The sequence below is a fragment of the Corylus avellana genome, chromosome 7, assembly GCF_965113065.1.
Source record: "Corylus avellana chromosome 7, dhCorAvel1.hap1.2, whole genome shotgun sequence".
NCBI lineage: Eukaryota > Viridiplantae > Streptophyta > Magnoliopsida > Fagales > Betulaceae > Corylus > Corylus avellana.
In genome coordinates this window covers 17,112,944-17,257,122 of record NC_142496.1, presented here as the reverse complement: position 1 = coordinate 17,257,122, position 144,179 = coordinate 17,112,944, and the positions used below count along the sequence as shown (strand labels likewise).

The 144,179-nt window shown below is 35.2% G+C and overlaps 9 protein-coding genes and 1 pseudogene across 16 annotated transcripts in view; 7 read left to right on the top strand and 3 right to left on the bottom strand.

Annotated features, from left to right (window-relative positions):
* Positions 1-16,265: 16,265 nt before the first annotated feature.
* On the top strand, positions 16,266-21,116 carry LOC132184425 (UPF0426 protein At1g28150, chloroplastic). 2 transcript variants are annotated; one of them, XM_059598053.1, is made up of 3 exons: positions 16,266-16,362; positions 16,469-16,639; positions 20,811-21,116. In XM_059598053.1, the coding sequence occupies exons 1-3, from the start codon at positions 16,321-16,323 to the stop codon at positions 20,988-20,990; spliced, it is 393 nt and encodes a 130-aa protein (XP_059454036.1). In that variant the 5' UTR covers positions 16,266-16,320; the 3' UTR covers positions 20,991-21,116. The 2 variants fall into 2 exon arrangements, with proteins under 2 accessions (XP_059454036.1, XP_059454037.1); XM_059598054.1 differs by having other exon boundaries at positions 16,272-16,362; positions 16,455-16,639.
* Positions 21,117-22,239: 1,123 nt separating this feature from the next.
* LOC132184411 (S-adenosyl-L-methionine-dependent methyltransferases superfamily protein) lies at positions 22,240-25,541 on the top strand. The gene is made up of 5 exons (XM_059598036.2): positions 22,240-22,537; positions 22,642-22,784; positions 23,312-23,496; positions 24,697-24,810; positions 24,876-25,541. Exons 1-5 carry the CDS (start codon positions 22,298-22,300, stop codon positions 25,001-25,003), a joined length of 810 nt encoding a protein of 269 aa, XP_059454019.1. The 5' UTR covers positions 22,240-22,297; the 3' UTR covers positions 25,004-25,541.
* A 1,476-nt stretch (positions 25,542-27,017) lies between these two features.
* LOC132183949 (GroES-like zinc-binding dehydrogenase family protein) lies at positions 27,018-35,962 on the top strand. Of its 3 annotated transcripts, none has more exons than XM_088518129.1 (10): positions 27,079-27,218; positions 27,393-27,529; positions 30,397-30,434; positions 31,333-31,655; positions 32,538-32,620; positions 32,733-32,808; positions 32,903-32,964; positions 33,120-33,215; positions 33,315-33,476; positions 35,663-35,962. In XM_088518129.1, the coding sequence occupies exons 1-10, from the start codon at positions 27,179-27,181 to the stop codon at positions 35,777-35,779; spliced, it is 1,134 nt and encodes a 377-aa protein (XP_088374255.1). In that variant the 5' UTR covers positions 27,079-27,178; the 3' UTR covers positions 35,780-35,962. The 3 variants fall into 3 exon arrangements, with proteins under 3 accessions (XP_088374256.1, XP_088374255.1, XP_088374257.1); XM_088518131.1 differs by having other exon boundaries at positions 27,136-27,218; positions 27,361-27,529; XM_088518130.1 differs by lacking the exon at positions 27,393-27,529 and having other exon boundaries at positions 27,018-27,218; positions 35,663-35,961.
* Positions 35,963-39,210: 3,248 nt separating this feature from the next.
* On the top strand, positions 39,211-39,975 carry LOC132185810 (Late embryogenesis abundant (LEA) hydroxyproline-rich glycoprotein family). Its single transcript, XM_059599602.2, has one exon. The coding sequence runs from the start codon at positions 39,220-39,222 to the stop codon at positions 39,973-39,975; it is 756 nt and encodes a 251-aa protein (XP_059455585.2). The 5' UTR covers positions 39,211-39,219.
* A 3,158-nt stretch (positions 39,976-43,133) lies between these two features.
* On the bottom strand, positions 43,134-47,908 carry LOC132183600 (uncharacterized). The gene is made up of 4 exons (XM_059596954.2): positions 47,697-47,908; positions 46,269-47,115; positions 44,946-45,112; positions 43,134-44,091 (listed from the first exon to the last, which is right to left on the bottom strand). The coding sequence occupies exons 1-4, from the start codon at positions 47,882-47,884 to the stop codon at positions 43,884-43,886; spliced, it is 1,410 nt and encodes a 469-aa protein (XP_059452937.2). The 5' UTR covers positions 47,885-47,908; the 3' UTR covers positions 43,134-43,883.
* A 13,895-nt stretch (positions 47,909-61,803) lies between these two features.
* On the top strand, positions 61,804-66,071 carry LOC132185821 (Cwf18 pre-mRNA splicing factor). 2 transcript variants are annotated; one of them, XM_059599613.2, is made up of 5 exons: positions 61,804-61,914; positions 62,879-63,049; positions 64,255-64,384; positions 64,467-64,581; positions 65,722-66,071. In XM_059599613.2, the coding sequence occupies exons 2-5, from the start codon at positions 62,892-62,894 to the stop codon at positions 65,781-65,783; spliced, it is 465 nt and encodes a 154-aa protein (XP_059455596.2). In that variant the 5' UTR covers positions 61,804-61,914; positions 62,879-62,891; the 3' UTR covers positions 65,784-66,071. The 2 variants fall into 2 exon arrangements, with proteins under 2 accessions (XP_059455596.2, XP_059455597.2); XM_059599614.2 differs by having other exon boundaries at positions 61,805-61,914; positions 62,870-63,049.
* Positions 66,072-67,028: 957 nt separating this feature from the next.
* On the bottom strand, positions 67,029-79,730 carry LOC132183993 (Endosomal targeting BRO1-like domain-containing protein). 2 transcript variants are annotated; one of them, XM_059597471.2, is made up of 12 exons: positions 79,468-79,730; positions 77,879-78,144; positions 77,715-77,789; positions 77,569-77,627; positions 77,312-77,447; positions 75,665-75,761; positions 75,487-75,553; positions 73,826-73,924; positions 71,369-71,458; positions 69,610-69,764; positions 67,563-67,664; positions 67,029-67,460 (listed from the first exon to the last, which is right to left on the bottom strand). In XM_059597471.2, the coding sequence occupies exons 2-12, from the start codon at positions 78,123-78,125 to the stop codon at positions 67,310-67,312; spliced, it is 1,278 nt and encodes a 425-aa protein (XP_059453454.2). In that variant the 5' UTR covers positions 78,126-78,144; positions 79,468-79,730; the 3' UTR covers positions 67,029-67,309. The 2 variants fall into 2 exon arrangements, with proteins under 2 accessions (XP_059453454.2, XP_059453455.2); XM_059597472.2 differs by having other exon boundaries at positions 77,608-77,627.
* A 23,917-nt stretch (positions 79,731-103,647) lies between these two features.
* LOC148584587 (uncharacterized) lies at positions 103,648-106,226 on the bottom strand (annotated as a pseudogene).
* A 16,814-nt stretch (positions 106,227-123,040) lies between these two features.
* Positions 123,041-137,567, top strand: LOC132185685 (CDT1-like protein a, chloroplastic). 3 transcript variants are annotated; one of them, XM_059599463.2, is made up of 9 exons: positions 123,041-123,144; positions 123,648-123,918; positions 124,010-124,129; positions 127,327-127,552; positions 128,269-129,012; positions 129,905-130,106; positions 130,195-130,285; positions 133,019-133,083; positions 137,114-137,567. In XM_059599463.2, exons 2-8 carry the CDS (start codon positions 123,695-123,697, stop codon positions 133,068-133,070), a joined length of 1,659 nt encoding a protein of 552 aa, XP_059455446.2. In that variant the 5' UTR covers positions 123,041-123,144; positions 123,648-123,694; the 3' UTR covers positions 133,071-133,083; positions 137,114-137,567. The 3 variants fall into 3 exon arrangements, with proteins under 3 accessions (XP_059455446.2, XP_059455447.2, XP_059455445.2); XM_059599464.2 differs by lacking the exon at positions 137,114-137,567 and adding an exon at positions 133,674-133,853 and having other exon boundaries at positions 128,272-129,012; XM_059599462.2 differs by lacking the exon at positions 137,114-137,567 and adding an exon at positions 133,674-133,853.
* A 6,604-nt stretch (positions 137,568-144,171) lies between these two features.
* LOC132184924 (kunitz trypsin inhibitor 5) overlaps positions 144,172-144,179 on the top strand; it is a 794-nt gene continuing 786 nt past the window's right edge. Inside the window, exon 1 of the mRNA XM_059598714.2 lies at positions 144,172-144,179. This exon is cut by the window's right edge and continues 786 nt beyond it. The gene's annotated coding sequence lies outside the window, so the exon portion shown is untranslated.

The window sequence follows — 144,179 nt, the reverse complement described above, 5'->3', positions numbered from 1 at the left end:
GGGATGATTTTGGTATAGTAAAAGTCTGAATTAGGAAAATGATATTTCACAATGATTTGTATAATTTTGAGTTAGCTTTCCAATGCCACAAAAATAACCTCAATCAGATACTTGAGATAAAAGTTATAGTCAAAATACCGAGACATGTGCAGAATCCAAATTTGAATCCAATCCGATTTTGACTCCAATTGGAGAAATTTCGATTTAATCATTTCTTTTATTTGATTAAACTTAACCACATTATATAGGTCCTCTATTATGATTGGTTAAGCTTAAACATATCTTCTAGGTCTTCCCAATTTGCCCACTAAGCTTGAAACGTTTTCGGAAACGCTTTCCTTTCTTCAATGACCTGCAAAAACACAAAAAGAAAATAAAATTGCACAACATAACAAGTAACAAGTGTAAATTAAGGGCTAAAATATGAATATTTAGGCACTTATCAGGGGTTCAACATGTCAAGTTAAACGTGTCGGGTCGTAATCGGGTCGAACACGAACCCAACACGCAAACACATTTTGCCAGCCCTAGCTATAATCCATATTAACCATCCAACTGCCTAAATTTATTAAGCAAACAATCTGAAAGTAATGAATTTATGATGATTGAAATTTCAAAATTAAAGTCTCAACATTTCTCCATGGGGATGATTTACCGTTGATAATCATTAATTAAGGCAACAAATCATGGTAAATAATTAATTTTAAAAAGGCCCCAATTTAATAAGCCTTAATTAAATAAAAATGAAGAAAGGACCATAAGACACTTGACATTTATCGGGCCCTCGGTTTTTTCTTCTCTCTAAGTCTTCTTCGGAAACTTAGAGGTGAAGGTGATATCTCTACCCATATAGGTGGGAGTTTCGATTCTTGAACTGCCGGTTTTAATCTTTTTAGCGCTGTGGGGGAAACGATGGGTAATACGGCTGAAGATTTGTCAAAATTATGGGGGAACTTTACGTTGCTGGACAAGGAGAGCGTGGAGGTCAAAGGTCAAAGTAAATGAAACAGCTATTGCACATCTAGTGTCTCGGGGACATTCCTGCATTGTGGGAAAGCTTCTAGCATATCGGACGGTGGGAAAGGAGATTATTAAGACACCCTTGATTCGAGCATGGAAGCCCTCAGGATGGGTGTCTTTCAAAACTTTGGCGACTAATATGTTCCTCATTGAGTTTGAACACGCATGCGATAAATCTAGGGTAATGAAAGGGAGGCCATGGACCTTTGATGGATGGTTATTCTCCTTGGCGGACTTTGACAGGTGATAAGCGCCGAATGTTGCACATTCAAACTCCTTAATTTGCATATGTTAATTCTTTAGCGTTGTTATTTGTTTGATTTTGTTTTGTTTTAATTGTTTTCAGGTTATAAATAAAGATGCAATTAATTCCATTGATTTTGGGCTTAAAAGCACACATTGGGAAGACCTAGAAGATATGGTTAAACTTAACCAATCATGGTTAAGTTTAATCAAATAAAGGAAGGGATTAATTCGGAATTTCTCAAATTGGAGTCAAAATCGGATTGGATTCAAATTTGGATTCTGCATATGTCTCGGTATTTTGGCCATAACTTTCAGCTCAAATATCCAATTGAGGTGATTCAAGCGGCATTAGAAATTTAACTCAAATTTCTACAAATCATTTTTAAATATCATTTTCCTAATTCGGAGCGCCGCAATGCCAAAATTGCCCCGCAAGATAGGAACGCAATTTTGGGCGAATCCTATTCCGATTTGGACTTAAGTTTTTTTTATCCTAATTGGACTTGGACTTAAATCTCCGAAATTTCTAGGATTAATAGGGCTTCTAGGACTCTCCTAAGCCCTATAAATAGGCCTCTAAGCATTGAGAAAAAAGACACCGCTTCCTAGAGCTAGAAATCAAAAATTTGTCGTTGAAGCTTAGACGATCATGAGCGGCTAAACCCCTTCGTGGGGTGTTGATGTAACCCTATCCAAGCACAATGGTTTGATTGTATTTAATTTCTAGATTTTCAATTTATGCATGTTGATTGTATAACTATGAGAATTGCTACCTTTTGATTATGTTCTTAATTATTAAATGCAATTGTTCTTAAATTCCAAAATCAATATTTGTGAAATTCTTCTCTTGTCTTAGAAAGTATTTTACTTTTATTGATCTCAAATCATTCTTCTTTTCTGTGATTATGAGGATGATGGTTATACAATGGGTTTAATTGACATATAATCAATAGGATTTGATAGGCCATGCCCAGGGAAGACGGATTGTACTACACTCTAGTTTAGTGTAATTTAGGTAGACAGTCCGTGCCAACCGAAGATGGGTTACACTTATTCATTGATTGTATGTATCCTGTTAAAGAATTTGATAATTTATACCTAGGGAAGACAAGTCGTACCGCATCTTAGTGGTTAGGTGGACGATCCGTGCCAACCGAAGATAGATTATGCTTATTTTTTAATAAGGTAGTTTCTTGTTTATTTATAACTTGCATAGAATGAATTTCTGGGATTAATTATGATTAACCATTGTTGTGTGGATAGAGGTGAAGTCAATGCCCTACACACTCTCTCTCTCTCTCTCTCATATATTTACTTCTTTTATTTCCGTTTATTTTATGCACTTTAAATTCACACAAACAAATCATTCTCTTTTAAATTAAGTTCATTTTAATCTTTTGAATTTTGATAATAAAACCCCTGCAGTCCTTGAGGTTCAACACCCCCAATATAGCCCTATCCTATGGGATTCGTTTTATTGCGAGTGGTTATTTTTATAATTGATATTTTTGGTCACAAAAATACCACAATCAACGGGCTAACTCCGCCTACCCAATTGGAGTTTGATAAGGCGGCGTTCTAGGTCTGTATATACAACATTCCACTCACCTGCATGGGGAAGGAGATAGGATATCAAATTGGTGCATCAGTTGGGATGGTGGAAGAGGTCAATATGAATGAAGATGGTGTGGGCTGGGGGGAATATACCTGAGGGTGAGGATCATAGTGGATTTATCAAAACCTCTGTCAAGAGGAAGAGTTCTAAAATTAAACGACAAGTTGATCTGGGTAGCTTTTCAATACGAAAAGATACCCTAGTTTTGCTTCAAATGTGGTGTCATCAGACATGGTAGCAATGGTTGTGTGAGAATTGGTAGTCAGAGGAGTCAGGGGAGTGGTTTGGATAACCAGTTTCGACCGTGGCTGAGGGTTGTCTCTCCAACCAAAAGATTTGGGATAGGTGGTGAACGATACAAAGGGATGAATAAGGACAACAAGCAGGAGGAGACTAGTTCCAAAGTCGACAGGGATACCTCAAAGGAAGGGAGAGGATCGGAAAGACATACCTATAGGGTTCAACCACGGTGCACCGAAGCGCCGTCTAGGGGAGAATCTAGAAGTTCCAACAAGCATGCCAGCCTAGTTGTTCCAGATAAGGCAATTGCAGATCTTGGAGGCATGAAAATAGGAGAAGCAAATCACGCAATATCCGAGGAGGTAATTGAGCAAATTACGACTACAAAGGATTCCAGGAGGCATAGGGAAAGCAAAAATCAGGGCCATGATTTAGGGAGGAAGATTTTGGATGAAATTCAAACAGAGGGAGACAACGAAAAATCTTCGAACATTTATGTGGGCCAATGGGACGCCATTAAGGAAAAGATAGTATTGGGTTTAATGGAAAAATCCCAGGAGGATAATTTGCTTGAAATGGAAGTCTCAAGATGCAAGGCCAAACGCTCATGCAACGTGGCCAGAGGCTTGGAAAGTATGATGCCACATGGTCTTAGCCCCAGGCACGTAGAAGCAGTGTCTCGTGTGGTGGGGACACATGTGCATTCTTCTTCAATGACACCAGTAGGGCCAAGAAGTATAGACCATTTCGGGAAGAAGCTAGTTGGTCCAAACATGCAGAGTATAGAGATGTCGTTCAATAGTCGTGGAGAAAGAAGAATAGGAATGAGAACCGTGGACTACTGTACATGGGAATTTAACAAACTATAAAAGAATTCTTAAAAAGTGGGTGAGGAAGACAGTGCAACAGATAAAAGTGCTCATTCAGGAAAAAATTCAAGAACTGGAGCAACTACAAAGGCTAGGGGCGAGTAGAGATGTGAATCATGAGAAAGCATTAAAAGATGAGCTGAATGGATTGATGGAGCAAGAAGACCTCAAGTGGCGGCAAAGGGCTAAAGAAGAATGGCTGCGGAATCGAGATCGAAATACTAAGTATTTCCATGCATGTGCTAAGCAATGCCAGAAAGGCAACCAGATTGTGCAAGTCCTAGATCAGGCTGGGCAGGTATGCAATACCTAGGAAACAATAGAGAAAGCCTTCATTGGCTACTACCGGAATCTTTTTAAATCTGAAATGCCGCAGTACATAGCAGAGTGCAATGCTGCTATCAAAGGCAAGGCTTCTACAACAATGAATAATCAGCTAATGGCAGAATTCACGACTGAAGAGGTGGCAAGAGCTCTTAGTCAGATGGCACCTTTAAAAGCCCTGGGCACGGATTGGTTCACAACTGGTTTCTACCAACAACATTGGGCGACTGTTGGACAGGAGGTTTGTAATGCAATTTTACAATTTCTGAATTTCTTACATATGGATGAGAGTATTAATGCCACACATATTGCTCTTATTCCTAAAAAAGCTAATCCCTGTTGTGTCTATGATTTTAGACCAATAAGCCTTTTTAATGTGCTCTACAAGTTAATTTCTAAAGTTCTGGCTAACCGGCTAAAGATGGTGCTTCCCCACATCATTAGTTCAAATCAAAGTGCTTTTCTTCCAAGTAGGTTGATAATTGATAATATAATAGCTGCATATGAAACCTTGCATACAATGCACACCCGAATGTGGAGTTAGATGGGTTTTATGGGATCAAGCTGGATATGAGTAAGGCCTATGATAGAGTGGAATGGGCTTTTTTGGAAACAGTAATGAGGAAAATGTGTTTTTCTGGAAGAATGATTCAGTTGCTTATGAAATGCGTATAGTCAGCCTCATATGCTATATTGGTGAATAGAAATCCTGTGGGGAACATTAAGCCATCACGAGGACTCAGACAAGGCGATCCCCTATCTCCGTATCTTTTCCTTATATGTGAGGAAGCTCTTAGCGCTCTCTTGTCACAAGCTGAGCAAAAATGGGTTATGACCGAGGTGCCCATATCAAAACATGGTCCTCGCCTTAGCCGCCTCTTTTTTTGCGGATGACAGCCTGCTTTTCTGCAAGGCAAACTTTGTGGAATGGCGAAGGATAACAAAGATCCAAGACAAATATGAAGCGGCCTCAGGACAAAAGCTGAATAAGGATAAGACATCTATTTTTTTAGTCAAAATACGAGTCTATCAAGGAGGAATGAAATATCTCAACTATCAGGGTTAAAAGCTACCCATAGCTATGATAAATATCTAGGGTTACCTACTCTAGTGGGAAAATCGCGAGGTCAAGCGTTTTGTAACATCAAAGACAAAGTGTGGAATTGCCTACATAATTGGAAGGTGAAATTCTTATCCCAAGCGAGAAAGGAAGTTTTATTAGAAGTTGTGGTTCAAGCAATCCCTACATATTGTATGAGTGTTTTTCCAGCTCCCACAATCTTTTTGTAAAGACCTCAATAGGTTACTGTCGGGGCCAGCTCAAGCCCTAGGTGAGTTAGGCTCTCGCCTAGGGTCCCCAATTTAATAAGGCCCAACAAAAAAATATTTTGGGCAAACGAAAAAAATTTTGGGCCAAAAAAAAAAAATTCATCAAAATTTAAGGCCTCAATTTAATAAGGCCCCAATTAATAAGCCCATTATAAATTCTAAAAATAATTCAAGAAAAAAAAAAAAAAACGACAAAGCCTTAAAGCCTTACATGCCTAAAGCCTTACACACCATCAACACGCCATCAACATGCTCTTTCTGGCATTTCTTTGTTTTTGGTGAGAAATTCTCATCATTACAAATAAAATATTATTGATTTTTTTCCTATTTATTATCTAGGGAAATGCAATGGCCAAAAACATAAACTCCATAGAGTATAATGCTGGCTACCATGGACATTTTAAATAGCGCAGTCTCTTTATCTGCCACTCTGCCTCTCCTCTTTGCTCGCCCTTTTCTGAGTTTCTCTTCTCTGCCTATCTCATCTACTAAGTACTAATTTTCTCTTCCTCTCCAAGTCTCATGTCCTGTCTACAAGAACTGCTTCATAATTCCTTTGCCAAATCGGGGTTTTATTGTTTTATTTTTGTGATTTATTTTATTATAATCATAATTTTTTTTTTTTGTTTTTGATAAATCTTGTTTGTTTAATTTGTTAGTATTTTTAATTAAACATGTCTACTAGAAAATATGCATCTGGATATAAAAAAAAATTAAAAAAATTAAAAAAAAAATTAAAAAAATAGAGAGAAAAGTAGACAAATTGGCTGAATATCAAAGAGGAGCTCTAAATAAATTTGTTATTAGCAATAAACAAAATATTAATGATAATTTAGGTGAAAAACTCATAAATGAACAAGAAATTCATCAAAAAGAATTAGAAGATAATGAAAATATTATTAATGTATTTAACTCTATTGTTACAAATATTTATGACCTAGGCCAATGAAAAAATATTGATGCAAAATTAAGAGATTTGTTAGTAGAAAATGGTCCAATAAGATACAATACTATAGATTTTCCTAAAGATGAGAACTCTAGGCATTTTTCTAGTACATATTATATACGAAAATTATCAAATTGGGAGCAACATAATAAAAAATGGCTAGTCTATTCAAAAGATGTAGATAAAGTATTTTGTTTTTGTTGCAAGTTGTTTAATTCAAAACCTGATAGAATGCAACTAGTTAATGAAGGAACTAATGACTAGAAAAATCTTCATGCTAAACTAAAAAGTCATGAAACAACCAATGAACATATTACTAACATGAATGATTGGATTGATTTAGAAATGAGATTGTTAAAAAAATAAAACAATTGATAAAAATGTCTACGAACAAATTAACAAAGAGAAAGATCATTGGAAAAGAGTATTGTTGAGAATTATTGTTGTAGTAAAGAATCTTGACAAGAATAATTTGGCATTTAGAGGACAAAATGAAAAGATTTACCAACAAAATAATGGAAATTTTTTTAAGTCTAATTGAAATTATTGCAGAATTTGACCTAGTAATGCAAGAACATATTTGTCGTATTAAAGATGGGGAAATTCATAATCATTATCTTGGACATAATATACAAAATGAATTGATACATTTGTTAGCAACAAAAGTAAAATGGAGTATTATTGAAAAAGTTAGAGAAGCAAAATATTTTTCAATTATACTTGATTGTACCCCAGATGCAAGTCATCAAGAACAAATGTCTCCCATTCTAAGATGTGTTAATATTTCAGAAAAATCCAATAAAAGTAGAAGAACATTTTGTAGAATTTATAACAGTAGATGACACTACTGGAGAAGGTCTTTTTATTGAAATGATTGGGTTAATCAAAAAACTTGAACTTAACATTAGTGATATACGAGGACAAGGCTATGATAATGGATCTAATATGAAGGTAAAAGAACGAGGGGTGCAAAAAAGACTACAAGATATAAATCCTAAAGCATTTTACACACCTTGTGGTTGTCATAGTTTTAATCTTGTACTATGTGATATTGTTAATTCATGTCCTAAAGTTATATCTTTTTTTGGAATTGTACAACGTATATATACTTTGTTTTCATCATCTACAAAACGATAGAAAATATTACAAGATAATGTGTCAAGTTTAACTCCTAAGCCATTATCACAAACACGTTGAGAAAGTCGGATTGAAAGTATAAAAGCAATAAAATTTCAAACTCCACAAATAAGAGAGGCTCTACTACAATTAGCAAAAACAAGTGAAGATCCTAAAACAAAAAGTGAAGCTAATTGTTTAGCAACCTATGAGATTGAAAGTTTTGAATTCTTATTGAATATGACTATTTGGTATGATATTTTATTTGCAGTTAATACTATTAGTAAAAATTTACAATTGAAAGACATGCATATTGATGTTGCTATAGATCAATTAGAATGTCTTATTTCCTATTTTAAAACTTATAGAGAAACTGGATTTGTATTGGCTATGATTTCATCTAAAGAGATTGCAACCATAATGGAAATACAACATGTTTTTCGTGGAAAATGTGTAATTCGAAAAAAACAAAAAAACAAAACAAAAAAAAAAACAAAACAAAAAAACAAAACAAAACAAAAAAACAAAAAGAAAAAAAAAACAATTTGATGAAAATGCTAATGACGAGACAACACAATCTACTGAACAATCTTTTAGAATTGATTACTTCTTATATACAGTAGATCAAGCTATTTCTTCAGTTCAAAGTAGGTTTGAACAATTTCAAATATACAAAAATATTTTTGTTTTTAATTTAATTTTAAGAAATTAAAATCACTCGATGATGATGGTTTGCAAAATAAATGTCTTAATCTAGAAGGTTTCCTAAAACATGATCTTGATGGTTTAGATTTATTTTTAGAATTAAAAGTTTTAAAAGAAATTTTACAAATAGAAGAAAGTGCTCCAATTGACATATTAAATTATATAAAAAGACTTGATTCTTTTCCAAATGCATGTATCACTTATAGAATTTTATTGACAATACATGTTACACTTGCTTCTGCAGAAAGAAGTTTTTCAAAATTAAAATTTATAAAATCCTACCTAAGATCAAAAATGTCACAAGAGAGATTAAATGGATTAGCCATATTATCAATTGAAAAAAAGATGTTAGAAAATCTTGAATATAAAAACTTAATCAGAAATATTGCATCTCAAAAAGCGATAGGAACAATTTTAAAATATATATATATATATATATATATATATATATATATATATATATATATATATATATATATATATATATATACTTTTAAAAAAAAAAATTAGGCCTAATTTCAAAGTTTCGCCTAAGGCCCCAAAATACATTGAGTCGACCCTAGTTAATGCAATGATTTTGGTAGGGCCATAAGGAGAATACCTCAAGGATCATTAGATGAGTTGGGAGAAGATGGGTAGATCAAAATCAATTGGTGGGTTGGGTTTTAGAGATTTGGTCTCTTTTAACAAAGCCCTTCTAGCTAAGCAACTATGGAAGCTTCTTCAAGATCTGGATTCGCTGGCAGCTCGGCTTATCCAAGAAAAATATCACCCTCATAGTACTATTCTTGAAGCCAAAGTGGGAACTTGGCCTTCATATGTAGGGGTGAGTGTCGGTCAGTTACGGTTGGTCTTGGAAGAAAATTTTTTGTTTCGCCCCAGAGTCGGTAAAGTTGGTAAATTCACCGACTTCTTCTACCAAGCTTTTGTTCCATTACCGACCGTAACCGATAAGTCGGTTAAGATGTCGGTCGGTAAGTCAAAATGGATTTCGGTAGAAATATTGTTGTTCCCGCCCATTTTGTCGACATAGTTGAGGAAGAAGTTTTAACGTTTGAGACTTTTTTTGTAGAGAAAGAGAAGATAGCCCAGAGAAGAAAATGAATGATATTTTGTTTTTTATTAGGGTAAACAAATGGACGGTGGAGATGACATATTGGAGTCTTGGGAATAGAATTAGGCATGAATGGGAGTATGGAGTATATGGACAAGTGTCGGACAACATCATGAAATAAGACAAATGAAAGAGGAAAAGTAGACATTATTTGGGGAAGTAGGAAATAAAATAATACAAATAATAACAACTTTTGTAATAAATAAATGAACATTATTTAGGGAAGTGGAAATAAGATAAGACAACAATAATTTTGCAATAAATAAATGAATAATGTCTGTCAAAGGTCGCATATGCGTTTCATCTTCTTTTTCTACCAGCACCAGTGTCTTCCTCCATTACTTCTCAAATGAAGAGTCACAGTTTTTTTTTTTTTTTTTTTTCTAAGCTGCAGAGTCACAATTGATTCATCAAGGATATGCATTATATATGTATCAGCAGGTATTGTTGGTTCGGTATCAGTCGAAAACCGACTTATGTAAAAGCTATTCCGCCTACCGAACGGACAATGTTGGAAATCTTAAAAGTCTATCGCCTACTGGCCGGCCGGTAGTCGGTGTCGGTCAGCGTCGGGGCTGTTACGGTCGGAACACGGTCTGTTGTTGGCTAATCGGTGAATTTGCCCAGCCCTATTCATATGTGTGTAGGAGCTTCATGGCGGCTCAAAAGGTGTTAAGGAATGGGCTAATATGGAAGGTTGGTGATGGGAGTAACATTCGAGTATGGGGGGACCAGTGGCTGCCTACCCCGAATTGGTTTACTGTGCAATCTACTAGGACCATCTTAGATGAAGATGCATGGGTGGCAAACTTAATAGAGAAAGTCAAAGAGCTGGAACTGCAACCTTATTACTGCTCTGTTCTTTGAGGAAGCTAAGCCAATCCAAAACATTCCTTTAAGTCCACTACAACCCAAGGACCGGTTGATATGGCGATGTACGACCAATAGAGTTTTCTCTGAGTTGGAGAATATTGAGACACAACGTAGTGGAGGGTCAGAACCACACGAGGAATCAATAGTCTGGAAATCATGTTGGCAACTTAATGATCCTAATGTTGATAAGATGTTCCTTTGGAGAGCTTGTAACAACCTTCTCCCTACCAAAGTCATTTTGTTCCGTAGGGGAGTTGTCCAAAACAAGATGTGCCCTATTTATGAACTAGAAGAGGAGACGGAGGAGCATATACTCCAATTTAATAAGACCTCAATTAATGAATCCTAATCAAATGAGAAAAATCAATAAATTAATTATTGAAGATGGAAAGTTTCCAAAGAGTTTTATTTAATTACGAACTCATCTCTTTATAAATTTCCATTTTTCTTTGTATTTGACTTATTTCCCTATTGAAGCCTTATTTAAATTTGAATTCTTCGATTTTTTTCCAAAATTCGGTTATTTGCGAGCCTTATTGAAATTCAAGCTACCATTCACAATCCTTAATTAAGACCCCAAATCATGGTAAATAAGTAATTTTAAAAAACCCTCAATTTAGTAAGCACCCAATTAATGAATCATAATCAAATGAAAAAAAAAAAAAAAAATTATAGAAGATGAAAAGTTTCCAAAGAATTTTATTTAATTACAAGCTCATCTCTTTATAAATTTACATTTTTCTCTGTATTTGACTATTTCCCTATTCAAGCCTTATTTAAATTTGAATTCATCTATTTTTCTCAAAAATTCTGTTATTTGCGAGCCTTATTTAAATTTGAATCCTTAGTCATAGATATAAATTTGAATTTACACCTCAAGTTCAATGCTTAGTTATAGATATATAGGGCTGTTAAGTGAGCGAAGCGTCTCGCGAGCAAGCTCGGGCTCGGCTCGCATAAGCTCGGCTCGTGCTCGACTCGAATATTAAATGAAGCACTTCATGAACACAAATCATAGCTCGAATATTAAACGAAGCAAGCTCGGCTCGACTCGACTAAGCTCGTGAACAGCTCGTATAAGCTCGAGTATATATATATATAAACTAAGTAATACATAATTAATTATAAATCTCATAATTATTAAAACCTTAAAATTGCATTTATATTTAAGCGTTAGAGAATGGAAAATTCTAGACCCTTCGTGATCAAAGAGAGAGAGAGCAATCATTAAAAAGACCTTGATTCAATTAGAGCATATCCAAACGAAAGGAAGAAGAATCAAGAAGAAACTATTGACGGAGATTGCGAAAGACATAAACTATTGAAGAATCAAACAGACCCAAACACTATCACTACCTATCTGGTGAGTGAGAGTGAGAGAGTGGGAAATGAGAGTTTAAGTGAAAGATTCGTTGTGACTGTTGAGGCGGATTGAGAGAGAAACGTTAAAAAAATATTTTTTTGTAGGGGGTGTTGTCCCAATGCAGTTTGAATGCAACATGTTAACTTGTCCCACATTGTTAAGAAAACATCAATCTCCAAGTTTGCTTATCTATAAAAGGATGCATATCCTCTCTCTTTGAAACCAAATGCCTTGCTGTATTGACTCAGGCTTCATACTCAACTAGTCAGGCTAAGCAAATGCTCATATGCAAACTAACTTCTTAAGCCGTTTAAGAGTACTTGAAGTTAAAAAAAAATTTAAAAACAAAAACATTAAATATAAGAGCCAGCTCGCGAGCTGGCTCGGCTCGACTTATTATTAGCTCGAGCTCGATTTTTTTGGCTCGCCCTTAAGCTCGACTCGAGCTCGAGTTCGAGTAAAATTTAAACAAGCCAAGCCTGAACAAGGGAAGCTCGCTCAAGCTCGGCTCGTTTACACCCCTATAGATATAGTTATATATTGTATACCAATCAATTATTGTTACTCAATTCAAAAAAATAACTAATACTCAATATATACATATAACATTACATATACTATATAAAATCACAATGACTATTGTTAAATTGTTACTTAATAAGTAATATTCAATTACTATATAAGTTATTTTATTAATTAGTACATATACCTATATTTATTAATTAATATGTATATATGTAAATATATACGAGCTGCGCTAATAAGCGAGTCGAGCCCTTATACGAGTATGTTCGTAAACTTTAAACGAGCGAGCCAAGTTTTATACAGGTATGTATCGTTTAATAATCGAGTTTAGTTTCGTGTCTACGAGCGGCTTATTTAATAATCGAATCGCGCGCGAGCCGAGCTCGAGCGAGCTCACGGGTAGCTTTGCTCGTTCACAGCCCTATCCACACTCACGGAACAACTCGTCTACCTTGCTATTGGTTGCATCTCCTCACATGAACTATGGATCTCCCTTGAGAAGATGTTCATGTTGCAGTCTCGTGCCCGCACCATGCAGGTACACTCCCAGTTATCAAATTTGAAGAAAGGCAACTCCTCTGTTACAGAGTATTTTCAAAGACTTAAATCCTTGAGTGATACTCTTGCTGCTGCTGGGCATCCCTTAGACAACTTTCAGACTCAATCGTTTCTTCTTGGTGGTTTGGGTATAGAGTATGACCCATTCGTCACATCCATCGATCACCACCCGTGTGGATACATCTCTCATTGATGAAATTTATGGTCACATGCTTACTTAAGAAATGCGTTTGGACCACAACCAGCCATCACCAAATTTGTCACTTCCTTCAGCCAACTACACTGCACGTGCTCCCCTCAATCGTGGTAGAGGAGGTCGATTTCAATCCTCTGGCCGTGGCATACTGCAAGGCCGTGGTGCTCAGTTTGGGCGTGGCCATCGTGGTTGTGGTTTCCCTCTAATGGAAGAGGACGTGGTTATTTCTTAGGATCTTCCACTGGTAGCTCTCGTCCCACTTGTCAGGTTTGCTACAAGTTGGGTCACACCACCTTAAATTGCTACATCCGGTTCAACCACTCTTATCAACTTGAATCTACAACTTCAACTCAAGCTTTGTATTCCTCACCTGATCTTATTCCGGATGAGACTTGGTACCCGGATATTGGGGCCACAAACCACCTCACAAATGACGTGAAAAATTTCACTATTTCAGTAGAGGAATACTATAGTAACGATTAGATTTGTGTGGATAATGGCTCCGGTCTCCCTATTAGTCACAATGGTTCGGCTTCTGTACCCTCTTCTCGTCGTAGTTTTCTTTTAAAACAACTCTTTCTTGTTCCTAATATTTGCAAAAATCTATTGTCTGTTAGTAAGTTTGCATCTGATAATTCTGTATATTTTGAATTTCACTCTTCTTTTTTTGTCATCAAGGATTGTCAAACCAGGATCATCCTCTTCCTCCATCAAGGACCACTTAAAAGTGATCTCTACCAATTCCTCTCATCTTCAGTTTTTTCTTCAATAAATCAAGCCTGTGTTGGTGAACGTACATCTGCTTCTCACTGGCATCGTCGCTTGGTCATCCTGCTTTCCACATTGTTCGGTATATCCTCTCGAAATTTATGTTACTTGTTTCTCAAAATAAGTTAGTCTCTAAATGCTAAGCGTGTTTGTAGTCAAAGAGCCATCAACTACCGTTTCCTATTTTAAATTATGTTGCTATTCAGCCCTTAGATTTAATTTATTATAGTGTACGGGGTCCTTCTCCTATCACATATTTTCACGGGAATAAATATTATGTTTCTTTTATTGATTCGTTTAGTCGTTATACGTGAGTTTTTCCTATTCAATGCAAATTTGATATGTATATTGTCTTTGTACATTTTCAAACAATGATTGAACGTCTTCTAAACACTAAGATCAAATGGGTTCAAACAGATTGGTGAGGGGAGTATAGCAATCTCCATTCATTTTTTTTTAAAACAAAATTGGCATTGTTCTTCGTGTATCTTGTGAAGAAATTTTTGGGCTTAACTCATCTTATAAAACTGGTTCTATATGAGAGGGTTGTCCATTCCTTATAAACTTATGAAAAAATTGGTGATTTAACATGGTATCAAAGCCTGCCACATGACAAATGGGGTCCATATTACTTATCCTTTGACAAGGACCAGGAAAGTGGATTACAGCTGTTACAGAGTTGAAAATGTTAAAAAGGTTCCTCCAACAACATAGTTGAATTTTAGCAAAAAGTCCAAGTACTCCCTCAAATTAGGATCATGATTTTCTATAATTTTAAAGAAATTATAGATTCTCAAATTACGAAATATAGGTCGTTATAAGCATCAAAACGCTCAAAAAATGTCATCTATTAAAAATGTGGCATCTTATAGTTGAGAATTAAGTATATTTTTATTAGGAAAAAATACACTTTACCCCCCTAAACTATTCACCTATTTGCACTTTTAACTCCAATATTTAAAAAGTGACATTTTACTCCCTAAAAGTATCTAACATTGACACTTGACCCCCATGAAGTACACTTTACCCCTGAAGTATTTTGAGTTGACACTTTACCTGTCCGAAGTAACTAATTTTTGAGGGGCTAAAGTGGCAACTCAGGGAGGTAAAGTGTCAATTCAAAATACTTCAGGGGGTAAAGTGTACTTCAGGGGGTCAAATATTAATGTCAGATACTTTGAGGGGGTAAAGTGTCATTTTTTAAACATTAAGGTTAAAAGTGCAAATAAGTGGATAGTTCAGGGGTAAAGTGTATTTTCTCATTTTTATTAAGTCCTTTTTCTATGCTTAAAAAAGATTTGAGCCAAAAACTTTATTTTAGTTTTTGGAAATGAAGTGTCTTTGCAAAAGTTAAGAAAAAAGCTTTTTAAGAGAAAAACTCTTTTTGGCTGCCTCAGTAAAATGTGTTATTATTTTAGTGTTTCAATACTTAGAAACCCCCTAAATTTTGTAATTTGAAAATCTATAATTTCTTTAAAATCGTAGGGGGGTCCTAATATGATTTTATATATGATTAAGGGGTTATTTGCTAAACAGCATAACGTCCCCAAACACTGTTTATGTTTTGTAAGGAAAAAAATGAGTGTAATAATTAGTATAAAAAAAGTGAAAAAGTAGTATTGAAAAGTGAAAAAAAAAAAATTTGTTTTGCAGTAATTTTTTTATTTAAATAGTAGTAAAAAATAAATGAAGTGATATAAAAAGTGAGAATATTTTTATGTTGATTTTTTTTAGAAATAAAGTGAATAGTATTTGGGAATGGGGCGTTGTTTAACAAACAACCCCAAACTAATTAATTAAATTCAAATTTTAATTAATAAATGTTTTGAATGCCAAATCTCTTTCTATGGCAGGCCATGCAAATGTGACTTACAATAAATTTAATGAGAAATGTTAGGGGTCAATATTTTCTTCATATTTGACTCATCTTATCTTATAAAGTAACCATTATATTTGTAGACTTAAGTGGGCCTCATACAAGTTAATGGTAGACCCCACAAATTTAATTATTGATTTATTTAATTTATAAGAAAATATGAGTTAAATATGTGAAACTATATTTCTCAAAATTAATCTACCAATTATTCTCTATCATTAACTCTATTAAATTTTGTATTTAATTATATAATTAATCATGTGTCGAATGATGCGGGCTAGGCCTATTTAATTTAAGTTAAGTTAGTGCACCAAACTTTCCTTTTATTGATTTAGGTCTAAATTACTGCAAAAACATATATATATATATATATATATATATATATCGGTAAAGATAAACACAACGTGCACGCCAGCCAATTTTTTTTAATAAATTAAAAAAAAAAAAAAAAAAAAAATTTGGCTGGCGTGCTTATGAGGCTGGCGTTGTGTGAATCACGACCCATATATATATATATATATATATATATATATATATCCGATTATCCGATTATCAAAAAAGAATAAAATAAAAAAGAAAAGATCCAGAAAACGTATAGCAAGCAGGCAGGTAGTGAAGCAGCAGAGAAACTCAAAAGATGTCACTCTTTCTCCTCAGTTCTTCCTCGCCATGTTCACTGGTGCGTGGCCCTTGAACCCTCCTAATTACTCTCTCTCCCTCTCCGTTTCCCTCTGTGTTTTTGTGTTTAGTAAAATAAGTATATATATATAGTACATGGATGACAGTGGAAATCGAAGAACCCCATGGCCAACCCCTTAACGTCATCCAAAGAGCTGAGCCGCAACAGCAGCAGCAGCAGCGTTCGATTAAGGAGTTATCATAGCAATAACAAAAATGGGGTGAAAGCTTTTTTCTTCAATCCCACCGATGAACCCATTATCAAAGAAGCTCTTAAGGTATTTGGAGTACTACTTTCTACTGCCTCACCCTTTATTTTATTTTAATCTATTGTAAAACAACATCTCCGTTTTTGCTATTTCCTCTTCATTTTCTTGGATGTTTTGAGCTTTTGTTCGTTGGTAAATACTGCTAATGGCTCTCATATTTTGCCGCTTTCTTTTTCCTTTTGTATGTTGCTCTTGGTCTTCGGATTTGGGTATTGCGTGAACTTATTGGTGTCACGTTCACTCATGAAATTATTTCAATTTGGATTTGCTCATGGAATCTGGTGATATGTTATATTTGAATGCGCCAATTATTGATGGGATGTTAGGTTAAATTGGAAGCTCAAATGTGGATCTAAATTTGATGTTTAGTCTTGTTATGAGGTGTTAAGAAGTTATAACGGTAAGTAATTTCCTTGGAAGAGTATAATCCTTAGGAAAGTTGCACTTTTTATTTTGACAGCTGCTTTTGGGAAAATTTTAACCGTGGACAAATTCACAAAGAGGAACATCATCCTTGTGAACTTCTGTTCGACTGATAATTCAATACTTGATTGCTAGAGAGTTATGTTTATATAAATTTGTGATTTTTGGGTTTCAATGGGTAATGCCTCAGAAAGTGGTTGAGGTGTACTTCAACTATAAAGGTCTCTTTGGAAAGCATATAGTAGCAGTTCTATTGGAAAGCGTCCCCCTTTTGCCTTATGTGGACAGTATGTAGCGAGAGAGGAATAACCGCACAAATTGTGTTGAGTTGTCTGACCTTGAGTTAGTGCTTTATTAATGTGGTATTGTATGATTGATCTACTGGTTGTGGAAATGTTGACATCCCTTCATTTGTAGACTTTGTTGATAATTTGAATTTTAGTGTGTAATTTTTAAAAGGGTTCTATGTATACTTCTTATATCCATAGATTACATCTCTTTCTAATAAGATTTTGATTACTAAACAAAAGAAATTAAGGTCAATAGAAAAATTGCTTCCATGTTTTTGTTACATGGAAAAGTAATAGTTTGTGGGGAGCACTCACTTAAATAATAAGTCTATCCTGAAAGCCTTAATGAGCTAACTGGTGTCGATCTAAACTTTTTATCTAAATAATTGGGTTGCTACCACAATAGAGTTCACAAGTAAATATTGAGCACTTTGTTTCTTGATTTTATTTTCTATTGAAGAAGATTTAATTCTTGTTTAGGTTGCATATGAGTCAAGAGATTCAATTAATGAAGGGCTTTATTTGTATCAATTTCCTGCTTGGATCTCTCTCCCTTAACACACACGTGCGTGCACAGATAGATACACCCACACACATGCACGCATGCACATTCACACATATGTACTCACCCACCTGCACTCACACACATACTCACTCACACATGCACATACACACCCGCAAAATTTCATGTGTGTGCCACATGTTTAGATGAGGCTGACAGGCCATAAGACTTGATTTCTAGAGTTTACCCTATGCTTGGAGACTAACTTTTAAGTATCTGAAGTAGTTTAATCAAGACCATTGGACAGATTTCTTTATTTGGTGATGTATATCTTACACAACTTATTTCAAGTTTGGTGCCATATGTTGTTTTCCTGGACAAGTTATGTTTACAACTTTTCTTACATAGTATTTCTAACATTCATTCGTAAATTTGGTGATGTGTGTCTTATACAGAACTTATTTCAAGGTATCATACCATTTTCTTGGAGAAGTTTAATTTAGAACTTTTCTGACCTTTTATTTCTAACAATTATTTATCAATTTGGATATATAAGGAGGGCGTGGAGAGGTTTTTTGAGTTTTGTTAGATATGAGTTGAGAGATGGGTTCAAGATCAGGTTTTGGCATGATTTGTGGTGTGAGGACTAGCCCCTGAAGCCACTTTTCCATATTTGTTGAGTATTGCATGCTATAAGGAGGCATGTGTGTTGGATCATATGCAGTTCATTAATGGAATATATCTTTTATGAGACCAATGCATAAGTGGGAGGTGGATTTGGTCACTTTTTTCTTTGTGCTTTTGTTTTCTATCATATTGAGGCAAGGTGGTGATGATAAAATATGCTGGATCTCCTCCAAAAGGCGGAGGTTTGAGTGAGGTCCTTTAATCATGATTCTTAAGGCTCCTTTGAAAATTACGTTTTTTGTTTGGATGACGGCATTAGAGAAAATCTTGACTTTGGATAACCTAAGGAAAATCATGCCAAAACCTGATTTTGGATCCATCTCCCACCTCATATCTAACAAAATTTGAAAAAACCCCACCACCTTTTCCTTATATATTTCCATACTCCAACTCCGAAGGTTCCCCTAACTTCCTTAGAACATCAACCTCCCCTCATGCTATCATATTTAGTTTCCACCATCGATCTCCACAAAAGCTCCCTCTCCATAGTGTAACGCCATAACCATTTTCCCAAGAGAGTTAAGCTAAACTGAATCCGAAAGGCACCAAGAACGCAAGGTACTACCTGGGTACACAAGAAGTATACAAGAGAAACACCTAACTAAAAGGAGAAAAAATAACAAGGAAATCATGGAAGTTAAGTACCACAGTTGCTAAGAACACAACTGTCCAAGTATAACTTTTACTGAAGGCTTAAATTCAATTATCTTGCTAATTTGTGATGGCAAAGCGAGTGGTGCTCTGTGTCTTTGTTGCTTGTGTGTATTATGGGTACTTCTGTTTTTAGTAGTTGATTCTAGAGGCCAGCAGATATTTTGCCCACTTTGTCACTTCATGACTTCGTTACAACTTTCTACTGGATTTGGAATGCAGAATGGGTTGATGCGTTAATCAAAAGTGAGATGGCATTCACTTAGGCACTTGGGCAAGGGAAGACTGTATAGATAACCCCTTATTACTCTTTACGTTATGTGGTGACTTTGCTGAGACAGTTGCCTTACGCTCCCTTGGCTGACGTGACAGATGCTAAAAAGTCAGTGCATCATTGAACCGGTAGGTCTACTCTTAGGCTTACATAAATGACTCACAAACTAGGCATAATTCAAATAGGGACATCTTCATACAATGGTATTCTACCTTCCTAATGTTAATGAAGAACAAATGAAATATATAAACATGAAGCTTGTTAGAATAATAAGAGTCATGACATTTGGTCTCTCTCTCTCTCTCTCTCTCCAATGATAAGAAACTTCTGATCTTTCCTCGTTCTCATTTGTATCTTCTCCTTATTGTTGTCCTCTCTTCTTTGTCTCCATTATTTATGACGATGATGACGATGAATATGCTTATATTGGTCAAACTCATTAGATATGACATACTACAAATTCACAATCTATCTTTCGACTAATTTTATATATTGGAGTCCTCACCTTGTTTGGCAAGCGCCTTTCTACCATCCAGTGTATCAGGCCATCCAGGGGCTTACTGCCTTCAGGGCTCCATTCTTTCTTTCTTATTGTTTTTCCTTTTTGCTTTTTCTTTGGAGTGTATGCAAAGGGAAGATTCATTTTGAACACTAGCAATTTCTTGAGCCTGTAAAGTTTACTCTCTTGACTGCATATGGTTACTGTTTCTATAATTGATTTAAGCATGTACATATGCACACAAGTGCAGGGAGATCCAGACACAGGCGGATGGATGCAAACACATACGAATTTGAGGACCTCACATCTAGTTTAAGCTGTAAATCTATTTTACTATACCATAACTTCACCTTAAGTTTTACCTGTTTTGGCATGTTTTTACATATATAATAAGGGTATGGAGGGTAGAATATCTCCGGGGCGTAATTGAATCCAATATGTTGCATTACGCAATGCACAAACACATCCCTTGCGAATTCCGTCTTTGATCCCTGCAGTGGAGCTCTGTGAGCTCAACAATAAGTTGGTAAAGAAAAGACTTATTTTTGTTCAATTTTATGAAACTCATATTGGATTACTTGTTCAATAAATTTGTCTTGGAACGAATCAAATATCTGAGAGCTTGATGATCTGAATATACCACGAATTCTCGATGTAGTAAATAGTGTTGCCAATGGTGAAGCGCTCTGGTTAATATATTATCTTTGCTCCATTTCCATGTGATTTTCTTTATCAACTCTCTTTTGTTTTCCCATTATATGGCATGTCCAAATAGCCATGAGAATGCGTTTGTGTAAAACTTGAAATATGGTTTCTAATATTTCCTCTGAAATCTATTGCTATGTTTCCCACAGGAGCCAGTTGCATTCATGGGTGGGATGTTTGCGGGGCTTTTGAGGCTTGATTTGAAAGAAGACCCACTAAACGAATGGATTTCAAGGACGGTTGAGGCATCTGGAATTACAGAGGAAGAAATTGATGCAGAGGGGTCAAAGGCCGAAGAAGAAGTCCCACAACAAATTGAGATTGAATGACATTTACCTTACCTCCATCTGTATACTACACTCTCACTTGTTCATTCATACTTTGATGTTTGACTAGCATACAATAATCATCATTCACTGTGAAATGCCTGTGACAAGGAAGTTCATTCACCCTCACTCTCTCTCTCTCCCTCTCCTAAGTTAATAAATAGTAGTATGATTTTTTTAAATTGCAGTTTACCATTAAAATCATGCGTTTTTTAAAATTTTTCACATTGCCTGCCGATTTGAAAACATAAAAATTAAGTTTTTAAATCATAATTTTTTAAAACACATTTCTAAAGTAATGCATTTTTCACAATTGAGTAGTGATTTAGTGAACACTGGCGTGCATGAACAGTGTGCACATCAGTGCTCATATATTATAAAATATTATTTAAACAATAAAAAAATATTAATAATAATATATGAACACTGGCGCACACACTCTTCATGCAGGGCCGTGTTCACTAAATCACACTCTTTTTTATATAAGAAGTTCTAGTGTCAAACGCACTCACTCTTAGTTGAGACAATAACTTTTGTTTTTTCTCATTTTGTTCTCTTTCTTGCCGGGGCTTTTGTTTTCTCATATCGAAGATATTTTCTCAAAAAATTATTTAATTCTAAGTTTTTTAATGAGAGAGTGAAAATAAATCTGAATATGCATAAAAAAATAAATAAATAAACCTGAATGGTTAAAATAAAATTACAAGTATATGTAATAATTTTTTTTACCTAAGCCAAATCTTACTTCAAATATAAAAATATAAAATTTGGACCGTCAATTTTTATAACCAGAGATATACCGTTATTTTTTCCATAGAACCTAAGCTTAAGATGGTAATTTGTGTTTGTATGTCGGGTTCAAATTTTGTTAAGGCATGTATATAGATTATATAGGCCAAGTTTAACTTGATCTATTTAATTAAACGGGTTAAACTCATTAACCTTAATTCTCTAATTTTGTATAAAATTTATGTTGGGTTTACGAGTTATGTCAAAAATTGTATATTATTATGTCATGTACTGAGTTTAGATCGTATCAAAGCATGAATATAAAATTATATAGGTCAAGTGGTCAACTTAAGTCAACTAATTTAATTAAACGAATTAGACTATTTAACATTAGCATTTTAATTTCGTATTACGTTTCTATTGAGTCACTCTTGATGATGTAAAAAATAAAAAATTAAAGAATTAAAAATAATAATAAATAAATAAATTGTAGGTAAGCGGGATCCAAATAAGAATCATGAGAACGAAAAATACCAAAACCCTTTCCAATTTGAAACCCCACGAGAAGGAGACCAGTAGTCATGGCCACTGCGGATGAAGAAGAAGGAAAGGTGGTAATGGTGAGGATAGGATCGTACGGAGGGAAGGCGAGGGTGTTATTGGTTGGAGAAGAATCAGCTGCGGAGGAGACCATGCTGCTCTGGGGATTCCAACAGCCGACTCTCTCCAAACCAAACGCATTCGTCTCCCAATCCTCTCTCCAACTTCGACTCGACGCATGCGGTCATTCTCTCTCCATTCTCCAGTCCCCTTCTTCCTTGGTATCCCATCCCTCTTTCTTCTTCTTCTTCTTCTTCTTCTTCTTCTATCATTAGCAGCTGTATCTGGGCCATTGTTCTTGAATATTTGGTTTATTCAACTGCAGGGTACGCCTGGAGTTACTGGAGCAGTGATGTGGGACAGTGGTGTTGTGCTGGCGAAGTTTCTAGAGCATGCTGTGGACTCAGGGATGCTTCTTCTTCAGGGCAAGAAGGTTGTTGAATTGGGCTCTGGCTGTGGATTAGTTGGGTAATTGTAATTCGCAATCTCTTTTTAACTTTTATCCTTCTTTATCTCTATATGCTATAATCAATCATGAACTCTATCCTGAATCACTACTTATTCTAAAAATTTAAGCATATAAAAAAAAAAAAAAAAAAAAAAAAAAAAATTTCAATCATTTAATTTATATTCTAATTCTTCTTTTTGTTTTTATGCGTGGGCTCAAACTCCGAAAGATAAATTATGGAAATAAAGTTCGAATTTAGGATCTTTGTTATGATACTATATTAAATCACTACTTGTCCCAAAACTTAAGCAAATAGAAAGAGATTAACATTTAATTTATATTATAACACTCTCATCAGTATTTGTTTGTGGAGTGTCTCTTGAATGGGAAGAAACCCAGAACATATAATGTCAATAGCATCCATTTAAGAGAGCCCTACCCATGAAGGCTAGAGTTTTCACTTAGATTTTAGATGTTTATCTAGTGGTTGGACCAGAAATGAGTTGCTTCTCTTACTTGAGGCATTTATTCTTGTTTTGTTTTCCAGCTGCGTTGCAGCTCTTTTGGGTGGTCAAGTTATCCTTACCGATATGCCTGATAGACTAAGGCTACTGAAGAAGAATGTTGAAGCCAATCTGAAACACGGGAATGTGCGGGGTTCTGCAACAGTTATGGAACTTTTATGGGGAGATGATCCTGACCAGGAGCTAATTGAACAAAAACCTGATTATGGTAATAAGCCAACTTTAATTCTCCCTTACTGAAAACAGATACATTAATTTTTTAGTGCTGGACTCCGAGTCTACATCGCTGTCTGGTGATAAAAGATATACCGAATGCTAATGAAGATATTTCATCATGCCTGTCTTGCTTTAGTTGGCTGTTCTTGGTGCATAGATTTTATGGATATACATATAGGAGACCAAAATGATTCTGCTTTTAGAGATACGATCTTGCTTATATTAACTATTATGAAATAGTTAGTCAGCCAAAGTTTGTTTTGAGATTAAAGGATTGGAAACAGAAAGGAGAATATTTTTGAAAATGAGACATTATGGTGGAATCAACTTTTTTCTTCTTATTTTGATAGTCAAATTTAGTGTCATATCATGTTTCTAGTAATGATGTTTAAGTACCTGATATCGGGACATTTTAAAGACTGTCAAGTATTGGTAATGCAGTACAAGTTGTACTGTCATCAAACCTATAGCTGAGAGTCAGTTTAATTTAAGTTACTGTCAGCTTGTGTCCGACTCAAACTATAGTTGAAAATTTTCTATCCTCTGGACCCAACTTGATAATGAAAAAGCCTGACCCGACGAGAGTCAAGTTGGAAATTAGAGAATCAGTTCATAGTTATAAAAGGAGATATGCAGTAAAGCGATTTGTCTTCTTGTGAGTTGAGGCAGCTCTAAGCATAAGCATAAGTTTTAAGATTTATTGAATTCACTTATTACAATGTTGGTGTATATATATATATAGACTTTTAAGTGAAATATTCCATTTCATGGTATGGTCAAACTATGACCCGTGCCTATCTCCTGTTTAGTCTTTACTATCTATTCTTGGCTTGTAAGCATTAATCTTTCGGCTCTGAAAGATCGATTTTTTGACAATTATTTCCAGGTCATGTCAATTGAACCCCTGCAGCCATCATTCTGTGAGGGTTTTTGGTGTGGGAATCAGTATGAAAAGCATATATCTGTCTATTATACTGGAATTAGCAGCGTTTCAAATATATATGTGCAATAATGACTGTTTTGGTTGCCTTCATTCTTCAGTGTGGACCACCACATGGTTTCTTGATAGTATTCATTACACGATTCTTCCAAAATTTATTATAATTTGATACTCATTGACATTTGTTTGGTTTGATTTTTCTCTTTTAATTTTTCAAGGATGACTTTTACTTATAAATTTCTATTATGTCAGTGCTGGGCTCAGATGTAGTCTATAGTGAGGAAGCAGTGGCAGATTTGGTGGCTACCCTACTGCAACTCTGTGGATCTGAAACAACCATCTTTTTGTCCGGTGAACTGCGAAATGGTAAGAACTCTATTGTTTCTTCTTTCCATGCAGATTATTGATCTAAATACTTCATTCTGTGGCAGACGCTATCCTTGAATACTTTCTGGAAGTTGCAATGAAGAGTTTCACAGTTGGACGTGTGGATCAGACACAATGGCATCCAGATTATTGCAGCAGCCGTGTTGTTTTATATGTTCTAGTGAAGAAGTGATAGAGAGAATGAAGATCTGAAGTTCAAGTCCTCTTTTGTAATTGGGTAATTATATCTGCATAGTTATGCACTTTTAGGCCCTTGGGCTTTAGTTCAACTGAATGCAATGATAAAGGGTATGGTTTGGATAGATTGGGGTAAGTTGGTTCAAAAACTCTTACTAATCACCAAGATGTGAGGAAATAGTGTTGTACACTAGCCATTCAAGAAGATGAGAAGAAACATATTTTGACTTTGCTTAATGCCTTATGAGCATGCTTGACAGGAGCTGATAAAAATTTCCTTGGTGGAATCTGCCCAATGAGATTTAATTGCTGCCTGTAAGTGGTCATTTAATAATTTTTTTGCCAACGCCTTTGGGCCAAGTGGCACTAATCCTTCTTTATTAGCGTAAGCTGCAGAGTTCTGGAGTTTGAACCTGGCCATTAGAGTGGGGATGAGCAAGGTGAGTAGGCTTACTGAAAAGAAGAATGTGTATATATTCTCTTAAAACGATTGTAATTGTTTGACATGTATGCCTATTTGTATTACTTGGTGATGTTCTAGCATTCCTATAAGACTAATGCTAATCTTCACACTATATTTTCACATTAGCTTCACACCAGCTGATGCAGCTTCCCATGTCAAACGGCAACCGGGTTGAAATCTAATGTGAAGAGTAGCATTACTCTTCTTATAATTTGTTTATATGATGTAGTCTTTACATTTTCTTTGATATCTTTTTGATAATCAAATGATGAAATGAAAATTTTCAAGTGTTGGAGAACTTGGATGCAACCATAGCACTCAAGTGGGTGTAATTAGTTTATGTAATAATTAGTTTACCAAATTGTGGTGATGCAAAATCTGCATCTACATGTCCAACTAAGTTGATATTTTAAGAACAAATACCAGTATCAATGATACCCTTTAAATATCAAATAATCCACTTTTTTATTAGTTGAGTGAAAATTAAATTACAATAGCAAACTAAAGGAAAAAAAATTACAGATAACCAAAACAAAGGCAAAAAAATTAGCATGGTCTATTGCAGCAAGTCATTTCATAGTTACGGAGAGGAACCTTAAGATGGAAGGAGTAAAACGGAAAGCTACCAACTGTGCTGGTAGTGACGGTCCATGGTGCTGTCAGAATCCACTTACGAGCTCAATGATTTCTACTCGCCACTTGGATTCGCCTGGCAAAAGACCAGAATGGGCTTTATTGCAATGACCCTCTTGGTAGTACAAGTATTTAACAGATTATATGAAAGAAAGGCATTAGATAAGCTAATAAATGATTATCAAGCTCTGTAACATAACATTATTGACAAATAATTCTAATTATTTTTCTGTAACTAATTATTTGTTTGTAAAAATCAGAATTTAGGTTGTGTTTGTTTAATAGAAAATTTTGGACTAAAAAAATCTCTATCCTTTTTTTATTTTTTTATTTTTTCAATTTACAAATTACAAGGATCATTGAGGCAACCTTTGTGAGTGAGTTGGGGAGGCAGCAACCCGCTCCTCATAGAGGTCACGGTGCCTTTGCGACCTTCATCTCTTTTGAAGGAGTGGATCTACATGCCCGCCATGGGAGGAGGAGAGCACCAGTACTTTCTTAAAAAAAATAGTCATTAGCTAAACAAAAAAAAAATTGATTACCTATTTTAGATAAAAGATTTGAATAATGACTCTTGATTTATATTCCGTTTACAATTTTTTCTTAGAATCTACTGATAATATTTTACCATTAAAAAAAAAAAAAATCCCTTCAACTAGAAAGTCATTGCAGAAGCTATAAAAAATCCAAACTAATAAAACGGACACTTGATTAATAATATTTTTATTTCTGTTAGAGAAATTTTTTTTAAAAATCAGTTTAGTACTTAGTAGTAATTGTCACTCATCTTTTAGTGAATTGTTGCAAAATGTATCTTTTAATTATTAACCAAGAAAATAAAATTATGATGATTTTTGTTTTTTTTTACTCAAATCAACACAAAATTTTCCAAAGAGTTTCTTTCTTTGGACTCCTCTCACCAACCAACCTACATGCCTAGTACCTACCGCATTGTCCCATGACCCGGGCACCTACTGAAATTCATTCTTCTGTTCATCTTTCGACCAACCCCCGTCTGTCTTACCCAGTTGGCAGTTCCCCTTTGCATCTGCTGTTCCGACAAAACTTGCTCGAATGTCGTCCGCCAAACATCCCCATGTCATTACATGCAAAGGTTTGATTTCTGGGTCACCTTTTTTTTTTTTTGTTCTCTCGAAATTAAAGTTGTTATTTTGTTGATATGGCAAACAGTTTGTTTGTGGGTTCATTTGTATTTTCTTTTTTGGATGAGAAGTTGTAAATATACTTACTTTTAGATGGATTTGTATGAACTGATAAAACATAAAAGCTGCGGTGGCATGGGGAGCTGGAGAGTCATTGGTGATGGAGCAGGTTGAAGTGAGTCCGCCCCAACCCATGGAGATTAGGATTAAAGTTGTTTCCACCTCTCTCTGCCGCAGCGATGTCACGGCTTGGCAATCCCACGTAAGATGTATTGTGATACTCATAGGTCTATTACTTTGAACAAGTGTACTTAGGTAGATGTGCTGGTTTATAGCTCTGATTTTTTGGTGAAGAAACAATTAGAGGGAACATTGCTTTGTGGGGTGATTCCAGTACTGGTTGTTATGTGGCTCTGTTTGTTAATGGTTTTTAGAAGGGTATGTTTTGTTTGAAAAAGTAGTAGTTTTTGAGTGTTTTGTGTTATTTGTTAATATTTTTGTTTTGGAAAGAGAAAACGGAGGGAGAATGAAAAATTGTTATCAAACAAAGCCCTCATTTTGAATCTACAATTGTCCCTTTTCATATTACATTTCAGTCAAATTAACCTCTTCTAAAAGATTATGACAGAAGTGAGGCACTTGGAATTTGCAAGACACAAAAATGCAATGCAATATCATTCAAACTCTGTGTTAAAGCTGATAATTTGATAATGTAATTCCATGGAAGAGTAAAGGCCTTTCTGTCGTCATGGAGGAGATTGGGGTGGCAGATTGTCCACAACATTGGATTCAGTACCTGGCAATATATGGACAAATTTTCTTAAGATCAAAATGAATGTTGCCACATTGCAGAAACAAGTAGTTTTAAATAGCACCTGTGGCCCTAAGTAGAGTAGAATTGTGGGGAGTAAAAGCAAAAAAGAAATTTTGGCCGTATTTGCTGTTAAAAGTGTTCAATATCACTCTGGGAGCTCTTTGTACAACCTCTATCAATCCATGAATCAGTTCTTAAGAAGGGTAATTAATACACTGTAAGGGGAAAGAGTAACACACATGGATGATGCCTTTATCAAAGAATAACACACAGAACAGTATACCGTCTTCTTTCAGCAAGACCATCTTTGAACTGTTTACCACATAGCTGTAGAGGAGTAGGAAGGGTTGATGACATACAGTTCATTGACATGGCTGTTTAGCATATTTAACCCTAATTGTCTCCCATGTCAAAGGCTCAGAGTCCAATCAGTACCAACTTGTTTACTTTTATAACCTGATTTAGGAATTTTCTGTTTTGAATTGAAATCCTTGGCTAGCTGACATTTTATGCTTTTGAAATCCTAATCTCAAGATGACAACTACTGCAAGTGCTTACTGGACATTACCATGAATTCTTATTTGAGACACATAATTATTAATCCAGCTTAATATCTGTTAATTATAAGAAAAATTAGAAAACATGAATTAGATTAAAAGTTGAATTTCTTATGTTTATTGCTGCTCTTGTTGGAGGCTTGAGATATATGGGATATTCAGTTAACTATTTCTCCCATGCATGGAGGAATTGGTCGAACAATTAGCTAAGGGGCTAAACGAAGGTTGTAAGAGGAGACAACATTGTTTGGTAGAGCACAATAGAATTAATATTGTTTTCAATATGAAGAGCCATGACTCTTCAAAACATAGCATTGGCTGGCAACTCAGCATCAGATAAGAGAAAGAATTTTAATATATTAATCCCCAAATAGTCCTCAGTATGGAATGTCTTAAAAGCATGTCATTTTTGTTACCTTTGGAAGCTGAAGCCGAAGTTGATGTTATAGTTGATATACTAACATTTCTGATAGGGGAAGGTGTTTTTGGCAGTTAAAAATTCCTCAAAAATGCTCATGGTTTTGGAGGAAAAATTTAAAATTAAGAGAAGTTGCTAAGAAGTTTCTGAGATTTAAGGTTTGGGATGGGTCTCAAATTCATCTTTGGTTAGATAGTTGGTGTCCAGATAGTGTTTTGGTGAAGAAATATGGATAGAGGGTGGTCCATGACTTGGGAAGTATGCTGGATGATAAATTATCTACAGTTATGCTTGGAAAAGATTGGCATTGGCCTCCTGCTAGGTTTTTGGATCTTGTCAATATCCAAAGTAGTTTGTGTTTTGTGAAAATAGGTCTATGTGGGTGAATTAAAAAAAAAAAAGTGTTATGCTGGTAAAGATAACTTATTTTTTATTTTTTATTATTTTTTTTTATAAGTAATAACCAATCTTATTAACGATACTTGGGAGGACATTAGAAGTAGAAGGCCAAAAGTTGAGTGGTGGAGGCTGGTTTGGTTTGCATTGGCCATTCCGAAGCTTTCTTTTATACTTCGGCTTGCTAGTCAAAAGGGGCTTACAACTGGAGAGAAATTTTTAAGCTGGGGGTATAGGGGTGAGGTGCAGTGTGTATAGCAAACATTGTGTGGAATGTGTAGAACATCTGTTCTTTGACCGTGGTTATGGCAAGAGACGATGGCGGGAGCTTATGAGGAGAAATCAGTGCTTGATCCTCCTTTGGCTTGGTCAGCGGCTTGGTCAGAAATTCTGGAGTTGGGATAAAGGACTGGAGCAAAAAAAGCTTGCAGGCTACCATGTGCAAGTTATGCTGGAGTGCAGCTGTTTACCACCTGTGGGGGCAGCGAAATGACATTAGGCATGGTAAATCTCCTAGAGCTGAAGAGAAATTGTTAAAAGATGTTGTTTGGGATATTAAACATAGAGTTTGAAGTAGAGGAAAAATTCAGGAAGAATGACATAAATGTAAAAATCTATATAGATTGGGATATTTTTCTTGATATTTTGTATTGACAGTTTTTGGCTGTATTCGCTGTCTGATTCTGGTTGTATGTTTATAGATGGAATAGGCAGATATAGTTGATTGATAGGTTTGGTTGTATGTAGTCATTTGGGTTGTATTTTTGGTTCTTGGTTTTTCTAGCTTTAGGCTAGAGTGTGGTGTAATTTTGTTCTGTTGTTAATGAATAAAAAAAAATGTTTAATCTTTGATACTTTATGCTGTACTTCTCACTCTACTACTCTGTTATTTGTTTGGGGGAGGGGGGCCAATGTTCTGAGTGGCTGACAACATGCTTGTGCAGGCTATATTTCCTCGAATATTCGGTCATGAAGCGTCAGGGTAATGTCAACTTACTCTCTCAGTAATTTGATTTGTAATACTTAATTTCCCATGGATGATTGTAGATTAATATTAGTTAAAAGGTGATGGAAAGAAGCATTTAGATATTTGTTTAAACTCCAGAAAACTAACCGTGTCTAGAAAAAAGTAATTATTATTGTTGAATCTCCAAAGAGTCATAATTAGTCTGTCAAATGTCTCGAGTAGTTATGAAATCAATTAAGTCTTTTAGTTTTCCAAGTCCAGTGTACTCATGAAAGTCTATAAGTCCCAGGTTTGAAGGTCTGATTTCTTCTAGACTCTTGTGATCTCAACTCTTTATATGAGCCGGTTTATAAGCATTTCAGAAGCATGAATGATTTAAAGCAATCAGCTTCCTAAGAATTTAATTCCAGAGTTTGAAGGAAAACCCTTTACAAATTGGTATCAGATCTTGATTTCAAATCTGTCCAAGGAGGTGGACTTCTCCCACACCTAATTCCATCTATAGCAGCCAACCATTGAAAACAAAGATTTTTTTTTTTTTTTTTTTTTTCTTCTGGTCTGCATCAAAAAGTTTGCATTTTTTGGGCTACTATTAAATTCTTAAAGTGCTATGTTAAAATTACTAATTGACTTGTCCATATGGTATGTAGATCAATAAATTGGCCTATATACTGGACCCTAACAGAGTTTATGTTGTACATGGGATACATAGAACATCATGCAGATCTCACTAGGATTGGACTTAGGTAAAGGCACAGGAAATGTTTCATCAAGTTTTGCAGACTTAATACCACGAGGATGATTAGTCCTAATGTTCCTATAATGTAATAGCTACACTTACTTAAATGCTTGTTATACTTATGATTGATTAGAGAAATGGGTTCTGAACTTTTGGTTAGTAGCACTTTTGCAGGATTGTTGAGAGTGTGGGGGAAGGAGTGACAGAATTTGAAGAAGGGGACCATGTGCTTACAGTATTTATTGGAGAATGCATGAAATGCAGACACTGTACATCAGGCAAAAGCAACATCTGTGAAGTACTGGGGTTGGAAAGAAGAGGTGTAATGCATAGTGATCAGAAGACACGCTTCTCGATAAATGGAAAGCCCATTTATCACTATTGTGCAGTCTCAAGTTTCAGTGAATATACAGTGGTGCACTCTGGATGTGCTGTCAAAGTGAGCTCACTTGCACCTCTGGAGAAAATATGCCTTCTGAGTTGTGGAGTAGCAGCAGGTAAACTGTTCAAATCATGATAATGTCATGAAGTCTTATACTGCCATGCCATTTTTATTTTGCTAAAAAACATTTGTGCATGTGTGTTTCTATTTTACTCTGAATAGGCACATATGCAGCATGAGTCAGGAATTTTTCCTTGATTTCGAGGGAGAAGAGAGTTTGTGGTGGGTGGGTGGGGGGACTCTATGTCAACAGAATCACATCAGCCACTTGGGACACAATTTTATCCTAATCAACCAACTTTACCAGGAAAGATTACAATTTTAGTCCAAAAGGTTGATGGGGAGATCTTGGTTCAACTTATTGTTCTTACAGATATCATGGAATTAGCTATACTGTAAACAAAGAGCAGTGATATATATCACATGGGCATGCATGAACAGTCATGCACGCCTGTGTTTAATTTTTTTTTTTAATAATTAAAATATTAAAATATAATATTTTAAGTATATTTTATAATTAAATCACACGGGCATGCATGACTGTTCATGCATGCCCTTGTGATGTATATCATTGCTCGTAAACAAAAATACAAAAGTGGTTCCTTTATGATTTCTTTATTCGAAGGGGGAAGGGGGGGCTCTCCTCAACCATTCCTTGCCCCTCTCCCAAGACACATTAAATGCGCACACACACTCACATATATATACTCGTGTCTGGATCTGTCATTTAAATTATCTGCAACTGAGAAATAATTCTTGGTTCTGCGTGACTGTACTCATATTTAAAGGGAAAGAAAGAAAAGAACTTTAGAAAGGAATATCAGAGGTGCACCTACATGCATACATGTGTGTGCGTGGGTGCCTGGGTCCGTATGTGTGGATGTAAAGAATTGCTCGTTCCAATACAATGTGCTTAACAATGGGGTTGTATTATTAGGTTTGGGTGCAGCTTGGAATGTTGCTGATATATCTAAAGGATCAACTGTGGCGATTTTTGGACTTGGAACAGTAGGCCTTTCTGTAAGTATTCTAGCATAGTAACAGTAACATTGCTTCTTATCTCCTCCATAAGAGCATGGTGATGAGCTATCTCAATATGATTTTGATTAGTAACTGCTTCTTGTAAGAGTAGGTTGCACAAGGAGCCAAACTTCGGGGGGCATCTCGGATTATCGGTGTGGACACTAATCCTGAGAAGGGTGAAAAAGGTTTTATGGCTTTTGCTCTTTCATATTCCGGGATGCTGAGCTTTAAGCCATTATAAAATTCTTTGTTGGTGCTGATGTTTACTTATTGGTGTAGCAAAAGCTTTCGGAGTAACAGAGTTTCTCAACCCAAATGACTCTGATGAACCTTTGCAACAGGTTAATATTACTAAACAGCAACTTTTATTTTTATTTTTTTTTATTTTTTTATTTTTTATTTTTATTTTTTGTCTTTTACAAGGAGTATACATTAAAGTATGATACAGAGAGCATTAAGAAACCAACTTATAAACTGATTGGTAAAATTCTTTCAGATTATTAAGCGTATCACTGATGGAGGGGCAGATTACTCATTTGAATGTATAGGTGATACCGGAATGATGACTACTGCATTGCAGTCATGTTGCGATGTAATCCTCTCAATCTCCCCATTAATCATGCTAATTTAAGAATGTTTTCTTAATTGCAATTCACTTGAACATTTCTTTGTGCATTCTTGTTTCTTTCAGGGATGGGGTTTGACTGTTACTCTTGGTGTACCTAAAGAGAAGCCAGAGATGAAAGCTCATTATGGACTATTTATTACTGGAAGAACATTGAAAGGATCTCTATTTGGTGGATGGAAACCTAAGTCTGATCTTCCTTCATTAGTGGACATGTACACAAAGAAGGTAAGCGGCTATGAAAACTTTCAGGAAGAGTTACTTGACCAAACTTAACTTTTTCGGGTTTATATATTGTCGAATTTGTTGACATTTGCATGTAGGACATGTTATTTTCAATGTCTCTCTTTCTGTTTTACATTAGTCAAAGCATCAGATCTTGGTGTGCACTTGCCTTGCCAGATAACATATCTTTCATCATTCCTAGGAAGGCTTACTAACACAAGGCATTGGAATGCCCAGGAAATAAACCTAGAGATGCCTAGGCCCTTACCCTAATATAATTTAGGTTGCATGGTACTTTTTCTTTTTTTGTGGGCAATTGTGTGGATACTTAAGAATACTGGGTTTATACGTTGAATTGAACCTTTAGAAATTGTGCAAGTTAATTACATTGATTAGCTCAAGAATTTCAGAGAGTCCTTCCTGCTATGCTTTTATAAATAAATTTGCTTTCCGCAATTTGCAATCTTATACATTAGTTTTTGACCCTCTATAAAGGCACTTGTAGATTGAATCTCACTTGAGTTTTGTCCATGCCTGTTTTCTTTTACATCCTACTGGACTTTTACATCACAATTTAACCTAAAAGATAATCTGGTCATTTTAGGAGAAACTTTTCCATTTTATCATATACATCAAAAACTAAATGAGGAATATATGTAAATAGAAATTCTTTTCCAAATAATTAAAAACTGAACAATGTGGCAACCTTTGAGAAAAGAAGAAGCAAAGAGCTAGTGTGAGTTGAAGCATAGAGATTGCGACTGAAATTTCGAGTTAGTGAACATGCGTATAATACTTTAACTTTGTTACATGGTGGATGTCTAACTTTACAGGCCTTTCTGGCCCTGAAACTGCTCCCCCAAAATAAACGAATGCTAAACCAAAAATTAGGGAATGGATAAATTGAAAATTTATAGGGGATGCATTTGTCAATTAGTCACTTATTTGTGAGCAGAAAAAGAGAAGTCAAGATTACCAAATACCCTCTCCATGGATGAGGTGATGAAATTGACTGGTCCTGCACGCATGTGCATTTGTTGTCTTGTAATATAATTAACTAGATAGTTGAATGATGTAGGACCAAATCTAGGAACACAAGAAGACACCGCTCGAGTGCTCGTTGATTGGTGTTGTTGGCTCGGTGCTACTAGAGAGCACTAGTCTATGGGCGCTTGAGTGGTGCCCTCAGATTGTACTACTCCGTTCGAGAGGCACTCGAGCAGTGCACTTCCAGGAGACCCATGTGATCTCCTGCTCAAGCAGAGTTTTGGTAGCTGCACGCCTATAGGAAACTATCCCAGAATGTTCACTATCCCAAATCGATTTTCTCATTAGTTGTGACTTAATCTTAGCATTATTGTTTGGAGAAAGTTCACTGAAGACCTCCGAACTTCCACCCGTTTTGAAATAACCCTCCTAAACTTCAAAATCTCTTAATTTAATCCCCTGAACTTTCAATTGCTTTCAATTTGGACCATTCCGTCAATTTTAGTCGTTAAAAATACAAAAAAATACCAAAATATCCCTGATTTTTGTTTTTTTTTTAAATAAAAAAATGTTTTGGAAGTTGAAATTTTATACAAAAGTTAGGGGTATAAACGTCATGTAACATTTAAAATCTGACAGAGGGGTCCAAATTGAGAGCAATTGAAAGTTTAGGGGACTAAATTGAGAGATTTTGAAATTTAGGGTGGGTTTATCAAATCAGGTGGAAGTTCAGGGGTCTTCAGTGAAGTTTCCCCTTATTGTTTCCCATAGTAGATTAGGACTTGCCATCTTTTGTTGTTTCCCCTTTTGGACGCTTTGCTTGCCTTTTTAAAGTTTTAGCCAATGTAAAAATGCTAAGATTATTACTGAAGCCTTAGTTTTGGGAATAGGATCCTCTCCATTTCAAATGAAATGGAGAGTATCCATTTAATGTAAAATGAAGGGACCAGAAGGGTAATATTGTAAATTTTCAACTTTAATATTAAGACGATATTACCCCTCATTTTACACTAAATAGATATTTGAAATGGAGAGGATCTTTTTCCTTAGTTTTGTGAGTGATAAGAATATATAACATTTCAAGTTCTCTTTTAAGTTGTTGAATCAGCATACAAAAGACGCTGTTCATCTGTGCTGATTTCTTTTGGCTTCTGCTATGTCATTGATTAACCCGTTTTTATTTTCACGATTTTTTCCTGCAGGAAATTGAGATTGATGAATTCATTACTCACAATATGCCATTTGAAGATATCAACAAAGCTTTTGATCTAATGAAAGAAGGAAGGTGCTTGCGTTGTGTTATCCACATGCCAAAGTAGCTTTGGTTGTATTGAATTTGATATGCATAAATATTGGTGTGGTGCATGTGAGCATCTGATCGTGCTTCTCTGTTGATTGTTTTGATGTAAAAGTGGTACTTGTGAAGGAGGATTAGAAGTTAATCCACAACTATATTCTTGTGTTAGAACTACTGAACTAGGTAGTCGGGTAAATTTAAAATTATACTCTATTTCTTTTCTTTTTCGTTTGTGAGCTTGTGCTGGCTGTGTGTAGACTTTAATTCATTTCCAGTCTAGAAGGAAGGGAAAATGAAAGCTAGAAAATATATTCTGCATGTTGTAAAAAAAATGTTGTTTTTATGGTAATATGATAATACCTTACTATATACGACATTATTTCTAGATTTGTATGCATTTTTATATATATTTAAACACAAAAATGACGTTTCTTGTATTTTTATATATTTATATAGGCGGTTAGCGGTTTTTCGATTTTTCCTAATCAACTTCTTAGCGGTTAGCGGGTAATAACTGACCGCCTTTTCACCCTTGCTAATCGCCTACCTTATATATTATTGTTGTGAGTGCACTTGTGAGTATTGAGCCCCACATTGAGAAAATATAAAGAAAATAGTAGTTAATATACATAAGTGGATCTTAACCCATTAGCTTAGGCTTTTTGGGCTAGAGTTATGTTCAACTATGTATATTAATGTACTCTGAGCAAAAACTTTATAACTGCTATATCTCCCAATAAATGGTATCAAAGCCAAGCAAAAGAGAGTTGGGTCAATGTGAAAAGATTCACAAGTGAAGGGGAGATAGTTGGCTTTTGAGCTAGAGTTATGTTCAACTATGTATATTAATGTACTCTTTGTAAAAACACCATAACCGATTTATCTCCGAACAATTATATATATTGTTTATCTCCAAACAATTATATATATATTGTTTATAAAATAATAATAATATACAAAACCACGTCGTTTTAGTGCATTTGATATAGGGTTCATTTTGAGTTTAATGAAATTGATCTTTATTTATAATAATAATAATAATGATAATATTCTTGAACTTTGTTACATTTTGAAGCCCTCTGATTATTTTTTAGAAAAAAGCCCAAAACCATTTAAAATATGCCTTAAAAAGAGGCTCATGGAAAGCCCAAAACACAAAAATTCGATAACCGCCTAAGATGATTGCAGTTGGCAGTTAGAGGCATTAACTGTTAACTAAAACAACTTGTACGGTTGACAGTTATATAAACCGGCTAATTGTCTAAAGCGGAACAGTTGCTATTATGAAAATTCAATAACTGCTTAGAAAGTTGTAGTTTGCGATTAGTGGAAATAACTACTAACCGCAATTGTACACCCTTATTATTAGCAACGTATTCATACCAGACCAACTATCTAGCAAGTTCGATTGATAAGAGCCATCAATGTGTTTTTGGCTTTGTCGGCTACGACAATGAAATGTTGTGTTACATGAGGCTTCATCTTTTCATTTATAAAAGAAGAAAGAAAAAGTAAAAGCGAAATTCTCATAAGAATCTATACTTTACTTCATTGAATTACAATTGGACGATTTTAGAAAAGAAAAAAAATATACATATGAAAATTTGCTATTACTTTTTCTTTCTTCTTTTGTCAGTGAAATAATAAGAATCAAACGATTTTAGAAAAAGAAACATGAAAGAGAAGAGAAGAGAAGAGAAGGAAGAGGGTTTTAATAGAAAGAAGACGAGAGAAGTAGGGATTCGATGAAGATGTATAGATTTAATTTCCTTTACAAATTAAGTTAGACTGATTTAATTTTAAGTAATTAGATTTAATTATGAGTAAACTTAACTATTAATTTACAATAGTTGTTATTAATTACCAAAACATAACAAGTGATGAGATAACAAGTGTCATATGCCCATTGGACAACAATTCGCTCATTGGTTGTGTATATACTATACTATAGTATAATAACTTTTATAGGAACTTACTACAAACCAAGTCATTTGTTCCCTTCATTAAAAGGATGACACGTCAGCATAAAACAACAAAAGCGAGTGTTGATAAAACAATGGATAGACATACTAGGTTTTCCAAATCCTACATACTTTAACAAGGATTTCTAGTACTACCTCCACTAGAATTTACATTAGCATTCATTCACATTGGTTTTTTATATTTTTATGTACAATGGCTAATCAAAACCCACTTTATCTAGATAATAAGTTTAGCTAATGAGTTTTAAAAGACATCATAATCCGACTATCTATTTTTTTATTTATATCATTTAAATTTTTTTTTTTTTTTTATAAGGATTGTATTTTTCCTAAAGATCCTATTTTTTATTTTTTGAGAAAAAATAAATATAGAGAGAAAAAATAGTATATTAATGAGATGAATCTGTAAACATTCACAAATACAACAAAAATATATATTGTATTTGAGATATATAATCCAATGTAAATAATTTTTTAGTGTTTACTTACTTATTTTAAATAAGAATAAAAAATGACTAAGCTATTGCGAATGGGCTCGTGTAGGCATAAGAACCCTTATAGTATATAACAAAAAGGTCTAAAGGTCTCAAAATCTCACATGCCCAAGTAACCGACTTTGGAGGTAGTGAGTCATTCTCTTTTGCAATTTTTTTTTTTTTTTTTTTTTTGAATCTAATCATATGCTTTTTCAAACTTGTTTCTTGGGAATCTTCCCCTATATCTCATATATATCATACATGTTCCAACAGCTTCCTAAAATATTCTTCCTGGACCCTTAATTAAATTTTCAGAATTACTCTACTCCTTATTTTCTTTCTTTATTCCTTGCTCTTCTACTGTTCCATTGCTGTATAAATGGTACTTAGAAGATAATTATATCAGAATTTACTCTTCAACACGTGCTATACGTTCTCTCTCAGTATTTCTCTTTTTTCTAATTTTTAAAATCACCATTAAATCTTTCGGTTCACGAATGGTAATTTTAAAAATTTGAAAGATGAAAAGAGGGAGGTTGAGATGAGAAAATTATATTTTTAGGCATGCATGCTCGTTCAATATTATCTCTTTCTCCATTAATCCTTGTAATTTATTATAATTACTTAAAGAGACGTGCCTTTTTTCTTCATATAATAATTAACAATATTACACCACTAATTAATTAAGGATTAAGAAGGATCCCTTGCAAAAAAGGTATTGAATTTGGAACTTCTGACGTAGCTGAACTAACTCTATTTTCTTTAGCTTTTTTTTCTGTTGTTATTAGGTGAGGAAGGTGAGACTTCAAGCACCAATCAATGCATCCCACATAAGCTACGTAGAAAAAAAAAAGTCAAAAAGAAAGCTAAATTCTACCTATATATAACTATATAACTATACATGTATATACATTACAAAACCATATAATATATTTTATATTATATATTATATATATACTGTTGCAGATGAACAATAGCACTGCAGAGTAATATCTATACACCAAATGGCAGAAAACCAAAGAATTCATCCGGTAGCCGTGGATGTGGAAGCCCCGCCAACAACTCCTCTGGTGCGTCCCGGCGCATCGGTATCTGAGAAGGGTAGTCCGGCTCGGCGACCGCCTCCAGTGCGGCGCCCCATTCCGGCGATAATCCATGCCAAGCCACCGAAGCGTGCAAGTTGTTGTTGTTGCAAATGCGTGTGCTGGACTATCAGCCTCCTTCTTCTCCTTATAATTATAGTTGGAGCCGCCGCCGGCATTCTCTACCTCGTCTTCCGACCGAAGCTTCCGTCATACTCTGTTGATAGCTTGAAGATAAGCAGCCTAGGCCTCAATCCTGACATGTCTTTGTATGCGGAGTTCGACGTGAAGATCACCGCCGACAACCCGAACGAGAAGATCGGAATTTACTACGAGAAAGGCGGCCGGTTGAGCGTGTGGTATGCGGACGCTAAGCTCTGTGATGGGTCGCTTCCGGAGTTCTACCAAGGTCACCGGAATAAGACGCAGCTGCACCTTGCCTTGACCGGGCAAACGCAGTACGGCAGCGGTTTGATGACGGCGCTGCAGAAGCAACAGCAAACCGGGCGCATTCCGCTGGATCTTAAGGTTGATGCGCCGGTGGCAATCAAACTTGGGAGGTTGAAGCTGAAGAAGGTGAGGATCTTGGGACAGTGCATGTTGGTCGTCGATAACCTTTCTGCTAATAATTCCATCAGCATTAAAGCTAGTAATTGTAGCTTCAGATTGAAGCTTTGAGTTCATCTAGTTTCTCTTTAGATATTGATTATTTTCTTCTTTTTTTCTTTTTTCCATTTTTTTTTTTTTTTTTTTTTTTTCATATCACCCTGTAGTTGCAATGCTTTGATACGATATGTACTGTTCTCTTTTATGTTTATTTTTAAATCTAAAATTTTCATCCTCATCATTGGGAAAGAAAATATTAGGGCGGACAAATTATTATACGATTTTAGGTCTAATATTAACTTAACACTAAATTAATGGGTTATGGTCAAGATGTTTGATCAGTTTAATTAAATATGTTGGATTAAGGTTGATTTATTTAGTTTTATAAATATACTTCGACACGACCTGAATCTGACATACATTATGGCCAAGTCTCACTAGTGACTTCCACTTTATAAGACTTGGTCCCCAACCAATCGAGGTACCCCTTATGGATATAAAATTAGTAGGTTAAGATTAATAATTTGACTATTTTAATTAAATAATTCATTTTATAAGTAACTTATATAATTTTATATTCATATCTCGACACAATCCAAATTCGACGGAACACAAATTGTCACCTTAGAAGATATTACACGACATGGCTGAAGTGTCCATCGCAAAATACCCAAGTGTAGTTGAATTAAATCGAGCCTTAATCATCCTGATTCAGCACCTTAACCAATTGGATTAGCCAGTACCAGAGTGCTAGCCATGCAGCCGTGCTTGCTTTAAATGGATGTTTGGATGTGTGATTTTTCTATATTTTTTTTTTCAAACTTGTGAATATTGAGGAGAAAAAAGAATTTAAATTATGTTTGGACTTTGGATGGTTTACAAAAAATAAAATAAAATTTAAAATATAAATATAAATTATTACAAAAATAAAAAAGTAAAAACTTTTGGGGTGGTTTTGAACTACCCCCGAGGGGTGCCCCAAACTCTTAGGGGTGATCCGGCCACCACTTCTATATATATATAAAAAAAAATTTAATTTTCATTAATGATTATTTTAGTTGGGTTGAATTAAAAAAGAAAAAAAAAAGTAGGTGTTAAATAATAAAAATAAATAAATAAATAAATAAATAAAAAAAAAAAAAAAAAAAGGTGAGTTTAGTTGATTTGAGTAACGGCATCCAAACATCCAAGAACCAAAGCATCCAAAATGGGAGCGTTCATCGAATTGGCATGGTGGCATCAACCATAGTCTGAACACTATGACCCAAATCCCAAGCATTTGGGCTGGGCCTCATCTGTAAAGGGCCTTGTGCATGCAAATCTCCTTTCTTCTCTCTTTTTATTTTTTATATTTTTAGGAGATTAATGTTACACATTCTTACTTATACACTTTATTTTTATATTTTATGACTTTTAAAATTACCATTAAATTAAAATTTAATAGTGAGTTATTCCAAATTTAATAACGATTTTAAAAATTACATCAGAAAGTGTGAGAATAAGTCTATATAGCATTACTCTTTTGTAGAAAAGGACTTGTAACTTTTGTCTTAGTTGACTATTGAAATTTAATTTGCCAAAAAAAAAAAAAAAAAAAACTTCGCTTTAAACCTCCGAACTACCACGTAATTTGACAAACTCCCAAACTTTGAAAGCTCTCAATTTGGACCCCTGAACTTTCAATTGCAATCAATTTGAACCCCTTCGTCAATTTTTAATTTTTTGCCTTTAAAACACTATAAAAAGACAAAATTACCCTTTAATTTTCATTTTATTAAAAAAAAAAAAATTGAAAAAAAGGGTCACAAGTTGGCCCAACCAATGGTCACCTTGTATATATATATTCAAAATTTTTAATTTGAAATTAAGGGTAAATTTGAAATTTTATAATAAAATCAGGGGTATAAACGTCATTGTATCACTTTTAACGTCTAAAATTTGATGAAGAGGTTCAAATTGATTGCAATTGAAAGTTCAAAAATCCAAATTGAGAGGTTTCAAAGTTCCAAGGGTATGTCAAATCATGTGGTAGGTCAGGGGTCTAAAATAAAGTTCAAAAAACAAAAACAAAAAAAAAAACTTGATTCCATTTTCTTAAATAACCAACGGCAAAGCTAAGGGTTTGAAAAGAGACAAACGACTCCCCTAGTCCTGTTTAAAAATTTATTGTCCCAGTCGGTGGTGTCCGACAAAAATTTTGGAAAAAGTTTTATGCAGGTAGATTTTTAAATTTTTTTACATATTTTAATTGTATGAAATATATAATAATTCTATTGAGCCCAATTGAATTTTAAACAAGCTCGTGTCAAGGTAGATTTAATTAAAAAAATGCAAGGATATAACAGTGGGGGTATAAATATAATATAATAAGGCCAAAATTTTCCTCTAAACTGGGTTAAAGGAATTTCCTTCAACCTAATTTATAAAAGTGATATGTGTCCCTTTTTTTAATAACATGTAAGATGCATATGAGTTTTTAATAAAATTTATTCTAACTTTAATGGTATAACTAAATAATAGTTTGCCTCAATTTGTAATAGGTTTTCTGTTAAAGTGGTTGTTAGAAGTTAGAAATGTGTACCTAAATGTGGGCCCGATAAATATAAGCAACCCAGTTCTAAGTTAGGTCATTCTTGTAATTTCAATTCTAGAGACGCAGCTATTCTCGAATTCAGCTATTCCTTGTTCATCATATCTCATCAATATAGATTTACGTATTCAATTCTCATTTACCATCCAACCTTTCATATTCAACCATGATTTTCATTACAAATTCATATCCATTTCCATCTATATCTCAAATTACATATAGGAACTAGAAAATATGTTACAAAGGTATTGCCTTTTTTTTGAGAGATACACAGGTATTGCCTAAAGCAAAACCCTATAACTAAAATTAATGTTAATTTCTAATTAAAGTCCGGAATGTTTGGATTAGTTCAGTGAGTGTAACCTAGTCCCACACACCGTATTTTTATTTTTATTTTTATTTCCATTTGAAGCGGGAAGTGTTTGGATTATGCAATAGATCACAATCATAATAAATAACACAAAACAATCATACACGATAACACAAAAATTTACGTGATTTCTTCGATATGAGGTACATCCACGGCCGACGACAATCACACAAAAATTTACTAATCGAAGATGAAGTACAAAATTGTGGTGAAGAAAAATCACTCGAATTTTCAAAACCCAATAAACCTAATTTCACTTGCACACAAGACAATTTTTCTTTTACACAATTCTCAAGCCGTTAACACACAAAACAGAGCATGATAAAAGAAAAAGATTACAACTCTCCATGTACAAAAGCTGTCTTCATGCGGCTAGGCTCACTCTCTTATGCTACTTTTCTGTTTCTTTTCTATGTGGTAGCTTATGGACTGTTGTGCCTTATGCTTACAACAAAAGAAGGACCAAATATATAAGGTGCCAAGTCAGCTAAGAAAGATATGTCTTTCTCCTGAAACTAGGAAAGAGCAAAAAACCTATAGCTTGCTTACTTGATAGGATTGAAGCCACATTCTTACAGTTTGAATTGGTGCAGTGATTGCTACAAAACTACAAGCATTAGTGCGTACAATACAACTCCAAGAAGAATTGCTCCTAGCTAAGCTCTATCGTGTAATAAAAAAGAATTCAAAGATCCCAGAAGATGTTTCTATTTATTAGGCATGGAGAGAGATAATTTGGATGATAAAAGAGATTGATTCATTCAAATTTATATAACACTATGACCATCACTTGGTCCTCCGGAATCACAACTATTTTTGTAGTATTAACAAGTTCTTCATCCAAAATGTTCTCACACCTTTGATTAATTGAAGTAGCTAACTGTTAGCATGGATCATGAGTTTGTCAACTGGCTATTAATGAATGTACTCAACGGTGTCCAATTGACAATGAGATCCTGTTACCTGCAAAGGATATTTATGGGAGCATGTCACAACACTTGGTCCCAAACCCATGTATAATTAATCACCAGTTAATGCCCGTGGTCTATGCTCGATCGTAAACAGGGACATTCCAGCCTGTGAAATTGCTCTAGCAAATGACATATTCGCTGTCAGAGTTGGAGCATGCCAGTAATCACCAGTACCAAAAACAACCTTGTTCTTCAATGCCAGCTTTCTGGTAGTTGGGAGGCCCATCACTCGTTGCGAGGGACTATCAGGCACAACCCTGTTCCAATCCTCAAGCTTATCAGCTCAGAATACATGAAAATGATTTACTTGGTATGAACTGTATATTTACAGATAGAGGTTCAAAAAATTTGAAATAAATCATTTACTTTCTGTATAGATACAGTATGCGATTATATTTTTTTAGTGGAATAAAATGCAATTAATGGTAACTTTGGCTAGTTATGAGATAACTGGAAGTCCAAAGCCCATTGGAGCTAGGTTTTATTTTTTTCCTCAGGTCCCTCCTCAAGCTATTTATACCCCTTAACAAGGGCGGGCAAGCCACACTAAGTGATTTACTCTAAGGGGGCGTGTGGCTAGTTCCTAGGGAAGAGAAAAATCTGTTTTCTCCTACTACCTGCAAGCCTACACGCATACCAAGGATAATTACTAAGAAAGAGCCCACCCTATTGGCCTCACAATTTATTTGAGGAGAAGAAATAAGGAGTGGTCAATTCAGTTTAGTTTTTGAATATGCAACATCAAAGGTACATCTTTACTATGCATCAAAGGAATGATGCATAGTGCTTTCCAACAGATTAGACATAAATTTTGATAGGAGAACCTACGACTTAACATTTTATGGTTTGTCAAATGAATTTTCCAAGAACCGCTGAAACTAAACATCAGTACTGCTTTGTATCTAAATGTAACAAACAAGCCTTTTTGAACCCAAAAAAATATGAATTTATTTTATACTCAATAAACTGACTAGAGAAACAAAATGAGGGTACCAAGCAAATCAACGATGATCTCAAAATCAATAAAGTTGATTTTATAATCTGGATATATATCCTGTCAAAATTGTTACAGATCAAAGTGGTTCAGAAAAAAAAGAGTCAAGAAACTCACATCAGGCACTTCAGTAATTGATTGGCTCTGAACTTCTCATTAGGCCCTCCACACATTAATACTAACTCCTTGAACTCCGAATGAACACTTTCACATATTATGCCTCTCCTTCCAGCTATTACACTGCCCAGTTCCACATGAATTGGATTCTGGATTTCAGACATCACCTGACAAAAGGTGAAGACATGCTTAAGTCCAAGCGAACATGGATATACGTTAGGAGTATTGAAGAAGTATAAAACACACATAGATGAACAAACTTCATCTGTCAGCAACATAAACAACCATGGATGGTCTGTTATATGCAGCAAATTACTCAATAAAAGGGAAAAGAGAGGAAGGAGGGGTGTTTCAACACAATAATCGACTATATCTAACATTTAGGTATTGGAGGAAATGTCAAACAAACGTGTCCACAAAGGCTTACTGGTCCACCATTAATTGTTTGTGAAAATGTAGATTTTGTGGAGGGAAAGGCTCAGTTTTTTTTTTTTTTTCTTTTTTTCCTTCTTTTTGGTGCGTGAATGGGATCAATTTAGGCATCTAGGGCTGATTAATCAAAAGGATTGGGACACTGGGGAGGAATTAAACAAAGAAATGCTTCTGGAGCATAGTATGATTGTAGAATGCCTTGAAAGTTATAGGAAATAGCTAGAAAAGCTGCAAAGCGAACTTTTATCATAGGAAAGACTAGCAACAAATAAGTAGCTGACCCATGCCTGATGATGTGCTAATTTGCCACATCATGAAGCAGCATACCTATTATCATAAATGACCATATCAAGCATTCTGTTTACACACCACAAACTCAGAGAAGTGCAAGGAAAAGAGTTTCTCCATATTCATAATTACCAATGCTGCCCACACTTAAAAACAAGTGCTCCATTCATTAAAAAACCTTTTATTCAGACAACTAAAGTTAAAATTAATGTACTAGCCACACTCAAATTGGAATAAGTAGTGACAAGAGGTTGGTGCACTAAGACTCCTCACAACCTAGGTAGAAAAGCTTTTATCAAACTTCAAATCCTTTTAGTCACCCCTTTATTCAAAATGGCCTTTTTCTTTTTGGAAAAAATCCATACAACCCACATAGGCACTGCCCTCCAACTAACCATCCACTTTTCACCTTCCATGCCTTGACAATTATAACCGCACATCCTAATCCTAATCTGTACATTGACGTTAAACAGGTAATATGGCATGACATATGCTTCAATGCTAACTAACAAAATAAACCAAGATGCTAAATATCATAAGTTGATAAAGTAGCAGGGAGCACAAAACTTAAATAAATAATTTACCTGTCCAATGACAAATTACCTGTCCAATGACAAACTCAAAGTTGCCCTTAAAACGCTGCCTTAATTCACTCTCTGGAGTAGCCAAAAGTTTCTCAGTACCACCATTACTAATCCCTGACACAAGAGCAATCAAAGCCGTTGTATCAAAATTTATAAGATCACTTTCACCTAACACCACCCCTATATCAGAAGATCCCACATTCTTAAAATCTAAAGGGCAGAGTTTCATCCCCAAAATGAGTGAACAGAAAGAATCACCCACATTCCCCTCCAATTGCTCTTCAAAAATCCGAGGCATGACTGCAGCAACACTTGAGCCTTTGAGATCACATCCAGAACTTGAAACAGCATCACCAATATCATCAACCTTTATTTCAAGGACACATGCCTCTCGATACAATCTACCAAGCACATTTATCCACTCACCTTCCAAATCCTCGGAGAAGTCAAAATCGAAAACAGAAAACTGCAATGCAATCTCAGACGCCCCAAATTCTTCTCTGAGTTTCTCTTTAACTAAGTTTCCAAGTCCATTCGAGAAGAAAAGAATAATTGACGAAGGTTTCAATGATATCATAGACTGGGATGCAGCAAGGACTTCTTCAACTCGCAATTTCAAGCCCTTAGGCTTTTGGCATATATCCCAAGAAATGTACCTTGGGTTCCTATCGGAGACAATAATCCACACAGGTTTCCCATTGAGAGTACAAACTACATCAACATGGACACCTTTTGAACAAGAATTGGTTCTCCACCCATTCAAATCTGTAGGTGATAGAGGAATTGGCTTGCAAACTCGCGAAACTCCCGTTACAAAAGGCTGCTGTAGAATGTGAACAACTGCCTCGAGGTGCCCAATATTGACACTGTCCCCACATAACAAGAACGATCATATCTCTAATTCACTAAAATTTCTTTCAAGAAAAGCAGAAATGCAACTGCTGATTAAGACCAAGTACTTAACTATTTCAGTAGATGAAACAGATAATGAAACCGCCCTGGATTATTAAATGAAACTGCTAAATCAGAATATAATGCTGTCCCAAGAAACAATACAAGTAATTGATAGGCTAATTTGACATAGACCTTACACGTGAATATTCTAAACGCTCATTATCATTCAGACAGCATTAGAGATGGAGACAGTGACATTTACTTGGATAAATGGGTTTCTACAACACATAATTCATAAAAGAAATTACTAATAAAAAAAAAATAACTCATGTATGAAACAAAGAGAACCATTTTTGCCATCCGTTTTTTTTTTTTTTTTCCTGGGTTTTGTTTGATCTGCCATCCAATGGTGTAAAAGCAACCCAATAGTCATATTTGGTAGTTTAGTCTGAAATGAGCAAAATGGGTTTTATAGAGCAAATTGTATCCCTTGCAGCCAACAGAGAGTGGTAAAACTTTCTTGATGCAATATTGGGAGTTGGGGTAGGCTCACCTTAGGGGTGTGGTAGAGCAGCGGGAGAGGAAAGCGAGCTCCGAGTGAGCGAGTTTGAGGAGAGTGCGCCTGCATGAGCCGGTGAGGGTGGTGGACGCAGCGGGCAATCCCTCTATTCTACCAATCACGGCCCTGCATCTCTTCTTCGCCAATTCCACTTCCTCTGCAATCCCTTTTGCCTCCATCATTTGCCAACACTCGCTCTCCAACTATGACGAATTAAGTCATGATTTTAATAAACCATATTGGAAAGCTTTATACTTTCGTAACTTTCTACATACTTTGACACACATTTTCAACTTCTTATTTATTTTCTATTTTTTTACTATAAAAATTAAAAAATAAATAAAAAAAACTTCTTATTTATTGTTTGTTCAAAACTTCTTATTTATTTGAAAATGCCATATAAGTACCTCCTTTTTTTTTTTTTTTTTTTTTAACATGTTCCCAAGAGGTAACTCAATCAATTGGAATCATGCATAATGAAGTGAAGGTCACTAGTTCGAATCTCCATATATATATTTTTAAATAAAATATATATATTAATTAATTAATCACAAAAAATATATATATTTGGATTCATGTGCTCTTTTCTTCCCTTGAGTCGCATGACTAGGGCAAATGCTTGGTTGTTCTAGAATACCTATTGTTGTAAATTCTTTATCATAAAAATAAATAAATAATTACCTAGGTTTTAAAAGGTGATAAAATTGATATTTGTGCTTTATTAGCTATAACGGGTGTTGTTGGTGGAGCTGGGCTATGGTGGTGAGTCACTCAGTGGTAGGACACGTGTGAAGAGGAAGGGGAAGACTCTAGGGTGGTGTTTGGCAACCGGTTTGTTGCCCGCCTAGACACTGTTCAACATCTGGTTTCGTGCCTTGCAACACGTGACCCCCAAACATTGTTTGTAAAATTACCTTTTTACCCATTTATTTTCTTTTTCAGCCTACAAACTCTTCTCCGACACGCTTTCCCTCCGTCGCTCACCTCCTCTGTCAGAAAACCTTTCCCTCTCCCGCTCTCCCTCCCTTGCGCACCCTCTATGAGAAAGGGGAGAACTCCCTTTCCTTCGTTATAAAGGAGCAGAGCTTCTCTTCTGTAAATCAGAGTCCCAGCCAGGGCACAGGGAGGAAGAAGATTTGGGTATTCTTCTTTCCTTCTCTCTCATCCTTCCTTCAATTCATTTTTTTGAATCTCTCTCACTTTCACTCACACCCCTTGGTTCCCCTTCAACGCCCGAGTCCCTCTCCCCCTCAACAAGACAAAATTTCTCCCCTCTTCTTCAGTAATCACCAAAGGCAGGAGGAAACCAACAGGATTCAATTTGGCAACTACTATAGGTAATTTTTCTCTCTCTCACTCAAATCTTTTTTTCTTCCCTATTGGGCTTCAAATTTCAAAGTGTGTGATAACAATGATGAATTTGGTAGCTTTCTTTGAATGGGCATTCGAAGATAAAATCAAAATTTTGGTGAATTGTAAAAATTATATAGTAAAACCCGTAAACCCCCTTTTTCATGTCACGAATTGGTCTCAAATTTGTGTTGAAGTGTGGGTGTCAATTTTGAGGTCAAATTTTTGTTAAGAACTGATATAGGTATTTGTATTTGATTACTATTTGAAGAGTAACAATTGTATACGAATTGGGGATTTTGAAGGGGGAACCGTAAACCTATATATTGTATATCACGGTTTTGTCTCAATTGTGGAGTATTGATGTTAGCTTAGGATTCCATTTGTTGAGTGGGGTAACTAATATGGGATGCGATTAAAGGTTGTCTCCAATTGCAGGTAGAGCATTAATGTTAATTTTGGATTCTATTTTGTTATTAGATACTGATATGGTTGAGACTTTTAGAGTTACAGATGCTTAATGGATTTTATTGGGAATTAATTAACATTCAATAGGGAATGCAATCGGTTGTTTAAACTTCTTGTGGGTTGTTTGATGTTTTTAGAAAGTGTACAAGTTGCATGAATTGACCTTTGATTGATTAGGTGCTGGATTTCCTTGCATGTTGTTTTCAAGTTAAATTTTGATGTTTGGAAGTTGGAAGCTTGTTACCACACGGCTTTAAGATGATTTGATGATTGTTTGTTTAGAGAATGTGAATTTATATATTCGGGTAGCATAAATTTCATGAAGCTAACTTCATGTATACATTCGGACAACCTATGGATTGGTTAGATTTTGTAAATTTATATTGTATTGTTTTGAAATTTGAAAGGGATGGTGTTGCGGTCTTGAAACAATTAAATTATTATAAAGTAGGAATAAGTTTTATATTAAAATAGTGTAGAGTTTTGATGGAATACTGATAGCATGAATTGTGAAAAAGTTCAGCCAAGTATACAAGTTGCTCACAAGCTTAAAGCTCTTTTTTCTTTTTTTCTTTTTTTCTTTTTTTAAGAAAACAACCAATTTAATGGAGGCTAGGCAAAAATACATAATCACTTTGCATTTAAGGACCAAGTTCTTATCTTTAAAGACTTCCAAACCAAATGGAAGATTTTTGAGGTGATTGGCAAGCCAACGTTAGAGTAGCAGATTCTGTTGTAATATGAGACAAATGATAAGATGTAATGACTTGTGGAAAGACATTATTAGTTGGTAGCATGGATTGATTTTCGATCTAAATGGAAAATTTAAAGTAGCTATTGGATTATGATGTGGACTTTAGGTTTTTAAGTAGCTCTATGAACATCTCCTCTTTAGTTCTTTAGCAATTGAAACTGTTCTTCACTTCTTATCCTAACCCATTCAAATTTCTTTCAGAAGGACTTCCAAAAAGTAATCTTGTTTGTGCCCCTTCTGCCAATCAATCCAATAAATTTTGTTGGATAAGTCATGAAAACTCGACCTTTGAAGGTGGTCTAAACAAAATTTCGATATATTAGTTTTTAGTGGGGAAAAGAAGAACAAACATAAACACTAATGTTAATTCAGAACAAAGCAAAACTCCTTCTCCAAAAAATAAATGAAAAAAAAAAAAAATCCTCTTAAAAAGAGTTATCAAACACTACTTGTATAAAAACACCTCTAAAAAAGAGTTATCAAACACCACTTGTGTCTTTTTCAATAACTACACAGTTCCAATGTACCCCAAGAGTTAATTCTTTAATGGTTAAAGACTGTGTTTTTATTTAACTCCTTGAATTCTTTAGTAATACTAAGATGGATATTGATTCTTTCAAAATATAACAGATCATTTATGTTGCCCCTTCACAACCGTCACAGGGTTAATTATGTCTGCAAATAGTGAAGCGTCGAGTGGCCATCCATTATGTCGCTGTGGAGTTGTTGCCTTCGTAAGGTATTCCTGGACAAATGATAATTACAGTAGAAAGTGGTATGGGTGCGAAAAGTATAAGGTATTGTGTGACATTTATTTTCCATGTCTAACTTTTTGAACCAATTTTATTTGGTTTTGTATAATTTTGACTTTTCTTCCAAATATTGTATGTTGTAGCAAGTTGGTGATTGTGGCTTCTTTCATTGGGCCAACAACGAGATGACATTTTACGAAAAATAATAATAATGCAATGCTTGAAGAACATTGAAGAGCAAACTCAGTCAGAAGTTGGTAGACTTGAGAAATTGTTGGCTACTGAACAAGCACAGTATAGAGTACATCTGGAAAACATGTTGCAGTCTAGGGATGAGATGTGAAAATCTATGGTAGTGAATAACCAGTCTAGAGAAAATAATTTTTAGTTAAAGCAAAAGACGTATTAGACTGTTTTGACTTTGATGATCTTGCTGGTTCTCCTTTATGTTGGCGGTTACAACGGATCTAGTAGTAACAAGTTGATGTTAAAATGAACTCCTTCCCTCTATTTGCAGATACTTAACCGCTGTAATTTATATTTTTTTATGTTTTGTATTAATTGTGCTAGTCCTTTGACCCAAGCATTGTTAAATTTCTTGATTGGCATCGGTGGAATTTTTTTGATAGCACTGTCTACTTAGATGCAAAGGTACATATATGATCCTATGCTTAGCGACTTGGATTAAATAAACAAGTTTGGTTAAGATATAGATTAGATGGTCCTAAACCTTAAAAAAAAAAAAAAAAAAAAAAACTATTTTTTTTTTTTTAAAAAAAAAGGGAGAAACCTAACATAGTTAACATAAATTACTCCTCATTTGTGGTTTTCCACATGTGAAATGTCATTGCCTCTCGGACTATAATCATCATTTCCTAGCTTTCAGGGGTTTGGTTCGGTGGTTGTCCATGCGCTACGTATGAAACAATTGTCATGGAATGCAATTGCGCTACATCGATCCAATCTTGCCCGTAATGCTTCTTTAGGGAAACACGAAATAGTGGATCATCAGCACCGCAGTCTTTGCGAATGAAGTTGTGTACCGCGCAACATGCGACCACAAATAGTCGATGATTCTCAATCGGATATGGATGCATATTGTCGAAGATAGGGAATCGGGCTTTTCATATTTCAAAATTTCTTTCACAGCTAATCGTAATGAGGAAATGCCTATAATTAAACAGTTCTACTGCATTCTTCAGACGAGGTCGACCATGGCGAAAATCTTGTAAATAATATTGCTCGTTGCGATGTGAGGGTAAAAAGCACTTGTAGCATCCGTAGGCTAAGTCAACCAAGTAAAAGTAGTTTGAAGATAAGCAAGTACAACATTATATCACATAGGGTTCCAATATAAATAATGAATTGTATACGTATTATAAGTCCCTAAACCCGAAACATAGACATGTCTCCGTATAGTACCTTCGACCGGCATGGAAAAAGGAGCGGTGGTATTGTGGATGCACTTCAGGAAAATTCGCGAGTCATGAGTGCTGCCCACCCAACCAGCATAAACGTATATGAAGTAAAGGTCGAAGTCAGTGACGCACATGACATTCTATGTTATTGTGGACTTCCTGCTTCTATAGGGCACAATGTTCTCACTTTCAACGCATGCTTTAATGTAGGTGCTATCAATTGCTCCAATGCAGTTCTGGTTACAACAGTATTACCAAAAATTGATCAGATATATGACACAAAAGACAAAACTTATATGCCATTAGTGATTGTGAAGTAATGCGATATGTTATACTATGGCGTACCACAAACTATGGATAGTAGCGACTATTTCATGCGACATATAGATGAGGCATCTCTATCGCAACTGGACATATAATAGTTTTCCCAAGCATGCACAACGCTATAGCTGTCTGATTAACGTAAACGCTTATCGTGTGCAATGATCGCTATAGCCTATCCGCTACCGTCCGTTGTGTGTGGCTCTGTGCCATTAGTAGGCAAAATGCCGCAACTTGCTCTGTGATCTTAACATACCGGCTGCTTTGTAAAAAATCATTGTGTTTCAGTGTGTTGCACAGTTTCAAGAAAGTCTTGGGCAACATACGAAATTGCTTATAGCATGTATTTGGGTTCGAATTGATAAACACCCAGTGTATCCACATCGCGCTAGTCAGCTTAGAAGTCTTCTGTGGAATGCAAACCCTTACACATGGGTGCATTAAATGGTAGTAGCATTCTTCCACAATCATTGCCATGTGCACTAGTAAACTCTCTAGCTCCAATCGTATACCATCAAAATTACACTCATCGTCGTCGTCTGTGTCGGATGCATCCGAATCGGGCAATTCATCGATATTGTCCGCCCAATGACGTGCATTACCAATGTTAGCATTAAACGGGCCAGCTGCACACATGTCAACAGGCCTACATTCAAATGAGATGAATAACGTCACATTCTAGACATAGCATTCATAAACGTCATCAGGAACCTATTCAGTCTATATTAATAACATGCAACCAGATAATTAAAAGTAGAAAGTAAAACTATGTTCATAACATTAAGCATTAATGTTAAAAGGTTCCCCTATTCCATTATAAGCATCCCTAACATAGTACCAAATTGTGCCTGACATAATGCAATCAAACTAACTTAAGCGGTTAGAATAGTAAAGTAGTCATTGGAAACAATCATACAATACAACATAAAACATTAGTTTCAATTGTCTTTTTTTGGATCCACATTGTCTAGCCACTCACGTACACTGTCGTCATTCATTTTTAACAATATCCTTGCCCAAGTCGGATCGTTGACCATCATGTATGCTTTGACATTTTTTCATGGACAATGACATTTCAACTGCCAACACATTGATACGGTACATGATGTCTTCCTCAGGATACTGTCTGGGGCCCGGGGGGGGAGGGGGGCTTATAAGACATATCATCATCAGGTGAATGGCCATCGCTAAGTTTGCACCTCCGATCTCAAGAAATCAAATGAGCTGTGCATCTCCGAATAAATTTGTTCACCCTTGGATGAACGCTTGCTAGACTGCGATACTTGTAAATGAGAACCTTCCCTCTTCAACTTCCCTTTTCCTTTTCCTTTTGCCTTGTGAGTTGACCCACACTAGGGCTCAGTCAGGTCTATGATCGCCACAAGGTTGTTGAGATGGATGTCATTATCTTCACAATCGCTGCCCGGGGGTGATTGTGTGCCGGCATACCTCCACTTTCCAGTGGATGTTGAGCCCTCAAAGATGTAGCATAGGTGCTTAAAGTTCACCGGAGGGCCATTTCGGAATTTGTAGTACTTGTTCAGGCTCTTTGTCTGTGAAGGAAGAGCAAACAAACGAAAAATGACACAACGGAAAACATAGACGGTCAATAAGTACGTCAACTCGCATAAATAAGGAAATATTAAACATAATAGTCATGGCATACCAGTTGGAGGTGTTCCCATTGTTCCGGAGTTCCCGTGACTGTCCCCAAATCATCATCCCACCCACAGCCAGTACCTGCTTTATCTCTGACAAATTTCGAGAAGTTCACGTATTATTCTCTTTCGTAATCAGCAACGCTAAACATTTGTTGGTATTACCAGGTAGTTTTCATGCATTCAAATTATCGCCCATTTCACGCAAAATCACAAATAAAAACCCAAACGAAAGAAGAGCCAGATGTTCAATTCCTTTCTTTCTCTAATTTTCTTTAATTAGTCAGTCTAACCAAACAAGGCAAAATATATATGCAGTACACAAGCCAAAAATCTATATGCAGTACCTTCGATCATGATCTTGTGCGTGGAGCCGTGGCTGGAGGTCTTGCCCACCAAGACTGGCGTCTGGCTACACCGACAGAATGCAATGTGGATGGGTGCATGGGTGCTGGGGTTTTTTGTGCAGAATCGGGCTGTAAGGGATAGCTAGGCAGATTCAGTTGACAGTGAAGAATGGAGCATAGAGAGGACGCCCGTGTCGGTGCTTTGGGGAATTTCAGGGAAAAAAACTCAAAAAGTGAAGGATGGGGCGCAAGGGAGGACGCCTGGCTCGGTGGGCAAGGGGATTTTCAAGCAAAAAGTGGCGGATGCTAGCGTGGTGGGTGGGGGGAGGGGATTTTCAAGGAAAAAAAAAAAGAAGTGAAGGATGGAGAAGCAGGGGCAATACTCGCACCGGGGGGGGGGGGGGGGGGGGGGGGGGGACTTCGGTGGGCAAGGGGATTTTCAAGGAAAAAAATCAAAAAGTGAAGGATGGAGAAGCAGGGGGCAATACTCGCGCAGGGGGGAGGGGACGCTTGTTTCGGTAGGCAAGGGGATTTTCAAGGAAAAAAAATTTCAAGTTAAAGTGAAGAACGGAGAAGCAAGGGGCAATACTCGCGCGGGTGGGGACGTTTGGTTCGGTGGGCAAGGGGATTTTCAAGGAAAAAAAATAAAGAGGTGAAGGATGGAGAAGCAGGGGGCAATATGGTCAAAAGTGGGTGAAATTTTGAGGTTGAAAGATCAAACTTGATGGTCAACTGGTCAAATTGTGCACAGTATCTGGGACAACCCGGTTGCCAAACTGACCCTAGAATATTGCTCTGCACAGCTAGCATCCATTATCATTTAAATGCTTTATTTTATTTACCTTGTCATTTTACTTTGTATTTACGTTTTGTGTTCACGCTGCTGTGTTTGTAATATTCCCTCAAGCTATCGTTTGTTAGCTTGTGTGAATAGGTGGAATTCTATTAGAAAGGATTCTAACAAAATGCTGGATATAAGGGCTAGGCTAGAGGGGTAGAAGAGCAGATTTGGGAATATTTGTATTTCCTGAGTCTATGGAGAGTAGCTCTCTCGAAGAAGCTTATCTTTAATGTTATTGCACCGTGTTTTTCTCCATTATCATCTTCAACCTTCCTTCATTTTGCCATAATATCCCCTGTAAATCTGCACTGCCAGTAAACACCCCTTACATTTGGTATCAAAGCCCTCCGTTCCTCCCTTCATTTGCTTCCATACCACCAATTTTTTTTTTTCTCCATGGCTGACGGCACTCATTTAGCTCAAATATTAGACTTGGTGAAGGAATGCCAAGATAGCTGGACTCAGCAGCAAGTTGTCAATGACACCATGAATGGGAAACTTAATAAGCTCACTAAGATGATTCGTACTGTATTGGCAAACCAGACTAATCAACCCCTTGAGCCCCGACCAGACAGATGACATGAACCACCTCGCAGACACGCACGACAAGAGAGGCGTGTCCATGACAATGATCGTAGGGAAGAAAGAGATGAGAGATGGTTCCAGGAGGATGAAGATAACGATAATTTCAGAGACAAACAGATTTGTACCAGGGGTATTCGCCTTAATTTTCCTCGCTTTAATGGTGAAGATCCCGTAGGCTGGTCTTATAAGGTTAACCAGTTTTTTGACTACTACCAGACTCCTCTGTACCAGCGCCTTCGAATCACCTCCTTTCACACGGAAGGTGAGGCATTGGTTTGGTTCCAGGTCTCAGATAAACAGGTCAGTTCCCTACTTGGAATATTTTTCTTCAAGCTCTGCTCACTCGATTTGGTCCAACATATGACTATCCCATGGAGTCCATGGTCAAGCTTCGACAGACCTCTACGGTGGCAAAATATACAGTCCAGTTTGAGTCTCTCTCTAATAGCCTCCGTGGACTCTTCAATGCATATAAACTGAGTTGCTATCTTAGTGGTCTTAAAGATGAGGTTCGTCTTCCCTTGAGGATGTTGGCACCTTGCACTCTAGTAGCAGCCTTTGGCTTGGCTAAGTTGCAAGAGGAGTATCTGTCCAGCTCCCGCAGAACCTTTAAACCTCAAGGTTCTTCCTTTTCCTATAGTCGGCAACAATGGGGACCGCCTGGAGCTTCTTCCAGCCAACATGGGGGGTCTCAGATGTCTCAATACTCCTCTACATCCAAAGCTTCAACTCTGGTACCTGTTCAAAAAATTTCACCAGCTCAAATGCGCGAATGAAGAGAGAAGGGCTTATGTTACAAATGCGAAGAAAAGTGGAGTCACACTCACAAATGTAAGGCCCCTAAACTCTATCTTTTGCATGGAACTGAATTATCTGTTGATGACAAGAACGAGGAAATTTTCTATGTTACCTCTGATAAGGTAGAACCTTTGTCGGAACCTATAATTCATGAGATGTTAGAACCTGAAATTTCGTTAAATGCTATATGTGGCTTATTGAACCCTAATACTATGCGAGTAGTGGGGGTCATTAAAAATCAGAGGGTTATGATTTTAATCGATTCGGGCAGCACTCATAATTTTATCGATACATATGTGTTCAACAAGGTTTCTTTGGATTTAATTCTACCACACAATCTACAAGTGAGAGTAACGAATGGGGCAACAATCTTGAGTGAGGGTATGTGTAAATCTGTTTCTCTAAGGGTGCAAGGTCATTCCATTACTACAGATTTTTACCTTATTCCATTGGGAGGTTGTGACATTGTATTGGAAGTGGAATGGTTAACAACCCTAGGTCCTGTATTGTGGGATTTCTCTCGCATGACAATGCAATTTGGTCAAGGTCCTAACCTCACACTGTTCAAGGGTTTACACCCTACGAGTTTGACTATGGAAGATGGCCACCAATTTCTAAGGTCCTCTAATTCTGAGAATAAAGGGTTCTTCTTACAACTTTTGACTCAAGTAGTGGGCTCTGACATTCCAGATTGCCCTGTTCAGATCAGGGAATTATTGGAAGGGTTTAAGAAGGTTTTTGAGGAACCTAAGGAGTTACCAACACCTAGAAGTTAAGACCATCAAATCCAACTTAAGGGGACACAACCTATTAGTGTAAGACCCTATAGGTACCCTTACTTCCAGAAGTCAGAAATTGAAAAGATTGTGAAAGAACTCTTGCAGACAGGGGTTATTCGACCTAGCCAAAGTCATTTTTCCTCCCCGGTCTTGTTGGTTCATAAGGCGGATGGAAGTTGGCATATGTGTGTCGACTATAGGGCTTTAAATCAGGACACCATCAAGGATAAATATCCTATTCCCGTCATCGATGAGCTGCTGGATGAGCTCTTTGGAGCTCAAATTTTTTCTAAGCTGGATTTGCGATCTGGGTATCACCAAATACGAGTTCAACCGGAGGATGTGCCTAAAGAAGCATTTCGGACTCATGAAGGGCACTATGAATTTCTTGTCATGCCCTTCGGTCTCACCAATGCACCCTCAACATTCCAAAGTTTGATGAATGACCTATTCAAGCCTTTCCTAGGAAAATTTTTCTTGGTTTTCTTCGATGACATATTGGTCTATAGTAAGTCATTGGAAGAGCACCTAACACACTTGGAAACAGTTTTGGGTGTATTACAAACTAACAATCTGTTTGCTAAGGCTTCTAAATGCAGGTTCGGCATCTCGGAGATTGACTACTTGGGTCATTTGATATCCAGCCAAGGTGTACGGGCTGACCCATCTATGCTTGACTCTATGCTGCAATGGCCACTTCCTCATTCCATCAAGTCCCTACGAGGATTTTTGGAATTGACGGGCTACTACAAGAAGTTCATTCGGGGTTATAGGGTGATAGCTACCCCTCTCACAGATCTCCTCAAGATGAATTCTTTTTCCTGGACCCCCTCGGCTACTACAGCATTTAATAAACTCAAGGAGGCTGTCACAAGTCCTTCGGTATTGCAACTCCCGGATTTCACTCAAACCTTCACTATTGAGTGCGAGGCATGTGGTATAGGCCTAGGGGTAGTTTTGATGCAGGGTGGGTATCCTATAGCTTTCTTTAGTAAGGCTTTGAAAGGGCAGGCTTTGTATTTCTCCACATATGAAAAAGAACTCCTTTCATTGATCTCGGCTATCCAAAAGTGGCGTCCTTACTTACTCGGACAGTCCTTCAAGGTGAAGACCGATCAGCAAGCACTCAAATTTCCCTTGGAGCAGAAAGTAGGTACAACTTCCCAACATAAGTGGTTTTGTAAGCTCTTAGGGTATGACTTTGTGATAGAGTATAAGAAGGGGAAAGAGAACTTGGTGGCTAATGCCTTATCAAGGAGGTTTGAAGAGACAAGCAAAGAGAGGAATTATCCATTTCCCTCATCTCCTTTCCAACTCCATCTTGTGTTGCTGAATTGAAGGAATCTTATTCACAAGATCATGAGACAAAGGCCTTACTCATTGCCTTACAACAGGGCAACTCTGCGCCTAAAGGTTACTCCTTACAACAAGGGCTGATTTTGAGGAAGGGGAGGTTGTGGATTGTTAAAAGTTCTCCATTCCAACTACAACTCCTTAACTACATTCACTCTAATCCCACGGCTAGCCATTCTGGTTACCACAAGACTGTTCAAAGAGCCAAGATGGATTTTTATTGGAAGGGTATGCAGAAGGACATCGAGAAGGTAGTCAAGGAATGTGAGGTATGCTAAGTCAACAAACATGAGACAATTCATCCTGCTGGGCTACTACAGCCACTCCCCATTTCATCTAGAGCTTGGTTAGATATCTCGATGGATTTCACAGAGGGGTTGCCGCCCTCTTATGGGTGTGATGTAATCCTAGTAGTGGTGGATAGGTTTACAAAATATGGCCATTTTCTATCTCTCTCTCACCTTTATACAGCTTCTAAGGTGGCCCATATTTTTTTGACTCACATTGCCAAGCTACATGGCATGCCTAAGACAATCGTTTCTGACCGAGACCCTACATTTACTAGTACTTTTTGGAGAGAGCTCCTCCATCTTCAAGGTATATCCCTTGCTTTCAGTTATGCTTATCACCCACAGTTTGATGGGCAAACCGAAGCACTAAATAAATGCTTAGAGATATATCTAAGGTGCTATGCAAGAGCCAAACCTAAGGAATGGAACACATGGCTTCCTATGGCGGAATGGTGGTACAATACCAATTACCATTCCTCTACAGGATTGATCCCATTTGAGGCTGTCTATGGGTATCCTCCACCTTCCCTATTATCTTATGTTCCTGGCACCTTAGCAAACATGGCAGTGGACACTCAACTCAAAGATCGCAACACTGTCATTACTATTCTGAAGGAACACCTGCAGCAAGCCCAAAACCGTATGAAGACCCAAGCGGATAAGAAGAGAACATAGAGAGAATTCCAGGAACAGGATTGGGTTTACCTTAGGTTGCAGCCTTATCGACAGAAATCAATTGCTATGCGAAAAATCTGAAGCTGTCTCCTCGATTTTTTGGCCCATTCCAAATTCTAAAAATGATTGGTTCTGTCGCATATAAACTAAATTTACCCCTAATGCACACATTCATCCCGTCTTCCATGTTTCATGTTCCATGTATATCAACACTGCCTCCTGTTGATATACATGGAGAACTCAAGCCAGAGCCTAAACTAATCCTGGATCAGCGTTTGATAAAAAAGAAGGGCAGGGCTGTTACCGAAGTTTTGATTCACTAGAAGGGTGCTCCATCTAAGGATGACACTTGGGAGAACCTCTGGAATTTACAAAATCATGCTTTGAAGGGGGGAGACTTGTTACGGGTGTTGTTGGTGGAGCTGGGCTATGGTGGTGAGTCACTTAGTGGCAGGACACATGTGAAGAGGAAGGGGAAGACTCTAGAAGATTGCCCTGCACAGCTAGCATCTCTTATCATTTAAATGCTTTATTTTATTTACCTTGTCATTTTACTTTGTCATTTTACTTTGTATTTACGTTTTGTGTTCACGCTGCTGTGTTTGTAATATTCCCTCAAGCTGTCGTTTGCCAGCTTGTGTGAATAGGTAGAATTCTGTTAGAAAGGATTCTAACAAAATTCTGGATAGCTAGGCTAGAGGGGTAGAAGAGCAGATTTGGAAATATTTGTATTACCTGAGTCTATGGAGAGTAGCTCTCTCGAAGCAGCTTATCTTTAATGTTATTGCACTGTGTTTTTCTCCATTATCATCTCAACCTTCCTTCATTTTGCCATAATATCCCCTGTAAATCTGCACTGCCAGTAAATACCCTTTACATTAGCTCAATGTTTCAAATGAGTAACTCGATCGGATGAAAGCCATACCTCATTAAGCGAAGGTCACTAGTTCGAATTCTCTTCAATCTCTCTTCTCTCCCTCCATCTCCTATTCTCCTTATGCAAACATGTCAAAATTAAAAAAAAAATTATGAACATAATACTTTTATCTATCTGCTCGCTAACTCGCTAAGCAACTAACACAAATTTTTCCTGTGTAATAAAAAAAACAAAAAAAAAAAAATCAAAAAACAAAAGCTTATAGGTGGTTTTCGGGGGCAGTTGAACTATGCTCCAAGTTAGGAGTGGCCCAACAACTTTAAAATCTCTTTTAAAGGTGGCTGAACTACTTCGAATTAAATTCTTCAAAACCTTTATTTAGGAGAGGCTGAACCTCCCACTTGAGTGGAAGAGAGGAGAAACTACTATTCTTTTTTGTGTTAAGTTCTAAGTTAAAGTGGTATTTGGTATAAATAAAGAGTAATCATACTCTTTACACTTATTCATTACACATATTTCACGTTGCATAATATATTTTAAATAATTTTATATGTCAATCACTTAAATAAAATAATTTGCCATATTTTGGCTTGATAAAATTTTTTTTCAAACTGGGTTGAAAGAATTTTTTTTAACCTAATCTATAAAAGTGATATGTATCCTTTGAACATGTGAGATACACATGAATTTTTAATAGCATGGATAAAGTTAGAATAAATTTTATTAAAAAAATGGACACCGGTCGAAATTTCTCCAAACCTGGATTGTATTGAGTTTTTTTTTTTATTTTTTTTTTTTTGAAGGGGGCTTGTATTGAATTAAAAATTGGTATTTGTCCTTCACCTTAGTTTCTACAAACCCTTGGCCTGTCGTTCTAAACCATCAGTCGTGTGTGTTTGTGCAGCGAAACGTTTCTCCTCCCTTCTCGTCGTCCCTTTTACTCGTGGTAATCATTCCTCGTTCTACATGTTCTTATTATATTTATTTTTCTTTTATGGAATCTTAGAATTGTGGAAGATTTTTTTTTTCTTGAACTTTTCTCGACGGCCAAACACAGAGCGCACGCACAATTTTTATTTTGCCTGCTGCCTGCTGGTGAGAGATTTGATTATGTATTGATGTATTCCCTTTTTGTCCGGGACGACTAGTCCTCTGTTTGGTTGCTGGGAAAACCGATGCGAAAAGAGAATTAAGTTTGATTGGGTAAAAAATTAGAATTCCTCACTCGAATCTTAGTTTTTTTACTTTCCTCTGCTTTAGTGCTGATCAAACATACGGCTCATTCTTCTAAACTAATTTTTGTTTGCCCTAGAAATTTTTGGATAATAACAATCAGCGTAGTATGCATCATATGGGTGGTTCTTCTAATATAAGAGATGATTTTGAAATAGTGTCTGTTAGACTTAGCCATTTTGAAAGAAGCTGTGCTTTCCAAGTTGCTAGATTGCGATTCTATGTATATTTTGAATTTATCGTGGGTGGAGCTCTGTTTTTTACATGAAAGTAAATTTTGACGACTGATGTTAAGGTTGGACTTGGTCAGAATTCATTATCTGTGATTAATTTGGTTGATAGCAAATTAGTGATAATCTTTTATCTGATGATTGGGACGAGAGCAAGGAAGGAAAGTAAAATCTTAGGTCAAGTTCTTGCAGTATAGAGTTATAAAGGTTAATTTGGTGAATCTATCAAAAAAAAAAAAAAAAAAAAACACCAAAACAAAACAAAAGAACCTTATATAAACAGAGGTCAGTCTAGTAAAATGGCTAATCTTGTGTAGAAGAGTAATGATTCATATCCCATAAAGATCTTGTTTGTGAGAAATATGATTGATGTCATTTTAGTTAAACAGGAAGTGATGCACAATGGTTGACCTGATAATTCTTAATTTTTCTTGTAAGTGTGTGCAGCATAGGTGAAGTGATGGGAGATGAAGAGGACACCATCGAACAAGCTGCAGCAGCTCGCCGGGAGAGGCTAAGAGCTCTTAAAGCTGCTCAGGAATTGCTAAACACTCCAGATGAGGGTTCTGGTCAACATGAGCGTGAGTCTAATGATGAGAATGGAACTAATGAAGAAAAGTGAGTGTACTCTATCTTGTATTGTTTTTTTGTCACTTATTAATTTCTATATTCTATTTTTGTTGGGGTGGGGGGGGGGGGGGGGGTTTAAGCCTGTGTAAATCCTTATAAGTTTTACACTTATGTGTGCTACTTCCACCGAATAATTTTGATTTAGGAATGAAGTGATTAGTCCATTATGAACCTCATTTCCTAGAGTTTGTGTAGTGATTGATATCTACGAGAGTTAACTCGTAATGATGGTAAACACCCCTCCCCCAACCCCACCCTAGTCTATTTGTCTCCATAAATATGAGTATACATGTGTGCACATCCTTTGAGGTAGGATTCCAATAGCTGGTTTCACATTTAAACTTGAGCATGAATGGAGAGAGATCAAATATAGGTTGTAATAGGCTAATAGCTTTGCTTTCCATAGTGCAGCATTGCATATATTTTGGATCATATGTACAAGGTAATGAAATATGTCAATGAAACTATACCTAAAGAACATATAAACCATCATTTCCAATGCACCTAATCAGGAAAAGGAAAAAGCGGGAGAGGGGGATTTGTTTTCTGAATGGGTACGACTTTATGGAATCACAGCAGATTTACATCATATTTTTGTATTGTGTACTGTTGCATTTAAAATATTTCCCATAATAAAATAGCTTACTAACAAAAGATGCGTACCATATCAAGTACAGAATTTTTGAATTCTTATCTATCTTGCTTGCGTTGGGGCAAGTGGTTAAAGAACCATGAGGAGCTAAATCTCTTATTTATTCACCTATTAGACTATTGTTTTTATTTTTTTTATTTATTTTTTTAAAAAAATTCCATTCATCATTCATTTCCACACTTTGATCTTAGCCACTTCAATTTTGTGGAGACTCCATATTGGCTCCTGGACTCCACAGTTGTATTGATTTTCATATTTATGTAAGAATTGTTGACATCATACATGAAGGGGCTTCCACCATTCTATTGACTTTTCGCCTGCAGATTGTAATTTGACTTCATATCATGACAAATGTATTAGTTTACTTTGATGATGTTACTGATGTTGATAGATTAGCTTTAAGAATCAATTGGTATGTAATGATTCTTTAATATATGTTCGAAAATGTATAAAGGCGTGTTTTATTCTTGGCTGTCTGTATATGGGCATCTGCTTTGCCTATAATGCTTGCTCAAACTTATAACTGCTAATTTTGTTGCAGTAATCTCAACATGAAATTTCGGAACTATGTTCCTCATGATAAGCAGCTTCAGGAGGGAAAGCTTGCTCCACCAGTGTTACCGAAGTTTGAAGACCCTGTTGCAGCTGCACCTCCACCATCAGAAAAGGAGGTAACTGATTACTTCCATTATGGAATTCTCTTGGTAGCTTTAACCTGCATGCATTCATTATCTTTCATCTTCGAATATTCAGGATCCATTTGTGAATATTGCTCCAAAGAAACCAAACTGGGACCTTAGGAGGGACGTGCAGAAGAAACTTGATGAGCTTGAAAGACGCACCCAAAAGGGATTGTTTAAAATTATGGGTTAGTATATACCTTTGTTCAATCATTTTCTTTTTCCCACTAGTGGAAAAGGTGATGATGGTATGACTCAACTTTTCTTTTTAACCCCCGTTGCATAAATTTATTGTTTACTGATCTGTTGGCATATTGATTAGTTTTCTTACCAAGAGTTTGTTGTTGTGGCCACTTGGCAATATTCCTGCCATATTATATACACCCAATAATGTTCTACAAACCTAAAATCATCTTTATTGGGCCTTCATTTTTCTCTACATCTATGAAGGTTTCTCTCTATTCTCTTGTTGTACTTGCTAAGAAACTCCATAATAAGGTGGGTCGTTGTGTGGGTTGGTAGATGGGTTCTTGGTTTGTTTACAGAACTGCATATGCCGAATGACATCTAATTTGGGGTGTTACCTTGACTTCCAAGAACTCTCAACCTAGTTTTGCCAGGTTTGAATCAGGTTGAACAATGATTAAGTGTGAAAGTATGTTTTGTGCTGGAAAAACTGATGGCCAATAGGACGATTTGGGATCTCATAGGATGATTTGGGATGTCTTAACTTGACCGTGGCTGGATCTTGAAATTGTTTAAACCTGTTTCAACTTAAAAGGGTTTGCTTTTGGGGATGTTCCCCACATCTATGCACCTGAAGATGAGAGAAGAGGCTTAGTCCAATCATTTTGTGTTTCTTTTCTTGTTCTTTTGTAGATTTACTTCGCAATAGGAACAGTATGGCTACTTCCGAGGGTAGACCTGTAGATTTCATACTTTGCCATGTACTTGGAAAGCTGCTGAAGATACTACACAAATCAGTACGACTAAAGAAATAAGAGAAGAACACATTGTAAAACGGGAGGCATTTTATTGGATGCTAGAGTTGCTTTGATGTCTATTGTTATTCGGTTGGTTAGTGGTTGGATAATCATATATAGAAATATTTGTGCTATTTTCTTAGGTGGATAATCTTGACTAAGGAGCTTTGATGAGTACACTCCCATTTTTCCCCATCTTTCAAAGTTGCTTGGTTCAGTTGTTCTCTCTCTTATGTTTTAGATTCCTGGTGAAGATGATTCCACCATCTAGACAAAACAATGTCACAGAATAGTTGGGGCTCATACTCAACTTATGTAACTTGAACGATTTTGTGATTTTTGCAGAGGAACAAGAAAAAGAGAAGCAATTGGCTGAAGAAAATGGTGGCAATAGTGCAGAAGACTAAAACTAGAATTTTTGTAGGTGAAGCTCAGTTGGGGAATTGTGGGAAAAGCAGTGCAGAAGAAATGAGTATAGGTAAGAAGATATCAGTTGAAAGAACTTCTGGAATCATCTAGTAGGAAAAATAAAGTTGAAATTCAGCAAAGGCGCCATAGTCCAGCCGTCCCGATAGGTTCTGCTAGATATTGTTGTATGCAGGTTTTGAATGTTGTGTTTGTAACTTTCTTTTTTATAGCCTGTATCTATCAACTCTCTTTCAGACAGTATGTTTTAATGACATCTTGTTACCTCAGGATGTGTGAAACTTTACAACAAAACACTTCTTGATTGACCATAACTTTTCTTACCGTTCTTCGCCATTGATGGCCAACTCAAGATTAGGGTTCTTCGTGTGACTGTCCCTTGACCTCTCTACCCGATTTATTGGTAATAAATCTCTACTGTGTGCCGTGGTCTAGCTCTTATATGACATGCATTTTTCTAATTACTTCCAACTTTCAAAAATCTCTATTTTGCATATGCAGTTTTTTCTTTCATACTCTATTGAAGTATTTATACGCATGAAACTTGAATCGCTTAAAACTTGCACATAAATGGGTAGCTTTACAAAGCGCGAGTATGCTTCTTAAAATTCAAAACTAACATGAGCAAAAATGGCTTCTTCTAATAAAATAATTATTTTAATGTAAACTCTTGCTAGTACATACAGGCGTGGTAGAAATGCTAAACAGTTTTCTGTTTTCTTAGCAAGTGAAAAACTGTTTTAAAAACAATTGTCTAAACACCTTAACCACTGTTTTCTGTTGGAAACTCTTTTCGGAAATAGTTTGCCAATGCTTTTTTAATGAAAAAAGAACATAAAATGATATTTTGGTTTTGTTCTCGAAAACACTTCTTAGAAACAAAAACTGAGACCGATTTGCTAAATGAACTCTGTTGCATTTCTCGTCTTTTCTAGTGTTCTCATCATCAGAAAGTAGGCAATTGTCATTTTTTTCTTTCTTAATTTGTGCGCAACCAATGGAAACTCAATAGGCATTTGGTTGGTTTTATCATTGTAGGGCCAAATTACAACTGATAAGCTATAAAAGAGAGGCAGATTCAGTGGCTCGCATAAGGGAAAACAAATATAATGGCAAACAAGTACCTTCTTTCTTGCCCCTTCTCAAACTTGTACGAAGGTTTTCTATCAAACATGAACCAAAAACATAAAAAATAAAAATAAAAATGCATAGACATTATTTGCGAATGAGCAAAGAAACTTTTTTAATATTTTATTATTTTCTGTGGTAACGACTAACACACAACAGCAACTTGTACAGAGCTCTATCAAAGGGTAGGTCATATACTTCGCGGGAGAGAAGGGACCCCAAAAAAATCAATAAAAAGGAAAAATAAAAACACGGCTAAAATGGACATTTGGTACACGCAACAACAATTGAAGAATTGTAGTCCACCTGGTTTTGAAATGGGCTTCAGTGTTTAAGAGTGGCCCCTGTACCGCTGTAATCTGAAAAACATGATAAATGCTCATCTCCTGTCACCCTTGAGCTGGTTGCTGCCAGTTTGCCCTCCATTAATCTTCTCCTCGTTCCAAGAGGTGTCCACTGGAGGAAGTTGATATTCATCGGGTTTCAGGGCCAATGCAAAGTCGGGCAATGTTGGTGCTGTTTCCATGATTCTGCAGTAAATCATTTGATCATTGTCAACCTTCCTTTCATCAATCAAGAAATGAAAAGGTAAAAAGCATCATACCGGTTATTTCCACTCGAGCAAAACTTACCTTTCATAAGAGTACAGATCACGGTTTATCCGAACCTTGCTTGACGTATCTTTTGGAATTTTCTCAGAGAGATACTTCATGGTTCCCCAGAGTGGCGGATATCTGCACCAAGGATCGTAAGTGAAGCCATTAAAAACTGTCAACGGGTGCATATATTTCCCTTGTTAAAAAAGTATACACATAAAGCTAAAAACTAATGCTGGCCTTACTACTAAATCCTCACAAATTAATTTAGAATGAATACAGGAAACCACAAGGGGCGATTGGAATGATTTCCACAATTTACAGGCTCTATGTAGAAGTACTGTAAATTGATGAAAGTGGAATGACCATAGTTATGTGATCTGTCACTATAATACATGTCAATTGAGACAGGAAAGTTATGAACAAAAACGTTTAGGATCCATTAAAATGAAACCAAAGCACACAAATGCTGATCTACCACTGAGAATCAACACCATATTCTGCAACAAGCATAACCTAAAATGCAACCACTTGCAAACATTAATACCCCTGCATTTGAAAGAAAAGGCACCTAAGCACATTGAATGCTTTCACATACAACCAGGTGTACAGAATGCTGAAAAAGAGTAGCTAAACTTGTTGCCTCAAGGATAAGGAACAGAATGACATGAAGTATGGGGAGAAAAGAACAAAATAGGTAAACAATGATGAGAATAAGCATGCAAAATTACTTCCATAGGAGGTAAAATATATTTTTTAAATATTGCGTGTTTATATATATACTTTGAAACTTTTCCTATGAAAATTACTTCAACAAACCCAAAGTTCTGGGTATATGATTTTGAGCCAAGTTTATCTGCTGACTTCAATATCATTACTGTTTAGAAGAGTTATGGAAGACTTGGCAGATTGATATGATACGATATGCCAACATTTGACAACTATAGCACTAAGTAAACCATCTATCTATATACCCTTCAACTTGTGTCCAATAGTTCTTCTGATATAGATCATCATAAAGCAACTTATGGTAGGTTTTTGAGTAAGTTTATGCCTCTCTCTCTCCAATTTTCAAAATCTAGGAAATGTCTTTGAATTTGTACTTGCATTTTTCAGCCACTTCAACATCAAAAAAAGGGTAAATAAAGATATTCACAAACACCTTAAACTTGCATTAAGTGAATATTTTACTATTTTAGTATGACCTCTATAGATTGGAGTTCACTACCAATGCAACTAGAGGAAGCCTAAGTAGAAGCAATTTTGCTAGATATCAAGCCTACTTGGGACCTTAAGTGCTCAATTTTAGTGTATTGAGCCTTAATTTATGCTTGCTCCTCCTTTATGCTGCTAGTTTGGTTGTGCCTTAATTTCTTTAATTTTTAGTAATCAAGCAATCTGGAATATTCCAGATCTGTGGCATGGACTGCACAAGTGGCCCATAAGTCCTTTAATGAGTTGTTTTGGTATATTTTTATTGGTTTTACCATATTCCAACTTAGTTAACAAGCTTCTCTAAAACCTATGTAACATGTTACTTATAGAAAGATTTTCAGCAGGTATTGATGCTACTTTGACGGTGGTTGCCTTGTTTCCCACGTGCAATTTCTAAGGAAACCTTGGCGTTATTGCCTAGTCTTCATTTCTTCTTCTTTTTTTCCCCTTCTTTTAGTCTTGAAAAACCAGAACTGATTTGACCAGAGCTGACACTTCTGAATTAAAGCCATAAAATCTTTATAACATCAGCAAAAATCCCATTAAACCCTGACCATCCTTAAACATGTTTCATATCAAACCACAGAAAAGAAATCCTGAATAGCCCCACAGATTGCAAGAAAGAATGTTATGGTATTTTTAAGGATGAAGGCTATCATCGAAAACTCAAGATGATAATTAACCTATAAATAACTATTTCAGAAAATAAGCTTAGAGAATAAGAATTCCCAAAATGATTAGAAAGGTATAAATGATTATTTTCTAACTGTTACTTTCAAAGATTTATTTTCAGGATATCCATCTTTCTTCTTTCTTTTCATTTTTTTTTCCAATTGTTTTGGTAATAACAAACAGAACTGCTAACTACCTTGACAGAGGAAGAGCTGCATTAAATGCCTCGCAAGCCTTCCTACTTTCTTTGAAATACTCGTCGGCCGCTTGCAAAGCGGCTACAGCCATCCCATGGAATTTTTCTGTGTTTCCCTCATCAAGGATCAAACCATGATAATAATATGCTGCAGCCTGATTAAAATTAAAGGAAAAAAGAAAAATAAGAATGTATCAAATAAGTGTGCAACAAATTCGATACTCAATTTAGTACACAGATGTCAGATTGTACAGATAAAAAAAAAAAAAAATCAGGGCAAACGAAATAAATGTTTTATGTACACACAAGCACACATATATATGTAGATGTATATATGCATTTATGTATATATAAACATATTCAAATTACCGCACCTCAACAATGGAAAATGTCATTTGAAACCTCGGGATTTATCTTCTAAAATCTATACCATTTTCACTTTCAGACTAGTGGATGATTCTGAAAGGAATCTGTACTGATAATGAAATAAAAGTGTAGTGCTATACAGACCAGTAAGTGGCAAACCATTATGCAGGTTCAAACCCCCTAACTTTACCCCAGGTGATATAGCAATATTAACGGGGGAGGTAAGAAAAGGAGATCCCTAATCCTGCACAGATCAACTTCTTAATGCATTGCCAATAATAACACTGGCTAGCAGCCAATGATAGTAAATTACATATTTTTTTGTGAAAATCATTTTGACTCGATCCCTTCATGCCCCCCATACTAGCACTGTATGTGGCTTGGAGCTTTCAGAAAAAGCACCCATTCCTTAACCCAAATGCTTAATTTCAAATAGCAACAATGCAATAAATTGCAGCTGCATTTTTTGTGGAGAAATTCAGTTAATCCTTATTTTAACTTACACTCAAGCATCCTCAAGTTTATTAGATGAACAATTGGCGATTAATATCAATATCAGTCGTGGTATTAAAGGACTTCCAGTAACTATCGTGATACATGTATAAAATGTATGCAGAACCCAATTTATGATCTTACACACAATGACTTTGATTTTAAAGGCTCCCCGCCCAAATCATGGTATTAGATTACTATCAAGAAAATTCATTGAAGAAGTATATAGTGATATACATATGCAATCTATAAAGCATCTAATTTAGGATATCACTCATAATCTGATTTTAAAATTTGGTCTAATTCAAGATATTTAGGGTCCCAATACATCCATTCAGACATTGTATGGTGATACATACTTTCCTCAGAGCAAGCATTTCTCTTTTCTAATCTTATAAATTGTGATAAGTTTGAAAAGATTCCTTTTGCTCATTGTGAACTAACTAGTCCTCTACTTTGAGACTATGAGCCATTTGAGTCTTAAATCTCGTGTGAACTTGCTAATTGGATGGTCAAATTAAGTGGCCTGATTTTTTATTTTTTATTTTTTATTTATCTCATGAAGCCCAAGTGAGGACCTTGTCCAACGAGGAGCTCAATAACCTTCGATCCAATTGAAAAGGTATGTGAACATGTCTAACTGACTACACCTCAAAATTTCAGTAGATTTCCGATTCATATGCTATAACTTAAAAGTGTGAACCTCACTTTCCTGTGTAAGTTTAAGTTTTTCATGCAATCTAACATAATGAGAATAAATTATAACATGCTTATAAGTGGTCAAGTTATACATGTGATACCAACAAAATCGGAAATCAGATTAAGAGATAACGACAACTAGTGATAACCATTTATTACAAGGATGAAAGACAAATTAGAAATGAGAGAAATAATAAGCTACCTTTGCTTCGACATATTTCCACTTCACTAAGTATCGATGCTTTTCCCCCCAACCATTTGCTAGTGGAAGGTTCATTATGTTATCTTGAGCCTGCAAAGCAAACAGAGTCAATAAAAGCAATATGTTCTCCAGAATGAACGATTGCACCTTTATCCAACACAGAGATAATTTAACGGCTAGTCGCATGAACAATCACAAATTATTTTGATAAGATATGTTATTGCAAGCAACTGCAAAATCATCAATTTATCATCTTTATCACACACAATGGAGTAGAAACAACTATGATGACTCACTATAGGGGGAAACAAGGAGTATCTAACACTCCATATCAAATTTGGATTAATATACTAGGAATTGTACAGGTAAAAGAAGAAAAATAAGTTGTGGCAACATAAAACTCAACCAAAATGTTGGTCGTCAAAACTCAACCAAAAGTTTTTACTGTTTTTGGATAAGTTAACAAGAGAAAATAAATGAATTAAAAAAAACAAGAATCATCTAAGAAAGAGTATGTTAAGCAGTAATATTACAGGCTCCATAAGGATTATGAACTAAATTCTGAATGAAGTAGATAAGCTGTAATAAATGATGAAGGATAAAATGATTCCTTTTAGTCACAATAAAACTGAGCGTCTAGGCAGTTGAAATTCTCACATTCTCCATCTCTTTCAGATACTAGTGAGTGATTCAATATCAATAGAAATGGAGTGGGTAATTGAAATGATCATTCTAGGACTGTTAGAAAAAGAATATCTTCTATTAATAGGGGTAACTTCATTTATGAAAACTGTAAACCAACTAGCCGAACCAATTTTAGCTCAATACATCAGATTTATGAACACTTTTAGACTATCCTATCTTATAGAAAGGGATCCAGATAATCAGTTTGATTTCAAATTGGTATATTGAACAAGAACTAACTAAGAATAGCAATAGAATGCTTTGTGCAGGGGATATTAGTGAGTGATTCAATATCAAAAGAATCAGAACAAGTAATTGAAATGATCATTCTAGGAGGACTGAATAGAAAGAATATCTTATGTTACCTACTCCAATTCATCGACAGGGGTAACTTCGTTTGTAAAAATTGTATACCAACTAACAAACAATTTCAGCACAATACATTAGATTTGTGAAACCTTTCAAACAAGCCTATCTTACTGAATACTTGTTCCATAAATTCCCCGAAATAGTTTGCCATGGAAAGGGATCAAAATACACCATCAGTTTGACTTTGAAATGGTATATTGAGCAAGACTAACCGAAGAATAGCAATAGGATGCTTTGTGCAGGGATTAGGGAAGCGGAAAGATTTTTTCTAACATATAGCCTTACATTCAGAGTTCCCTAAAACCATTTATGTCTGTCTATGCGTGTGTGCGCGTTAGGTTCACTTTATCAAAACTTTGCGCACCTCCCCCCACCCAATCTTCCCTATTATCGTTTCTCTATGAAAAAGAGAAACCTCCTCACAAGCCAGTATACTTTAGCATTCTGAGATTCCGGCTGGTTGTAAGCCACATCTATTGAATATGAACCACAAAGTGTAATAAAAAACATTGGAACAACAGAAATGGATAAAATCTAGGACTTTACTGAATATGGCAATGGTGAATAGTACAAATCATGGCCAAACCAATTAATGTCTTTGGCGCAAAAGACTTGCTGTTATCAACCGTAGATAAATTAGCTGAGCTCAACTCGAGCTCAAAAGCTCATGCTTCAACTCTAGACGAGAAGCTCAAAGCCCAATTGATTAAATAAACAACTTGATCTTGGTCTTTAGCTCTTCCTTGGATTATGCAATTCAAAGCCATGCACACACACTTGAAGATCAGAAGAGCATCTAATGATCCATTTGTTCATTCAAAAACAGAAGAAAAAAATAATAGCATTAATTAAATTTCATACATTGTTGAATTACCAAGCATATATGCAACTAACTATATGAGCCTTGAATTCACAACTAAGAACATGCTCACAAGCCTTATGCATGCACCTAATAAAAAAAAGAAACAAAAACAAATATTGCAGATGCATTTGTGTAGCTTAGCAGTCCTTATTCCCCAGCGTGTTGCCTCTATTATTAGAGATTGTTCACATGCAATTAACCAGGAAGCTGTACACACAGTTACTATTTTCAAAGACCACAACTGCGAACTCCATAAATAAAGAGGGTGTTAAAAGTATAAGAGGTTAGAATTCCTACCCAAATAATAAAAGAAAAAGAAGAAATCCTTGTAACAAATGTTGCAGAAAAGAGGCTCTGATGGCATCCTGCCATGGATCAAAACTTAAGTTCCGACAAATTATAGATTTTATGATTACTAAAGCTGATAATTCACTATGTAGAAATTCAGCTATCTTATATGAATGCCAAAGAACAAGAAGTGACAACAGGATCCTGAAAAATTTAAGCTCACAATCAATAGTTAAAAGTCAATGTGTTCATACCTGCTGCCAGTACTTCACCATTTCACATGCAAGTCTTCGCTTTACTGCAAGAGTAGCTTTGGTACTATCAATTGCCATTCCAAGTTGAATGTCAACACCCTACATCAGAAAGATCATCAGTGGGAAAAAAAAATAATAATTCAAAAAAAAAAAAAGGGAAGGGGTAAAAAGAACAGAAGGAAAGTATCAAGCACAAAGTATGAGATAGTCATGTCTTAAGAGCAGTCACTTCATACAATAAATCATTGGAGAATAGAAACATATCCAAGCCACCCCTCTCAGGACTTCACTTAGGTAGGACCAGTACCAGTAACCTCTAAAAGGAAAACTACACCACATATATATATCTTTTGGGCCTATCTTCTCTATAAACCAAATAATGGCATCGTCATCATAAAAACTGAGATTTTGTAGAAAAATAGTACCTCAAGCAATTAAGACCTGAAGGATTAAGAAGAAAAAATAGTCATCTTTTACTAAAGAAAGGAAGGAGCATGTTAATTGTTAGAGCAACCAACACAAGAACTGTAGCTAGTAGGTCAAAAGGCTCAACACATATTTAGACTCCTATCAAGATGCACACTCGACCAATACAAGACTTTCTGTAACACTCTCATGTACTGGCCCAACAGACCAAAACAAAATCCAATAGAGACAAGCTGGTAGAACCAGTCACTGGAACTAGAAGAAACCCAATAGAGACAAATGGGCTCAACCAACTCAAAACCAAAGACAGATGTAAATGGCCGCGCATGTGGAGTCCAAGACCAAAAACAAGCAAACAAATGTTGGGTGAATTTACTTTATTAGAAAGATAATTGACTTTACGATATTTAAAATATGTTATCTTTATTTTGCTCAACAAAAGTGACTAACTTAGAAAATATGGTTTATATCAAAACAAGAGTTCTCTTAACAAGAATAGTACATATATATCCCATATATATCTACAAATAGGTCATATTTTGGTTACGCTAGTGTGACTCTTTTTATTTATCTTACACCACTCAATAATTGTTCATTAAATCAAGATTTTACTAAATCCAACCATTCTATTACATATTCTTCGTATGTCCATCATGCTTACCAAATATCATGACAATCAGAGATAACAAGATTTTTCAATTATATATTTGGAAAACAAACTAAAAGCATATCTTCATGAACTGGTGGATAGTAAAAAATATTTGGTTCATGTACACTATATTTTGCCAAACAAGTATGGGAAAATTAAACGATCGAACATTGGGTATGGCAAAATATTGATCTAATAAGAAGTTACTAAGTGGTTTAATATTTACAAAGTATTATTACTAAATGCAACTTGATCCTAACCCAGAGCAAGTATCTTGTTCTTCTTAAAATACAATTTCTAACCAAACATTAGCATGAAACTCCAACTCATACTTTTTAACCCTATGCCATGCTGCCCACTGGCAAGTGCTAGATGAACAGGAATTGCTCCAAGTTTCAAGAAAAAGGAAATGATTAACCTTAACCATTGGATAGCCTAACCATATCTATGGTAATTATTTAGTTATTATGCAAAGAGATGTTTCTCATATCTATCAGAAAAATATCAAATTGTAAGTTTGAGTGTAAGAAGTATAAACACCCGAATAAATCTACAACTATGTCTCATCTAGATAAGAAATTTGCACCTGTCCCAATGCTTGTAGGCAAAGTGCTCGAAGAACTCCTTCTGCTAGGTCTACTGGAAGATTTCTCCTACAATCAAATAGCAGTCAAACAAATAAGAATAAACCTGATAAAACATTAAGGTGGTCCAATAATAATACAGGCAGATGTGACTAGTGTAAGTCTTTCACCCATATAAACCTGAGTTCAGCAGGCAACTGTGGGAGAACATGTCGAACAGCACAATCTAGGTATCCTGCTGCCCTCAAGAAAATATCAACTGAAGCACGTCTATTCTCTGCCACAAAAGAACCAAACTGAGACTTCTATAGTAGGATCAGCAGAAACAAGAGTAGCACTGTAAAAACAGAGGTAAAATTGCATATGGAAGCATGAAAGCGGCCTCTAAGCTAAACGATCAACATCATATTATAAATAATTCAACTAGCACAGCATTTTCTCACCAGGTGAAACAAATAATTTATTACTGAAACAGTTGTATATCCTCATCAAACAGAAGATAAACCCCTAAGTAAGTTGAGAACAAAACAAAGAAAATCTACCAGACACTTCACCAAACTCAAAAAAAATAAATAAATAAATTTCTCAAAAGCATTGAAGACTACTCCTCAAACTAGTAAACAATTTCAAGGAGAGCCTTAAACCAGAAAACCAGTATCAATACTGATAGCAAAGTTTATCATTGGATCTGGAAGGCAACCAAATTACATATAAACTTCTGAATCTCCATATGCACAGGTAACATGTAAATGCAGAATAAAAACATTGCTCCAAGGACTACCAATTTGGCAACGTCACCTGGAAGTGTTGGTTTGTGTTTGGGTTGGAACCTAATCCTTAGTTTTCCAAGCATTTTCCAAAACTTTGTCTTTTTCCTCGAACTCACAAACAGCAATGTGACAATATGGTAAATATAAGTATTCACAGCTGACTTCTTGTGTAAAAGATTATCCAACTTATGTATACTAAACTATGGGGCCCACAAAGATCTGTATGTTTGTTTTTTTTTTTTTTTGATAAGTACAGACAAAGATCTGTATGTTTGTATCATATGGACAAGACCAAGATGGATGATTCTCATCCTGCAGTCAAGTATTCAGCACAAATTTAATTCTGTCTCAAGTATTTTCTGCATACATGCATGTACTTGCACCTCTAAACTTCATGCTAAGTCCAATTTCACCCAAGAAAATAAAAATCACTGTCCATACGAGAAACACCCAATGAACATAAATGCGCATCAAATAAGTGCACCAAAGTGATAGCTACAAGTGGATGAACACTTTGTCTGCCACATATATCCATATAAGCAGACTGATTATTAAAAACATGCACAACTAGATTGGCAGCAACATGTACCGGCACAGATCACAAATTCAGCTGATAGATATCATGTCCAATTACACTCAAGAAAATAAAAATCACTGTCCAACGAGAAACACCCAATGGACATAAATGCGCATCAAATAAGTGCACACCAAAGTGATAGCTACAAGTGGATGAACACTTTGTCTGCCACATATATCCATATAAGCAGACTGATTATTAAAAACATGCAACTAGATTGGCAGCAACATGTACCGGCACAGATCACAAATTCAGCTGATAGATATCATGTAGTGTGCCAGTACTACTCATCCATATTGTTGAACAAAAGAGAGAACTTTATATCATTAAATGGCCCAAAATCATTTTATTAAAAAATTTGGAAAGTAGTGGTTTCTCAGTTTAACCTGATACACAACAAAAAAGAAGCTAAAAAAAAAAATAACTAACAAAGATAGAGATCATGATAACTCAATCATAAAGTTTTGTAGTAAAAACTACCTTCTGATACCTTTGACTGATAACCATCACCAGATGTTCTGGGAAGAAGTAATAAGTTGGCCTGTGATAACGATAGCATTGCCATCAAATGCAAAACTGACAACACCTCATACCAAGCATTAGACATGGCTGTTTCCTGCAAAAGTATCAATTCACATAAGAACCTCTTGTCCTCTGACCAGAGCAATGGAATGACAACTAGAAATGAAAGGCACATGAGAAATTTGTGGATTGATAGATTAGTTCTATACTCCCACCTCTGCATCATCCTCCTGATTCACCCATACAAATTGTACCTTGTATTGTAGCTGACTTCCTGCAAATAACAGATAAACAACATTATTAGCACGTATCTGAAACAGTTGATACATTCTAAGCAGAGTGATGTTAATCCATGCTTTACCATCTTTAACTAGTCCTAAAAGAACGGGCAAGTAATCTTCTAGAGCCTGCTGAAGATCAGCTAAGGTTGAACCTCCTACAAACAACAATACAACTGATGTATTAATAACTGAGCTTGCATATTATTAAAGCAATAACAAGTTTTTCCATTTTTCGACCACAAACCATGTTGGGTTTTTCTCCTCGTTCTTGTGACTGTTGGAGCTTCTTGACCAGCCATTACAACAATACGAGTTCTTAGGGCAACTAGGCGTTCCAATAAATTCTTGGTCAAGTGATCACCAAGTGACTGGAAGAAATCAACAGGTTTAGGAATCCGAAAACCAGGAACATATACAGAAACTTCCCCAATGTTTCCTGGCTTCCTTCTATTTCCACCAGTATCCTTCGGTGTTGATACCAGGCATCCCATATCCTGAGGCCTACTATATCTGCAAACCCAACAATGCAAAGTAAATCAGCTCCAATGGTATTAAGTTTCCTTACACACATACATACAAAAGGTGCAAATGTAATGTTTCTCAAGTAAAATACTGGGGTCAAACGGTGTGTTTCAGTAAGGCTTAAAGAATATATACAACATTCACAAGGAAGGTCGAAGATTAATAATGAACAAGCCAAAAAGATGACTAATTAAATGTCACCCAACAAAGCAGAAATAGTAGGTCATTCACGAGCAGCATTCAAATGACTTCTACTAGAACTATCCGTGTGTTTTTTGACAATGATAATATGATAGCTCTTTTCTAGTGTATTTAATGTAATAAAACAGGCCCTTCATTATCTTTTCCATAAATAAACTAGTTCTATTTTATTGAATTTTCGTGTGAAAAGAAACAATCAAAGCTTGATCCACCCACCTTGTCCCTTATCAGACGATTGACTGGTCTGTTAAAACATCTAGTATTTTCTGAAGGAAAAATTCAGAATTAGAGGTTAGAACTAGGGAAAGAATTTTACATGAGAAGCAAGTGAATCACAAGGATGGCATGAGCCATGACAGTGTTGCTTTTGTCAAATTTTTGTTGCGACATCACGAGGGGTTCAAAAGTGCATTCCAGGCTTTCCAGGTTATTCAAACTTAAAGATACGAATTCCCGTGCACTCCATTACTCTAACACAAATTTTTTTTTTTTTTTTTTTTTTTTTTTTTGATAAATACTCAACACAAAATCTTAAAGCATAAACGTGAAAGATAAGGAATTCAACTTCAACTACAACTTGAAACCCGCCCTCCTCCAAAAAAAAATGTAGCTTCAAGAAAACGGTGCTTACGAATCCATAAGAATCTAGAGGAAAAGAGCCTTAAATTCACTGAAACATTTGAGTAAAGGATTTCCAAAGAAGCTCAAACAAGTAACAAGTGAAGTAAAGCAATACCCACACATACAAGCAAGTACACATACGAATAGTTTCAAGGAATTGCGAATTTTCGCAACTTAAATCCCAGAGAAACTCTAAAAGAAAAACCGAAATGCTCCATTTACTTGATGACAACACAAAGAGAACATCAAATTCCCAGATTCTAGCTAATCCGTAGAATGACAAAAAAAAAAATCAACAAAAATTGGAGAAAAAGAAAAGAATGAAAAATAGAACTGCTGAGTTTCACTGTTCAATTCAAGAACACCGTAAGTTACTCATATTACCAAAATTGTACAGTTTTAGGCCAAGCAAAGAGCAGAATTCCGAACTCCAAACCTTTCAAAAACAAAATTGAAGCTCATGAATGGATGTGATGTGAGGCTGCTTACCATCAACAAGACCGCAAACAGCTAAGCAGAGGCAATCAGAAACAGAAATCCCTAAACACTCAGGATTTTGACATCCCTATACAGGACGAAGAGTGCAATCATGGCGTCGCCGCCGAACACCACACGCTAATTCAAAAAATTTCAATCCAAGAGAGAGAGAGAGAGAGAGAGAGAGAGAGGGAGAGAAGCAGTCTTAGAAGGTTCGAAATGAAATGATTTGGTATTTGGACATTGGGTTTTTTTAATATTTGTTTAGAGAGAGAGAGGAGGTGTTGCTAGTAATGCTTGTATGGGATTGGTGGGTTGGTTTATATAGTAGAGTAATGGCGAATCAATGGCGCCCAACTCAAAGCTTTTTTTAATGAATCATCCCAATTGTGACGTCACTAAAGGCTAATAACTAAAAAGCCTACTTATTACTGAAGCCTGAAGCTTGGAGAAGATGTGAAACTTGTTTACCGGGTGTCCCATTTGCTATTAATAGTATGTGGGGTTAGGCCGGCATCGCCACCGTCCACGCTTCAAGCTTCCTTTTTCTGTTTACTTCTTACTTCCATCAACATTACTTTTACGAAAAAAATATTATTATTAAATTAATTATTATTATTACGGTTATTTTAACTGTACGACAGTTTATTAAATAATATCATTTTTTATTTATATAATATTATATAATGCACTCATGACTTTGTTAATGTAGTCGTGTTTATCAATTAAATAAAAAATTATATAATGACCGATTGACATTATCGCATGAATTTACTAAAATCAAAGTATAATATTTAGTATTTATCTTTCTTCCTTCGGTTTGATAGGCTCATAGGCCCAAGATTGTTGAAACGACAATGATCTCTCAATCATATATATATATATATATATATATATATATATATATTCGTTATACTTGAGGAATTTATAAAACATAATGTATTGTTTATTTAAGGAAAAAAAAAAAACAAATACAATCATTGACTTGGTTGAATTCAAAACAAGCAAAAAAACAACTTATTAAGAAAAAAATTAAGAAAAAAAAGGATTAGCATCTCTAACAGCATTAAGTACGACTGAATAAATTTTAGTTAATTTTTTTTTATTATCTATTTTTTTCAAAACACATGCATCACACTATTTATTTTATATATTCATTTTTACTATGCAATATTGATCGACGAGATTGCACATCTATATAAAAAATTGTCAACTCTAAATGGTATATATCTAGTTCGAATCATGCGTGATTAATATATCACAACAATACCATTCATATGATAATTGTAGTGTAAAAAAAAAAAAATGAGAACAAAATTGGCTCAATAGTGAACAAATTTAATTTTGAAGGTATTTCACATGTATATTAAGAGGACTGTTAGGCATCCCAACGCTTTTTTTTTTTTAATTCTCTTTCCCAAATGATCTGAACTCTATATTCATTTAAGAAAAAAATAAATAATATAAATCTATTTATTTATTCAACGGGCCAGATCATTTGGAAAAGAAATTTAGAAAAAAGTGTTGGGATATCTAGTATTATCTGTATATTAATAATTTCACTTAAAGACACTTTTTTTTTGTTTTTTGTTTTTTGTTTTTTGTTTTTTGGATGAATATTCTTTAATCACCATAAACCAAGTAAAGCACTTAAAGACACTCATGTGAGGGTGTCACACTAAATAGTAAATAATACAACAACCTTTTTTTTTTTGTATTACTCATTAAAACAATATTAAATTTAATTTATAAATAAAAAGATGCGATCCCCTCAAAACGAGCCAACAACCAGCCCGACCTAATGCCGAAGCTAATTAATTAGTTGGAAAACCTGAGCGTAAGAATATTTGTCGAGAAGTACAAGCAACTCAATCAAAAAACCTTCTTAATTACTTTAAAAACCAAAAAAAACCTTCTTAATTCGTACTAAATTAATATAAAAATGCTTCAAAACTGTACCATTGTTTTTTTTGTTTTTTGTTTTGTTTTGTTTTTTTTTTTTTTTTTTTTTTTTTTGGGTAAGTGCATGATTGACTCTCATCTGTACCATTGTAGCAGGATAAATGGTACCACAAAAATAATGGTGGTAGGCAATAAATGATTATTTATTTACCTACCTATAGAAATTAAAAAGTACAATGAAAATGTGTTAAAAGCAGCGAGACCGAGTAATGTTATAATTTATTTTTGTGTCTGTTTAAGGGTGATATTACTCTTAAAATTACTATATATTGATATTGTAATTAATTATTATTAAATTTTAATCAAATGATAATTTTTAAAGTCACTTTATTTTTTTAGGGATACAAGAACGACACAAGATGAACTTTTAAAATTACTCCCCGAAACTTGCTACCATTTGGATTTAACTTGTGTGCTGTAAAAAAAAATTACAACACTTATGTAGTAATTTTAAAGAGTTCATATTTAATTTTCTCTTTTTCTTATAAAACACTAATTCGAACTATTAAAATAAGGGATAACTTTACTTTAAACTCCTGAATTATCAAGCGATTTGAGAAGTCTCACAAATTTCAAAACCTCTTAATTTAGACCCTTAAATTTTCAATTGCAATTAATTTAAATCCCTCTATTAGATTTTAAACGTTTAAAGTGAGACAATAACGTTTATACTCTTGAATTTTTTTTTATAAAATTTTAAATTTATCCTTAATTTTAAATAAAAATAATAATAATAATAATAATAAAGTTAAAAAAAAAATTAGAAATATTTCATTTTTTTTAAAATAAGTTAAAGAAGATAATAGTTAAATGTGACGAAAAGATTTAAATTAATTACAATTAAAAGTTAAAAAGACACAACTATACAAGTGTTCTAGTATGTGTTTTTTTCAAGTACCCAAAGTCTAATCCTTGCCATTTAATGTGTCTACACCTATCCCATTATCTAGGTTTAGAGTCTTAAAAAAATGTAGCTATCCAGAAAATTTATATATCTTTTTCTTGGAAATTTATCTGACCTGTCGGGTCAACTACCTGCACGTTTTAAATAGGGTGAATGGGACGTGGGAACCAGAGAGAAATGCAATGAGCAGAGAGCAAGAGGGCACCCTTTGGCATATTCTTACTATTCCTCCAAAAAAATACTCAACTCTCTTGATTCTTATTGGCCTTGTTTGCCGATGGCTCTAGAACGGTACTGTTTTAGGGCTTCTCTTAATCCCTAAAAAAAAAAATTTTCACCACAAAATTAATCTCAACATTTTTACTTTTTATATCATATCAATCATTTTTATTATTATTATTTAAATAAAAAAATCAGTACAAAATAAATTTTTTACATTTTTTCATATAAAATAAATTTTTTTACTTTTCCCCACAAAACATTTTCACTAAAACCATTCAAACACTTATTTCCAAAAAAAGCTACAGTACCGGCCCTGGAACAGTACCTTTCCAGGGCCATTGACAAACAGACCCGTTATATCAATTTTTTTTTTATTTAAATAAAAAAATTACTATAATATAAAAAAATTATTTTTCTATACTGAATATTCTTATTTTTTCTTTTCACATCAATTAATTTTTATTACAGTTTATATAAACTAAACAATAATTGTCTAGTGCCAAACGAAGCCAGGATGTTTGGCAAATGAGTAGGCTTAAGAAGTGAGCTGAAACTGTAGCATATTTGATTGATGTGAAAGAAAAGAAAGTAAGAATATTTTGTATAAAAAAGTAAAAAAAAATTATTTTGTAATAATTTTTTTATTTAAATAATAATAATAAAATATTGATGCGATGTAAAAAATAAAAATATTATTATTGATTTTGAAATGAACTTTTTAAAATTTTGAGTCCAATCTCGCCACTTCTTTGCAAAATACAGCTAAAGGAACGGATTGGCCGCTCAACAGTTACCGGTGATATTGTAGTTGCCGTCCATTGATGGAAAGAGAATAAAATGGTCCCTCCTTCCCATAGGGTAGCACAGTAGCACTAGCAGGCTAGCACCTTGAAAAGGGTAACATATCTAGGTGGTCCGTCACCTAACTATCACCTTTTGCTAAGCTTTTAGACTTTTTAGTGCTGCTTTGAGTTTGCGATTTTTTTTTTTATTTTACTTAACAGAATTTAAAATTGTGAATATTGAAAAGAAAAAAGAGTTAAAGAATAAGAAAAATTTCACTAAGGACTCTCAAATTTTTACCCGTTTTGAAATACTCTTCTAAACTTTAAAATCTCTCAATTTAGTCCCCTGAATTTTCAATTGATTTCAATTTGGACCCTTCCGTCAAATTTTAAACATCACATGACGTTTTTATTCCTGACTTTTATATAAAATTTTAACTTTTAAAACGTTTATTTATTAAAAAAAAAAAACAAAAATCATGGATATTTTGGTCTCTTTTGAAATTTTAACGGCTAAAATTAACGAAAGGGTCCAAATTAAAAGCAATTGAAAGTTCAAAGGTCTAAATTGAGAGATTTTGAAATTCATGGGGTATTTCAAAACGGGTGAAAGTTTGAAAGTCCTTAGTGAAGTTTTCCCTAAAGATTATATTTGAGTTGTTTAAAGAATATAAAATTTTGAATAAAGTTAAAATTTTTTGAATTGAGTTAAGCGTTAGTGTTGTCAAATCAACTAAAAAGGATAAAAAAAAATAAATAAATAAATAAAAAAGTTGATAAGAATTGGAAAGAATTATCTTTCCAAACGAACCTTAACTTTTAGTAGCAACTAGCAAGCAAGATATCTCTGCCTTTGATCAATTCTATTCCCTTCGTTTCGATTCGAGTATCTCATATTTATGTGCATTCTTTTCAAACCACACCTCCAGCATCACAGCTTCAATTGGAGCTTTCCTTTCATGTACAACAATTAAGTTTCTGCGTCAAGTTTTCTAGGTTGTTCGAAAAATATAAATTTTGAATAAAGTTGAAAATTTTCGAGTTAAGTTGAGTGTTAATAGTATTAAATTAACTAAAAAAGAGAAAAAGTTGAAAAGAATTGTCTTCCCAAACGAACCTACTTTTTAGTAGCAAGCCAGATATCCTTCGCTTAATCATCCGATGCTCATTCTCCATGATTCCAGTTGAAATTTCAAAAGATTTATTCATTTTTTGAGAGAGTGAGAAATGACTTATTCCTTCTGGTCAGGTCAATCCCCTAGAATTATATTATTATTATTATTATTATTATTATTATTTTAGAGAAATTTAACTTCACCCATCTAAATTTTCACCACTTTTATAATTATTTCCTTAAAGTTTAAAAATTCTCAGTTTAATATATCAAATTTTAAAAAGTTTACAATGTCATATCATCTCATTAGAGTTTGACGTTAAATCAGATAGATCTGTCTGACGTTTATAATTTTGCATTAATTGAACAATTTTTTTTTTAAAAAAAAAATAATAATATTTTGAAAATTTATAAGGCCCCCGAAAATCCTGACAGATGGGTAACATTACAAACTTTTTAAAATTGAATATACTAAAGGTGATTGCAAAAATAATAAAAGTTTAAGAGGGTTAATTAAAAGGATGAACAAATTGAAACCAAAGTTATTAGGGTATTTCATGACGTAGTAATAGTTTGATTTTTTGTTTTCCTTAAATCTTTAAAGAATCTAATTATTTTTAAATGGCTTTTTTCTTTCTTTTTTCTTTCCCTTCCTCCAGACAAAGAGGTCAACCTTTCATCTTCTGTAAAGAATTTTAATTAAAATGAAAAAAAAAAAGAAAAAAGAATCTGATTTGATGTATATATGATCATTAAAACAATAATATAACTTGTAAATAATAGTAGAAAATTAGTTAAATAAATAAGCTAGTTATGGGATTAGCATGATTAATTATGTCAACAAGAGTAGCGAGAACGAGTACCAACAGTACATAATAATACTACGGATTTGCCTACTGAAAGAGCAGCGGCCCACATGGGCCATGGCAATGAATGAAACGTTGTTTTTTAATTTTTTTGCTTTGATGTAAAGCTACGTAAACGGTAATGTTAGTCATCCACGAAACGAAAACGACATGAGCTAAAATAGTTGAGCTGTCGCTATCACCGGAAAGGCTTTTGTTGGATACATAGAGTGTTTTGCTTTTAGTTTCCTCCCTATTATGCAAACTCGACAACTCCATATGTTTGGTTACACACAAAAAAACATTAGGTTATTTCTTTTCCTTGTGGTGCCCAGCCAAATCCTCCCCCGGAATTTGTGCTGACAAATATAAAAATTTCAGAGAAAATATCTCATTTGATGAAAACTCACTACCAAGAAAAAAGAGAGAAGAGAAAGAATATGAGTTATACCTTAATTATTCAACAATTAATTGTTCACTTTGTTAGAGCAGTTTTTAGTATGCCTGGACCCTGCGATGGGTTACTATTATGCTCAATCGGCTGTGAACCCCGCCTCATGAAGCGAAGATCACTAATTTGAATCTCCCATCTCTCTTCCCTTGTGTGAACATGTAAAAAAAAAAAAAAAAAGTTAGTGTGTTAATGAGTTAGGATTTTCGAGAGATTAATGGATCCTTTTTATAAGGTTTTAGGTAACTGCTTTTTGTCGTTACATGTTCCGTGTTCATCTATTGGTTACCTATATTCATAAAAAATAAGTGGAATACCATATTTTTGTTATAGTATTTTACGCTGATGTGTCGCCTTCTTATTGGGGGGCACAAAAGCTTTAGCTTGTGTCAAGACCCTATAGAAATTATTCTCTTGAGAGATAATCTTATAAAATATCTGTTTGAAGTAAATAAGTTGTAGAACTCTATATGGTTGTAGTTTATCTCAATGAGATTTTTATATGGTTGTAGTTTATCTACAACACGCTTAAATAACAAAATTAAACTATAATCCTAGCTAATTTGACTGAATTTGGGCTAATTAAGTCACAAAATAACACCTTAAATCTTAACAATTAAATAAAACTAAATACTTGTAAATCCAATTTATTTAGTAAAATATAAATAAAACTATAAGATTCATCATCTTCTGTCTCTCCCTGCATCAATTCATTATCTTCTTCCCTTTCCTCCTCCAAAAATATCTCATTTGGTTTCTTCAACAATTTAAGAAAAACTCTCATAGCTAGAGTCATGGGTCCCTCCTAAATATCTAAATAACCCCTATAATTAATATCTTAAAAATCTGGAAAAAAAAATTGAAAAATAATGTACTAGATTTCTATGTACCTTTCTGACATGGACGTGATTAAGATGTAAGAGATTCAATGAAGAAGAGCCAAAACACCGTGAAAAAGATAACATTATAAAAACTTTGATGGGTGATGGAAGTTAATAGAACGATCGACAACATAGAAATGCACAAAATGTGAAGTCTCCAACGACGACCACAGCGCAGAGGCCATGTCAACCAAAGCCACCGTCCAGGAAATCTCAGCCCTCCACGTGCATGCAGAGGTGGCGTTGTCCACATCCTGACGTCAGCCTCCCAGATTCGTCTCGATCTAAATCCCGCCAATGATTCGAGCCACTTAATTTGCAAGGGCGGTGATTTTCAAAAATCAAATTCAAAACTGTATTGTACATAATGGAAAGGACACGTGGAGGCGCTTTCAGCGGGCACGTGACCTTGCCGTTTTGGGCTATGGGTACGTCACGTTACGTTTATTTGCCGCCTCGTGACGGGATAGTTTTTGCCTCATTGTTTAGGCGCCACGTGTTGGAGACAGATACGTAATAATGCGCAGAGACTCACTTTCTTTTTGCGTATTTGAAGGTGGTGATGGTGAGATCACGTTTAGTGGGCATAGGGAGTGACGCGTGGCTACAATCGTGGTTTGGAAACTACTTTTTGTTGGTCCAGCACTTGTGTTTGCCTTGAGGAACATGGGCACTCTAGCATTATTTCCGTTGAATTATAGATGTCAAGTTAACAAAACAACAAAAAACCGAAATAATATCAACCTTGAAAAAGATGAGTCAAAGAGTTCAAATTGTGAGAGATAGCTAAAATATGATATTTTAATAATAAGAAATTTAGAGCTATTTACTGTAGTACATTAGATGAATAAAGTATTATTTATTTTTCTTTTGTTTATTATTTATTTATTTCACCTCTTTTTACCCAACATCTTTTATTTCTTCTGAACACATCTCCACATCTGCTAAGTCTCTCTTTCAAACACAAAATTTCTTCACACAAAATTTATCTCTCTAGCTCACAAAATTTCTTCACACAGTTGGATGAAAAAAATTATTTCATGGAAACACACTGATGGAAACAAATCAATTGTAGTTGGATAAAAAAATTTAATGCGAAAAAAAAGTACTGCATAGAAACACACAAATGGAAACAAATCAATTGCAGTTGGATGAAAAAATTTAGGGGAAAGTTCATATACCCCCCTCAAACTATCACTCAATTGACAATGTCTCTCTTAAACTTTTAATTGTGACAATTTCTCCCCAAACTACCAAAAATTGTCAATGTTCCCCCAATAACGAAATTAACCTTAGCAAAATAAAAACAAAAAATACTAAAACTTCTAGAAAAAACCTAAAACTAAAATAAATAAATAAATCCAATGGGTGGCAAATTTTTAACTCCAAACCCCTCTAGGGTTTTCCAACTTTATTTTTTTCCCCCTGGGGTTTCATTTTTATCACAGGAGGTCCCTGTGGTTTTGATAAATGACCAAGTTAGTCCATCCGTTAGTTGACCGTTAGGACTGACACGTGGACCAATCAGATGCTGACATGTGGCACCTACTTAATTTTTTTTTTTTTTTAAAAAGAAAAGAAAAGAAAAGGAAAAAAAAATTGGGGGTGGCCCCAATTTTTTTTTTAATTAAAAAAAATTAAAAAATTAAGTAGGTACCACGTGTCAGCATTTGATTGGTCCACGTGTCAATTCTAATGGTCAACTAACGGATTGACTAACTTGGTCATTTATCAAAACCACAGGGACCTCCTGTGATAAAAATGAAACCCCATGAGATAAAAATAAAGTTGATAAACCCCAGGGGTATTAGGTACTTAACCCTTTAAAATTAAAAAAAAAAATCTATTGTATAAGAAAAAAGTTAAATTTTTTTTTTTTTTGTTATGAAAAATATTTTTTTATAACCTTTTTAAAATAAAAATTTATGTTTTAAAAAAAATTAACAATTTTCGTTTAAGAAAATAAAAATTTCCATTTCTTTTAAATTAAAATTTCTGTTTAAAGAAAAAAATTGTTTAAAAAAAAATTTTGCTTTTTTTTTTTTAAAAAAAATCTTTCTTTTTAAATTAAAATTTTCGTTTTTTTTTAATTAAAAATTTATTTATTTTTTTGAATTTATAGGGGTATTTTTGTCTTATTGAGAAATACATAGGGGCATTTTTATATTTTTGCTAGCCTTAAGGGGAACATTGACAATGTTTTGGTAGTTTGGGAGGGACATTGTCACAATTGAAAGTTTGGGGGGTACATTGTCAATTGAGTGGTAGTTTGAGGGGGGTATATGGACTTTACCCAAAAATTTATTTATGTTATTAATTTTAAGAATTAGTACCTGTATGTGATACGAATGTTCCTCATATGTGTTTATTTTTGTTTTTATGAATGATTTCTATATATGTGTTTGTTTTTCCCTTTAATTAAGTGTTGACAATAATATAATAAAAAAAGAATGAGAAATAATATTTTAAAGCAAGTAGAGACTGAAATAGAGAATCTGTTAGAGTATTTAGTGAAAAAATAATAGGTAAAATAAAGAATTGTACTTTTTCACATGGTAAATACTTAATGCTGCTGGAGATGCTTATCTACAAGAACATAGCATTCAAAACATGTGGGGACAAATCTAAATCAAGCTATTTTCACTTCTTTTTAGGGGGGGATCAAAAGAATTTTGGGGTTACTTATAAATACTACAGTTTTAAATGGGTTTTCATTAAGGGTAAGTTTATAATAAATTCTTGAGTTAACGCGTGAAAACTAAAAATGTTTTTTTATTTTTTTTTTATTTTTTATTTTTTATTTTTTATTTTAATTTTAACTCCTTGAGTCAATGGAAAAGATGTCTTAAACCTCTTTGTACATTTTCTCCCAATTTCTTAACGTCCGTCCATCAATTCTAAAACGATCTGTTTTGCCCAGACGGTGAAAAATGAAATCTTATGCTCTAATCACCCTATTTTCATGTTCTAAATAGAGGAAGTGAATCGTATGCCAATTAATCTGATGCCAACAATGTTCATCACAAAAACGGATGGATCATTGTCTCCCCATCTGCTATTCCCTGCAAAATCTGCAGTCACCAGTTCCTCTATCTTGGGGCGAAACTAGGAAATTTTGTTGGGGGTGACCGAAGCTAAAGACAAGAAATTTTTCATGAAGAAGGATAGGATAAACACTTAAGGCCTCATCGTGGCTAGTGAGTTTGATAAGTGGGCCTCATCATGTTGAGGGTGGAGAACAGACTGATAGAGAGTTGGGGGTGCATAAAAAATCGCATTTTCTTAATAGGATTAACATAATACAATTCATATATGGATTTAATAGAGAAATGCTATATAGTAGATTTGTTATATAATTGAAATTACGTGATAATAAAAATTAGTTTTCAAATGCTTGTAAACAGAAGAAAAAAAGAAAAAAAATCAATGGCTAATTTTCATTGCTAAAGTTATCATAGTTGTATGACAGTTGTATAACATTATACTAAATAGCATTGCTCAATTTTTAAAGTAAAAATCACATGCTTTGAAAACAAATGAGTAATGTTATTTAGTAAACTGTTATACGACTGATATACAACTAAAATAACGTAATAATGAAAATTAACCTTTCTTTTAAGTACAATCTAATGACTAATTTTAATTACTACATTATCAAGTTAGATGAGAATCTTATAATAATTAACTAAATATTATAACTTTTCCAAAAAGTGGGGATGCTATTGGGTCGGAAATGGCGTTGGCCACTAGTAAAGAAATAGATGAGGACCGCTTGAATTTCTTATCCATATGATTTTAAAAGGTAACAAAATTAGGAATATTAAAACCGTGTGTCTGACAACTTGGTAAAAGAAACCCACATACATGGTGAGATTGCTTGTCAACTTGGTAAAAGAAGCCCACATATAAAAACCGCACGTGGGACATCTTGTTTTGTTTTAAAAGTCCAGTGGATACAAATTTTGGGGTGGCCAAGATGAAACCTTGGGGTTGCCAAACACAAGAATATGTTGGGACTTTATTTAAAATTGGTCTAATTAGAATATTCACATTGGCCTCAACAAATTAGCTCTTTAGCTATTTTAACTAGCAATATAACAAAAAATACTTCACATCCGACTCAATAGAATGACTAAGGATTTGTTAATCTGCTACAATGTTCAAAAAATTTGCTGAGCACGGTGGCTCATCAAATCCTTTGTAAGCTTACTTGTATGATAGAGGGCTTTTTTCCCAATATGCAGAGAACTCCAGCTTGCCCATTTTTTTAACTGGATGGACGGTCAAACTCGTGAAAGCAATCTAGAGGTCTTACTTGAGCTATTAAAAAAGATTAATAATCTGGGGAATGGAAATAACAAATTCATGGAAAGGATTGAGATCCTCAAGAATGAAAATGACAAATATATGGCAAGGGTTAAACAACTTGTGACATCCTATAAATTTAATAATTTAAATAGAATTATAAAAGCATTTTTTTTATATATTATATGTATTTATAAGTGCTATTAATTTATATTTTTATCTGAATAATATATATATATCCATTGAAATAAGACTTTAGTTGAGATCTCATCCAATTAAATATAAGGTAGATTATAGGAGGAGATTTTTTTTTCTTCTCTCTTCCCAACCCAACGTAGGTATACTAAAATAATAATAATAATAATAATAATAATTTAATTGCTTTTTATTTATTTAGAGCAACTTAACCCCCAAGTAATAAAGACCAACATATAATCACGTGGATTAAATTCAGCAAATATCTATCTATATATATATATATATATATATAGTCAGATAAAAATATAAATTAATAGCACTTATAAATGCATATAATATATATATAAAAAATGCTTTTATAATTTTATTTAAATTATAAAATTTATATGATGTCACATCCTCCCCCTTATTAAAATTCCGTCCTCAGAATTTGCTTAAACTATAAAAATGCACTATAGTGCAACAACAAACGAACTCATAAATAAATTTATTCGCTACCGTTTACCTTATATCTAATAATTCTCAGTAAATAGAGAGGGGTATTTCTTGCGTATATCATCTTCTAATTCCCATGACGCTTCTTCGATTTCATGATTTCTCCACAAAACCTTTATTAGTGGAATGCATTTCGTACGCAACTCTTGGACCTTGTGATCTAATAATTTTACTGGAACTTCTTCATATACCAAATCTCCTTGTAACTGCAAATGTTCGTATAATTACGTGAGAAGGGTCTGGGATGTATTTTCTTAGCATAGAGACATGAAAGACATCATATATATTTGCAAGTCCAGGAGGTAAAGCTATATGGTAGGTCACGGGACCTATTCTCTCTAGAATTTCAAAATAATAAACTTGAATTCGGGACAGCTATTCTAAATCTTAGTGAAAGCCCAAGTTCTAGAGGTAGAGTGACTGTGAGCAATTGTAACATATTCTTAATAAAAATAAAAATTCTTCTACCATATGATCACCACAGAAACATAACATCACTAGAGTACTATAAACTCTCATTATGAAATCATAAACACATAATGTGCTAGTATTCAAAATCTCAAAAGCAACAAAGTTACACAGTCTATGCTTGTCTCAAACGGTCTAGTCTATAGAATGGAGTCCCATACACTTTTACTGCTACTGTTCCTGCTAGTCCACAAAGCAATAAGCCCAAGTGTCCTAGTCATTGGGCTAGATGATCGAGTAATTAACAACTAAGAGGCCCACTGGTACCCCTGTCCTCAGTACTACGAAATATATATATAGGGCAATCTGAAAAAGATGTATTGGGAGAAGGGGTGAGTTCGACAACTCAATAAGTAGCCACAACACCAAGATGCTATAAACATGCTATACAGATTTTTATGCCATAATCTTAGTCATGCACAACAGTAATCTTTATAGAATAAATTGATTAACAATTAAAGCAAGATAGTTGTAAAATGAGTGAGCACTTCCTTCTATTTTCCTTTTCTTTCAAAAATTGTTTTACCCTTTGACCTATAGCCGCAATTTTACCATGAGCGGCGCATGTTTAGCTTGTCTCGAAGGACCCATCGGCTCATTTGTCGTCACAAGGGAGAGCTACCAGGTTAGGAACTTCCCTAGGTGAAGGTCACCTTGCTGATAGCACACACCTTCTCGTAACCGTCCTTCGGTGTGCTTGCCATGCTACCCTTGCGATCCGGTACCGATTGTTCCTTCAGTGCTTCGGGGTTAAACATTTATGACATGAATGCACATGTAACATTTCATATGATCTGTAAGCTCATCTGTAACTGTATACTATGCCATGAACTTTGAGAGTTCTTTTAATTCATAATCGTATTCATGCATAACTCATAAAAATGAGATAATTGTAATATGTAAAATTATTAAACCATGACATATGATTGAATAAAATTTGGCATTTAAAAATATGAAAGAAAGTGCAATTGAAAATCATGTAAGTGGATTCTTTATAAAATCCCCAACATTTTTTCAAAGATTTATAATAAAATCTGTTGGGTTTTTGATGTTGTGTCCCCTTACCTGGCATCGCATGTCCTTATTTTGAATTCGTATCCAACTCACAATTCCTACAACGGAGGTAAAAAATACCTTAGTCATCAATTCGTTTATAAGTTTCAATTATACATCACTTTAGTTGCTAAGGATCTTAACTCTAATTTCTATCCCACCATCGTCTATCTTTAGACAAAAACATTACAATGACATCAAACCCCACCATGCTTGATTTACATGCCTCCCATACAATTCTAATAATCAACTCAACTAAGGCCTTATTCTAACCAATTGCTTTACACTAAAACACCAAGGTTATAATATTCTTATTACTCTAGAATCATCCGACTACAATTAACGGCTTAAGAAGTTTATCTAGCCGTGTTACCACTCTGTTCCTAAGCCATTTAATTTAGCAACTTACTCCCAATATCAAATGCTTAAAATATTTACAACAATCACTCTAATTATCAAATGACATATTAGCACCTAGACCCAATAAGCACCAACTTTCATGGATCCCATAATAATCTATGGTCAATTAACACTATACAAATAGCAACCCTAGTGTTCATACAATGAAAGCCCCAATTAAATTTTAGGAATTTAGCTTCATACTAAAAATACTATAAAAGATATGAAAATATTACCTTAGAGAGTTCTCATATTTTTTATTTTATTTTAGTTTTTCTTCTTCCTCCTCTTTCTTTCTTGTATCTTTTCTTTCTTTTCTTTTCTCTTCTCTCTTTCTTTCCTCTCGTCCTTCTGTTTTCTTTTATTCTTTCCTGGCAGAAAGCTGCCCAAGCTCTCTCTCTCTCTCTCTCACACGCATGAGGGCTTGCTCTCACACTTGTGAGAAATTGAGGGGAATTGCTCCCCTTAAAAACTTGTTGATATTTGCCGGGACAAGTGTTTAGCCACTTGTGAGATGGGAACCAGCCCCTGTGCATGTGGGACAAGTATCCCACATGTTTAGCCACATGGCTAGGCACCAAATGGTGCCCAGCAACATGGCTTCTTCTGTGGCCAAATGGCGATCAGTGTTACTCCAAGCTTGACAGCACAACACTTGTGCTGTCAAGTTAGAAGATGAGATGCACTTACCTAAATGTGTCCATAAAATTCAAAATTAAACCCTAATGAACCTAAACATTTTAACTATAATATATCTAAAATTCGTGGCCTAAATAAATTATTAACCTATCCAATTAATTTTTCCAAATCACACGTACTTTAACTACTTGACAGCTTGACCTATTAAACTTGAAAAAGTCATAACTCTTTCAATTTAACTCTAAATGACACAAAATTTAGCTTGAAATTTTTCTCATTCAAAGAATCACAACATATTAAAAAATCATAGCAACCCATAACTTTTTGGTACCTCAAAAGTCACTCGAAATTACGTGCCTCTGTTTGACTGAAATTCCTGTTTTGACACTTGCTTTTTCTAAAAATCATAACTCCTTCTACAAGTGTCCAAAAATCATGAAACCCCTTTTAAAATATTTTTTTCTCATCATTCTATAAGGTAGTAAAACAGATTTATTTAAGGTCACTCACTAAATTTTCGGCGTCCAAAACAATGTGACTTGTCTTTCAATAACCCACTGAATTTCTAATTAGCAATTTTCCATCATCTTTCACATTAAGTCTATTTACCTAACTCCATATAAATCTTAATAAAATTGCAAATCCTCCTTATCCTTGATATAAAGATCACCTTTATTATAGGTATAAATTTCGGGGTATTACATCCTTCCCCCCTTATAAAAATTCCGATCTCTGAATTTGCTATTAGCAAAACTTACTTGGAATTTCCTTCCTTAAAGTACAATGTTATCAGCATTATTGCCTTGAGCTTTCATGATATAATCCTAGTATTTGTTTGGCACATTCTACCATCTACATCCACCATTTAACTAAGGTCAAATGGTGTGGGTAAAGCATAGCTCCTATACAAGAAGAATGTTCAAACTTGATACCCATTCCAAAATCAAATAACACTATACGTAAAAAGACATGCACATATCGCCTTAATTCCATATCATCAATTCCACTGATTTTACTTTTACAACAACCTGCCTTAATAACTTTTTAGCATGTACTTTGACCAATTTAATTGTTCTCCTCAAGATCTTTCCATTGCAAGGTAATTATCCCTTAAAATCCAACTAGCTACGGGTCATTCAAAATTGTTAACCTCATACTTATCTTTATAACAAAAGGTTTGTTATAGTCGAGAAAGCAATTCACTCTCCTTCAAGAGTATTAGCTACCTTAATTATGACAAACAACAAACTCTAATTGACGACTTAAATTTGGTAAACAATAAAAAACCATATAATAAAACCGAAATCAATGATCTAAATGAAGCAACCTTTCCACAAAAATTCAAGGTGGCTAAATACCATGTGACCATCTTTCCTTCCAAAATTCACGGTTGATTTTGCAAGTAAGTATAGTCTCTCTTAACTTCAAATCAAATAACAATTCTAATTACAATGGTTAGTCTAGACCACAAGTACACACACTAAAATCCACAAGGCTTTCAACATGCAGTCCATAAATCATAGACATACCTTATTTTCTTAATCATGCATAAGATGATTTGCACAAAATCCAATCATTCCATAGACTATCCCAAAAATACAGCAGTAGAACGAAATCAACAATCTCGTCAATATCTTAAGAGCTATGAGTTATGCATGAATGCAATTATGAATGGAAGAAGCTCACAAGGTTTTATGGTATATTACACAATTACAAATGAGCATGAAAAATTATGCATTCATGGCAATAAATGTTTAACCTCGAGGCACTAAAGGAACGACTGGTACCAGATCGCATGGGTAGCATGGCAAGCACACCGAAGAACGGTTACGAGAAGGTGTGTGCTATCGGCCAGGTGGCCTTCACCTAGGGGAGTTCCCAACCTGGTAGCTCTCCCCTGTGACGACAGGATGAGCTGATGGGTCCTTCGGGGCAAGCCAACATGCCCTGCACATGGTAAAATTGCGGTTATGGGTCACAGGGTAAAACATGATTTGAGAAAGGAATAAGGAAGTGCTTATACATTGCATAACTTACTCACTTATTTACTATTCTCACTTTTTAATTATTGCATTCTGAAATGATTATTATTATGCATGATTGAGATTATGATATAAAAATTTGCATAGCATGTTTTATAGCATTATGGTGTTGTGGCTACTAAATGAGTTGTCGAACTTACCACTACAAAAATTATGGTCATTAGCAGCGACACGCGGCCGCTATTTGGTGGTTGGTAGTACTTCGATGGTAATGCTAAATAGCGGCGACTTTCAAGGTGACCGCTAATAATTTTTTTTTGGCCGGAAAAAAAGGTTCAAAATGATTCTACGGTCGTCGCTATTGGTATATCATTAGCGGCGACTGCCGAGTTGCCACTAATTGTATATCATTAGCATAAGAAAATTAAAAAAAAAAAAAGAAGAAGAAGTCAATAGTGGGCATATGGAGTTGCTGCTATTCCTCTAACATTAGCGACAACATATAGTTGCCGCTATTTCTCCATCATTACTGGCGACCTAGAGTTGCCGCTATTCTTCTGTCATTAGCAGCAACATAGAGTCGCCGCTATTTCTCTATCATTAGCGGCAACTTAGAGGTTGCTGCTAATGATATGTGAAATTAAAAAAAAAAAAAAAAAATAGAAATGATCAATAGCGGCACTAATGATAAAATAATAATAAATAAAAAAAATAAAAAAATAAAATAAAAAGAAGAAGAAGAAGAAGAAGAAGAGCATATATATATATATAACCAGATGATGACCAGTAGCCATTTTTCTATTGGTAGGCACATTTTTTTTTTTTTTTTGGCTGATTATTTATTTTTGTCCTTCATAGCTTATCAGAATGAAAGAACAATAGCTAAACATGATACACATGCAACTTTCACAGTATTCTCTATTTTCAATTTATATCCAAGCATAAGATAAACATAAACAAATATACATTATAAAAAGAAACCATTCTTAAAATGATTTTAGTATAATATTCTTAAAACTCCACATGCATATGTAATCACAGCCTCAACCATTCTGTTATTTCTTCATGTATCCAATGTTCACATTGATTCAGTTGCTGTTAGAAGAACATTGCAACTAATGAGTCAATGGCTGTTAAGACTACAGTGAAGAAATTCATAATCAAATGGAAAAATAAAATAATAGCGGAATTAAAATAAAAGAGACAAAAGATTTTTACGTGGTTCGGTCAATGACTTACATCTACAGATAAAGCCCAAAGGGCTACATTAAGTTCTTATTGAATGATTGTTTACAATACAAAATGCTCTATTTATAAAACTTACACATAAATGTAATCTTAATAAAATCCCCTAATTTAGGGTAATCAAATCATAATCAAATTCTTAAATTAGGCTAATCTAATCTTCATCAATCATAATCAAATCCTTAACTTTAGGGTCATTCAAATATACTCTAATATACAGTATGACTAATTAGAATGAAAGGGGAGAATAATTACAAGGAAGGAACTCTAGTACATGTTTGCATGGAATGTCTGGGGAAATAATTGAATGTTAGTTAGTTAGCATGATGGCTTTTGATCCAAGCCCTTAGCATGAACCTTTATCTCTTGGATATGAGGGTTTTTCTAAAATGCAGATACCTCCTATACATAGACATCACAAGTAAGGTTGCCAGATCAATGGAGTATGCTTCTTATAGTTTCCTACCCCATGCAAATAGTATGAATCCCTAGTGTAAATCAAAACAATGAGTCAATCGAAAGCTTGATATATATACTTTGTGCCGGTTGGACATTGGAGATGGCAAAGAGGTTGATCTCAAAGATTGCCCGAGATCAAGGCTTTCGGCAAGAATGCATTAAATATCTTGGACTAGTATGCTCCCTCTTAAACATCAAACCTAGTACTAAACTTGTATGTAGTTCAGCAGTTCATAGACCAAACTTGCCCCGGCAAAATACAAGTTGAGAACTCAAAAAACAAGTACATGCAAGGTAGGATGCAGGTTGTTCAGCAAGAAAAAGAACCCCAGTAAACTAAATTAAAACAGAAAATTTGAGATTCCCGAGCATTTTTGCATTGTTGCTAAAAGGGAAAGTAGTACAATAGGGTAGTTATCACATATATCCTTTCTAAGCATGAACACCTATGTCTGCCACTCTGTCTAGATTTGCCAGATGGAATCAACAAAATAAGATTGGCAGTCCATGTAGTGGTCCTAAGTATCGTCTTTAATGCTTTGCTATTTTAGTAACAAAATGATAACAAATGAAAATGACACTAAGCATCTGTTACAACCATGGACGCTTGTAGTGGCAAATTTCGAGTCTGACGCCTAAAACTAATCATATGAGGTCCTACACAATAAAGGGACAAACAAATCAAGCACTTAAATTAAACTGGGTAGAGAATAGCAAAAAGCCAGATGTTGTCATTCATCAATTACCTTCATGATCATTTAGGTAAGACCCAATTCCATGACCAGTACCTTGTCGGTAATCAAGACCATCCTTCCACAAAGAAACTCGAGCAAGAATGTCCAGTGCTTGACCTGAGAAAATAACCAGATGTAAACATTTCATTATCTTCAAATTGCCAGATCTACATTCAGGGTGGCCGCTCAAAATCTATTGATAAATTATGACACTCCATAAGTAAATCAAATAAACATATAAACTAATCATAGCAAAACGAATAGTCATGACAAAGATGTTCGACCTCAAAGTTATCAAAGATGGCAAATTCACACATGATGTCAAAAATGTTAAAATCATCTAATGCTATGTATGAATATTGCAACCAGCACTCTTCTATCATGCCACTCATTAGCATTTCTATGACACAAAGACAAACCTTGGCCCCTATGGTACGATTGGCTGCTTATTGGCATATTTGATGTCCTTATAATCTGAATTTTGCAAGCATTTAATATTAATCAGTATAAGACAAAAACAAATTATGGCAAATCATTACCCTAAAATTTGAAAAATGGCAAAAGAAAAAAGAAAAAAAGAAAAAAGAAAAAAGAAAAAAGAAAAAAGAAAAAAGAAAAAAGAAAAAAGAGAAACAACAACAAAAAACATGTGGTAGGAATCAAATATTGGACTACGAACAAGCAGCAAGTATCAATCCTTGAAATGGAAACTCATATCTTTCATGGAAAGAAACAAATCTAGTATAATAGTATTATGTGATGACAAGTTATATATCTTTCTGAATAAAATTTGACTATCTAGGTTATGATTTGCCATAGGGAGGTTCTATTATTTCATGTTGTGCAGTTGCTTCCTAACTTGAAACCATAGGTTATGAACTATTCTAGTATTAAATGGAATTAACTTCCACCAACACGTGAATGACAATGGGATTGAAATAACTTACTCATTGTTATTTGAGTCCTTTAGCACCACAACTCCTTACACATCTTCCACTCGTGCCATCCTGTATACACTTAAAAATGAAATATTGTTATATAACAATATTACTCTCTTGCATTGTTTACTCAACTTGATAAACATGTGAAGAGAGGTTCACTAACTCAAAGTTCTTAAACAAAAAACTAGTTGAAGTTCTTACCTTCTAACACAAACCAAATTTGTTATAATTTTTATAATATTAAGACAACTTCTTCAACAAAGTACAACGAAAGCTCTCTCCAAGTTCTTAAACAAAAAACTATTTAAAGTTCTTACCCTCTAATACAAACCAAAATTGTTATAATCTTTATAATATTAAAACAAAGTCTTGAACAAAATACAACAAAAGCTCCCTCAGACGTTCCTTTCGCTTGCTTGAGATCCATAAGAGCTCCCTCCAAGCCTAGGGATAATAGAATTTATATCATAATCAATGATCTTTCTAACAATTGCTTGATATGTGTGTGTGAAATTAAAAAAAAAAAAAAAAGTGACAGGCAAAATTCTCTTACCCTTCGAGATGTTTTAGTAGCCTATCCATTTGTGCCTACAGAGCAGCTTGGGATGCTTTTGATTCGTTCATTTCAGCCTTCAAAGCAGCTTGTGCTTCCTGCATAGCAGCTTGTGATTGCTGCATAGCAGTTTGTGATTCCTTCAACTTTTCACATTTCTCTAGTGATTCAGCTAGTTTCTTTTCAGTTTCTAGCTGTTTAGCCAAGCATTCATCATGGTTGTGTGTTGATGAGGAATTTGACCGGATAGGTATGGCACCACAACCCTTTCCTCTAACATGTCCTGAGCGGTGTCCACCTAGCATCTTTAAGACAATGTCTTCTTGGCTGATATTAACATTGTCGGAGTTTGCTGCTATTGATTCCATTTCATTCTGCACAAGCCATATAAACCTCAACTAAATAAGTCATGCAAGTTCATTAGACATATTCATCATGAGTACTCATTTCATTCACTTATATATTTACCTTCAGCGTACTCACTCACAAATTTCCCATTCTTTTTTCTAACGTGTGTTTCCTTGTAGATTTCTATAGGATTGGGTATGGCCTTAGTAATCTTTGCCTGCACATAATACAACTAATTAACTGGTACACTGAAGAACATCACTATAAAACTTTAACACTATATATTCTTACCTTTTTGTGAATAACATTGACGAATGACGAGGTGCCAGCAGTATGATTTGTTTGCATCGCTACTCTATTTTTTATATTTTGCTAAGATTTTTTCTGCAAAAATTCAACCAAACATATTCATTTATTTTTTTTATAGCTAAATACAAATCTTAGAAATAATAATTGACTATTTATTTGAATAAGATACATTTACCTTCCACGAGTCGGTTTCGAATGAATCAGATATAGCAGGCCATTGTCCCGGACAAAGACCTTCTGGAACATTGGCCCTCGCCTTAAGTTTAGCATCGGCCACCACTGCCAAATCCCGGTTGTCCACATTTCGAAATAAATTCTATAGTGATCTATGTGCAAATCAGAGAGATGTCTCCTACAGCTCAGACGTAATTGATACTTTAAGGCATCCTTGTGCTTCTTTAGCTCCATATCCAAAGCAAACTTACCCTGAGACATAGTAATTACGAAAATAATGGTCAAACGTTTGTCATATTATTTGTAGCGACATAATACACATACACAATGAGATTTATACCTTCACACGTTCTTCTAAGTTCTTCACTATTACATCTGGGACCTTGTTCCACCTATCATAATGGAGGTCGCAATGATCGTACACAACCTTAGAAATTATCCTCGACCACGCCTCGGCATTTTCTCCCACAGGTACCCGATACTTATCATCAAATTCCAAAGTAATCGGACCATCCTTATTTATCATAGCATTGAACCTCAAATTCTTGTTCTTAACCTTTGGCCGTCTAACGGGCGTGCTAGCTATTAATCATGGAAACATAGTTAGTTGTATCTAGCGAAGTAGTTTACAAAGTGTATGCAACAAAGTAATAAGAAAAAGACCGTATATTCACTTATAGCTTGCAGTGGGTGCAACTCCCGATGAGCGTATGTGATCAGACGACTCTTCGGAAGGATGGACCTCGACCGAGTCGGGGGGCACCATTGATAGCATGTCCATATCGTCAACTGCATCAACTAGAGTCGGCCTGTCACGGTCCTCGACATGACACAGGCCTCGACCTTGGCGTCGAACTCAGCCACAACCTTGGCTTTGGCCTATCACCATTTCTAGTTGCTATGATAGATCTGCAAAGAACACAGAACAAATGCGGATCAATCATATACCCATAATATTGCATGTTAAATGCTTTGGACAAAAAAAATTGTTCATATACTTAATTTAGTTAATTGCACATAAGTGGGCAATTTTTAAAAAAAGAAAAACCAAAAATAAAATATTAGTAGCAAAGTTTCATACAATATGTTAATCCAATTCGTACTTGGTCATTCTGTCTCATAGTCTATATCATTGTTACTTGAGGATGACTGTTCGTGTTCAGAGTTCTCTATGTGTTCAGATTCTGTATCATAGTTGCTACTTAACTCTTCTTCATTATCGGAGTTAGTATTATGCTCCTCAATCGAAGGGTTATCGTTAATGAACATGCTTGCATCAAGTTGCACATATAATTAATCAATAGGTATTGTCGAATCATCTCTACGTAACATAATAGACTTTTCAACAATGGCAATATTACCCCCAACACATTCATTTTCCTGGTATACCTCATTGTTGGTTCTTTGGTCATCATTTTCACTTTCTTCCCCTACCACTGTTGGATTATAGTATGTGTTTCTATTGGTCAACACTTGCACCACTTTCCAACTACCACCCAATTATCATTCAAGTAAAACACTTGCGCAGCTTGGCATGCTAATATGAACGAGTCGAACTCATACCATTTACGAGAAGTATTCACAATTGTAATACATTGTTCCTTTCTTATTCCCCGCGTATTACTCCCAGTGTCCCACCAATCGCACTGAAATAGATACACCCAATTTCAGCCCGGGTAACATAACTTAAAAATTTTCTTCAACTCACCATAGTACTCATCATCTAACGTGTTGTTCCCACCTTTAACAACAATTTCACTGTTCTGGGTAGTACGAGTTTTTGCACATTCTTTTGTGTGGAACATAACCCCATTCATAATGCAACCTTTATACGATCTAACTTGATGATCAGGCCCAAGCGAAAGATGATATAATTGTTCTGGGACATTTTTTGCATTACGCCCACCATTATATATATTATCTCGAAACCAACGCTCAAATGTGGCCTCATGCTTCTTCTTAATGTCATGGCCGCCTTCCCTTTCGATCATCTGATAGTGTTCACTGCATAAAGTGTATGTTGTTAGTAATCATCTGGGTGGTGTTTGGCAAAGGTGTTGGCCCAGCCTAGACACTATATAATAAAATTGTAAGTCCTGAACCTGAAGTACAATTACCCTATTAGCCTTCATTTTTTTCTCCAAAAAATTCCAGCGCTCTCGAATTCCCTCCAGCTCCCTCACTTTCTTTCCTCCCTGTCTTCTCCTTCACGACTCGAGCACTGACTGTTGCGAGCCTGTTTCACCCTCCACCTTCAAAATCCTGCTGATTTCAGGATGCTCGCCCACACTGGGGGGGGGGGGGGGACGCCTGGTTCTGTCGATGGGCAAGGGGAAAAGCTGGCTAGCGCGGGGGGGGGGGGGGGGGAGGGGAGACGCCTGGGCTGATACGTGGGGGGGCGGGGGGGGGGGGGGGGGAAGACGCGTGTGACCTGATACGCCTGGGTTGATATGTTGGGGGAAGCTGGCTAGCGCAGTGGGGGACGCGTGTGACCTGATAGTGTGGGAGGGGGGGGGGGGGGACGCCTGGGCTGATACGTGGAATTTTCTGTGAAAAAATTGAATAAGGGGGGCAATATGGTCAAAAGGGTGACACATTTTGAGGGGAAAAAATCTGATGCAGTCGGTCAAAGGGTCAATGGTGAACAATGTCTAGGCCATTACTTTTGCCAAACAGAGCCCTAGTGTCATGAATAAACATAATGTAAGAAACCCACAATTATACATTTATTGCAAGTATGAAGCCATTTCATTACAGTTGCTAAGCACATACCATCGAGCCCTTGCAAAAATGTTCACATCAAGTGTCACATATTTTGCCGCACCCAACGGTCAAACTCGTTGAGAGAACACATCAAGGCCTTGCTTCGTTTCTTCCAGGTAGCCATCAGCATTTCGCTCTTCACGGTTCCATCTTGTCTCAATCCCATGAAGATACATGAAGCAAAACGTCAAAAACTCATCAACTAAATAAGTCTCAGCAATTGAACCCTTTGGTCGCGCTTTGTTCCGCACACTCCTTTTATGTTTACCAAGCGTCATTTCCATTGGATACATCCAACAGTTTTGTACTGGTCCCCCAAGCTCAGTCTCTTGAGGTAAATGAACCGCTAGATGGACCATAACATAAAAAAATGCTGGTAGAAATATTTGTTCCATCTTGCATAGAATCACAACAATGTTAACCTTCATTTGCTTCAAAGTATCTACTTTTAATGTCCGTGCACACAACTGCTTAAAAAAATTACCCATCTCAATCAATGTTGTTACTATTTTAGGTGTTAATTTTTCACGGATTGCAATAGGAAGTAAGCGTTGTAAGAAGACATGACAACATGGCTTTTCATTCCTGATATCCTGCCAGGAAGCTTGTTCACACATTGACCAATGTTAGACGCATACCCGTTAGGAAATCTCACACATTTCAGCCACTCACATAACCGGTTCTTGTCATCTCTTGTCAAAGTGTACACTGTAAGTCTCATCGTGGTGGTGGCACCATTTGTCTGCAAGTGCAATTCTTGACGTATACCTATCCCATGTAAATCTCTTCGTGTGTTGGCTGTGTCCTTTGTCTTCCTAAAAATATTCATCAATGTACCCAAGATACTATCACATATGTTTTTCTCAATGTGCATGACATCTAAATTGTGTCATAGTTTCAATGTTGACCAGTAAGGCAACTTCAAGAAAATACTTTTCTTCCTCGAATTCAACTCATTTATATTAACACAAGTTGTACGACGCTTTGACTTGTTCCCACTATGTTTCCCAAACTGCACATTTTCAACATGTATTAGTTGTTGCAATAGTTGATCTCTAGACATTTCTTCAGGTTTGAATTTATGCTCCTTTGTACCATCGAACAATTCTCTTTCTTGGCACCACACATGGTCTTGAGGAAGCCACCTATGATGACACATGTAACATTCTTTAGACCCATACTTCAACCTATAAGACATTGTATCCTTGTTACATATCGGACATGCCAGCTTTCCCTTTGTAGAATACCCAGACAAGTTCCCATACGCAGGAAAATCGATTATAGTCCATAGTAATGCTGCATGCAACTGAAATGTCTCTTTAGTCGAAGAATCATAAGTGGTTACACCTTCATTCCATAATTCATGCAAATCATCAACTAGAGGCCTCAAATACACATCAATGTCGTTTCCAGGTGATGTGCGAGCAGGGATAATTAAGGACAATATCATATTTGGATCCTTCATACACATCCACAGAGGTAAATTGTATGGCATTACTACAACTGGCCATATGCTATATGTGGCACTCATATTACCAAATGGGTTGAAACCACCACTTGCCAAACCAGGCCGCACGTTGTGGGAATCACGAGCAAATCATTCATGTTCTTTATCAAACTCTTTCCACGCAAGACCATCAGCTGGGTGTCTTAGAGTGTTGTCGTCATCTTTTCGTTCATCTTTATGCCACCTCATATGTTTGGCCATATCTTTTGACATAAACAATCGTTGCAACCTTGGTTTTATTGGGAAATACCGCAAGACCCTTTGAGGAATTTTCTTGCCACTACCCTTAACACAATTCCATGTTGAAGTGTTGCATGTTGGGCATTTTACTTTATTAGCATGTTCCTTCCAAAAAAGCACATAATCATTCTTGCATGCATGTATCGACTCATAACAAAAACTCAAGTCTTGGCAAAATTGCTTTGTTTCTTGGTACGAGTGTGACAATGTCTCTCTATCAGGAAGGGCCTGCTTTATCAATTTAATAATTATATCGAATGCCTTGTTACTCATGTTGCAAATCGGCTTTATATGAAGCATCTTCAAAATGAAAGCTACTTTTGTAAATTTATTACAGCCTGGATAAAGTTTACCTATGCCATCTTCTCATAATCGACCAAAAGGGGTTCTATGTTCGTGATTGTCAGTTGTCAAACCCGGAGTAGTAGAGGGTTCACCTATGTTGGCTTCAAAAAATGTCACAATTCGAACATCGCCTAACAATTCTTCGATCTCATCAACCTCCTCTATCCTCACATTTGTATCAGTGTGTAAGTTGGCAGTCACGTTTATACTACATGGATCTTCTTCGCCATGAAATATCCATAGAGTGTATGTCCGATCAATTCCATGTTCATACAAGTGACTCTCCACCAATTCAATATGATGAAAATATTGATTTGTACAATCACGACATGGACACCTCATAATGCCATCTACATCCACACATTGACACGCCATTCTTAGGAATTCTTCAACACCTTTTAGATATCGATCTGAACATTGAGTAGGTTCTTGCATCCAACTCTTATCCATCTCGATTCACTATCACAAGTTACTCCTTACCTACATTTAATCACAGGCGTGTTTAGAGAAGTTTTAATTTTCTGTCACAATTATCAAATTTTCAGATTTATAAGTCACTCACGAAAGCTTTTAAGTACAAGATTCAAGATATATATGCAAAGTAATAATAAGTCGTGCTTATTAATACTAGTACTATTAGTACCCTAAAAAAGCTTATTGCTTATGACTAATTTCTTATGAAGTCCTTTAAAAAAAAAAAATGTTTTCTATGAAGTGGCCCAAACTAATTTTTGACTTCCCAAACAATTCCTTTTGAATTTTGGTTTTTTCACGCAAAAAATTCTAGTTCCACCCTTAGTCAAACCCTTTCATATCAATATTTTGGATCTCCTTTATCTTTTCAATCATTTTCGCCATCTTTAGGAGCTAGCTAGGTTTACAAGAGTGAGATCCTATTAATTATCTTTCCTTCTCTTTAAGTTCTTCAATCATTTTTTTTATTCCCAAGAGGTAGTTGTACAATAGGGACACCTGATTAATTATTTTAGTTTGTAACTTAATTTTGGTTTAATCCTCAAAGTATCATCTGATTAATCTCTCAACATGTTTATATGGGGATCACTTGAATCTTATGGGGATCTCTACCACATTTATATCATATGTGTCTCATATGTAGTAAATACAGCTACAAGTAAAGTTTAAAGGTGGTGCATAAAAAGAGTGCTAGGAGGCAACTATTTAAATAGCTACCTTATCCTCATTTTGCAGATTTCACCCAAACAAGGAATCACATGAAAGTAGCATAAACTCCACAAAATATAGAACAAAAATAAAAAGTTGAGATATCAAGGGAAAAAAAGAGAGCCAAGAAACCATCTTTACATAAATAAAAAGACACAGATTGTTGTTGACCTTTACATAAATATACTACAAGTCTACAACATATGAGAAAAAAAAAAAAAATGTAAATCGGAGCTCATAGGAAATGAGTCAGAGTAATCAAACAAATAAGTTAATTTTCCTTATTTCCTATCTGCTCAAATATAATATATTTACCACATTCTGTCCTCAATAAAAAGAATAAATTGGCACTTAATACCAAAAATTGATATATAATCAGCTGCTACATTGTTAAATTAGCCCCATTGCAATTTCAACAATTTTTTTTTTTTTATTCTTTTTACTACATTTCAATATCATACAACTCTGATTTATCTTTTCTAAAGTTAATGGCAACCCCACCACCAGGCTCAAGCTTCTCTGCAATGACATGCAAAGAAAGTAATTGAGAAACTAAAGAATTTCATCAACAATTACCAGTTGAAGCAGCCTCCATTTGCACAGAAACTATACAGTTGGTTATTAATACGTTATTTAGTTGAAATCTAACAAAAACCAATTTCTACAACAAACAGTTGTAACACGCAATTTATTTACTTTTTATCATAATTTTGGGCAATCAAACACATCATTAATTGTCCTTCAGATTACTTTATAATAAACCTTGTGCTTAAAAGCACACAATCTTATCTCCTAATTGGAAACAAATCCACTAGGGGTGGGCACGGGTCGGATATCGGTATTTTTCTTACCCGCCCTGCACAGTGCGGGTTCAGGAAATTCCAACCCGCCACCAGAGCACAATGAACAATATCTGCGCTGGTTTGGGTGTTGCCGGGTGGGGTAGATCGGGGCGGGTTGGGTTCTCTCTTCCTTAGATCCTCTCCTTTCTTTCCTCCTCCGGCTTCTCTTCTTTCTTTTTCGTTTCATCTCTTCTGCAGGTTTCTTCTCCTCCTAAACAAACACAAGTTACACAACCCCTACATCAGAACCCTTGAATCAAACCTAAACCAAAGAACTTGGAATTAAATCTGGACGAGGGAGAAAAAAACTTGAAATCTGGACCAAGAACTTGAGATCTCTTGAGAGAGAGAAAAAAACCTGGATTGTGGTTTAGAGGTGGGAGCGGCGCAGTAGCCCGTGGCCTGAGGATGTCGAGCGGCGGTGTAGATGAAGAGAGAAGCAGATGAGAGATGGAGAGAGAGTAGCTAACGAGAAAGAGAGAACAGACCAGAGAGAGTCGCTAACGAGAAAGAGAGAACAGACCAGAGAGAGAGCAAGAGAGACGATAGAGAGCAGGAGATGGAGAGAGCAGACGTGAGAGATGAGAGAGAGGAGAAACGGCTCAAGAAAAAAATGATTAGGGTTAGGATTTTTTTTGTTTTATACTTATGCAGGGTTGGGCGGGGCGGAGCGGGTATCCACAAGGAAAAAATTTCAAAACCCGCAACCCGCCTCGTCCCGCGTGGGCTGGGAGAAATCCACCCGTACCCGCAAAAAAACACTTAAAATCCGCGCAGGGCAGGGCAGATCGGGGCGGGGCGGGTTTGCAGGTTGGGCGGGTTTTTGCCCACCCCTAAAATCCACATTCTATTCATAAGAACATGCATATTCTCGGGAACCAAAGAGTTACGCTAAGCTGAACAAAAAAGCAAAACAAGACAAAGACTAAAGTAAAATCCTACTGATACCCAATTAAGGAAATTGAAAGAAATGACACAAGCAAAGCAAACCCTTGAATCCCAAATGCCAAACCAACATTGGCCCCACAAAACTTGAACCCAAATCCCATAAGTTGAGAGGTTCATAATCCAAACATATTCCCAAAAAGGCTAAAATTACCAGTAGCACACAACACAACTTTGAACACGAACAAAAAACGCTTACTTCTTTTGGTGGCCGCTGGACACGACGGGAGACGAGAGAGAGACAGGACGGCTTGCCGCTTGCAACGAGAAAAGAGAGAGAGAGAGTTCACAGACGGCCGTAGGAGGTGAGAGAGAGGGGAAGTTGGCGGAGATGCGTCAAGGATGAGAGAGAGAGAGAGAGAGAGAGAGAGATGCGCGTGACCTTAAGTAAAAAGGATGAGTGAACTATAGCGAGGGAAACACAATTTTCGTGCGAAATATCTAGCACAAATTATAATTAATGGATCCCGGCAAAATTTTTCCTTAAAACGGGGTCGTTCTACCACTTTCTTCAATAGCGGCGACCAAAGTCCCCGCTAATTAATTCCTGATAAATTTATATCTTGATGATTTAGCAACAGGTGATGAGATGATGGTATTATGGCCAAAAAGGAGAAAAGTAAAAATAATATCAAAGATCTCGCAATCTGACCAATAAAGTGCATATAAAAGTTGTCACAGTTGGAAATATATATATATATATATATCATGAAAAGCTTGTAATCTAGCGGGGTCTTCCTAATTTTCTTCTAGATTTACCTTGACTTGAAAAGTTTGGTTTAATCTTCTCTTGTACTTGTGAGAGATTAATTAGAGTCCCTTTTTCCTATAATGAAGAAAATTGATTTATTATTATTATTATTATTATTAATTTTTTTTTAAAATTTTTTTATGAAGATTGACAAATTAAAACAATCTATTTAATTGTTAATTAATTAACCGTAGGAATAAATGATATATATATATATATATATATATATATATATATATATATATATATATATATATCTATATATATATATATATATATATATATATGTTAAATAATAAATTAAGGTCACTTCATATATAAATAAATTAAGAATCAAAATATAATGAATTAAAAGCAATGTTTTGATGGTCATGATCGAAAAAGTAATTATGATATGATGTATCATAATTAAATAGTGTCAAATTAGATCGATCATTTGATTGTATCACGATCAATAACACTAATATTGCACTTGGGTTGATCGATTGAGATTATCACGACCAATCGGACTAATGATCGATCGCTTGATCTTATCATGACCGATTAGATGAATACACTAAGAGTAATTAGATGTTCGATTGAACAATTAATTTTGTCAAATTGGATTGATCATTTGATTGTATCATGATTAATCGCACTAATATTGCACTTGGATCGATCGATTGAGATTATCACGATCAATCAGACTAATGGTCGATCAGTTAATCTTATCATGATCGATCAGACGAATACACTAAGAGTAATCATATGTTCGATGAAACAATCAATTTTGTCAAATTAGATCGATCATTTGATTGTATCACGATCAACCACACTAATATTGCACTTGGGTCGATCGGTTAATCTTATCATGATCAATTAGACTAATACACTATGAGTAATCGAATGTTTGAACGAACATTCAATTGTGTCAAATTGGATCGATCATTTGATTGTATCACGATCAATCACACTAATGCACTTGGATCAATCAATTGAGATTATCACGATCAATCAGACTATTGATTGATCGAATGATCTTATCATGATCGATCAGACTAATACACTAAGGCCTATTTTTTTTTTTTTTGTTTCTTCAGAACCATTATGGTCAATCGGTTAATCTTTTCAAAGTTGCCGCTATTGACCGCTCATTAGTGGCAACATTTAAAAGTCGCCGCTAATGGTCCTTACGAAAAAACAAATAAAAAAATAGGCATTAGCGGCAACTTTTTAAAGTCGCCGCTGTTAGGCACTTAATAGCGGCAACTTTTTGTCAACGCTAATAAGGCGGTTTTTTTTTTTTTTAGGACCATTAGCGGCAATTTCAAATGTTGCAGCTATTGACCACTCAATAACGGCAACTTTGAGAAGTCGTTGCTGTTTGGCTCATAATAGTGGCAATAGTTTGTTGCCGCTGATTGTGTTTAAATAGCGGCAACGTGTGTCGCGCTATTGAGTGCCCAATAGCGACGACTGTGTGTTGTCGCCGCTAATGAGTGGTCAATTGTGGCGATAATTGTCACCCCTATTGGTGTTGCTACTAAATATCAATTATTTTTGGTATTTAGCATCTGCTATTAGTGATGACTTTGTTGTTGCCACTAATGGGAGGTCATTAGCGGCAACCTTTAAAAGTTGCCACTAATGATCCCTCATTTGTGGCAACATTTGTGTCGCCACTAATAATTTGGTCGCTAATGACCAAATTTCTTGTAGTGCACCCATTTTTCCTTTAAATTTTTTAGATGGCTCTATACATAATAATATTAAGGATGGGGCTACTAGTAGGCGGCTTAGCACTTAAGGACCCGGTCATTTGGCCCTACGATTGGGATACATGGACTTATTGTTTTGCAGAGCCGTAGTACTTGGGATTCTTATAATGCCCATACTTTTTAAATCGTTTTAAAAAGTGTTGTCCCTTTCTCAACCAGTTAATGGACTTCTAAATCTGCCTTAAACAGAAAACCCTAAGCCATCTCAGCATAACCAAAAGCCCTCACACTTAGCCATGAAGCCTTGAAGTAAAACCCAAACCTACCATTTCTAACCGTACGTACGCCTAGGGAACGGGACGTACACTCTTGTCTTTAGTAGAGGACGTACGCATGGGGACCATCGGACGTACGCTCTTGTCTCTAGTACCAGATGTACGCTAGGGGACCACACCAGACGTACTCTGCCAATAGTACGTCGTACTCTACAAATAGTATAGGACGTACGTCAAGGGACCACACAGGACGTACGCTGCTTTTTGGAAAACCCTTGGATAATACCCAGAACGTACGCTAAACCCTTTTACCCAATGTGTAATAGTACCGGACGTACGCCCCTACAGTACCAGACGTCCGCTACTTTTAAGAGTAGTTGGTGAACGCTTCCAACTTCTCTCTCCTATAAATATCCACTCCCCTCTTCGTTCCCAGAGCACTTTTCTCGCCCCCTAGGCCCTCAGAAGCCTTGTGTATTCATCTTTGTGAGTTTCCTTGTGAGTTTAGAAGAATTTTGGGAAGAAGAAGGAGAGCTTGTGTTCTTGCCATTCTTAAGGTAACCCCTTACCATTTTATGCTTTCATTACTGTTTTATTGCTGTGAGTTTTCAAAAGAATACCATGTTAGATTTTTACTCCTTTCTTTACTAACCAAGAAACGTTTATAAAAAGAATTTCGAAAACTCGTTTGATTTCTTGTATTGTTTGATGTCGAATTTTCTTACGTTGCTTGTGTCTATTTATTAGCCTAGAAGGAGATGTAAAAGCCTATAGATTTTATAGAAGCCTTAAAACACAGCTTTGAAGCTTATTTCCAGATTTCCTAACTCATTGACAGGATGGACGCTCTCGAGTCCGGACGTATGGTCAGGAAACTAGGTATCTGCCTTTAAGCCTCACTCTCATGTATTTTCAAGTCTATCGATCCTTTTAATGGATAGGGTTTAGTATCTTACTCGTAAGGGTCCTCTAGAACTGTGCATGACGACATGTCGTATTTCATTATAGTAGGATTTAGCTATGTCGGAGGATTTAAGCGAGCGTACAAGGTAAGTAAACACCTACGAACACTTTCTTAAAAACATGGAATATGTTAGTTGACTGACCATGAGTATGATATGAGCATGTCTACTTTTCGTAATAACTTGGTAACTACTTTATTAATTGAATAATAAGATATATTGTATGAGATGGTACACCGGTACGTGCGGTATAATTGGCCATGGGCTTACTATATAAACTTCATTTTATGGTCAAATGTGTGTGTTGTTATGCTGGCTTTGGATTCAATGGTTTCGTGACCAGACGCAATCATTCCCAAATGACTCGGTCACTACAAGACGGATATCATTAGCATTGTGGGCCACCCGAGGTCGGACTCGGTCATGCCGCTAGGGTTATGTACAGTAGCGTACAATGGCTGGGGCACTAACATTGTATTACAGGTCACTCGGGATAGCGCTAACCCTATTAAAAATGGGTAATATCTCAGGTAGACAATACATGAGAGTTATGACCTATAAAGCATTAGTTTTTCCTGCATTAAAATATTTAGGCATTTGCCGTTGAGAGTACACCACTCTTTTATTAACCAAACAATACTTTTATGGTGTATTAATGTAGACAACACCTCTTTTAAATGTTTACTAAAATTGCATGTTTATTTTTGCTTAAATGAACCCATATCATACTAAAACTGTGAGGTTTACTTACTAAGTCATTAGACTTACGTTGTTATTAGCCTTTTAGGAAGCTTGCCACTTCCAGCCAAGAGTGGTATGACTGCCACTGCAGGCCTTGCTTAAGGATTTGTATAATGTTATCAGGTTTGCCTTTTTTGATTAGTTGCTCCATGTATTTAATTTGAGGATTTTACTTGTACCATGACAATGTAAATAGTTTCTCTTAGATTGTATTTCACCTTCCTATGCATTACTTAGAAATGCTTAGAGGGGTGATTCCTCATTTAGCCACAAGTTGGTTTAACTGAGGCAGTTGCCAGTAACCCTGCCAGGTTAGTCAAGGCTAATTTTGGGAGCGTTACAATTCCAGTAGATTGCTTGGGACAAGCCTATATTGTGTAGCCTTTTGATTATGTAAACTGCACATTTTTGATATTTTGTATATAGGAGGACTTTGACTCATGGGAAGGCTAAGACCTCCATATAATAGTCACTTTTGGTTTATGCCTCCTTGTAAGGCTTGTAATTTTTTTTTTGGTGTTGGAATCCCAGTTTTATATGAATACAAGACGATAAATATTTATATTAAGGTTGTAATTATACCAGTTGCATCTCTTATTTTTCCTATGTTGAATAGTAATTTAATAATAATAATAATAATAACAACAACAAGAATATACCTCCTTAATTATTGCAAGTTCATTTAGTTTGCATTTTCCCCTATTCACCATAAACGTGGCGTGACACAACTAGAGTATGAAGTTCAAATATATAAGAAAAAAGTTGATTACCTATAGAAGGAAAATGACACATATAGGTCAAGAGGGAAAATTTTAATTTTTCCTTTGATTTTGTTAATGCTAGTTGTTTGTATTGTACTCGGTGCATAAGTTGTTGTGTAATGGAGTAGTTTGAATTTTGTAATATGTACCTTTACTTTTATTTAGCTGACTTATGTAATTCTATTAGAACATTTTATATTGAAATGAGCCGTTTGCAAGCATTTATACATAAGTCATCAGGTGTTGAAGACAACAAGTAAAACATATAACATATAACATTCTTTTCAAGTAATTGTTCAAAGAGTAACATAAAACCCTTACACAACGTCTTCAGGTTACTTTTGCAATGGTAATATAAAAACCTTACACAAAATGTTTAAGTGTCTGTCCAAATGGTAATTACATAAAAAACCATACAAATCCTAAATGCAATAGAGATGTGACATAAAAATTTTCCAAAAGTTGTCACGCCTAATCTAGCATTAAAAAAAAAAAAAAAAACATAATAGTTAATTGCCACCATTTTTTTAACACCAAAAGTTGTCGACAATCTTTGTTAATACTACCATAGTCCTACTGAGTTGCAGTTGGCTGATTATGTTCTATTCCTTTGGTAATGTCTTACATTAGCTGCGAAACTCCAACATGTACCAAATTTAAATATTTGATAACATATTGTACCACATTTCATTCCATATTTCTTATTCAGACCATCATTCCCAACTAATAATACCATATTTCTTATTAAAATCATTGTTCCCAAATAATAATGCCCATACTCACCATTGTTCTCCTTTTGACCTCCTAACCTCCCTTTTTTTTTCTTTTTTTTTTTTTTTTTAATTGAAAGGGGGAAATGAGGTTACATGGGATGATCTTTCTTACTCTTAATCCATAAGGAAGTGAGAATGGGAGAACCTAAGGGAATGCTACCAAACACAAAGTGGGTAGCAGCCCATTTTGCTAAATTGTGTGCACAGAGATTGGCACATCTAGACACTTTCAAAGCATTCCAGCTTTGAAAGGAAGAAAGATCAAGGGTAATGTCTGATACAATAGTGGCAAACTGCCAAAAAGGAAATAAAAGAGGCTGATTCACATCAAGGATAACTAGAAGTGCATCCCCTTCCAAGTCAAAACTCCTAAAACTGGTAGAAGAAGCCAGACAAGTGGCAAGAAGAGCAGCTGAAGCTTCACCCAAAAGGACATCCGTAGAATGGAGTTTTTGAGTAGCTGCAAGAACAATATGCCTAGAGGCATCGCTGATCATTGTTGCTGCAACAACAAAGTTGCCTTTAATTGCAACATCAAAGTTCCCTTTGAAGCAACATGGCTGAGGAGGAAGCCACCGGAAGGGAAGAGCTGCATCACGCCAGGCTGAATGATGAAACTCTAAGGAAACTTTTATTTGCTTAATAGCCTTACTTGGAACAGGTTGAATGGCTTCATGGATCAGCTTGTTCTTAGAAAACCAAATAAAATCAATAGTAAGAGCAGCAAATAATTGGAATTTCCTAGTTCCAGCCAAAGGAATAGCTAGCCTATCCAAAGGATAAATTATAGCAAGGATCCAATCCGAAATAGGTCTAAAGGAGAAAGAGGAAGTAGTGATAGGCCAAGGAGAACTCTTCCAAAGAATTCTAGCTAAATTGCATTCCAAGAAAATATGGCATAAAGTCTCAAGAGGACATTCACAAAAAGGGCACACCCATGCCAAAGGATTCTCAGCAACAACAAATCTCCCAATGTTAGCCCTAGAAGGCAAGATATCCCATGCAGTCTTCCAGCGAAGATGTTTCAGCCTTGCTTGAAGTTTAAGACCCCAAAGGGCTTGCCAATCCATCGAAGAAAGAGGAGAGGACCTAGTGGAAGAAGGCAAGGAGACTTCACAGGCAGACTTCACTAAGAAGGTACCAGAGGGAGAAAGGGGCCCAAGTTCATTTGTCTTCAGATCTGGTATGAGGAATATGAATACTAAGGATATTCTGGACAGATGGGGGATCAAAAAGAACATGTAAAAAATTAACATTCCAAGACCGAGAACTAGTAAGCAAAAGATCAGCAACAAAAAAAAAATTAGGCAGCTCCACCAAGTGCACATTAGGCCTAGGCTTGAAGCTAGGCATGAAAGGAATCCAGGGAGAATTTCAAATTTGAATATTTGCCCCATCAACAATGGACCAGGAAGCACCTTTCTCCACCACTTTTCTGTTCTTCAACAAGCCTTTCCAAATCCAAGATGATTAGGGATGAGGAGGAACATCCAAAAAGGAAACCCCATTACGAAGATATTTACCATGAAGGGCTTCAACCCAAATAAGAGAATCATTGGTAATCATTTTCCAACCAAGTCGAGCTTGAAGAGAATCATTGAGGAATTCCATAGAGCATATACCTAGCCCACCCAAAGCTTTAGGCTGAACAATACTATCCCAAGAGAGGAATGAGAGATTATGCTTCTTTTTTCTAAGGAAAACGCCACCAAAATTTCCTTAAGATCGAATTTATCTCTGTGCAAAGAGACTTGGGCAAAAGGAAAGGAGACATAATGTAAGAAGGGATAGCATTAGCCACCAATTTCACAAGAGTAGTCCTGGTTGCCTAGGATAAAAGTCTAGCCTTCCAACCATAAACCTTACCTAAAATTCTTTCCTTCAGCTCAGTGAAAGTATCCTTCTTTTTTCTTTGAATAAAAAGAGGAATACCCAAGTATTTAGCTCTAGCAGGAATAAGAGGCAGCCTGAGAATGCTATTAATAGAAGCTTTCACCGAAGGCTTGCAATTCTTGCTGAAGAAAATTGCTGTCTTGGAGAAATTAATATGTTACCCCGAACATTTAGAGTATGTAGAGAGACACTTGAGAATAACATTTGATTTAGCATTCTTGGCCTTGGAGAAGATCATGACATCATCTGCAAACAAAAGATGAGAGATAGGGGGGCTCAATCTCGCTATCTTAATACCATGAAGAGTACCCAAGTTCTCTTCTCTCAATAAAAGTCTAGAGAGAATTTCAGATTCGAGAATAAAATGGAAAGGAGAAATAGGGTCTCCTTACCTAAGACCACGAGTAGGTGAAAACTTGCCATATGGAGCACCATCAAGAAGGATGGAGAAGGAAGAGGTGGTGAGGCATTGACTAATCCACTTATTCCATGTGGGATGGAAACCAAGTAAAGATAGGATTTTCAAAAGAAAATCCCATTCCATGGAATCAAAAGCCTTCTCCATAACAAACTTCAAAGCTATAAGTCTACCATTCCCTCTCTTCTATTTCATAGAGTGAAAAACCTCATGAGCCAGAAAGGTGTTGTCGTGAATAGATCTCCTGTTCAAAAAAGCAAACTGAGTAGGAGAGACAATCTTATGAAGAAGAGGCTTAAGTCTATTAGAAATTTTTTTTGAGATAATTTTGTAATTGAAATTAGTAAGACTAATAGGCTTGAAGTGAGTCACTAGAGAAGGATTTTCCACCTTGGGAATTAGGGCAATGTTTGTATGGTCTCTTTAAGCATATAACCCCCGTAAAAAAGGATTGCATCAAATCTATCACACTGATCTTCAGAATTGGCCAATAGGACTTATAGAGAAGCCTTGTCATACCATTAGGACCAGGTGCTTTGTTAAGACCAAGCTCAGAGATAGCTGAGAAAATTTCACATTCATCCGGTATAACACACAAACGAACATTCTCTTCATCAGAAATGAAATTATCCACCAAGTCATTGAAACTAGAATCAAAGATAGGGTGAGTGGTGGAAAAGAGGTTACTGAAGTGATTAACCAAAAAAGAGCCTATATTCTCCATTCCACTAATATTGGAACCATCAGCAGACCTTAAACAAGAGATAGAATTATACCTGCGACGGTATGCTGTGGAAGCATGGAAGAATTTTGTATTAAGATCGGTGCAAGAGAGCCCCAATTCCCTTGATTTTTGCCTCCATAAAACTTCCTCTCTCAAGAGCTGTTCTGGCAAAGCCTCCTGAAGAGAAACCTCTATAGCCACACTACTGGGAGAGTGAGGAGATGATTGAATTTCACTAATTTGGGACATAAGAGACTTAATCTTAGTATGAATATGGCCAAAATGATGAATATTCCAATACTTCAAAGCAGCCTTAGTTTGCTTCCACTTCCTACTTAAAGAGAAAGATGGAGAACCCTCCACTTCAACCAACCAAGCCCCAGCAACCACCGAGTGAGATTGATCACGGGTCCAAAAAGCCTCAAATCTAAAGGGCTTAGGAATATTTCTATAAGTATCAGTAGTTGACTGCAAAATAGGTCAGTGACTCGAATTAATAGCTAAAAAGTGGTTAATCAAAGAATTAGGAAAGAGATTCACCGAACCTTGACTAGCCAAGCCCTGATCCAGCCTTTCTCTAATATTAGCTATACCAAGACGATGATTGCTCTAGGTGAATTTATTACCAACAAAACCCAAATCAACCAAAGCATTAGAGTGGACAAAATCAGCAAAATCGTTATGGGAGGTAGAACCAAAACTGCAACCACCACACTTATTCGCAAATGATAAAATCACATTGAAGTCTCCCAACAAAAGCCAGGCACCACCAAAAGAGTTATCCAAATTAGTAAGGTGAGACCGAAAAGCACTTCGACACTGCAATGTATGAGGTGCGTAAACACAAGAGATCATCCAAGAACGTTGAGGAGAATCAGCAACCACCAGGCAAGAAATGTGGTTTTGATCAAGCTGAATAGTCTCCAAAACAAAGCCTGCTTCCAAGTCACAAACATGCCTCCTTTCAAACTAAGAGAGGAACTTCCAATCGAGAGGAGAAACCCAAGTGAAGAAGAGAATTCCAGAAACGAGAAGAGACCACCTTTATTTTAGATAGAAAAAGAACATCAAGACGATGAATCCTGATGAGAGCTCGTAAGGAACGAATTGTCAAGGCACAAGCTAGACCCCGACAATTCCAAGCAATAATCTTCATTTGGGGGGGGGGGGGGGGGCAGGTTAAAGCTTGCAGCCCCATTAGAGATTGAACCAACAGATGAGAAAACACCTACTTCCTCATCACCAGAAGGACCATCGTCACAGGCACAAAAAGAAGTGCTAGTAAACAACATAGGTTTTTTGGGAGGTAAAGGAGTAGTGTTGGTGGAAGAGGACAAGCTGGAGAATTTTATGTAAGGATGGAAGCATTTTTTAGAAGAAGAGTAAGATGGGTATTTAGGTGGTTTCAGAGGTGGATGAGGTGAGGATGTTTTGGAAGATGTCGTATTTGGGCATGGGGTCAAGGCGTCAATGGCTTTAGTGACAGGAAAAGAAGCCAGCGTGGCAGTTGTAGAATTAATAAGAGGAGAAGCCAACGTGGCAGAAGGACAACTAAGAGAAGTAGCAGAACTAGTTCCAAGAGAACTAGAAAAGTTAGAAAGTTGAGAACCAACCAAAACAAGATCTAAAGTGCAAGTGGGACCGATTGAGCTGGAGGCAATAGACCAAGGGTAGTGAGAGAAACTAAGCTGGAGGTTTTTGAGATTGGCTGCATGGGATAGCATTAAAGAGGACATGATTGATCTCAGTTGAAAATTGACAAAATAAGCCTTTCCCATTAATGCATTCGGAAAATCAGGCTTGGGAGAGACCACCGAGGTAATAGTAGGGCTCAACGTAGTAAGTTTGGTGGAGATGGGATATGTCAACTTACCTTGGAAATTGTTGCAGAGACGAGATGAACTGAGCTGGAGAGTTGCACCTTCGATGGTGGCCTGAGTTGACTCAAAAGAGAGGCAAACTTGATCTTGAGAAACAGATTCAAAAGTTGTCAATGGAGATATGCGAAGAGGCAGTAACAACTCCACTTTATTATCATAAGGTGAACTAGCTTTTACTTTAGAGCCATACTTACCCAATTATGGAGGACGACGAACCACATGACATGAGAAAGATAAGTGCCCCAATCTTCCATATGCATAACAAAATTCTGATAGATGCTTATACTGGTAAGAAATTGGAGCAGGTTGCTTCAGAGGACGTTGGAGAAGAAGCCTAGTGGCTAAAGGTTCATCCAGAGGAATAAGCACACGAATCCTCGGAAAACTCTTTCTACTAGGTTTCAAGTTATTCATGTTATCAACTTCAACTAGGGGTGTCAACCCGGTCCGGTTTCCCGGTTTTTGGCCTAAAACCGGAACCGGAACCGGGGTACCCCGGTTCTCAATTTTGAGAAACCGGAACCGGAACCGGGACCCCGGTTAACCGGGGTCCCGGTTACCGGCCGGTTCCGGTATTACCCGGTCCGGTAACCGGTTTTTTAAAAAAATTGATTTTTGGGCTTATTTTAGGTATTGGGCCTAAAATAAGCCAATTTTTTTTTTCATAAGTTGGCCCATTTTTTAAAAAATCTATTAGTTTCTTTGTCTAAATTAAAGGGGCTTTGTTGTGATTGTTCCAAATAATTAAAAAATAAACCTTAAAAAGTCCAAAAATCCTAAAAAATCATTATTTTTGCCTATTTGGGCCTTAGAAATAAAAATTTAATTTTTTAAAATACCCTAAACCTAAACCTAAGTGTAAAAAATATTAATATATATAATATATATATTAATATATAAATATAATAATATATAAATATTATTAAATAAAATGGAAACCCGGTTCCGGTATTCCCGGTAAAAACCGGGTACCAAAAACCGGTACCGGAACCGGGGTACCCGGTTTTTAGATTTTTCAAACCGGAACCGGAACCGGGACCCCGGTTTCCCGGTTTCCGGTTTCCCGGTTTCCCGGTTTTCCGGTTCCGGTTCCGGTTCCCCGGTAATTTTTGACACCCCTAACTTCAACCCAGCCACGCAGACTAGCAGCAATACTAATAACATTTTCCACAGTTATCTTTTCCAAAGGAAGACCATGAACTTGCACCCAGATGGCTGCCTTCAGAAAATCAATATCTTCATAAGTTTCATCATTTTCCCAACGCTTCAAGAATAAGGGAGAACCCTTAATATTCGAAGGAGAGTTATTTAAAACCCTAGAAAGATCATCCATATCTTCAAACGTGAACACCATCTTATTGTTTTCTTTGTCTTCAGTTGTAAGGGACTACAAAAATTGCCATGCTTGGAGGATATTGCTTTTAAAGTGGATTTGGAGATAGGTTTTAGGGAAATGATCTTCCCTATCAGAGTGAGAGAGGGATGGGGGGGTTGGTTGAAAGGAGGATCAACCAAGGTGGGGATGGAGAGATTGGAACAATGAAGGGCATTAGTATGATTAATAAGATCATTTATCTCTTGGTGTAGAGGTTCCATGATCAAGGACAAAAGAAAGGAGTAAGGGGTAAGGGAGAAAAGAGAAGCAAAAGAGAAAGTTAAGAAAGAAGATGAATAGAGTTCAAGAGAGCTCTACGAGAGAGAGCGGTTCTAACAGCCAATAGATGAAAAAGATTGAAAAAACAAGTGTAGGTCGCTTGAGTCTTCTTCGAATATTCTTGGGTGGTTTAAGGAGTGGTCACACTCCTCTCACCTCCCTAGGTCTCTTCAGGTTTGATGATGTTGGTGCCATGTCCAATTGTTGGGGTTGATGTTGCCAACATAATGAAAAATGAGTGTGTTAGTAACTTAATAAGTAGCAACATAAGTTTAAAAAATTGAAATAAAAATGACAACAATTCGTGTTTATGTGGATTCCAAGGTTTTAGTGGCTTGTACTGCAGCTGAGCCTCCAACTTGCCTCAAAATGACAATAAACAACATTAGTCCCTTAATTTCGTGGAAATCATATGGTCGGGTTTGTTTATAAAACCTTACAGCAGTTGCAATATTATACTTCCTATTCCTAACCAATTTGGCCCAGTTCACCATGTTTAGGGTTTTCAGGTTGCTAAAAACCTCTATCATTGTGACATTTTTTTACCACAGTTTCCACAAACTATATCACACCCGTAGCTAGTCACCTTAACAGTTTCCCATGACACTCATAGAAAGTAGCACACTTCAGAGAGAATATACACAACACATGTGGACAAAAAACAAAATGAATGTGAAAGTATAATCAACTTAACAGCCACCCAACCATTTGATTAAGTATACTATACTCTAAGCACTACATCTAATAGCCACCGACCACGATTTTTGAATTAGGGACCCTAAAAAAGCAAATAACTTCCCTACAACTGACAAAAAAAATGTGAAATCCAACATCTATATGAGTAAAACCCATAAATAAAACAAGAAACAAACTTTTTTTTTGACCTTACACACAGTACATAAGAAACTCAGAAGTGTGGGGTTCTACAATTCCTCTTATACAAGAAGTTTAAAAGTAATGGGAAATACGACGGTGGGAACAAGGTCACGAGTAGTTACCTCTTACATGATTTGGGACTAGGATCTATCGGCAAAGGCTAAGACGACCTAACAAATGGCTCCAATGTCTAAAAAAAACCTGAAACGACGTATCAGCCATCGAAATCGAGTGAAAGTTTCAATCCTTGTGCAAAATATCTGCAGAATCGAGCATGAAATTTTGGGGGGAAATCGCTTCTTGGAGGAAAACCAACACTTGAAGGTGTATGTTAGAAACCTAAGGATTAAAAGTGTTTTGTGATGTTTGGTTTTACTTTTCTTCCTTTTTTATTTGTTTGTTTAAATTTTGATTATGTAACTTTTTATTAATTTCATCATCTAATGTGGCGTCTAAACTCTACGTACTTAATGCATGGTGACGTGGACCTTCGTTAAAAATTTAGACAGAACCTTGACATAAGTATCAAGTTGGTATTTCGTTTAAATGTAAGTACCACTTATTGAAATTGAGATAGCTTTTTGAGTTTGGCTCAAACTACAAGACCGTTAAGCTTATTTATTTTTTTAAAGAAAATAAAAATTTTAACGAACAAAGCTTTTGTATTTAACCCAAACTATGTTTTAGAAAATGAAATACAACCCGAGAAAATGACCAAAATTATTGGTCAGGAGCACCCCAACGTTCCAATTTTCGAGCTCCAACGGTCAGAAAAGGGGAGTGGAAGAAGCAAAATTTCGAGCGCATCCATCAAAGAACGCGGAGGGCACTACTGTCTTTAAAAATAAGTCTTCGAACACTCAGTACTGTCTTCTAGAATATTATTTGAAGCCAAAATTTTCCCTCTTGCCTGCGCTTGCACATCTTTCCCAAGTTAAACCCTCAAAAACGAAATCATATTAGGGCTGTCAATTCGTCCCAATTTTTTTCACAGGTTTGGATCTCTCTCTCTCTCTCTCTCTTGCGTCTGTGTTTTTCTGATTTAGGTTTGGAATGAACTTTTGTGTGAATCTGGCGATTAATTTTTTCAGGTTTTAACTTAATTATAAACTTCTCGGGTACGTTTTTGTTGGGTTTTGAAGAAAATTTATCCCCTTTTGGTTAGAAAGAAATTCTCTGAGGGTTTAATTTGTGTATTGTTATCCTTTTTTGGGTGAGTTTGAATCGCTGTATGTGATAAAAGACAATGAACTGCTTAATACAATTTCGTCTGCTGGTACTGGCTTGAGAAAGCAGCAAATTTCACGACCCACATTTTATAAATTGGTATAGTTGGTATATGTCGAGCATCCATATTGGTCTGTTTGCTATAATTGATCTAATGAGTGCTTTTTATAAGTTCAAATTAGGTTGAAGTATGTGTTGATATTTGCTGATTTTGTACCTGCATGTCTTACATGTTGGTTTCTGAAAAGGAATGTTTGTTTCTATGTTCAGGGATTTCTATATTGTTGCTTCTTCCTTAACTGTAATATTGTTAAAGAATGGATCAACGGATATGTGAGGAAGACAGGCAATTGGATTTTAAGTGTAAAAAAATCCTTCATAGAGTTGAGAAATCAACTGCCGTGTCTCCTGCCCATGTGCAAAAACCAGGAATTCTTGCAACGCAGAATTTGGAACTTAAGATTGCATGTCAGACACCAGAGAAGACCAATGAGCCTTTACATACCAAATTCAAGGATGGAGATGTAAATCTTCCAGACAAGTGGGTTCCTCAATGGATGCATCTGTTTATTTATTTACTCTTTTTTTTGTTTGTTAAATTCTAACATTGGGCATCTTTCTTCCATTTTCAGATTTAAGATTATATCAGAGTTCTTTGATGGCATGAACTGTTCATTTAGGTTGCTTAGCCTGTGTAAAAGGTTACCTACCTTCCAAAATATCTCTGCTCAGGTGGAAGTTCTGAAAAAAAGGTAATTTCCAACCTTGCTGCATTCTTTCCATTTTTTTTTTTTTGGGGGGGGGGGGGGGGGGGGGGGGGGGGGTGGGTAAGAAAAAATAAAGTACTACTCTGCAGAGAGGAGCAGTGCTCCCCATTATAGGACCACTCTACATAAAAATCTAAACCTTTGTGCATTGAGGACCTCTTATGTAAGTGAAACAAAACTGAGATTATAAATAAGATTAAACTCACATCCCACCAAAAGAAAAAAAAAAAAACTTATGGATATTTGATCCCCCCAAAAAAGTTATGTAGAATAAGCGTCACAACATTATTCTTGAAATAAAAAAGTTTATGATTTTTTAAAGCCTAAATCCAAAAGCTCCTAGGCTAGCCACCAAAATAAATAATAAAAAAAAAAAGGTCCATACAATGGCTTTGGCCCCATGAAGAAAATAAAATTAGAATGGTTCTTAGAACATGACATGACACGTTTTCACACTTTTCCGCCTACCATGCTGATATTTTTATTTTTATTTTTTATAAGCACATTATGTTGATTGTTGATGTAATGGTTTTTTTTTTTTTTTTTTTTTTTTCTTTCCGGTTACTTGTTTAAGTTTTTTTTTTTTTTTTTTTTTTTTTTTTTTTTTTTTTGTTTTGGCAAAACATTTGTTCAGTTGTATATCTCAAAAAAAAAAAAAAAAAAAAAAGAAAGAGAGAAGAAATTTGACATCTAATTAAGTTTGTATTTTTTTTTGTTTTGTTTTGTTTTTTTGTTTTTTTTTTTTTTTTTCGCTTGACTTGTGTACAAATGTATGTCAACTTAAAAAAATTTAATAAGTTGTATATCGGTTGCATAAGATAAAACAATTTACTGAAAAAAACTATATAATATTATTTTATTAATTCTGCCCCCCAAGAGAAAAATCCTAGCTCCGCCTTGTGTACAAAGACCTCATGTTTGTGTGGTGGGATTAGGCCCTAAATTGTGGAAATGTTTCTTAGATTTCTCCTATGAAACTGTACATAGATTTTGTCCCAAGTAAAATGGTTGATATTTCTGGTCTTGCTGTATCTGATTCCTTGTTTTGTTTTGTTTTTGTTTTTTTTTTTTGTTTTTGTTTTTGTTTTTTGTTTTTTTCTTTTGTTTTTGTTTTTGTTTTGTTTTTTTTTTTTGGTTTTTTGGTTTTTTGGTTTTTTGGTTTTTTGGTTTTTTTTTTTTTTTTTTCTGTAACATCTGATTCCTTGTTTTTGCTAAAACAAGTTGAGGGAAGATTTATAACTTGAATGATCATTTATCTTATTGGTGTAGGTCAAATATGTGTTTCCACCAACTTCAGTTTAATGGGTGAATCCCTAATTGGCCAGTGGGATCCTATTACTGATTCTCCCTACATTAAAATATTTCATATTTCTGGGTTTGAGCATCTTAAAGGATCACGATCAATATCTTAGAGTCATTGTTTGTACATTTTTCTACGTTTATGTATCTGCATATATTGTGTAATTGAGAACAGATATGCCCTGAATTTTATGTCACTGGAATCCTATTTTGTATAACCAATGTAGATATCATAAAAAAAAATGAGATTCTCTTATCTAGAAGGGATTGCTATTTATTGTGAAGTGAGAATTATATCTTGTTTGTAATAACCCCAAGGGGGGTTGGCTTAAGTTTGTATTTTGTTTTGTTTTGTTTTGTTTTTTTTTTTTTGTTTTGTTTTGTTTTTTGTTTTTTGTTTTTTGTTTTTTTTTTTTTTTCGCTTAACTTGTGTACAAATGTATGTCAACTTAAAAAAATTTAATAAGTTGTATATCGGTTGCATAAGATAAAACAATTTACTGAAAAAAACTATATAATATTATTTTATTAATTCTGCCCCCCAAGAGAAAAATCCTAGCTCCGCCATGTGTACAAAGACCTCATGTTTGTGTGGTGGGATTAGGCCCTAAATTGTGGAAATGTTTCTTAGATTTCTCCTATGAAACTGTACATATATTTTGTCCCAAGTAAAATGGTTGATATTTCTGGTCTTGCTGTATCTGATTCCTTGTTTTTTTTTGTTTTTGTTTTTGTTTTTGTTTTGTTTTGTTTTTTTCTGTAACATCTGATTCCTTGTTTTTGCTAAAACAAGTTGAGGGAAGATTTATAACTTGAATGATCATTTATCTTATTGGTGTAGGTCAAATATGTGTTTCCACTAACTTCAGTTTAATGGGTGAATCCCTAATTGGCCAGTGGGATCCTATTACTGATTCTCCCTACATTAAAATATTTCATATTTCTGGGTTTGAGCATCTTAAAGGATCACGATCAATATCTTAGAGTCATTGTTTGTACATTTTTCTATGTTTATGTATCTGCATATATTGTGTAATTGAGAACAGATGATGCCCTGAATTTTATGTCAATGGAATCCTATTTTGTATAACCAATGTAGATATCATAAAAAAAATGAGATTCTCTTATCTAGAAGAGATTGCTATTTATTGTGAAGTGAGAATTAAATCTTGTTTGTAATAATCCCAAGGGGTTGGCTCAAGTGGTAAGGGCCTTGGTCTTGGTTGCATTCCATCAGGTATAAAATTCGAATCTCCTTGGGTGCAAACAATTCTTTGGAGCCAACCCGCTGGCAAAGCCAAAGTATTACCTGATCTGTGTGCAGGAGGAGCTTTACACAGGTTCGAGGTTAACTTGACAAGGGTGGGCACACGAAGTGACTCTGCCTTAGAGGGAGTTCTTGTCATAAAAATCTTGTTTCATTTGATCCTTTTTTTTTTTTTTTTTTAATTAATTAATTAATTAAATTTATTTCATTCTTCTGTCACTGCAAATAAACCATATGTATGGAACCCTTTCCAAGGAACTTTCTCAGCTTTTGTTGGCAAAGGAGAATGCTATGCTTGCCAATTAAACTGATTTGTCATCCTGACTTACCAACATAAAGACAAATGTCCAAGCTTAGAAGAAATATGTTTAGGTCAACCTGAAAGTTTCTTTCTATGGTAAAGGTATTCAAATAGACCTCAATGACCTATTAGGAGTAGGCACAACTTGATAAACTTAGGAGTATTGTATATGCACTTGCTATGCACAGATAACCCTTGGAATTACACTTTTAAAACAAATATTTGTAGCAACTAGTTTGTGGATCTCATTTAGTGTTTCCGCCATTTAGTTTATACTTTATTTGATGAATAAAACTGTTACTGTTTCCATTTCAGAAAATTTATGTACAGCCATCTTGCTCAGATAAAATATATACTTCCTGAAGCCATTCAGATAGAAAAGATTCTCGTGCATGACAAGAAAACCTTATGCATGAAGCCAGACATGAAGATTGGTCTGCAATTTGACGTTGTAAAAGGTCACTCTGAATATTCTGACTTTTTGGCTCTGCAGCAACTTTTTGCTTCTAGGCTTCTTAGTTTTTTAACCAAGCACCCTCAGGTATTCATCTGTCTCTGTATCAGTTTGATGTTTGTTAAGTTGATAACAAGTCCATCACATTACCACTAAGAAAGGGTTGCACTAAAATTGGCAATTGTAGAGTTTTTAAGTTTTTGGATAAAAAAAGGAAATCATAATATATGAACAAGTTGACAGATTGCCAACTACTGCTTTGTTGGGACTAGCAAATGTATCTGGAGAGTTTTAGGTTAGTTGATATGATCTTATTTTCTGTTGAATGGTAACTGGATTACACAAATGGAAGATGAGGAAATGCACTGGTCCATAGGGGAGAGGCCAGGTCTAGGAAATAAATAAACTAGTTGTAAACATCTCTTCATCGTTGAGTAATGATTAATAATTGTTCTATTGTATATCAGATTCTGTTCAAGGGGTCAGGCTTACCTCTTTGCTTCTATGCTTTTAATTAGCTTAGCCAATATATTTGAGTGTGAATAATTTAGGTGATGAATATACTAGATATAAACATATCTTTCATGGTTGAGTAATGATTAAATGGTAGTGCTGTCATATATCAATCACTTGAAATCAATTAGTTAGGTTGACCTTGCTGTTGTGGTTCTATGGCTCAGGCTTTGCTCTCTGCATGTTTGTTTTTTTATTAGTTTAGCCTGTATATTTGACTGTGTGGCAGTTCACCTTGCCATTGAACATATAAAGAATTGAACTCATGTTTTTGTGTTTTTCTGGGGAAGAAGGCTTGTGATGTTCCAGAGGCCATGTTGCCAGAACCGTTTAGCCAACAAAGTCAGATCCTTGGTCCAGAGCAATTGACTGCAGATTCTTTTATAGAATCGCAATCAACTTCCATTGAATGCGAGGCCTTGTCAGAAAAATTCCATCTATATCCATCTTTAACTAGACACTTCTCTCAGAAGGCTGTTGGTGCTGAAACAGAAAAAACCCAGCCCTTGGCATCTCCTGTACCTCTGTTGTCCGTCAGCTCTAATAGTTTGATTAACCAAGAGAGTATAATTGGGCAGCAGAGGGGAATGACTGGTGTATGTTCTAAATTCGATGGTGTAACTAACCAAAATATCGAGAGTGGGCAACACAAAGAATCTCCTGCTACATGTTCGGTATCCACCATTGTTAACTCCCCTATACAACAGATCAAGTCTTCAAGTACTCCTATTGGCAAGCTTGGCTCATTTGTTGATTGTTTAATGCTGCAAACACCTGCACAGTTGACACCAAGGAGATCAATGCCTAGTTGTGAGGACAAGCTTAAGACCCCGACCAGCCAAAAGTTGACGTCATGTGAGAAGCCTGCAAAAAGGGCTCTAGACTTTTCAGGCTTAGAACATAACAAGAGCGAATTGGATTCCATTGTGAGTGAGTCAGGGTGCAAGAATGCTGTACATGATGACATTCTTCATACTAAAGAAGGAATTTTCAAGGATGGGAATGTCGCTGGTTCTCTCCCACTACTCCAAGAGGTATGCTGTTCTCCAACACTGCCTGCCACATGCCTTAACCAGTCATATATGTGGCAATTTATTCACAAGTCTTCTAATTACCATTTTCTTGACTCTTCTATCTTAATCTGTCAGTCTGTTTGTATCATATCTCGATGGTGTTATTGCCATATCTTCTACTCGACCAATATTTAATCTGTTGATAAAAAATAACTATACCTAGGCTCAGAATAAATGGCTGCGTGATGGGAGTTAATGGTGTGTTTTCCCAAATATAATGGCTATATCTGGACATGGAAAATCATGATCTTTTATGATATGCGTGGTGGTAACTAGTTATGTTGAATAATCACTTGTTAAATATAATGGCTTATCAATTGGCTGCAAGTTAAAAATTGTCTGAAATAGCGTGGTGCTATATGCTCATTTACACAGTAATAACTATGAATTCTATTCTTTAATATAGTTTTGTATTTAAGGTTATTTGTGTTTAGTTAAAATGATCCAAAGCTACTCGGGTGTTTTAGATCTGTGCCGAGTTGGTTTTCAACTTTTATAATTAAATTCTATGATTGATGAAAAAGATGGGTTTATCTAAATTTATACTCATTTTTTTTTATCTTTATGGATGGACTTGGGAATTTTGGTAGGATGAACTTTTACTTTATGGTTTTCAGAAGTTTAAGCTATCAGTCTCTAGTAGATTGCACTCTTTTGTACGTTATGACCCTATAGGCATTGTTCTTTTGGCTGTGTATCTTGAATGTTATATGTATTAGTATGCTTTTTTTTTTTTTTTTTTGTTTTTCCTTCTGCCTTCATTATTTTTGATGCCTTGCTGTTAACAGCATTTCATGCTTCTAGCTATGGTACTGAATAATTCAAACTCTTCTACTGTTACCTCATACTGTAGGTAAAAGAGGGACTTTGTTGTTTTGATGATGTTTGCCAGAAGAGTCAAACAGGTGTAACAATGAGCCATTCGGTGTCTTCTTGCTTGCCTGAACTAGTTGCTCTGATCCACCATATATTCAAGTCTGTCAACTGCTTGTCAATAACAAAAGAGGAGCTTGTGCACAAGATAATTATCAGCAGTTTTGATATCGTTGAGAGGAGTATGTACCAATGGTGCTCCCGTAGTATAGGTTTGGATTGTATTTAAATTATTTGATTCTTATTGAATTTTCCTTGTCTTCTTTGCAGGAGAAGTTGAAGAACAGATTGAGCTTCTTGAAAGGCTGGTTCCAGATTGGATCTACAGGAAGTTAACAACTGGTGGAGAAATTATGTACAGGTGGTTTATCATATTTCTTTTATTCATCTGTCATGCAAATCTTTGTTTGTGATGAGAACTGTAGTACATGAATATTGACGGGACATAGGCTTTAAGACGTGAAGATGAATAAGTATTTTTCTCTGGATTGGCAAAGCCAACTCAAGAGCTCCATAATTTAACTTCAGACTGTCAATTGGTGGAATCATGTCTGATAGTAATTAGTAAATTAAACTTTGATTTGGCTATAAATTAGCTTCTTCAGTGCAAATCTGTTTCCCATTTATGGAGTTTGATTCTAATCATATTCCCTTTTTTTTTATAAAGATTTCAGTCCAATTAAATTAATCAAACATTCACAAGTCATGTAGAGCTGAAAAATATCATACTCAACTCCCTTTACACATGGATAACAACTAAAAATAGCTTGCTTTTTTTTCTAATTTTTTGAACTTTTGTTCTTTTTTCTCTCCTAAATAAGGGGTTATTTTGTATACTTCCTGTATACTGGGTTGCACATCTCTTTGCTTTTCTAACGAGATTGAATTATTTATATGTAAAAAAAATTATTGTAAATTTTTCCAGTTAATTAAAGATGCTATGTGCAATAAATCATGAACTTCATTATCGCACCTTACCTTTGGTGTTTTTGTTTGAACTTGGATTGATTATGAGAATTCAGACTTTAATGGACAAAAATCAATAAAAGCGTAAGGTGCGCCTAAGTACGCAAGAAGTATATAAAATGAACACCTAGAAGGAAGAAGCAAAAAGAAACTATCCAGCCCCTCCCTGAACTCCCACAAAAACAAAAACACCCACAAGAAGACACCCCAAAGAAGCAAAATCCAATCCTCAGACAATTCTTCCCCTCAATCAACCCTCTCATGAACCAGGAGTGAAACCTAGACCTCATCAGAACATTGAAAGTACCCTCTTGCCTTTCCCATGTCCTCCAAGCACCTGACAAGAAATTCCTCATGCGACTGAGGCTTTTGCAACCATTTTATCTCAAAAAGGCAGAAAAAAAAAAAAAAAAAAAAAGTATCAGGTAGAAGCAAGGAAATTTCACTTCAGTTTCAAGAAATTTAACTTTTGGTTATCTAACTGATGAGCAAAATGGATTGGCACGCTAGAGAGAAAGAAAAGAGGTCCACAAACTCCAAAAAGTAATCTTAATAAAACCTGCCTCCTTTTGAGACAATCTCTTTCAACCTACCAGTTTTCTATGTATTTCTTTTATCAGCACATTCTAAGCACCTGCCATTCATCTTCCCAAACCTCCCCCACCAAAACCAACTTTAAACAGATCTACCTTAACTCAGAAACGGTCTCAAAGCAAAGAAGCACAGTACAAATATAATTTACCTCATCTGTTGTCTTCAACAGAAGATGGTAAGGTCATCTATAAATAAGAATTGAAAACCACCATCCCCCTATGAGCTCAAAACCTAATAGCATGCTTATCTGGTGGTATAGGTTTGGGGTGGGGGCTCCCCACTCGTTTGTTCTCATCCTCATACCCTGTTACTTGTTCTTCTTATGATGCTTTATTCATTGTGTTGTGCGAATGCATTCTTTAATCCTGTTTGCTAGTCAGTGGTAAGGGAGAGTTCATTTGGCTGTCTTGGTTTAATTCATATTAGAAAATTCGAGTTGGTATGTGCCAGAGGGTTTAGAAAGGAAGTGTGTTACAGACCCATTTTAAACATAAGCTGCTAGGGGAAGCTGCCAACGTGAGGAATGTAAAGATTCAAAGGAAGAAGTTGCATGGACGTAGTTTCATTGGTGTTGTTTGTTAAACAACATCACATTCCCCCACATTATTCATCTCATTTTTCAAAAAAATCAACATCAAAACATTCTCACTTTTTATATCACATTATTTATCTTTTATGTCACATCATTCATTTTTTACTACTATTTAAATAAAGAAATACTACAAAACAAAATTTTCTCACTTTTCAATACAACTTTTTCACTTTTCTATAATTATTACACTCATTTTTTTCCTCACCAATGATAAACATTGCATTGTAAAGCCATTGTTGTTTACCAAACAAGGCCATTGTTATATGGAGTCTTATTAGGATTAGGGTTATGTATTATTAAGAGTTTCAAAGATGGACATGTTATCCTTTAGAATTCTATTTTCTTTCAAATTCTTCTTGTAAGCCTACATGTTCATTAATAAAAGCAAATCAGAGGTACTGTTTCAAATGATTGTCGTTTGCATGGAGGCTTAAGGTTCTTCAAATTACCCTACCATTGAGGCCTAGAGTTCCTTGAATTACCCTATTACCCTAAGTATCCCTTAATTACTTCTCTTTTCCTAGTTTCCTCTCTCATTACTCAAATCGCACTCATCACACGAGAGCATGTAAAAAAGTTGAAAAGGCTGGGAAAGGTGTGTATGCATGACTAAAAATGTGCTCCAAGTTTCATGCCTCACATTAAGATATATTTTGTGTTTTCTTTTTCTACCACATCCAGTTTGGATGATGCATTGGTGCACGAGTCATTGTTTGAATCCTTTAAAGTGTAACATGATTCTTAAAACTAGGGAGAGCTCTTGTGCTGGAGTGTGAAAATCCTGACTTTTTTTCCACTAGCAATGTCAACTGTTCTGTTCTTTTCTTGATTCCTCAATAGTAGGCTATTAAATACCTTGGATTATCTGTACTAGTTGCATCTATGCTTAATTTAGTTAAAAGTTGGTCTTCTGCTGTTATTAATATTATGGTGTCTGTGCAGCATTAAGAAAGTGCCAGATCTGGATTCAGTTCGGGCAAGGCTTAGCACATGAAGTGTGTCAAGAGGTACACATCCAATACAATTTTCTTGTGGCATTTGTTATGCTGGTGGTACCTAAGGCTCCCATTTGTTTTAGTGCCGCATAAAAAATTGGTCAATTTGAAAATGTTTTCAGTTAATCAAGAAAAATAACATTGCATAAAATATGGTTTATGCTCATACCTGCGGACAGAGACAAGAGAGCCCCTTATAGCGCCTACCCTGCCCGAATAGGCCTCAGGTTCTTTGAACACCTGCTTAGGCAGGTGAGCGCTACAAGGGGGACCCTCTTACAATTAATTGTCATTTAGGTAGGCAATTGTACTGTATCTCAATTCCATCCTGAAGGCCTTCTATTTTCACACTTTGCAAGCTCTTCTTTGCTGTCTCTTTCTTTCTTGCAACTCCTTGTACTAGTCAAATGCTCGAAAATGTTTTTTTGTTCTGCGTTGCAAACATGCAGCAAAAAATAGCCACTTCGGGCAAAAGAAAATTTTATGCTGAAATATAGGGGCGTAAGAATGAAAAAAAAAAAAAAAAAAAAAATTTATAATAATAATAATAATATATGTGACTGATAAACTTTTGAACTGTTTGCTATATTGAACGTCTGCAGATTTTATAGGCTGGGTTTTGGATGGTGAGAAGAGCAGGGTATATGTGGGCCATATTTTTATTACTTGGGCCATTTACTATTGGATGATTCTAATGTCAAAATAATATTTTTGCTCTTGTTTTTATTGTTTATATTCTGGATGCAATTATGGATTACTGGATTACTAACTAGGACTAGGTATCGGTTATATCGGTCCAGTTAATGGGCTTATTGGTCGGTAACCAATAAGCTATCGATTAACCAAATTCTAACCGATTAGCAACTGATAAGAAATGTTACCGAAAATTATCGGTCATATCGGTAATCGGTTAACCGGTTGGTTAAATAGGTTTTTTGTGGGCTTTTTATTAGGTTTTTAATTGGTTGCTAATTGGGTAAAAAATTAATTGTTTTGGAGGTTCAAATACGTTTTGTTGGGCTAAAGCCTAAAATAGCTTATTAAAAATTAGTTATTTTGGGGTATATTTTTGGCTAAAATAGCTTATTGAAACTTTTTTTGTTTTTTTGTTTTTAATTTTTTTTAATTTTTATATTGATCTACTACAATATAAAATAAAAACCAAAACAACGTCGTTTTGGTTTCAATAATAAATATAAAATTATAAAAAATTAAAAATTAATAAAACTTATCGGTCATATTGGTTTTTCGATAACAAATTATTAACCGACCAATTACCAACTGATAAGCTTATAGGTATAAAATTTTTAATCGATTACTAATTGATAACTATCGGTTCGGTTAAATTCGGTAACCGGTTAATCTGTCCACTCCTATTACTAACTTTCGTATATCAAAATGATTTACTGGGTTACACTAGGTTTTTGGCTGTTGCCCAGAAGGCTTGAATCGACTTCAAAAAACGAGATGCCCATGTGTTAGCATTGTGATAATTAGTGATAATATAAATAATCAATTTTATGTATAATTTATTACAAATACAAGGCTTGTGAAGTTAATTTTTACAAGTTTTAAATAAAAATAAATTTATCTTATTAACTCAATTTTAACAATAATTAACTAACAATAACTAACACTTAGCATGGTTTTACCAAAAAAAGAAGAAGAATAAACATTGATGATATTTACTACATATAAGGAATTAATAAGTTAATTGAGCAGTTTGTAAATAAATTTGTGTTCATTCAAAAAGTAAATGACAAACCGAGTTTTGTTGTAAAATCAAAGAAAATAACAAGACAAGATAAAAAGATTTCAATATGTAAAACTAGTTCTTTAAGAACTATGTATGATTCTTTTTTATTATTTTGTGATTTACATACTACTCAATACTCTATTTTATAGGCATGAAATCATAATGAGAGGTTAAGGAATATAAAACAAAATGGTATATCAATGTATTACCAAAAATCAAGATAACATGAATGTGTAGAATTCCAAGAGATGGAACTAAATGGTCATCTACTAAATGTATGAATGCATTCATAACATTCCCCCTTGAATGACCATACACTAAGAATATGCTTCGTTAAAACCTTGCCAAGGAAAACCAGTGGGAAAAAACCTGTGGCGAAGGAAAAAGAGTACAATATTCTTGTGTGCCTTCGTATGCTTTAGGACTGTCTCATTAAAACCTTGCAAAGGGAAACCCAGTGAGAAAAACCGTAGCGAAGGAAAAAGAGTACAATCAACATAATCATTTTACTTCCCCTCATTAGCATGAAGAGCTTCAACTGTTTATGATAAAATATCTTTGAGTCAGTGCATTCCAATGTTATTCATCAACTTCTTAAATGTTGCAGTTGGTAATGCTTTGGTAAATAAATCTAACAAATTGTCACTTGATCGTAACTGCTTGACATCAATATCACCACTCTTCTGGAGCTCATGTGTATAAAAGAACTTTGGTGAAATGTGTTTCGTTCTATCACCTTTAATATATTATCCTCTGATCTGTGTGATACAAGCAACATTATTTTCATATAATATTGTTGGGCTATCTTTCTTTGTGGATAAACCACACTTTTCTCGAATGTGTTGAATTACTGATCTTAGCCATATGCATTCCCCTGACTTGCTTCATGAATTACAATAATCTTCGAGCGATTTGAAGAAGTAGCAACAAGTGTTTGCTTGACAGATCTCCATGAAATAGTAGTACTTTCACATGTAAATAAATATCTTGTTTGAGCTCTACATTTATGTGGATCAGAAATAAAACCCACATATGCATATCCAACTAATTGTGAATTTGAATCTTTTGAATAAAATAATCCCATGTCAGTTGTTCCACAAAGATAACGTAGAACATGTTTGACCCCATTCCAACGCCTTCGAATTGGTGCAGAACTGTATATTGCTAGTAAATTAGCCGAAAATGCTATATTAGGTCGTGTGCAATTTGCAAGATACATCAGAGCACCAATTGCACTAAGATATGGTACTTCAGGACCAAGAATTTATTCGTTATCTTCTCAAGGGCGAAAAGGGTTTTTTTTCACATCAAGTGATCGAACAACCATTAGAGTGCTCAAAGGATGAGCTTTCTCCGTGTAAAAGTACTTCAAGACTTTTTTTTGTATATGTTGACTGATGAACAAGAATTCTATTTGTAAAATGTTCAATCTGTAAGCCAAGACAAAATTTTGTCTTTCCAAGATCTTTCATCTCAAACTCATTTTTTAAATAAGTGATAATTTTTATGAGCTCTTTTGGAGTTCCAACAAGATTTAAATCATTTACATAAATTGCAATAATAGCAAATTCAGATTCGGATTTTTTAATGAAAACACATGGACAAATTTGATTATTTTCAAATCCTTCTTTCAATAGATATTCACTAAGACGATTGTACCACATGCGGTCAGATTGCTTTAACCCGTATAAAGATCTTTGTAGCTTGATAGAATAAATATTTCGAGATTTGGAATTATATGCTTCAGACATTTTGTATCATTCAGGGATTTTCATGTATATATCATTATCAAATGATCCATATAAATATGCTGTAACCACATCCATTAAATACATATCCAAACTTTTTGTAATTACTAAGGTAATACAAAATTTAAATGTGCATTCACTATAGGGGAATATGATTCTTTATAATCAATACCAAGTTTCTACAGGAAATCTTGTGTAACAAGTCTTGCTTTGTATCTCACAATTTCATTTTTCTCATTATGTTTTCATACAAATACCCACTTGTATCCAACAGGCGATACACCTTTAAGTGTTTGGACTACAGGTTCAAATACTTAACGTTTTGTTAGTGAGTTTAATTTTGCCTGAATTGCTTCTTTACACATTGGCCAATTATTTATACGTCGACATTTTTCGACGGTTTGTGGTTCAATATCATCATTATTTCTGGTAATGTCAAATGTAACTTTAAATGAAAATATGTTGTCAACAACAATTTTGTTTCTATCTAATATTTCTCCTGTACTTACATAATTTATTGAGATCTCATTATTTTCAGATATCTGTTCCTTTTCAAGTGGTAACTCTTCAGGAGATTCCTCTTCAAGAGGTTCCACTTCGGAGGATTCCTTTCCAGGAGAGCTTTGTACAGAAAGTTTGGATTGATCAATTTTCGTTGCCTATTTTGTGGGTAAGACATCTTCAGTAGCACCGATTTCATTTCCTTGTACTTTTCTCTTTCGGGGAATCTTATTCATTGCACCAATAGGTCTTCCATCCTTCAGGCGTGCCTTAGACTCATTTGTTGCTGTATTAATTGATTGTCCTACAGAGACTTTTATCTTTGTTAGAGTATTAGCAGCTAGAATATGAGACTTAGCTATTTTCTTGTTGTCAGTAAATGCATCCGGCAATTAATTTGCAATATTCTGCAAATGAATGATCTTCTGAACTTCTAGTTCACATTGATTTGTACGAGGATCAAAATGAGATAACGTCGAATTATTCCAAGTGATTTCTTATTGTGCTTCTGACGACTTTTCTCTCCTTAGTGATGGGAATATGTTTTCATCAAAATGACAATCTTGAAAACGTGCTTTAAAAATATCACCAGTTAAAGGCTCAAAGTATCTAATGATAGAAGGAGAATCAAAACCAACATAAATTTCAAATCTACGTTGAGGTCCTATCTTATTGCGTTGAGGTGGCGCAATTAGAACATATACAGCACAACAAAAAATACGAAAATGAAATATATTTGGTTGTTTACCAAATGCAAGTTGCAAATGAGAATATTTTTGGTAAGTTGTTGGTCTGATCTGAATTAATGATGCAACATGTAATATTGCATGTCCCCAAACAGAAACAGGTAATTTTGTTTTCGTAAGCAAACGTAAGTCGTTTAATAAACGATTTAGCTAAACCATTTTGAGTATGAGTATGAGCAACATGATGTTCAACATTAATTTCAATTGACATGCAATAATCATAAAATGCTTGAGATGTAAATTCACCTGCATTATCCATTCGAATAGATTGAATTGGATAATCTGGAAATTGTGCTCGTAATTTAATTATTTGAGCAAGAAGTCTAGTAATTGCAACATTACAAGTAGAAAGCAAGCAAACATGTGACTACTTAGATGATGCATCTCTTAATACCATAAAATATCTAAATATCCCACATAAAATATCTAAATATCCCACATGGAGCCTGAATCGGCCCACATATGTCTCCTTGCATTCTTTGAAAAAATGATGGAGATTCAACAATTACCTTAAAAATGGATGGTTTGATAACGAGTTTACCTTGAGAACATCTTGCATAAGGATAATTACTTAGTAAAAGAATCTTCTCGTTCTTTAAGGGATGCCTATGAGAATTCTCAATTATTTGACGCATCATAATTGTTTTCGGATGTTCAAGAGGATCATGCCAAAGCATAAACATTTCTGAATTAGAGCACTTCTGGTGCATCACAACATGTGATTCAATTGTTCTTATTGTTGTATAATACAACCCGGAAGAGAAAGCAGATAGTTTTTTCAATATGAGTTTTTGGCCCGAAATTATTGAAGTAATATAAAGATATTCGTTACTGCCTTCATTAGTGGTTTCAACATGGTTTCAACATGATAACCATTTAGACGAATATCCTTAAAACTAATTAAATTTCTTCTAGATTTAGAAGAATACAAAGCATCGTCAATACAAAATTTTGTTCCTTTTGGCAATATGATATTTGCTCTTCTAGAGAATTCAATTAGGTTTGATGAACCTGATATTGTATTGACATTAGCTTTGTTTAATATCAAGTATTGAAAATAGTTCTTATTTTTAAGAATTGTGTGCGTTATACAACTGTCTGCTAGACAAAAATCTTCACAAATGATCTTGGAAGTAATCATTCCATCAATATGACCCATGCCTCTATATATAAACAAAATATATATTAAATTTCATTAATAATAATAAAAAATAACAAAATACAATTAAATTTGACAATGTAAACATAATGTGATTAAGACATAATGAAAACATATTAATTGTTGTAGACATATTCATCACTAATCAAAAGATCAGTTTTTGTGTTAGATTCTACAAAGAAATCAGAAATATCAAGATGAGTGTTACCTTCTCCATTTAGAGTATCAAGAAAAATTAGAGAATCTTCAAGATTATTGTGATTTGCAAAATTCATTTCAATCTCCTTTTCTTTTATGGAGGCTTGATATAGGTCTACCGGATGTTTAGGCGTACGACAATGCCCTTTTAGACCACACCTGTAACATTTATCTTCATAGTTCTTTGTAGGTTTATTCTGTAAACTTTTGTTTTCATTTTGTTTCGCCTTAGTGTGGTTCCACTTCTGGTGGTATGGAGCATTTCTTTTGTAAGAATTATGAGTACGTTCCCCTTGGACTCTATAATTTTTTCCTATCACGTCTACGTCTACGACTACGGTTTCCTGTATTATCATGAAATGAGGTTCTATTTGCTTCAGGAAATGGTGTAGAAATTGTTGGACAAGATTGATGATTTTTTATTAATAGCTCGTTGTTTTACTCAGCCACTAGAAGACAAGATATCAGTTCAGAATATCTTGTGAAATTATGCTCTCGATATTGTTGCTGCAGGAGCACATTCGAGGTATGAAATGTGGTATATGTTTTTTCTAACATATTCACATCAGTGGCTTTTTCTCCACACAATTTTAATTGTGAGCTGATTTTAAAGAGTGCAGAGTTATAGTCACTAACACTCTTAAAATCTTGCGACCTCAGGTGCATCCAATCATAACGAGCTTTTGGGAGCATAATTGTCTTCTAGTGCTCGCATCTCTCCCTTAAATTATTCCACAAGGTCAATAAATCATTTACCGTAAGGTACTCAATTTTTAATTTTTCATGCAGATGATGGCGAAGAAAAATCATTGCTTTACCGCGATCCTGCTGGGATGCTTGATTATCTTCCTTAATAATATTTCCAAGATTCATAGCTTCAAGATGGATCTTAGCACCAAGGATCCAAGATAAGTAATTTTTGCCAGAAACGTCAAGAGCGACAAACTCAAGTTTTGTAAGATTTGACATTGTCTATACAAAAATATATCAAGAATTAAATAAATAAACATTATTTAAAATTAAGTGATATTATATGTAAACCAAAAATTTTCAAATATAAATTATAAGATATCATATTCATAGCATCAGTATGATAACATTCTAGTTCATATAAATCTCACATGGATCATAATATGCATATGTTAGAATGTTAATTAACAAAATAGATAATAAGATTACTAAATGTTAAAGAAACTTACAATGAATTGAGAATATCTCACTGATAGTTTTTGATGTTGAAGATCAAAAGAACACAAGGCTAGAGCTTCGTGCTGGTAACGTGTTGTAAAATCAAAGAAAATAACAAGACAAAATAAAAAGATTGCAATATGTGAAACTAGTTCTTCGAAAACTATGTATGATTCTTCTCTATTATTGTGTGATTTACATACTACTAAATACTCCCTTTTATAGGCATAAAATAATAATGGGAGGTTAAGAAATATGAAATGGGGAATATGAAACAAAATGGTACATCGATGTATTATATGGATGTTATAAGAATTCTAAAAGATGATATGAATGTGTAAAATTCTAAGAGATGGAACTAAATGGTCATTTACCAAATGCATAAATGCATTCATAAAAAGTTTGAATAAATTATTTAACTTGGTGATAAGTTCGATCTTGTCTCGTGTTGGAAGTAAAATTAAATGAATCAATCTTGAACATTCAATACTTGATACACTTTAACAACTGTATGATTCAAGTGAACAAATGTGCACTTTACCTAACTTTATTTGAAAACAAGTAGTGTTATTGGTCATGGTGTGGAGGATTCACGGTGCATCATGATTTGTTCACACCATATTATAGCTCATTTCTTTGACCTGACGGAGTGACCATGAGGCCATCTTTACCCTATTGAGGTGGTTGCATAACCACCTTTGACCTTTTTATAAACCATTAAACTATTCATATAATTCATAATAGAATTTTAAAATACAAGGAACAATGCAAAATAGGTTCTTATTATTTACCTGATTTACAATTAGCTCTATGTGGTATCAGAATGAACTCAAAAGTCTTTGAGGTATGCCAAAAAATTTATTTAGTCCTTACAACCAAATTTTGTCCATTGACATTAAAGATTTCGATTGTGTGGTGTTTGACACTTTTTTTATTTTTTATTTTTTATATATATTTTTTCATTAAATCATATTAAACTCTAAATTACGAAAATGTCCCGACCAAGTCTTGAAGGTGCCTTAATCGGTCCCGCCATGATCCCACTGTGACTCACACGGAACCCACCCGAACCCGACTAGGACGCTGCCTTGACCTTATCAGGACCTGCCCGGGACCCAATAGGGACATTTTCATAATTTAAAGTTTAATATGATTTTGTGTACATTCCAAATATTGGAAAAAGTTTTCAATAAAATCATTTTCTAGGAAACATTTTTTGACATTGAGTCCAGGCAAGGACCTGACCGGGACCCCGCTTGATTTTTCGTACATGCCAAATATCGAAAAATGTTTTCTAGGGAATCATTTTTCGCTGAAAATATTTTTCGACGTCGGGTCCCGCGGATCAAGTCCAAGCGAGGTCTTGGACAAGTCTTGGGTGAGTCCTGGTGGGGTCTCGGGGAGGTCCCAGGTGAGTCCCGATGTGGTCCCGGGCAGGTCTGGTTGGGTCCCCGGTCAAGTCCCGGTGGGGTCCCAAGCAGGTCCTAACGGGGTCTCGGGCGAGTCCCGTTGAAGTCCCGACAAGTTCCTGGCAGGTCCCAAGAGGGTCTCGGCGGGGTCTATCAATTTGAAAATGAGATGCTCAAACTTGAAAAATGGCTTACGATTTTCAAAAATGAAAACCATTTTTTGAAAATTAAAGAAGAATATTCGGTCAAACATAAAATTTTTTTGTTGATTATTATTTTATGTCGCACCAAATACCCGAAAATACAGAAAACAATTTTTGAAAAATCATTTTACAACGAAACAAACGTAGTATTAATAATTTTCGAATATAATATGTTACCAGGAAATGTCTATTATTTTCGTCTTTAGAAGTTTTTAGATAATTATTTGTGTTCAGACCTTTTTTTTAATCTTAATGAATTTGATATTGTATCAAGACTTACCGGAACATGCTTTAGTTTAGACTTTAGAATCTTTTAGAGAATCGTTTAATAACTGGGTTGAGGTTCGGGTCAGCCCGTTTGCCCCACCAATCCATTTAAGTCGACATGAACTCGAACCGTTTAATAAATGGGTTAAACATGTCAACCCAAACATAACATGCTAATTTAACAGGTGACATGACACGACCCGTGTGTCTTGTTTAATTAACGAGTCGTGTCTGGTGACACGACCCAATTGAAATGAATGGCCCGAACCAAAGAGTTTTTTTAGTTTTACCATTCTTATTGGGTATTTACTTGATATATATATATATATAAATGGGTTAACCCGCGAACCCGCGGCTTGGCACAACCTGACATGTTTGTTAAAGGGGTCATAAACCCTAACCCTAAAACTAGGTGTCGTATCCTCTCATTCTATTTTTCCTATAATTTTTTCAATTTTTATTTATTTTTTAATTTTTTTTAGGAACATTTAATATGTAGAGGCATTTCTTTAAGGAGTAATACTAGGTACTATCTTTTTATCCTACTAAAGCTGATGTGGTTTTCAAAATTAACATTGGATCAAAATTCAAGTATGATTCATCTAAAATTTAAAAGTAATTTTAAAAGCCACATCAACTTTAGAAGAATTTTAAGAGGATAAAAAGATGGTACCTAACATAACTTTTTTATTTTATTTTTTATTTTTTAGACCTTTATATATATGCTCAGTTGCACATAAATCAAATCCATCCAACGTTGCTTAAGCCGGCCCTGATGAAGGTTGGCAATGTTGATTTTTTTTGTTTTTGTTTTGTGAGCGGAAATGTTGACTGAAATGTATATTTTCTAGTATTAAATGGGGGATAAGATAAGGACTTGATGATGTGTAGGATAAGGAGTCTTTGACTTTTGATCGTACACAATCTTTGACCCGTACACTTTTAGGTCCTATTTGTTTTGGTGCAAGATTTTTTTTTTTTTTTTTTTTCAATTTGTTTTTATTTTTTATTTTTATTTTATATTTGATACGATTAAAACTGTTAAGTACCAAAAACTATTTTCGCAATTAATGAAAAATTATTATATTTACGTTCTAGTAAACCGAATTTTTTGTTTTTTTAGTAGTATACAGAAAAGCGGACCATAAGTTAAAATACCAAGCCTATCCCTCTTAAGAGCACTAAAAGTAGATACCCCAAATTTTTTACTAGATTTAAAGAACCAAATAACCATTTACCCTTTTTTTTTTTTTTTTTTTTTTTTTTTTTTTTTTTAATTTAGCTAAATACGCTCTACAATAAAATTTCGTACTTTATTTTTTAATCTTTGCTCTTACTTTATTATGTGAGAGGAGGAAAGATATAATGTACGGAGGGAGAAGAGAGGACTATATATATAAAGTAATATTAGAGGTCATTTTTTTATTTTATTTTTATTACTTTCTTAGCAATCTGAAACCAAAATAAACATTGCCACTTCTCTCTTTTGTTAGATGGAGATCTTTATAATTTAAACAATAAATATGAGACAGTTGAACACATAGATCCTATATAAGTACTCTCCCATATTTATTGTATGAATTACTAATAATCTCAACAACAAATAGTTACAAATTCAAATATTTTGCCCACGTTTTTAAGGACCTTTGCTGCCCTATCCATTGAACGACATCCCGAAACCTTATCTATTTAGATACCGGGGTGCTTGAGTTGCAGAGATTGTGGAAAGAGAGAGACATGTGAGGAACATTAATTTGATGCGGACAGGGTGGACGGAAAATATAATATAAAACATTATATATTGTTGGCTTTTGAGTATTAATTGTTGCGCCTTATAATCTGGCATCAATTGGACCTGCTGACTTTAAGGTGGTTTAGTGTGTTGGTCAAACATTGACTTTGAACCCACAGTACATCTATATATATCACTTCT

Coding starts and splice junctions, on each gene's coding strand:
- LOC132184425 (XM_059598053.1), top strand. CDS start 16,321: ATGTCACTCTTTCTCCTCAGTTCTTCCTCGCCATGTTCACTG. Junction 16,363..16,468: donor CTTCCTCGCCATGTTCACTG/GTGCGTGGCCCT, acceptor CATGGATGACAG/TGGAAATCGAAGAACCCCAT. Junction 16,640..20,810: donor TTATCAAAGAAGCTCTTAAG/GTATTTGGAGTA, acceptor TGTTTCCCACAG/GAGCCAGTTGCATTCATGGG.
- LOC132184411 (XM_059598036.2), top strand. CDS start 22,298: ATGGCCACTGCGGATGAAGAAGAAGGAAAGGTGGTAATGGTGAGGATA. Junction 22,785..23,311: donor TCTGGCTGTGGATTAGTTGG/GTAATTGTAATT, acceptor TTTGTTTTCCAG/CTGCGTTGCAGCTCTTTTGG. Junction 24,811..24,875: donor GTCCGGTGAACTGCGAAATG/GTAAGAACTCTA, acceptor ATTCTGTGGCAG/ACGCTATCCTTGAATACTTT.
- LOC132183949 (XM_088518129.1), top strand. CDS start 27,179: ATGTCGTCCGCCAAACATCCCCATGTCATTACATGCAAAG. Junction 32,965..33,119: donor CTGATGAACCTTTGCAACAG/GTTAATATTACT, acceptor AAATTCTTTCAG/ATTATTAAGCGTATCACTGA. Junction 33,477..35,662: donor TGGACATGTACACAAAGAAG/GTAAGCGGCTAT, acceptor TTTTTCCTGCAG/GAAATTGAGATTGATGAATT.
- LOC132185810 (XM_059599602.2), top strand. CDS start 39,220: ATGGCAGAAAACCAAAGAATTCATCCGGTAGCCGTGGATGTGGAAGCC.
- LOC132183600 (XM_059596954.2), bottom strand. CDS start 47,884: ATGATGGAGGCAAAAGGGATTGCAGAGGAAGTGGAATTGGCGAAGAAG. Junction 45,113..46,268: donor TTGAGTTTGTCATTGGACAG/GTAATTTGTCAT, acceptor ACCTTTTGTCAG/GTGATGTCTGAAATCCAGAA. Junction 44,092..44,945: donor CAATTACTGAAGTGCCTGAT/GTGAGTTTCTTG, acceptor GGATTGGAACAG/GGTTGTGCCTGATAGTCCCT.
- LOC132185821 (XM_059599613.2), top strand. CDS start 62,892: ATGGGAGATGAAGAGGACACCATCGAACAAGCTGCAGCAGCTCGCCGG. Junction 63,050..64,254: donor AATGGAACTAATGAAGAAAA/GTGAGTGTACTC, acceptor ATTTTGTTGCAG/TAATCTCAACATGAAATTTC. Junction 64,582..65,721: donor GGGATTGTTTAAAATTATGG/GTTAGTATATAC, acceptor TGATTTTTGCAG/AGGAACAAGAAAAAGAGAAG.
- LOC132183993 (XM_059597471.2), bottom strand. CDS start 78,125: ATGGGATGCCTGGTATCAACACCGAAGGATACTGGTGGAAATAGAAGG. Junction 77,790..77,878: donor GAGGAGAAAAACCCAACATG/GTTTGTGGTCGA, acceptor TGTTGTTTGTAG/GAGGTTCAACCTTAGCTGAT. Junction 75,554..75,664: donor CAGTTGCCTGCTGAACTCAG/GTTTATATGGGT, acceptor ATTTGATTGTAG/GAGAAATCTTCCAGTAGACC.
- LOC132185685 (XM_059599463.2), top strand. CDS start 123,695: ATGGATCAACGGATATGTGAGGAAGACAGGCAATTGGATTTTAAGTGT. Junction 129,013..129,904: donor CTCTCCCACTACTCCAAGAG/GTATGCTGTTCT, acceptor CTCATACTGTAG/GTAAAAGAGGGACTTTGTTG. Junction 130,107..130,194: donor TTTTGATATCGTTGAGAGGA/GTATGTACCAAT, acceptor TCTTCTTTGCAG/GAGAAGTTGAAGAACAGATT.